We start from the raw sequence: 144,179 nt of genomic DNA on the forward strand, positions 1-144,179 counted from the left end.
AACCAGTACCCCAGTCTGCGCTGTCCAGTATGGCGGCCACTAGCCACGCACGGCTACTGAGCACAGTAAATGTCACCAGTCCCATTGGAGATGTGCTGTGAGTGTAAAATGCACTCTGGCTTTTGAAGTCTTAGTATGAAAAAAAGATTAACTACCTCAATCACTTTGATATTGATGGCATGATGAAATTATATTTGGGGGCATATTGAATATATTATTAAAATTAAGTTCACCTGTTTCTTTTTACCTGTTTTTAGGATGGCTCCTAGAAATCTGAAAATTCCATACATGGCTCACATTGGAGGCTTAGGTTTTACTCCTATTGTACGGTGCTGCCCTAGATATTGTGTGTGTGACACTGAGAACCACATCTCCTAGACAGGGTGAGTATTTAATACCCTCATAAAGAAATACCTATGCATGATATTGTATCATAGTGGAAGCTATAAGGGAACTTGGAATCCATCATTTTCCAGATGAGAAAACTGAGGCACGTTTGTCAGCATTTATGGGATTGCACGCTTTCAGAATCACTTTAAATTGGGTCTTTGTTTTGCTGTCTTCCTCCAGCAAATCAGACCAGAAACCCTGAAAGTTGTAAAAAAGGCATTAATAGTATTAATAAATTTTAATTTATTAAAAGTTTATTAAAGTTAGTAATAAAGTGAGAAACTTTTGTTTCATCAAAATCCAATTTTAGGACACAGGGAAGCATTAAAGCTCGGCAAGAAGTGCTGTTCATCCTCGTGGAAGCCCTCGTGCTTTATGACACCAGAAGGTAATGAGCACTTCACCGGTTGGGAGAATCGGTTGGGGTTGGTACTCAATAAGCATAAAACCTGCCGCTGGATCTATCAGCAGGGAACCAATACACCAGTTCCACCCCGGCACAATCAGAACCACGAGGTCCCCCTTGGAAATCAAAAAGGGCTTCTCTTCCACTGTCAGATGGAGCGTAGTAAGGCCGGACAGAGGAAGGCTGCAAAATACCTAAACCCCCGCGAGTTTCCTTTAAAATGGCCTTGGGGCCACAGTGGGCGCAGAGAGCCGCCCCGACACCTTCCGGGGAGGGGTCAGGGTGAAGCCCGCGGGGTCACCGTCCACAGTGCGAAGCGTCCTGCGGCCACAAGGAAGCCAAGAAAAAAGGGCCAGATCGGATTGCAACAAGAAACCCACCTCATGCCGGTTCCCAACAGGCCACCTCCCTCCCCTGGACTGCAGAGCATTCTGTACCCCTGCCTGACCGCTCCCCGAGAGCGCACGGAGAGGGTACAGGGTCAAAGGAGGCAGGAAAAAGGGGAAAACGCTGTTTACCAAAGGACATTTACCCCCCTTACCGGGACGCGCACACGCATGCTACAGCAAACAACATTAAAAATAATAGTAACACTCGTCATGAAAGCAGTGCATATGGGCTTGGAATCGGAGCCGAAGTTTTTAAATCTTAACCTCTCCCCTTGATTATTTCCCAAGAGGTTGTTCCTTTTTAGGTCGTGGGGGACTCTTGATCATCCTAAACTAACCCAAGGGAAAAGAACTTACGGGGGTGGGCGGTGGCAAATGCCGTCGGGGGGAGAAGGGGCATAGCTCCAGGGCCCGCGGTGCACAGTGGAGCAGTTGCAAATCGAAGCGGTTCGCCGAGGAATTCCGATTGCCGCAGACACACGGGGGCGTGGCGCGCAGCGCGGTCCCGGGAGCTGCAGCCAACAAAACTTGCAAAGATTCGGGGGGCGAAGAGGAGGAGGTCCGAGGGGGGTGGGTGGGGGGGCTGGAGGTAGAAACAGAGACCCGGGGTGAGGGGAGCCCAGCGCAGGGTACCTGGAGCGGGGTCGGGGGTCGGGCTCCGGGCTGCGAAAGGCGGTGTTGAATCGAAGAGGTCCGGGAGCCCCTCAGGGAGCGAGCGGCGGGCGGGGTGTCAGGCCGGGGTATCCGGAGATCGACCGGCCCCAGCCGTCAGTCGGGCCCCCCGGAGCCGCCGCGGCCCCGTGCTCCTCTCCAAGGGGGCAAGGCCGCCCGGGAGGCGGGGAGGGGGCGTCGCTCCCGATGCCCCCGCCCCCTCCAGTGCCATTGGGCAGCCGCGGCGGGGTCCCAGCCACCTTTCCTGCATCGCACCCCTCCCGCCAGGCTGCCCCGGCCCGCGCTCGTCGGGGGGCTGGTGGCGCCCGGGCCGCTGACGTCACCGCCAAGTTTGCTGCCCTCCGCGCCCCACGTGTGCGGCGGCCGGGCAGCGTTGGGAAGCGCCCCGGGGCGCAGTGGCCGCGGCGGCTGACAGGTCCCGCGCAGCCCCGGCTCCGCCGCGCCGCTCGCAGGTGGGGCCCGAGAGCAGTTTGCAGCGGCCGGCGGGGCTCCCGCGCCCGCCCGGGAATCGGGGAACCTCGCACCGAGAAGGCGCGCCCCGGGCGGGCCCGAGGACAAGAACTAGCGCGGGCCGGGGCGGGAGGCCCACTGGCTCGCCGCTGTCTGGAGCGCACGGAGGTCAGCGGGCTCGGAGCCGCGCGCGTTCCCTTCCCGGGACCGGGCGAGGGATGCACGACTGCTGAGCGGAGATCGGCGCCGAGAGGCCGCTGGGGCCGGGGCCGAGACGCACGCCTGCGCCACCGCCGCCGACACCCCACTCCGGCGACCTCGGGGGACCCGGGCGCCGAGAGCTGCCCTCAAGCTCAGGACTCGGAGAGTCTAAGGCGATGGTTTCCTAAGCACGGCACCGTGTCCCCCTTCCCGCCCCCTAGACCGGAGGCGGGGATCCCGCGCGGGACTCCCGGGGCTCGGGGTTCCCGAGGAGCGCCGCCCGCCGCCTCCCGGGGTGGCTCGCACGGCCGCGAGGGCGCGCGGCGATGTGGCCCCGGGGCAGCGCGCAGGCCCGCTGCGGGGATGCCGGGGCACCTGGCGGGGTCCCGGCCTAGCATGGCGCGCGCGCTGCCCGACGTCGCCTCCGGCTAGGATGGCCCCCCCGGGCCCGGCCGGCGCCCACCCCGCCTCGGCCGAGCCGCTGTCCCGCAGCATCTTCCGGAAGTTCCTGCTGATGCTCTGCTCCCTGCTCACGTCCCTGTACGTCTTCTACTGCCTGGCCGAGCGCTGCCAGCCCCTGGCGGGCCCCGTCGTGGGGCTGCCCGGCGGCGGCGGGGAGGCGACCCGCGGCGTCCTGGCCGGAGCCCCGAGCGCGCTGGCCGCGTGGCCCGCGCCCGGGCACGGAAAGCGCCTCCTGCAGCTGCGCCGGGGGCGGAGGCGCCGGCCGGCCGCGCCGCGCGGCGACGGCGACGAGGCGGCCTGGGAGGACGACACCCCGGGCCTGGCCGGCGGCCCGGGCGGCTCCGGGGCCGGCAGCAGCGTGGCGGAGGCCCCGCCGGGGACCCTGGCCCTGATGCCGGACGAAGGCAGCAAGCAGCTGCCGCAGGCTATTATCATCGGCGTGAAGAAGGGCGGCACGCGGGCGCTGCTGGAGTTCCTGCGCGTGCACCCCGACGTGCGCGCCGTGGGCGCCGAGCCCCACTTCTTCGACCGCAGCTACGACAAGGGCCTCGCCTGGTACCGGTGAGTTTCCCCGCGAGGGGCCAGAGCGCGAGCGGGGGGCTTGGGAGGGTCCCTGTGACCGCCAGATCACCTCCCTCCTCACTTCGTGCAGAAGGCAAAGGGTCCTCTGTGCTTGTTCCAAAGTTGGGTCGTCTTGTTTCCCACCCTGCTTTCTCCTTCCGGGGCAGTGGATATTGGTGGGGAAGGGTGGGAGAGAAGTTTGATTCTTAATACTTTTCTTTCTGTTTTTTTTTTTTTTTTTTTTTTTTAAGTCCTTGGGGTTCCCTTTCCCCCAAATAGCCAACCTCATCTCTTTTTCCTCTAATGTGAAAGTGCAAGTTGTTAGCTAAAGAAGAAAAAAGCAAGCAGTCGCTTCTAAATTAGAAACCTGCTTAAGGTTGATCCCTTCCCCAAAGAAGCCTGTTTTTCTTTTTTTCTCTTTTGGGCAGTTGCCTGTGGTTAACACGCAGTCTTTGCCATCAGGTATTTATTTACCTTGATCCTTTGCCAGATAGTTGTCCTAGGTGGCAAGTAATATAGAGACTTAGTAAAATTGTCAAGGGCCGGAGAGTCTGGGTAGCTGGTAAATACATGAGACGTCTAAGCCATGCCAGCAGCCAGTCACCCTGTTTTGAAGAAGCCTTCCTTGGTGATAACTTTTGTTTGGGCTGAGGAATGAGTTTTGTAAAGTGCTTTCAATAGTTATAGAGAAAACTAAGTTTTGTCTCTGGAGTGGCAGAAACTTTTCTCAAGATCTTCAAACTTTTCTCTTTATAAACAAGTTGCCAATCTTAAAAAGAGGCGGGGTGGGGGGGGGTAGGAAAAGAGAAAATAGAGACACTGGCTACATTGTGAAAACCCTGTTTACAGAACAGGTCAGATTTAGACCTTATTCTTAAATATGCTGGTATCTTCAAATTCAGACCATCTTTAGAAACAGATTCAGCCACACCCTAATCAATATTAGTGTCACCTGCATTTTGTTTTCTATAAAATGTTGGCTGTTTTTTCCTTCCCTCCTAGTGCAAGGCAAAACCATGCTACCAGAAGTCTCCATTGTATAAAGTGTGTCTTGCAAATTAAATATTCATTCACCTTGTTATTTCAACTGAAACAATATTCCAAAAGTTACAACATAATTTAGATATATTTTTAAAAGCCCACTAAATTAACCATTTATCCCCCAAACAGAAATGGACATGATTTGACGAGTTTATTTACTTGAGGGGTCAAACACACCCTCAGATAGATTTCAGGAGCAGAATTTACAGTAACCCAAATCGTGAGAAACCATTTGGTCCTAAAACTCGAATTCAAACATTAAACACTTTTAAAACAGTAACTTTCCATTTGTTGGAAAGAAAAACAAACAGCATTTCCTTAATATAGAATATATATCATTTAAAACCATCAGCCACTTAAAAAATCCCCTTGTGTTTCTGTCATTTATGTTGTATCCTCTGGGAAGTTCTTATAAAAATGACCTGTTGAATCTGAAAACAACAGGTCCTTCTTTTTAGCACAAAGGCAGCTCTGTTTTTTGCATCAAGGACACAAGAAAGAAATGATTAAAGACCCCTAAAACTCTTATCTATAGCAGTTTGCATTGAATTCGGTCTCATCCAGTGCTATAAGTGAACACATTTCAAGCTAACTGCTAAAGTATCTAAGACAACATTTGAGTCTGAAGTGCTATTAAATCTGGTGAAATATTTAGGACTGAAACCCTTTATTTTCGTTTTGCCATATAAACTTTATTTCCACAGAGTAGAATTGTTTTTTCTTATTCCAGAAATGAGTATTTGATTTTTGAGGGCACAATATATCAACAGACCTGGATTTTATTTTCCGTGGACGTTTCTGAGCTTGTGCAAAAGAAGGAAGGTTTCAAGGTAACTAGAAACACAAGTATAAAAAAAAGAAAAAAAAAAGAGTCATAAACTTTTAGGCCGCGCTCTCCTTTGGAAACTGGATGCATGCTATAAAGTAAATCTCTCCTTGGATTGTTTACTCCAGCAGAAGAGTTCTATAAAGCAATTTACGGTGGTTGCAGAAATAACTGCTCAGTAGACTTTATGGTTTGGTGAATTTAATTTTCTAAGTGTTGGAGCAATGTCTTTGTTTTACCATTTGCAATGGTTTTTTATTGGATGCATAAATTTAAGTTTAACTCAATTACATAGAAAACTCGTTAAAAAAAAAATCCAACCTGTGGAACCTGGATTATGCAATTATTTAATGAAACTTCCCCACATTTCTCTTTCATCTCAGCTCTGAACTTGGAGTTTGATGTTTGTGAGAAAGACCGAAGGCCACTTAGTTGTTAAGTGCATTTTAGATGCTTATAGTTAGTCAACATTTTCGAACAGGGGATTCAGTTAGACCTCCTGAGTTAGTTCATAATTCACAATATAGGATTTCTGCCACACCCTTGTAACCACACACGGCATGCACACACACACACATGCAGGAACAGAAGAAGATCCTGATATTTGCAGACTGAAGTGAATTATGGAAAAGAAACATCTGCATGTTATGTTTAGATGATCTTTGACTTGGGGCAACCCTAGAAAGTCTAGACTTGTTTTTTGCCCAGAGAAATCTCTCATTTTGTCATAATAGTGTTTTTGTGGCAGTGCCCCCTACTGCCTGACAAAGTTAGAAATTTGTTGCTATTAGGAAGATGGGAAAAAATCTCTTGAAGAATGAGTTTGAGAGTTAGAAATGCCTGTTTCTGGGATGTTTCAATAAATTTCTCTCACTGGCCAGAAAAATAAAATACTTTATAAACTGAATCCCAAGAATAAGGTAATAAACAATTCCTCTGTTTGAACAAATCTGTACTAAAAACAAAGAAAATTTATTTACTATTCGAGATCTTTGAAAAGCAAACTATTCTTACCGATTTAAAATGCCCTAACACCCTTCTCTAAAATAAATGAAACAAGGGTGAATTTTTAAATTCTGGGAAGTAGATTAATGGTAAGGTAGGACACTTCAGTGGAGGTTTCTGGCTAAGAAACCTTCACCCTGACAGGGTTTAAAAAACATTCCACATGACTTAATTTAGCAGACATGATATCAGTACGGCAAATGTCTGTGGCTTGCATGTCATGGGAAAGCAATCCTTTGCAATGAATAGTCTCCATTTCCATTTTATGTGTGGTAGGTTCATAAAGGAAAGTGGAAAAAAGAACCTGGAGATCTTTCCTCAAAGTCAAGACCAATTGCCTATATTGTAACTCAAGGGCAGGTGAACTTAGAATTTAGTAGTCAGGCCTCGCTCTGTCTGTGTATTTGTACACCCACTAGAAAGTGTGTCTTTTTATCTCCTAAGACAAAAGACATGCATTTATAAAGTATTTAAAGGTAGTCTTATACGTGTGTGCATATATGTGTGTGTGTGTGCGTGCATGTATAAAAGTTTTCAGTTTTTGTAACCATATAGACTCTTTTTGGTACAAGATAGTAAACGTTCCTTATCCGATTTCTTATACTAGCGTGCTTATTTCTTACACGTTAATTATTTTTCTTTAGTATGCCTGGGCAATTCCAGCAGAGAAGAATCAACGCTAAAATTAGTTTACCGCCCAGCATACAGGAAGATCAAAGATCGTTGAGCTTGGCATTTAGGAGTTAGTTCTCCCTGACTTCATCAAAATCTGGGAAGTTTTCTGACCTGTAATTATCGTGCCCTTGTTTTTCGAGTCCACCGGATATGGGAACTTTTGGTTCCTATGAGGAGAAATAGGCATTTGTAGCAGCTGGGAGCAGCTGCAGAGTACCTCCATGTGCAGATTCCCGTCCTCCTGGGCCGCAAGCCCCTTCTGCAGGAAGAGCTGGAAATGAAATCTGAGCCAGGAGAGCTACAGAGTATGGCCACCCAAGCAAGATCTTGTAGACTGAAGTCCAAGGAGGGCTCTGTCCTTAGAGTGGAGTTAAGAACATTGGGGATGGTGGCAAAGGAGAGTGGAAAGTTGCTTTGGACTCTGAGTCTAGGGTACATGTCTACGGGAGAGAAGGTCTAATTTCTTTCATGAATGTGCTTCCCAGGACTCTCCATTGAATACTCTCCAGTTAGTGAGAGGTAGTGGATTCCCCTTTGGAGATTTCCTGGTGCTGTCATTTGGTTTGTTGAATGTCTGAACTCTGGGCTCAATCTCTGGTAGACTCCATCAGCATTCCAGCTCAGTCAGCCTGTGTGTGTGTGTGTGTGTGTGTGTGTGTGTGTGTGTGTGTGTGTGTGTGTCAGAGAAAATACCTGGTAGGTGGAGAAAGTGATGGAATTTTTAGAACAAGGTTAGCAAGTGGTTGGGGAACTTCTGAGCAATATCAGACACCCAGGGTATGGAACAGGCTTTGGGGCTATGAAAATTGTAGTCCAGGCATGGAAAAAAAAAAATCACTTTTGATAGAGCCTGGAATCGGATCAAATTATGTGAGTGAATATTATTCCTTTATGATGATGAGATTTATAATGTGCTGATATATTTTATGTGAAATGCATAGACATTTATGGGTGAAAATCCTCTACAATATTGTAATTCCCCACCTTCCCTCCAAGAGTGATTGCCCAGGAAGGAGAAAGTGCCAAATGTGTATTTTGGAGGGTCATGGGAATGAAATAGGCTGTGCAGCTAATGACAGCAGGGGATAACCTTACACAGAACAGATTCTCACGTCATGAGACGAGTGTCACGGAGCAAGCAAACCTGCTTGGTAGAAACAACAAAAGAGCTCATATCTCTAAGGGACATATTTGAACAATTGCAAATTGTAATTACCGTCGGTCAAATTGTGGGCTCAGTCAAGGACTTTATGTACTTCGCACTGTTCCTTGGGGAGCTGTCTTCTTCCACGAAGTCATAGGAACTTGGCTGATAAAGAACATCATTTCTTGATATATATTTCCCAATGATATCTGACTCCAAGCTTTTAGAAAATGTGTTCCTATTTGAGGGATGAGTTACAATTATGAAAATTAAGTTTCTTTTGAAACATAAGCTTTTACTATGTAAGCAGAAGAAATTGCACTGAAGTATTATTTTAGCTCTCTTGTCTTTGCATTTATAAAAATGACTCATAAATGCTTGTCAGCATTTTAAAGCTTTTGCTAATTTGGTACAGTTTTAAAATCTCTGTAAGGGATAGCGGTACAGTTAGTAGATAAGCTTGTATGAACTAGAATCTAGAAATTGAGGAAGTGCTTAGTTTGGTGAATTGAACCATCTCCCCAATTGCTGGCTTCCAATGATGCAACCCCTGATTTTTTTTTTTTTTTTATTACTCATGGCTATTCATGTGTCTACAAATTTACATTTATCCTATGATCACTTGAGTACAGTTTTCCAGTTTAGAGCTGGACTTTTTCAGAAGTTGTCTAATGACAGTACATGTGACAACGAAAGGGGGAAATGTTTATTAAGAATTAAATATTTATTAAGAATGAAGTTTAGAATGTACAGAGTTTCTATTTGGGATGATGGAAAAGTTTTGGCAATTGATGGTAGCACAACATTGTGAACCTAATTAACAGCACTGTATTATGGATTTGAATGTGGTTAAAAGGGGAAATTTTAAGTTGTATGTGTATTACTGGAATAAATAAAAAAAAAAAAAAATCCATGGAGCTGCACAACAGAAACAGTGACCCCTACGTGAAACCATGGACTATGGTTATTAGTGCTTTCATCAAGTGTAACAAATTTACCACCCCAAATGCAAGGTATTAATAAAAGGGTGGTATATGGGAACCCTGGATTTCATGCATGCTTTTTCTGTAAACCCACAAGTTCTCTAATAATAATTATTAAAAAGGATGAAGTTTAGCACTTGGCATTAGGAGTGTAATGATCTTGCAAAGGTTGGATATCGAATCCAGTTCACTGCCTGCCGAGCGAGAGCCGCCCGTTTGGAATGTGATGTGTAGCGCCACCTAGCGCGTGCCAGTGGAAGACGAGTCAGCTGAACTTTCTAACCTCTTCCTAATCAGACTACATATATGCAGCCTCAATTTTAAAAAAAGAAGAAAAAAGTCCTGTTTAGGTAGCACTTATGGCCGGTATGGTCGTCTTAGCGTGGCTGAGCTGTTCTTTCCCTCTCTGCCTGAGCCCCTCTCATAGCTCCTTTCTTTTAGTTTGGGAGATTTTCCTTTGGAGAGAAATAAAAGAGACTTGTCTTCTGGATAAATCCGAGAAACAAGATATAAATGACTAGGAGACTTACATTAGAAGTGTGTATGACTGAAAGGAATGCCATATGCCCCAGATTAGATTTGTTAGTGTATTTTGCCTCTGTTTCTGAAAGCCAGCTTCAAATGAAAATACTTCCAGATGATTCCATCGCAGCCTCAGCCAGGAGGCTTTATTCCCTGCCCTGGGTTGCCTGTCTCTGGTGGGGTCGCCCGCGGAGGCCTGGTTAACCCTTGGTGCATCTGGCACCTGCCGATGAAATCCTGCCCACCTCGTGTGGGGTGGTTTCGACTGGAAAGGGCTTCAGTCCCAACCTTGGAAAGAAGGGACAGGAAAGAGGCAGGCAGGGCTCAAGTGAAAACCCAGGTAGCCAGAAAGGGGAAAATAGTAACTTTACAGTGGAGACACCTGGCAGACAGCATCTTAACAAGTAACCAGGGTTGCCATCACCTGTGTCATGTTGAAATCATGACCTAGCCCTGGCTTAGTGCAATGAGGATGCTACGTCCCAGCTCTGTGGAATCCTCTCCAAATTGCAAACCGCAGTCTAGTCGTGAGGCAGCACCAGGCAAACTCAAACTGGAGGGCAGTCTATGAATGTCGGACCAGTCCTCTTCAAAAGTATCAAGGTCACGAAAAATAAGGTGAAAGCGATAAGCTGCCACATTGCAGGAGACAGAGGACACTAATGACGCATGAGTGACTCGGTGTGGAATCCTCCATGAGCCCCTAGAACTGAAGGAGGACATCGGTGGGAAGGCTGGGGAAATCAAGGCAAGTCTGTAGTTAACAGTGTTACGTCAAGGCTAATTTCTTGGTTTTGATCATTGTACTGAGGTTCTGTAAGGTGTTCACCTGGATGGGGTCTCGGTGAAGGAGTCCTGGGGATTCTCTGTACTATCTTTGCAATTTGAATGACTGAAATGGTTTTAAAACAAAATAAAACAACAAAGAGAAGGCAGGAGGAGCCTAACAGGCAGGGTGTTCAGGCAGTAAGGCCTCTTTCTGGAATATTCTCTCCGAGCCAGCTCCCCCTTGCTGCGTGTTTTCTCTCTCCTCTCCTGCTGAAGGCCTCCAGGGTGGGTCTGCCAACTTCCCCCCCCACTGCCACCACCTGTCGCTTCCAGACATGCCGATCTTTCCCCCGCTTACTCCAGCATAACACGGGCTCAGAGCTCCCCCCCAATGCACTGTCCCTAACACAAGCACGGAGATGGTTTCCTTTTCCTTTTCTTCTCTTTTCTTTTCCTTTCCTTTCTTTTCCTCTCTCTCCTTCTCCCTCACACTCTCCCTCACCCCCCCCCCCTCTTTTTCTTTCTATCAAAATGTAAAATAAAGACAAACATTTAAGGTTCCCCACCCCAGACCAAATCCCGCTTGGGATCAAGCACAAGATCTTAGATGTAAATGGAAGTTTTTTGAGCACACACAGACCTGAGTTAAAGGTCAGACTTGAGCCATATGGCTCTTTGGCCATCAGCACAGGAGGACTCAGTGTTTGGATTGGGAAGCTCGTTACAGGGCAGAGAGATGGGGGCTCTGGCTATGGACACCCCTTATGGCTAAAATGGCAACACGGTCCAGATTTTCTGGACCCGCTTAAATGCTCGATCTGCTTGCCGGACCAGGTGCTTTGGTTTGGAGATTGGCTTATGAGACCAGTTGTAGGAGTAAAACAGACCTGGAGTAACCGCTGTGTTAGAGGAAGGAGGACGGAGAGAAAGCCTGGGCTCAGTGCACTGGAGGACGATGACATCCTAGAACTCCAAAGGGTTATTCCTGCTGGGACTGGTAAACCCAGGCTGTCAGCATGATCAGAATCAAAGTTCCTGTTTAGATCACGTCCCACTTCTGTTTTTAAACACACATTAATCCATTAATGAAATTCTCCCCTCAAACATTTCCTTTGATATTTTTAGCTGCAAAAATAGTTTTATTCAACTTCCATTGTTGACTTAAAGCAAAACAAAAGACAGCACCCACAACATCTAGAGATTAAAAGAAGTTGATAATGTTTCCTTTTATATATGTATATTTTTTTAATTTGAGAAGTTCTGGGTTTATAGAATAATCGTGCATAAACTGCACTAGAGTCCCATATACACCTCTGTCATTATCACCTTCCATTGGTGATACATTTGTTACAATTGATGTAAGCTGATTTTTTTTAGTTGTACTATTAGCTGTAGTCCATAGTTTAACTTAGGGTTCACTGTTTGTTAGTGCATTTTCATGCATTTTTTTAAACGCATTTATTCTATTACCGTATATAGAACCTAACATCTCTCCCTTTTTAACCACATTCGGGTATCTACCTCAGTGCCGTTAGTTCAGTTCACGGTGTTGGGCTACCAATCACCACCATTATCAAAACATTTCCATTGTTTCAAATAGGAGCTCTCTACCTTTTAAGCCTTAACTCCTTTTTCTCTATCCCCACCCCATACCCTGGTAACCTGTATTTTAAATTCTGACTCTATGAATTTGTGTATTCTAATTATTTCATGTCAGTGAGATCATACAATATTTGTCCTTTTTTCTGGTTTGTTTCACTCAACATGTTGTCTTCGAGGTTTGTCCATGTTGTCATATATATCAAAACTTCATTCCTTTTTATGGCTGGATAATATTCCACTGTATACATATACCACATTTTCTCTATCCACCCATTGGTTGATGGACACTTGGGTTGCTTCCATCTTTTGACAATTGTGAATAGTGTCGCTATGAACATTGTATGCAAATGTCTGTTTGAGTCCCTCCTTTCAGTTCTTTTGGGTTTATACCTATAAGTGGGATTGCTGGATCATATGGCAGTTCTACACTTGGCTCTCTGAGAAACTGCCAAACTCTCTTCCACAGCAGCTGCACCATTTTAAATTACCACCAGCAGTGAATGAGGGTTCCTCTTTCTTTGCTCTCCAACACTTATAATTTTTTGATTTTTTTAAATAGTAAACATTCTCGTGGGTGTGAAATGGTATCTCATTGTGGTTTTGATTTGCGTTACCTGGATGGCTAATGATGCAGAGCATCTTTTTGTGTGTTTTTGGTCCCTTGTATATCTTCTTTGGTGAGATGTCTGTTCAAGTCTTTTGCCCATTTTTTAATTGGGTTATTTATCTTTTTGTTGTTAAGTTGAAGGATTTCTTTATATAAGTTGAATATTAAACCTTCATTGGATATGTGGTTTCCAAAAATATTTTCTCCCACAGAGTAGATTGTCCTTTTACTTTCATGATAAAGTCCTTTGAGGCATAAAAGTTTTAAATGTTGATGAGTTCCCATGTATCTATTTTTTATTTTGTTGCATATGCTTTGGGTATAACGTCTAAGAAACTATTGCCTAACAGAAGTTCCCCGAGAAACTTCCCTACATTTTCTTCTGGCAGTTTGATCGTTGTGGCTCTTATATTTAGGTCTTTGATCCATTTTGAGTTGATTTTTGTGTATGGTGCGAGGTAGGGGACCCCCTTCATTCTTTTGCAAATGGAGAGCCAGTTTTCCCAGTACCATTTGTTGAAGAGACTATTCTTCCCCAAGTGAGTGTTCTTTATCCCTTGTCAAAAATTAGTTGGCCATGAATGTGAGGGTTGATTTCTGAGTTCTCAGTACTATTCCATTGGTCTATATGTCTGTCCTTGTGCGAATACCAGGCTGTTTTGTTTACTGTTGCTTTGAAATAAGTTTCAAAATTGGAAAGTGTGAGTCCTCCAACTTTATTCTTTGTTTTCAAGATGGATTTAGCTATTCAGGGACCCTTACCCTTCCAGTAAATTTGATGATTGGCTTTTCCATTTCTGCAGAGAAGGTTGTTAGAGTTTTAATTGGAATAGCAGTGAATCTGTAATTCACTTTGGTTAGAACTGACATCTTAACAATATTTAGTCTTCCAGTCTATGAACACAGAACGTCCTTCCATTTATTTAGGTCTTCTTTGAATTCTTTTGACAACGTTTTGTAATTTTCTGTGTATAAGCCCTTTGCCTCTTTGGTTAAATTTTTCCTAGATATTTGATTCTTTTCGTTGCTATTGTAAAAGGGATTTTTTTTTCCTGATTTCTTCTTCCAGTAGTTCATTGCTTGTGTATAGAAACACTACTAGTTTGGGGGTGTTGATCTTGTTGTCTGCCACATTGCTGAACTCATTTATTAGCTCTAGAAGCTTTGTTATGGATTTTTCAGGATTTTCTGTATATAGGATCATGCCATCTGCAAATAGGGAAAATTTACTTCTTCCTTTCCAGTCTGGTTACATTTTTTTTCTTTTTCTTGCCAGATTGCAAGTACTTCTAGTACAGTGTTGAACAACAGTGGTGACAGTGGGCATCCTTGTCTTGTTCCTAATCTTGGAGGGAATGCTTTCACTCTTTAACTATTGTGTAGGATGTTAGCTGTGGATTTTTCATATATGCCCTTTATCATGTTGAGGAAGTTTCCTTCTTCCATCCCTAGTTTTCTAAGTGTGTGTGTGTGTGTTTTTTAAATCAAGAAGCAGTGCTGGATTTTGTCAAATGCCTTTTCTGCATTGATTGAGATGATCATGTGGTTTTTCCTCTTCAACATGTTAATGTGGTGTATTATATTAATTGATGTTCTTATGTTGAACCACCCTTGCATACTAGGGATATATCCCACTTGATCACAGTGTATAATTCTTTTAATGTGCTGTTGGATTCAGTTTGCTAGTATTTTGTTGAGGATTTTTCCATCTATATTCCTTAAGCGATATCAGTCTGTAATTTTCTCTTCTTGTGGTGTCTTTATCTGGCTTCGTTATGAGGGTGATGTTGGCCTCATAGAATGAGTTAGGGAGTGTTCCCTCCTCTTCAGTTTTTTGGAAGAATTTGAACAGGATTGGTGTTAGTTATTCTTGGAATGTTTGGTAAAATTCACCTGTGACACCATCTGGTCCTGGGCTTTACTTTGTTGGGAGGCTTTTGATTACTGATTCAACCTCTTTACTAGTTATTGGTTTGTGGAGATCCTCTATTTCTTCTTGAGTCAGTGTAGGTAGTTTGTGTATTTCTAATAATGTGTCCATTTCATCTAGGTTATCTAATTTATTGGCATACAGTTGCTCGTAGTATCTTCATACACTTCTTTATATTTCAGTGGGGTTGGTAGTAATGTCTCTTTTTTCATTTCTGACTTTGATTATTTGTATTCTGTCTTTTTCTGTCAGTCTTGCTAAAGGATTGACAATTTTGTTGATCTTTTCAAAGAACTAATTTTTGGCTTTGTTGGTTCTCTTTATTGTTTTTCTGCTCTCTATTTCATTTATTTCCACTGTAGTCCTTGTTCTTTCTTTCCTTCTGGTTTGTTTGGGTTTAGTTTGTTCTTTTTTTCTAGTTCTTCCAGTTTTGAGGTCAAATCTTTCTTCTTTTTTAATGTAACATTTAGAGCTATAAACTTGCCTCTGAGCATTGCCTTTGCTGTATCCCATAAGTTTCAGTATATTGTATTTTCATTTTCACTCACCTCAAGATATTTCCTAATTTCTCTTGTGATTTCCTGTTTAACCCATTGGTTGTTTAAGAGTATGTTGTTTAATTTCCATGTATTTTTTTAATTTTCTATTTCTTCCTCTGTTATTGATTTCTAGCTTCATTCCATTATGGTTGGAGAAGATACATTGTATGATGTCAATATTTCTGTTACTCTCGTTGGTTTAGAGTACCATTAAAGTCTTAAATTTCCTTATTGATCCTCTCTCCAGAGGTTCTATCCATATCGAAAGTGTGTATTAAAGACTCCTACTATTAATGTAGAACTGTCAATTTTTCCCTTCAAGTCTGTCAATATTTGCTCCATCTATTTTGGACCTCTGTTGTCATATATATTTATAATTTTTACCACTTCTTGTTGAATTGACCCCTTTGTCAGTATATAATGACAGTCTTTGTCCCTCCTAACTGTTTTTGACTTAAAGTCTGTTTTATCTGATATTAGCATAGCTTCCCCAGTTCTCTTTTGGTATATGTGTATATATATATATATATACATTTTTTTTTTTTCCCATCCTTTCTCTTTCAGCCTACTTGTGTCTTTGAATTTAAGATGCTTCTTGCAGACAGCATTTATTAGGTCATGCTTTTTATCCATTCTTCCAGTCTCTGCTTCTGGACTGGAGAGTTTAATCCATTTACATTTACCATCACTACTGATGATGCAGGGCTTTCTTCTGCCATTTTGCTATTTAGTTTAAGTTATACCTTTTTTTGTCTCTCAATTCTGTTAATGCTCACTTTTATATTTACATGATTTTTTTTATGCTGTACCATATTGAGTGCCTTCTCATTTCTATCTGGATATATTTTTCATGTATTTTCCTTGAGGTTACCATGAGTTTAAAATTTAACATCCTAAGTATATCACAATCATATTTAGTTTGATATCAAGTTGACTTCAATAGCATACACATACACTTATCCTATACTCCTCCATCCCCCCATGCTTTTTTGTACTTGTTACCAGTCCTAAGTTTGTACATTGTATGTTCTGCCTGTGTCATAGGTTTTCTGGCAGAGAGACTTATTCCTGGATCTTCCTACTGCACCATCTTCCCACAGTTCTCCAGCATTTCCTTTTAATCTTTGATTCACTTATCTTTATTTGATCAGTTTTATAAGCCTGTTTCTTGCAAGGGACAGGCTACTAAGGATTTTATAGCTGAAAATAATTTCTGTGATTTAACACCATTCTCTACTTGTTTAACATTTTTTCCATTTTTAGTTGGTATACACTTATCTTCATGCATTTGAATCTTTTTTAAAAAAATGGCAAAATATTTGAAATTAGATTTAATTTGATAAAATAAGTCATTTAAAATGTCAGGCAATACCAGCTAAATTTGTTAAACCCTCACTGTGTAGTGGATGATTCCAAATGATGTGCTGGAGTTAGTAGTAGATGATACATTAAGTGCTTTAATATTGACTATCATTAAGTAGAGCATACTGTTTTCATTTTATAGATGAGAAAACAGAAGCTCAGAAAGATGAAGTAACTTACCCAAGGTCATGGAGCTAAGTCATTGGTGGAACTGGGGCTGAATGCAGGCCCATCTGTCCCCAGCCCAGCAGGTGAAGACCAGCGTGTTCTATGATGTTCCCAGAGAGAATTATCCATGAGCTGCTCCTGCCTAAATAGGGAGCCAGCAGTGGCTCGGTGAAGGTGGGAATGAATGGCTGCCCACATGGTAGAGGGGCCTAAATGAGCTTGATTCTGATCTTGAACTTTTAGTTAGAAACTTGGGTAGCAAAATAAGGTTGAAAAGAGAATTTTAAAAAGTATGTAAATGGTCTATATGCTTAACCGAAGTCACCTCTTTTTTGTCAACTTCTTGTTTTATTTCAGAAGTAATCTGATTACATTAACCATATCAGAAATTCTGAGCCACTCGATATTTTCCCCCAGCCATTAAAAACATAACAATAACCACTAAAAAAACCTCTCAAGTGGACCAAATGAGCAAGTTTTCTCCTTTTAAACTGTTGCATGGCTGAAGCCAAAAGATTGTCAGAAATATAATCAGAAATGTAATCAGAAGGTTGACTTCAATAATGTACACATACAATTATCCTATACTTCTCCATCCCCCCATGCTTTTTTGTACTTGTTACCAATTGTATGTTTGTACATTGTATGTTCTGCCTGTGTCATAGTTTTTGGAGAGACTTATTCCTGGATCAGGAAAGGTGAGCTTTAACCATGCCCAGAGGCCGTATCATCAACAGCCCCAAGGGTTCCTTTGTGCATTTTGTGCTGTAGGACTCCCCCAACTGGCCACTCTTCTAGATGTTGCTGAGTCACTGCTGAAGTGACTCACTCTTTTCTATATTTGCACCTTTTGACCAACATATTGTTCTAGTTTGCTAATGCTGCTCGTTATGCAGAATACTAGAAATGGATTGGCTTTTATAAAAGGGGGTTTATTTGGTTACACAGTACAGTCTTAAGGCCATAAAACGTCCAAGGTAACACATCAACGATCAGGTACCTTCACTGGAAGATGGCGTCCGGGACATCTCTGTTAGCTGTGAAGGCACGTGGCTGGTGTCTGCTCCGGAATTCTGGTTTCAAATTTCAAAATGGCTTTCTACCAGGACATTCCTCTCTAGGCTTCATCTCTGATCCAAAATTTCACTCTTAGTTGCTCGTGGGGCATTTGTCCTCTCTTAGCTTCTCTGAAACAAAAGTCTGCTATCAAAGGTGGTCTCCAAAATGTCTCTGTAAGCTGCAGCTCCTCTCTCAGCTCCTGTGCGTTCTTCAAAGTGTCCCTCTTGGCTGTAGCAAGCTCGCTCCTTCTGTCTGAGCTTATACAGTGCTCCAGTGAACTAATCAAGGCCCATGCTGAATGGGCGGGGCCACACCTCCATGGAAATCAGAGTTATTACCTACAGTTGAGAGGGTCACATCTCCATGGAAACACTCAAAGAATTATAATCCAATCAACACTAATACATCTACCCACAGAAGATTGCATCAAAGATAAGGGCATTTTGGGGGTGCATAATACATTCAAACTGGCACACATATCTTTTGATTCTTTATGCTGATAACCCCAGTGCTGGTTACCCCAAGCACTCTTCTCTCTCTTCATTATTATTGTTGGTGATGACGTTCATCTAGTTGCTTCCCTGCCAGCTGCTCGTTATTATTGCAAGCCCTTGCTCCGTGGTCAGATCATTGCCATGATTAGGACGTGACTGTTGACTTGAACTTTCTTTGGGTCCCATCAGATAGAATCATAAACTGATAGAATGTTGGAGTTAGAAGGCATCTTAGAGAAAAAGATCCTCTTTTGCTTATGAAGAAACAGGCAGAGTCATCAAGTGCCTTGCCCAAGATCAAGCAAAAAGACAGGAAATTGGGATGCCTAATTCTCAGGGCATAATTTTGAAAATTACAATCAGGAAACAGTTTCACACCCCAAATTATGTAAATACAGTTTTGGAGGATTTGCAGCAATGTACAGTATTCCAGCAAATAGAACTAGTTACAGCATTATTCTTTTCTCCTCCCCGTAACTGCTGAGTTAAATTGAATTAAAGAGTCAATCTTTCTTATAATTCATCTTTAAATTTCTGTTTTTCACCTCAGATATTTTGTCCCAATGTTTTGAAGCGTATAGATTTTGGAACTGAGCTAGTATGACTGGCCTTTGGAGCCTCCTCATAAATAATTTGTGTTTTACAGCCGTTGCCTGCTTGTAAAAGATTGGTTGGAGAAATCTGAGCACAGACAGGAAAAAAAGTTTGCTTTTTCTCTCTGGAATGTTCAGAGTAGGAAGTAATCAATCAAGTTATGTGAATAAAATTCCTTTTCCCCTTTCCAGAGTTCTTACTTGGATTAGATCTTTCCTTTCCCTAGGAAATATCAATGTTGCCAAGCTGGTTTGAATGACAAAGTCAAAAATGATGTATTTGTTACAGTCATAAATCTTTGCAGATTCTCATTAAGTTCAGGTGTTTAAAAGGGGTACTGGATTAGGCTGCAACTAAAGTTACATTCTCAGCACTAACTGTTCCTTTCTTAACCGTAGGTGCAGTTGCCCTAGCTCCAGCTAGATGTTTCGGAAAGTTCTGAAAAAATGTGGCAGTGATGCGGTTATTCATTTCACAACAGTTTTTAACAAAAACTTTCATCTGTGTATTTTCTTTTTAATTTCCTGGTGGGCTTTAATTATGATTGTTTCTTTCATCATATGTTTTGAGGTTTTTCTTTTTCTCTTTTCTTTCTTTTTTTTTTTTTTTTAAAGAAATAAGGGCCACTTGCTTTTCTTTCTTAGGAGGACTTACTCTTTCTTCTTGGTGTAGGAGGCCTTAGGATTACAATAATATCTGTTAAAAACAGAAAAAAAAAAGCCTTACCCAAAGGCAGGGGTTTCTTCTAGAATGCCCCACTAGAGTTTAATGATGGAAAGGAAACAAATTGGATCTGTTTTGTATTTGAATGGTAGGGAAGTCATGGGAAGCTCGTGCTTGTGATGAAAATTCTTGGGATTTTCAGGTGCACTTGCCCTGGGGCAAAGGGTGGCAAGTTGGATAACAGCCATTAGAGGAGCTACTTCTCAGCTCCTGCTGATTACCAAGTAGGAAAGTAGACTCAGTATTGCCATGCCCTCTGGATTTTCCAAAGCAGCTTTGGAATATTGATTTTTATTTTTAACATTTTGGGAAATCATTCACATATAAAAAAACCAAAATCAAACCAAACGGAATTGTATATGGAGCCACTCAAAGCATCATAAGGGGAAGGGCTGCTGGTTTACAACCTGTGGCTTATGGTGAAGACTAGAGTTTGACAATAAATATCTAGTTTGTACCAAGAGTTTTTCAAATGGTGGCTCACAAGACATTAACGTATAATAAATTGATCATTTTTTAAATGGAAGAGACTAACAATGAAATAGGAAATATCAGAGTGAAGTTATGACAAGTTCTGTTTTAACGTACTGGGCTCAGTTGTTTACGTATGTAGATACATGTGTGCGAAATGGGTTGAATATAAGAAAAAAGTTTAAAAAAACATCAATGAGTGGAAACAATCCTGTTTGAAAAAGACTTTGAAATGACCATATGCTCCTGGATCCCTTGAGAAACTAAATGTGAGCATTCTGTGCTATGGATTCTAAATTTCAATCTTTTTCATTGTTGTATCCCCAGGGCCTGGAACTGTGCCTGTCACAAAGTTATTTGTTTTATGAAAAGACATGAAAAAGGGCAGGGGTTGGCAAATTTTCTCTGAAAAGGGCCAGATAATAAATATTTTAGGCTTTGTGAGTTATAAGATGTCTGTGATAACTCTCCAGCTCTGCCTTTGAAGCACAAAGCGACATAGACAATACATAGATAAATGGGTGTGATGTTTCTCCAATAAAACTTTATTTATCCATACAGGATTTTGGCCCATTGGCCGTCATTTGCAAACTTCTGGGATAGACTCAAAGCTTCAAACAGGAAATGTGCTCTTCCCTGACTTTAATCCTGTTCCGATTAGGGGGACACCGTTGACTCTCATTCACAAGAAGGGGTTGGTGAATCATGCATGATGTACACGATTAATCTCCCACTGAGAGACACTTCAAAAATAGCAGCGCTCTCTGGTTGTGTGAGAATGGGATGGTCCATCCTAGAAGTGATGTGACCTGTGGCCCAGGGGAACTTTTTGAAATAGGCAACATCGTCCAGGATGATGGCATTTTATATGGAGGTGTTTATACCCTCAACTACCAACATTCCACTTTGGAAGAGCCATCATAGAAACACATCAAAGCAGTCTTTGGTAGTTATTTTTTAAAAACTGAATAATCCATTTTGAGGTTTCTATGGCTTCGTACTTGGGTGCAGATAATTTATAGATCTTCTCCTGCTCCCCTCTTTCCCTGTTGTCTTTTGGATGCCTGAGCATCCCGGGAAGCATTTGGAGGGAGTCTTAATAGGAAACAGTGAGGTTTTCCTTCAACACCTGTTTGCCAAGAAACAGACCCAGAATGCAGTTTAATTCATCGTGCTGTTTGGGCAAGGAGCGAGATGTCAATTTGGGAATAAAGGTTGGGGGATATCTTTAGGATTTAATGATCTTATGATCATTAAATGACATGTTTAAGAAGTTTGGGCTTTATTCCAGAACTGTCTAATAGAAATATTACAAGAACCACATATGTCATTTTAAATGCTCTGGTAGCCACAATAAATACAAAAGTAAAACTAAAGAGGTAGGACAGTTAGTTTTAATAATATTTCAGTTTAGCCCAGTAGGTATGAAATATTTGAATTTCAACAGCTCATCAAAATAAAGCATAATTAGTGAGATATCCTGCATTTCATTTACTGGATCTTCAAAATCTAGCATGCCCATTTCCATGGCCGCCATATTGGACAGGGCAGCTGGAGACAGGGTCAGGGAAGTGGACGTTGGAGGCGTCCAGTAGAGGATGGAATCCACAGAACCCGTGGGTCTGCTTTGGAAACCTGGTCCTAGGTGGGCTGTGAAAGGTAGGTTGGTGACAGGATGGATGCCTCGTCAGGTAGGCAGCTGTTGAGGACTCTGGAGGACAGGTGATGGGGGATTGAACTAGCACCATGTGGTGGTAATTGCAAACGGGGAAATACTAGCTAGACATTTTGTCCTTAGGAATTATCCAACTTTGTCGGGGTGGGAGGATGCTGGCCATGAGGAAAGGGCAAGAAAGTGGAGAACATTTGAAGAGTTCTAGCTCGAGTGTATGTCTTAGTAGCTTTAATGGTGACAGGGAGGACAGGGGTGAATAACAAGTGTCAGGGTGAAAACAATGTTAATTGGACAGTGCTTGGGGGGTAAACTGCAGCTCCTGAAGAAGGTCCCACTTGGGGGCCATCCACGGAGGTGGATCTTTGGGGTCGGGTCACGACAGCAGAGATGTGGAAGTATGAGCAGAACTCAAGGGGGTGGAAGGAGAAGCAGGGTCAGGAAGACGTGTTGTTCTGGTCCCAAAGGGAGATAAGTTTCTGTGGTTAATACTGTGCCCTTTTGAGGGAATTACACAATGTCTACAATTTACTTTCAAGTATATCTATGGATTGATGGATGGATGGATAGAGGGATGGATAGAGGGACAGATATGTGATTATAAATCTATAAAAATATCTGTACTTAGAATTTAGTTAGGGTATTTGGTTATGAAAATATATGGGGAGTTGTACAATGTCTACAATTTACATTAAAATGCATAAAAATAAGGTGGACTGGTGGATGGTTAGAGGGATGGATGAAGAGACAGATATGTGATCATGAAAGTATGGAAATATGGATACTTAGAATTTAGTTTGAGGGTATTTGGTTATGAGAATATACTGGGAATTGTACAATGTCTACAATTTACTTTTAAATATATATATAAATATATATAAACATAGATTGATGGATGGATAGAGGGATGGATAGAGGGACAGATACATGACCATGAAAGTATGTGAAAGAAACATGTATACTTGGAATTTCGGTTGAAGGATATTTGGGTGTTATACAGTTCTTTCACATTTTTGGCATGTTTAAGGTTTTCATAGTCCAGTGTTGGCAGTGTTGGGTGGGAGGGGGTAATTTCAAGGTCAGTGGTATCAAATGCTACAGGAAGGTCAAATAGCGGTTTGAGCATGTTTGCCTTGTTTGGGGAGGCACCGATGACCCTTAGACCAGGTGGGCCTCTTTGGTGTGGCAGAAGCCCATTGGCAGCAGAGGCGAGTCAGCGGAAATGCATCCGAAGGGATGAAGGGGATGCAGTGAACTTCACCTTGGCTTGCCTCACCTGTGCTGTCTCCACTCCTGTCCTGCACTTGAGCTGGCCAATGGGGGCCTCATACTTGCTTTATGATCATCCTGGCTAATCATCCGTGTATGTAAAACTTCCCCACATGAAAGGGGGATTTAAAATGTGTTCAGTGCCCTTTTGTCCTAATTACTGCACTTGTGCATTCTGGTTTCTGTGCTGCTGTGGCTTATACCAGGTCACTTGATTAACAAGTTCTTTTCAGCGAGTTTTAGTCACATCATTTTGGGGGTAAGGTGGGGAGTTGCAGATTGTGCTGTTGGGATGGATGCTTCAGGTTTCCAGCACCAGTTAAGAAACATGCATTGCATCTGATTTACTCATTTAATTTTCTTGAAAAATTTGGTACAAGCATAGTGGCTGTTTTTCCAGACAGTGCCACACCAGTCTACTCTGGACTGTATTGTAAATGTAAAAAGGAAAACAAACTTGCTTTAGGAATCTCTTTCTGATTTTTTTCATTACACTTTTTATTTCGAATTTACAGGACGGTTGTAAAAATAATACAAAACCCACACATAGAATGCCGGCATTCCCCATGCTGCGATACCCAGATCCACCAATTGTAACATTTTACCACGTATGCCATATGATTCTGTCGTCTGTCTGTCCATCTGTCCATCCATCTATCATCATCTATTTGTCCATCAATCCATCCATCCATCATCTGTCTATCCATCCATCCATCTTCTATTTATCCATCCATCCATCATCTGTCCATCCATCCATCCATCATCTATTTGTCTATCCATCCATCCATCCATCTTCTGTTATCCATCCATTCATCCATTTATCCATCCATGCATCCATCCATCCATCCATCATCTGTCTATCCATCCATCATCTATCTTTCTTTTGTCTGTCTATCTATGTATGTTCTGTCATCTCTCATCTACCTATCTATCATCTATCTCTATATCATCTATTTCTTACTATCTCCCTAGTCTATTTTCTGAACATTTGAAAGTAGACTGTACGTATCATGCTCCTGGAACACAGAATACTTCCAGATACATTTCCTCAAAACCAGGATATTCACTTGAGTGCAATTACCAAGTGTGAGAATTTAACATTGGTATAAAGCTTCGAAGGATCCCCATCCTTTTGAATGCTCACTTGAATGTTCCAGGAGAAAACAAAGAAATTTTAATGATTTGTTTTCTCTCACCAACACTGAGATTTTTTTTTTTAAGTTTCAACCATCAGATTATCTTTCGTTAGTGGCTTATTCTTATTTTTTTGCCATAAATACCAAATAGATAAAATTCAGAAAATATTTGTCATGTTCCTCATACTTTCCTTTCTCCCTCAGGAAATTTTGGTGATGGTAAGAAAACATTAAAAAAAAAAAAAAACAGAGAAAAGCAAACAAGCTTATTCCTTTATTGTCTGACCCACTTAATTTCTTGCTCATGGGAAAAATAAAAATGTAGTGTTTTATTGTTCATTTAGTTGGTGGTGACTATTTCTCCATAACCTCAGCAGGTACATAAAGAAAGGACATTGAAGGTGCTTCAAGCTGAAAAATTTCTTAAAGTAAGGGGTGGGAAGTGGTATATCTAAAGTTCAGAAACAATCTTCATGGTATAGCTTTAGATTCAGTAATGGTATATTGCAAATAATTATTTTATTTCACCAGTAAGTGTCCTTTCCAGTCCACTAAAAAATCTAAAGGTGAAGACCCTCTAGCAGCACAGTGACAAATGAATTGGGATTTACTTGGAGGGAATGGGGGAGCCCAGGGTTGGGGGGTGGTCCAGAGAGCAAAGAATTAAAAAACTGGTGGGCTTAAGTTTAAACAAATAACTTCGTGAAATCCTTACTCTCCAAGGACCCCAGTTGTAGTAAAGCCAGTGTCCATGTCACCCCCCCATGGCCTAACTGCAGCAGAAGGAAAAGGCGGACAACCAGAAGGGAGAGACAAGAGAAAGAAGCACTGAACAAATGCCCATGGGGGCAGAGAGAACCCCAGAGGGACAGTGTGATGCAGAAGCCACTTCAGAGTTGGTCCGTGTCAACCTTGATCCTCTCCGGGTTCCTCTGGAGGCTTTGTGGGTCCTGAGACTTCACCAGCGTTGAAGGGTTTGTACCTGCTCCTGCCTGACCCCCGCCACATCTGTGGGCTTCCACCCTATTTCCTCAGACCCTAAATTTAGTGTCTGCTCGGCTTCCACTATAATTTTATTCACTGGGCCTTTTGTTTCACAAAGAAGCACTTCCCTCGTTTCTAGAGACCCAGTGGTTATACTGTCTTCACAGAAATTCGAATCACCTGCCTCGACAAAGTGAGCAAACGAGTGACTCTCCTGAACAGGGCAGGCTACTTCCACCCCATGAGTGCAAATGGGAAGCCGGGAGGGCCAGAGGTTACACTAAATGACAATGCCAGCTAGAAAATAAGGCGTTCAGAACGACAGGACAGTGTTTCAAATATGGTTTCTAGAAGGCTGTTGATTTCTCAGGGAGAAGCAGCATGAAAATTATAAATCAAATGATAAAATGTATGAGAACGTGGTGCTATGCAAATGTAAAAGGTGATTATTGTGAAATGCTTAGAAATCCATTGGACATGACATATTTCATTCCATGTGCAAGTCTTTATCCCCTTGCTTGTTTGAACTACATCAATGGCTACGTTATATTTCAACCCTGTAATTACAAGCATGTTTTGCCTTCGTTCATAAAAAAGCAAATAAATAATAGACCACCTATATTTGGATATCGCCTTGGACATCTGCATATCCATTATCATAATATGCCGACCCAGTTTTAAAAGTGTAGGTAAAAATCATTGCCATTCAAAATAGGAAGTTCTTACAAACAAATAATAATAGGATATTTAAGTGACGTTACTATTTTGGTTGGGACATCTGACTCGCATATGTTTACTATCAGACTTCTGTAGAATATGCTAGCTCAGTTTCAAAACCTTGAACAAAGTCGTTTTCCTTGAAAACAGAAAGTTCTTTTTCTTCCTCTCCAAGGCCTTGAAAAATGTGAACTGTTGAACTCAGATTTGAGTGATGATGTCCTGCTTTTTTGCCAAACAAGTTGTTTCCTCTTTTATAATATCCATCAAAAAAAAAAAAAAAAAAAAAAAAAGCGTTCAGTTGGACAAATTGTTTCCCAGGAAAGGGCCTTTTAATTTGTTTGCTTGCTTGCTTTTTGTTTGTTTAAGACCAGGTAATTTTGAAATGATGGGAAATCTTCACATTGTTCTAGGTGACATTTAGGGAATAAAAAGATATGATTTTGTGAATAATGCCCTATTAGCACAGAAATGCCAGGAGAGTGGTTGAAAGAAAGAAGTGTCTTCCATTATCAGAGGGAAGTAATTTAGACTATATTATTGCATATGTTCATAAAACGAACTGCAGAAATAAGATATGTCTTATATATTTGCAGGTTTTTAGTGACAACCACAACAAAATATAAAATGTAATTTTAACGTTTTTTGAAATTTTATAATATTCAGGCTCAATATTTGGTGTGAGCAAATTTACTTTTATCATATTCAGTTCCTGCTAGAAGTTCCTGGAGTTTGTTCTAAATCTCAACCCTCTGGGAACTGAGCTTGTTTATTCTTATCTAAAAATCAAATACCTTATTATTGAGAAATAAGTACATTACCATAAAATCTCATTATTAGCATTGGAAATGACCTTAGGGTCATCTAGCCCAACACTTATCTGATAGGCCAAAGTTTATTAAAACAGTTCCATAGCTATTTCAGTCATCAAATAATGCTTTTAAAATAAGTCTTCAAAAACACTGATATAACTTTTGAATAGTGAACTATTTAGTCAACTCATTGCTTGTTTTGCCTACTTCTCGCTAAAGAGATTGACATCTATTTATTCTCCACTCATGTGATTAGTTTTTTTAAGACAGTGCACACTACATAGGCAACTTTAGAAATGTTATTTTATTAGCTTATATTAAAGTTTATTTACTATGATAATGATACAGTCAGTTCTGCTCTAAGGTTAGTTTTCAAAATATGAATTTGTTTCAGTGTGATTAATATACTAGGAAAAATTTGCGCATGCCACAGATTTTGTTTGTTATTGCACATTTGTGTCCACAGGAAACATTAGATGCTTGCAGAAAACTACCCCCCCCCCAGCTGAACCCAGGCCCCCAGGAGTACACAAACACATGTACACACATGCCTTAAACATCTACCTCTGCCTCAGTGCACCGTGTGTGTCATAAGACACTCTCATCCGTATCTGAGGAATGGCTTTGGGGTCTGATTTCTGATAGTCTTTCTCCACCCTGTCACAATAACTCACAGGCTGTATCCCATCTAATGCCCATTTTCACAAAAATGCTTCTGGGCTTTTTCAAGGTAAAATGCCAAATTTATTGTAGCACTTATGAATCTCTTAACCCTTTAACATGTGTAAAATAGTGCCATTGTTATTGGGTTCCTATTTTTTTTGTTTTAATGGGCCACTGATGACGTTTTTGAGTGTTGTACCCTAACCCCATTTTATTGTGTGACTTGGCACAGTGTAGAGACATTAGGTACATGGATGTCAGCATTTGAGCACAACAGACTGGATGTGTTCACCCGTCGAAGAACGTGAAGCAAATAAAGAAAACACAAACCTAGTGACTAGTTTGATGTATTTCCTTCTAGGCAATACTATATATCCTTCCTACTTTGTATCACGTATATATGAAACCTAATTAGGATCATAACATATGCATAATTTCTTTTGATTTTATCTTTTAGGAGTGAGCGTGAACATCTAACTGTTTTGTTAGATGCTTTTATAAATATTATAATGACTTCTAAATCCCCTTTTAACGTTTGTGACTGTATCATAATTTACTTATTTCATATTTAGGTACTTTGCAATTTGGGGCTATTATCACTAGCAACTTGATGTATGTAATGCTGTTTCTTTGTATGTAGTGTTATTTCTTATATTGGGTAAGAGTTGTTTAGAATGTATTGCCAGAAATAGAATCATGAAGTCAAAGGCTGCGAACATTTGATACGTATTGCCAAATTGACTTCCAAAATGATTATGTGAATCTAAACTCCCAACAGTATTGTAGAGTTGAAAACATAATGCAGTTTGCATGTCTGATTGATGCTGAAACAATAAATAAAAACAGAGAATTTTGTTTGAATTGAAAAATGTATCTGATTATATGAATATTTTAAGTTATTAAAAATAGATACACAGTACTAGGCATACAGGTATTTTTAAATATAGAGGGTATAATGTGGCCAAGAAATGTCCAGCTTTCCAATTTTAAAATGTTTTTCTAGGTTTTTTGACATCATACTGCTATACGTGTTGCTCATAGCTTTTATACCCATAATGTAAATAACAAATCTGGGTATTGCCCATAAGGGAGACTCAATTACTATTTTTCATACATGAAGTAATTCAAATTTGAATAATTTGTGTCGGCATGGTGTCTCAGTTTGCCAGAGCTGCTGTGACAAATACCTCATGAAGGGCTAGCGTAAAGAGCTAGCATTTATTGTCTCACAGTTTCGAAGGTTGGAAGCCCAGGGTTAGATGTCAGCAAGGACATGCCTTCTGGAGCTGCCCGTGCGCTGGAGGTGACACACCCTGTCATGTGGCAATGCCCTTGATCTCCTCCCCTGGCTTTCTCTGACTTCTGGTTTCTGCATCTTCTCACCTCTCTGTGTCTGAATTTCCTCTCTTTCTAGGGCTTCCAGCCATATGGATTAAAACCCACCTGGATTCACTTTGGCCACACCTTAACTAATGACAACATCTTCAAAAGGTCCTATTTCAAATGGGTTCACAGGCACAGGGACTCTGAGTAAGAGCCTGTCTTTTGCAGGGGTGTGATTCAATCCCCAGCACCTGGTGTCTGTGATCCCTCTTAGCTGGGTAAGATTTTGCTGTTGGGGGCTTCTGGTGTCCCTCCAAGAATCCGATTGTCATTCGTTCACATGCACGTTCATTAAATATATGCCTTTGACATCCTTTCCCATGTCAAGCACTGTACCGGGTACTAGATCTGCCCAGAAGGAGAAACCATGCCACACTATCTCCCCAGACTGGAGTGCTAAGGCCTTGCTGAAGAAGGCATAATTCTCCAACCAGCACTGTTAGGCCTTTTAAAAAGATCGTATCATTTTTGAAAAGTTTTTTAAAGACTGCATGGGTTCTGTTGTTTGAATGTGCCATAAGTCACTTAAGAATTCCTTACTGTTTGAGGTCTTACTTGATTCCTACCAATATTTCACCATGACAAAACGGCAGAGGACTCCTTGTAGCTAAATCGTTAGTGTTCACCCATGTTTATTTTCTTAGGTTAACTTCTCAGATGAAGAATGGTTGTGTGAAATGGGATATGCATCTTTTAAGGCTTTTGACTGATATTACAAAATTGCCCTTTGGGAAAGTTGTACCCAGTACTCCCACTGGTAGTTGTGAGAGAGTATATCTGATCAGGTTCTAGGTTAACAGTCGCTCTGAGACATCTTTCACCAGATTATGATGATGATGATGATTTACAAAAACTGACATCAACATTTCTTGGCATCCTTAGAATAGTGGTCAGACATAAAAGGCAGGGCAAGCCTCAAGTTGATACAAATGTGGTAGAAAAGCATTTTCTAGGAGGGAGATGTGGGAACTAGTCCCGACTTTGGCATAATTAGTGAAGTGGTACAAGGAACCTAACCTCTGTGTGACTGAGGTTTTCCATCTGCAAAATAAGAATGTCAGATGAGGTGATTTCTGTCGGCTCCCCCCAGGCTAAAGCTGTATGTTCCGTATGTATTCTCTGCTGAGCCGTATGAATCCAGGCTAGGGAGAGTTTGCAGACGTTACTTTTGTTTGGAATATCCTTAAGCTCTCGTTCTTCCTCTGTCCCAGAGGGTGCAGCTAGCTAGGCTGGTTTCCGTCACAGCTGCCCTGCAGGCTCTTCAGGGTGGGAGACGGGGACTAGGCAGGCCCATGCTGATGATACAGCTAAGGGGGCAACCCAAGGACACGTGGAAACTGGGAACAGACCAGAGCTCAGAGGACTGGGGACTAGAGAGATTTTGTCCAGGCAGGATCAGGGTGGACAGATCGTAGTTCTGTGAATTACTGGCATGCTGGTTAGGCCAGTCCTCCAGGAAAAATGCCTCTTCAGTCACCCAGTGCCTAACATGAAACTGTGATTAATTTGCAGTATTTAGTCTACTGGCAAAAAATAAAATTAGAGTAGTTGCTTGCCTCTAGAAATAACCAATTCTTATGATGTCCCTCGATCTCACATACTGAGAAGGTCTTAATTAAAATGGGGTGCCTGAGATGCTATATGTAGTAAAAGTCAGGGATGGCTTTTGGGGGCTCCCCCAACACCAGTGTGTTGGTGTGAAAGATAGTCCACAAATTCTTTAATGTTCCTTCCTATAAGAGGTAGGGCTTATTTCTTCACCCCTTGAATTTGGGTTGGACCTAGAGACCCGCTTGTATCAATATTGCAGAAGTGATGGTGTGTTACTTCCAGGATTAAGTTATAAATCTAATATGTAGGTTATTGCACTTTCCACCGTGGGGGTGCTCACCAGTTCAGATGACTTGATTTGGGGGAAGTTAGCAGCTACGTTTTGAGAGCAGCTGTAAGGAGAAGCCCACATGGTGAGAAACTGGTCTCCCACCAACAGCCACGTGAGTGAGCTCAAAAGTGAAACTTTCCTCACACCTCCATGTAACTGTCACCCCAGCTGACAACTTGACTGCAATCTCAGGAGATACCCTGAGTCAGAACCACCCAGAGAAGTGGCTCCAGGTTTCCTGATCCAGAGAAAGTGTCTGAGATAATACGTGCTCGGGAGTGTAGGTTACTAGGTTCTGGAGTAATCCATCATGCCACAGTTGTTAATTCAGCCACAACCACCATTGGCCGAGGCAGTGGGTTCTCAATCTTACACTTGTATCCAGATCACCTGGCAAGCTCATTTGAACACAGATTCCTGGGCCTCTAATCCAGAGATTCTGATTCAGTGTCACGTGGGACCTGAGAATTTGCATTTCTAAGCTGCCCCCAAATGGTGCGGATGCTACCAGTTTGCAGACAGTTCTTTTGAGTACCAAGCCCTTCTTTGGCTGCCTGGAAAACCTTGTTCTGAACATGCTGTACTCATCAGAGTAGGGTTGTTCCATGGCATTTTCCTGGGAACCTTTTTAGCCTTCTCAATTCACCCAAAGCCTCTGTTTGTTACCCAGCATCGCAGGGAATGACACTAAACTAACAGCCGATACTTTGAGGCTTATATATATGCTGATCTGTTGGTAGCCATTCCATCAATTAGTCCATTTGCAGCCCATTATTTCCCAGTACTATTTCCCTCCCTTCTTAGCTTCTATTGGCAGACTCCTTGCTAACCCTGGGTATGGTCCCTTGATGTCTAGGAATCTTGTAGACAAATGTGGAAGGAGATTTAAAAAAAAAAAAACTCTCTGAATGACCCTTAGAACAAGCTATAAGCTGAAATGGTGGGAGTTGGAGGTTAAGACAGTTTTTCCATTCTTTCTCTGATGTGAGTCACCACAACTAGGAGAGAGCCAAAACTCCCTGGTTGGAAGTAGGAATTGACTGGATACAGACTCCTGTTATGCCTCTGTGGTTTCTTCTTTGTAACAAGCCCTTGCCTTTATCAGACCAGTGTGGTTTCATTTACAAATATCTTACAAATTTAGCGAATTACAAAATCAAAATGGAGGGTCAGGAATTTCACTCCTTACTGATCTCCAACATCGCTATACAACTTTTGTTTTAGTCTCTAAAAGACACTTTTCTTGGAATTTTGTGAGAATTGCAGTATAGTGTAGGGTGTGTGTTAGTGTCAGCTGAAGGCTGAAGATGATAAGTATCAGAGGACTTCAGAGCGGAGAGAGCTGCAGACAACTTGTATGCTGGGGCATTTGGGGAAAGACTCCTGAAGAAGAAGGGATCATAAAATATGGAAAAGAATCAGAAAAATTGAGAGAAGTTGGGAAGAAAGTCCACGTAGGGGCAACTGCAAAGTTGGGGGTGAATTGACTTGACAAGAGAGGGTATTTTGTTTAGGAGGAGTATTGAGAGATAAAATGAGAAAGAGAAATTAGAACCTCATTATGGGGGCCCTGGAAGTCAGTTTCAAAACTTGGGAAATTTTTTGCAGGGAAATAGCAAACGTTTTTGAGTAGGGTAGTGATACCTCTTGAATAATTTAGGAAGATTAAGGTGACAGTTGGTATAAGTCTGAATTAATAGGGGAGGGGTTGAGCTTGAAGGTGGAGGGCACTTGAGTTGGGAACGCCACTTCAGGGACGATTGTAGTCACTTGGGCTGAAAGTAATGAAAACCTGAACCCGGATGAGACGGGAGAGGAAGGATTGCCAGACTTTGGTGACAGGTTGGTTAGGAAGAATAAAAAGGAATAAGAAATTACTCTTCCCAAATTCTCAGCATGGTTTTCTGGAAGTGGGTAAAACTGAGGCGGTATGAATAAGGGGTCGTGGTGCAGGAGGGACAGAGAGGCCCAGGGGTGGAGTTCCAGGTGGAACCTTCCATCAGACAGAGCTGGAACACTACAAATGTAGTGTTGGAGAATCCTGCCCAGAAGTGAGAGGAGAAACCATGTGTTGGATAGAAGTTTTAAGTGATGCAGGGCAGGAGGTTTTGGAATAAGCCCAGTGGGGGCATTGAGTCATGGAAGGATATTTTTAAATGAGAAGACTCAGGGAACTCTAATGTCATGGCGGCCAGAGCAGGGGTCATCTTAAATGCTGGCAAGAGGTTAGAGAGAACCAAGTGTGCTAGGAATTGAATGAATTCAGCAGTTAGGAGGTCAGGACAAGAAGTCTCATGGGTATTCAATGTTTTGACTAAAATCCATATATAATGGAGAGGGGGAAGCTTTCATAGAGTGGGCTATTGTATTTCTCCAGAACCTCCTGAACTTCAGGACTGTGCATAAAAATCCCTTTCTGTCCATTGGGAATAGGGTGTTAAATAAACAGGGTCTTATGGTGGAAAAAGGTCATCTCTTTTCTGCAATTCAACATACAGTGTCTTTTAACTTATTCTTTTCATGCCTCCCTATCTCTAACGAGCATGCTAGGCTTTTGAGGTTGTCTTTGCTCAATTTTTTTAGTTTTTTATTTTCCTGTGGTTTCTGGCCCAGTGCCTTGCACGTAGCCAAAACTCAGAAGATAGCTGTTGAATTCTCCGTCTCCTTAATCCTGTAAAATAAGAGAATGGATCTGAAGATAGGATGGGAAAAGTGACCTTAGCAAATTAAAACACAGTCAGGACATCTCCTCCAGGGAGCCCAGCCTCTGTAACGGAAGCCGTAGGTCCAGTGACATCCAATTCAGGCAAGAGTGCTGGAGCGTGCTGCAGAATACAATCCCTCTACTGGTTCCCGCGTCCCCTCCGCTGGCCCCTAGACCGCCATGATGCCCTTCTTCATGGGTAGCCTTAGCATCTTAGCATTTTTTAATGCTAATCCTGCCTTGGTTTGCCAGGGTTGCTATGACAGACACTGCACACTGGTTGGCTTCAGCAACAGGAATTTATTAGATGTCCAAAATCAGGGTCTCGATGGGCCATGCTTTCTTGCAGGGTCCGCAGTGTCCTGGTGCTGGCCAAGAGGCTCCTTGGCTTTCACCTCTGCCTTCCGTCACCTGGCGATCTTTCTCCTTGGTCCCTCTTGTGGCTTTCTCTACTGACCGCGTCTGAATTTCCTCTGCCTTTTAGAACCCAGTCATACGGATGGATTAAAGTCCACCTCAGTTAATGTGGCCTCACCTAAATAAGATCTCCGAAGATCCTATTCACCAAGGGGTCCACGCCTTAGCTAATACCAACTTCTTCAAAGGCCCCATTGACAAGTGAGTTTACACCATGGGACTGGGGCTTAGGGGGGCTTGAACGTATCCTTTGTGGGGGACATGATTCAGTCCCCAACACCCCCTCAGTTAAAACTCCCGACACGTTGTTTTCCTAGTCCTTCCAGTTAAAATTCCACATTTTAGTGGTCCAACTCTTCATCCTTTAGAAAGGAAAGTATATAAGGGGACAGTGTGATCTGGAAGGCAGGAGACCCACCTCCTGCTTCCAGACCTGCTGTGCGATGACTCCATGTGGGACAAGTCAGTTACCCTCCCTAGAACTGAGTTTTTCCTCCAACAGATGGGTTTGACTCAGTGCTCTCTGATCATACTTGATCATCTTCGGAGAACTGTTCCCAAGCTACTCACAGAGGGAAGAAAGACGTGTTGAAGGGGTGCACTGAAGAAAGATGAAGGAAGATGGAAAAGTCTCTCCAGCAGCCCTCGTTACTCAGAGAAGCTCTTTCCTACGGAGTCTCTCTTCCAGTTAGCGACATGTGTATGAAGAATTTCACTATACAGCAAGGTATACTGAATCGGTATCTAGATTCTCTTAGTACCATTTGCCTATTCCTGTTCTCGTCACATATACCGTCTCTGCAATCTAGATTCTCTTTTGTTTCCATGAACCCTCTGGGCATTTTGACTTTTCTTAGGCCTGTTGGAAAGTTAAGAGATAATTGCCAGTTAGTCATTGAGACAGACTGGAATGGGCAAATTGTAACCAACACCATTTTCAATACCTTCAGAAGGAGGTTTATTTTTCTCCTATAATCTTTAGAGAGTAGAGCATTTACTAAAATAATGCATCTATTGAACAATATAAAATATAACAATCAGGAGACTATAAAAAAACCCCACAGACTCTAGATCCAAATGAATGATGTTCATAAAAGCAGTCTTTGGTGGAGGTTGTATACTTATTCCAGAATTGCCGTCACACCAATTATTTTGAGGACTTTTTCTTATGGAATTCCCCCTCAGAACTATAAATCTCACAAGAAAACTGGCTTAATTACTTCTGGGTCTGCCACACAGTGATTAGACTCAGTACTTCTCAAAGCCACGGAGCCTCCCACTTTCTCCTTTTAGTTCCTCCTGCGGTTCTAGTGCTCACTGCTGTGACTTTGTGTAGCTGAAGGAGCAACTGCTAATTCCATGGTTATTCACACCTCTAAGAAGAGAGCTTTGATGATAACAGGCTGCTTCTGTTTCTCTATGATGCTGAGAAACTTACTCTCAACTACCTGAGTCCCAGTTTCTCTGTAAAATATAGCCCAGTGTTTTTACCTTGCTCTACTTAGAGAATTGTTGTGCTGAAACAAAAATCAGATAAGACATTTAGAGATGCTTAGGAATCTAAAACCCCTGTAAAAAGATGAAAAATACATGGTGCATTATGATTTTAACTATGTTTAAGTAAAAGTCCTAAGACTGAGAACACAAACAAAAAAGCCTGAAAGGAAATAAGCATATGGTGTTCTTATTTTAGGACAAAAAGAGCAAGAAATGATTTTGCAGTAATTAGTTGAAGAAGGAACGACTAGTTAGGATAGGTAGAAATTGCAGTATCATAGAGACGAACTTTCTTTGCCTGCTATTAGCTCTGACTGCTGATTTATTCCTTCCAGAGCCTCAGAACATTCATTTACTTTGCATCCCTGGGTAACAGCTGTGATCTCCCAAATGTGGTCAGAACATCCAAATGTCAATAATTCTAGAAGATTTTATTCCTGTGGGGCTATAAAAAGACTTTCAGAGGTTAGAATAACTGTTTGTTAACCTGCTAACTCCTGTCTTCTCTTTGTGCCACTTTCCAAGCTGGATTAGTGGAGATCCCGGAATAGAATGTCCAGCCCACACCACCAGGAAGCAGCTTATGGGAGCAGGAAGGTGGGAGGAGTGTGTAATCGCTAAAGGTCCATTTTAGATGGAGATGAACAGAGACTTTGAAAACCAGGGAGGTTACGGTTAGAGATGATGGTAAGTCGGCTCCAAAGAGGAGGTGGCATTGTGATACTTTGGGCATGCTATCAGAAATTCCATGTAACTGTTTCTTGCGTGTGTGTGTGTGTGTGTGTTTTCTCCCCATTACCTTTCCAAAGGGATTACGTTTACACCAGAATTTTATTTGCAGTCTAGGTCTCCTCCATTAAACTTTTAGAAGTTGATGGTTTAAACTGCACATCTTAACAGTCGTTACTGGTTTTACAGAGAAATAGAAATGGAAGGAGCTGGCGGGGCAGGGCTGGCTGACATCAGCAGTGAAACATCTGGTTTGTTCTCGCGTCATCTGGGACCAGCAGGCCTCGTGTCCTGGCTAGCTTTCCGCAGCAGCCTTCCCCGAGGGCTCGTGCATTTTAGTGTGTGTATCTGCCATGTCTTACAGCAAGGCGTGTAGATGTTGGAGGCCTAACCTCTCAGCTCATGAGATGCGGTACCAATTAAGGTTTACAATTAAAAGCCTTTAATTATCTCAGATACACTTCCCGCAACAAGATGGGCCGAACCGGGGAAAGACGCGTTCCACGCTTCCCTTCTCCCTTGCCCACCCAGCAATAAAGACACAGAAATGCTACATAAAACATAACAACAGCAAAAACAAGGACACCCAGCCAAAGCTAAAGGGAAGGGAAATCTTACAGAAGTGTAATTGGAAGTTGAGTCTGCAGTAGCTCATTAGAGGATGGGCAGGATAAAGGACCTAGAGGCTGAGGGCTGGCATCTGGGGCTTTGGCTACAGACCCTGTGTACCAGGAGAGCAAAACAGTGCATGCTGCGTAACGTCAAACGCCTTGACAAAGCCCGTGCTCCTTGACCTCATGGATTAGAAAATAGTGCTGGGGGGGTGTGACTGTGTTATTGTGAAAATCTTGTAACTCACACTCCCTATATCCAGTGTGTGGACAGATGAGTAGAAAAATGGGGCCAAAAAGTAAATGAAAAATAGGGCGGAATGGGGAATGGAATGCTTTGGGTGTTCTTTTTTACTTTTATTTTTATTCTTTTTGGATTAAGGAAAATGTTCAAAAATTGATTGGGGTGATGAATGCACAACTATACGACGGTGCTGTGAACAGTTGATTGTACACCACGGATGATTGTAGGGTAGATGAATGTATCTCAATAAAACTGAATTTAAAAATAAAAGTGGTGAGGGGGTTGCCCTCTATGTAGGGTTTTGGATAACAGAAAAACATAACCCACAAGGAATTAAAACCCCCGGTCTGAGCTATAACCTTGCATGTGATCTGAATTTTTAACTTCCTGTGAGGTGTGAGAACCATAAGCTGAGGAATCAACAGAGAAAAACTGGTTTCAAGATCATTGAAACCCCTCGTGTCTCTGGCAGAAGGAAGCCTGGGAATTCCATGTTTGAGTTTCCCCCAGAGTGAATAACTGCAATTGAAGAAGAGCTCACAATGAGAAATTTCAATCACTTGTAAACAAACCACCGTATGCGGGAGAAGCAGTAGACCCAAAAAGCAGAAGAATTTGTGTCCTAAGAGCTTGAAAAAATGTAATATTCTGAGAGGTAATTAGATAAATTTGTTTAAAATTATTAAAGAAATAAAATGTACAAATCATAATGAAAACATAGCAGTATAAAAAGGATTTGAAAAAGAACCAAATAGAATGTGTAATGCCAAATAGAGCTGAAATTAAAAAATTAGAAACTCGATGGATGGGATAATCTGCAGATTAAAACAGCAGAAAAATATAGTGAAAACTAAAAGATCTGAGACATAAAACAGCAGAGAAAAACAATCGGAAATATTAATAACTAACAGATTTAAGAAACTTCCCAAAGAGGTAAAGAGATGGGAACTATAAAAGAGCAGGTAAAAAACATGGAGATTAGACTAACTAGGTCCAAGATCATTTAGTAAGAGTTACAGAGAGACGGAACATGGACAACTTTCAGATAAACAAAGAGAGTTAAGCACACACAGACCTTGCCCGAAAGAACTACAAAATGACATGCTTTGGCAAGAAAGACCTCAAATCTGGAATGAAGGCATGATGTGATAAAAGCAGTATTGAGCCTGTAAACTGGTAAACATACTAGTACATCTAAATGAGCAATGACTCTAAAATTAATGTAATAAATTCCTTGGGTTAATGACAAGATAAAATTACAATTAGAGAAAAGTGAAGGAGGTACAGTGTTAAAGGATTTTAAAGTCCTTGTATTGATAGAAGGTTAGTGATATTAACTTTAGATTTTCCTAAGTTAGTTACCATGAGAAAATGTTAAATGTAACTACTGAAAGAAAAAGAATGGCTTTTAAACTGGAGGGGGTAGAAAAAGAAACAAAAATAACTTGATCAATCCATGAGAAGGCAAGAAAGGAGCAAAGAATTAAACATGGTAAATAGAAAAGTGCCAAATACGAGTGTAGGAAAATAAAGTCCAGATTTATAAATAATCAAAATAAACATAAATGGGTTAAACTCAAATATTAAAGGATTCTCAGACTGGAAAATTTTCTCAGCAAAATAAATCTCGAACAAAAAAAGAACCCGAACCTTTGGAGAAAAGCAGACCCTGTTCCCTTCAAACTGTCCCAATGCTTAACTTCTAGAATCTTCTATGTACATCAAGGGGTAAAAACCCATGTTGCTCTGCACAAGCAGAAAGATCAGTGTATAGAAAAAAATACCATTAACATATGTCGTGAGGTGCTGCTGATGGAAGCAGAATTGTTTTTCTTGGCCAGATGGTAAAAACTTCCTGAAACCAACCCTAAACTCTTTGCTTCCTAAAATACGATGGTGATGCATTTTTGGCCAATGGGAGGAGTCCAGATGCTCCATTGTGCAAGAGTAGACAAGCCTTCAGAAAAGCTGTATGCACCAGGGCTAGTAGTTGCAATTTTGTGATTTTGAGTTGCCCTCTCACAGTCTGTTAATAGCATTTTTAAAACATGCAGGAACACATTCAGGTGTAAGAGGAGCTGCAGCCTTGTTCTCTGTGAGCATCCTTCAGACAGTGGGATCCACGCCCCACAGGAAAGCGGCTTCCTGATGCTTTGCTGGTTTACAAGCCTCTGGCCTCCATCCTCTTAGAGATCTCTAGGGTCAAAGTGTGTCCGAGCTGGAAAGAACTGTACAGATTTCCAACTGGATGTGCTGCTCTAGTGGGGAGGAAATCTAAACGCCCCCCTTCCTTTCCCTCCTCCACTGGAGTCATCAAGGCAGTTTCTGGACATCTCTGATAATTTCCTAGTTTATCTAGATTCCTACTTCTAGATTGTCTACAAAAATCCCACTCCCTTCCCCCAGCCGACATACAGTTTCCTCGTGCACAATAGTTTGGGTGAAACAGAGCTCAGATGCCAACCAAAACACAGACCCTTCTGTTTAGTGAAAGAGCAGAGCATTTGCCATGCCCCTTTTTGTAGCTCATAATTGTCTTCTAAATTCCTCCAGTCACCTTCCTCTCAAACTTCAGCTTCTTGCAATACAGTTGCCAACCTGAACAGGTGAGGCGTGCTTCTAGCCTTCCCCAGGTTTCAGGTGATAGGTTTGAGCAGGTCATTATTTCCCCCAGGTGTCACTGGAAGGAGGAGAGCAGGAGGAACTCAGGTGGAACTCAGGTGAAACGTGTTCCCTTCCCTCTGCCTTCCATCTGCATCTTGGAGAATAACAGGTATGCTTTCATCCCCGTTTACAGTGCACCCCTGAGAATCTTCTTGCGAAGGTCCTCTTTAGATCTGCTTCAACTCCTTTCCATGACAAAGTGAGCAAACAACAGCTGGCTGGCTGAGCTTTCCAGGCTCTGTTTATGCCCCTGATACACAATCCCCTTGTAAAAGAGACTAGGCCCTTTCAGGCGGCTGACGTTAGCTGAAATCATCTTTTTATGAACTAAAACACTGTCCTGTCGTAGTAAATATAGGATGGTTTACGGTTGCAGGACATGCCACTTGGCTTCATAAACTCTGACTCCTGGAGCTCGGCTGGGTGCCTTGATATTTGACTCTTTGGATCAAGTTTGGCCCAGTGGAAATGTTTGCCAGCGATTTCCATCAATGTAGAAAAACAGGACTTACAGCCCATAAATTCTCTGCCTGGCCAGGGTATGGCAGGGCCTGGGGGAAGGGCCTGAAGATGAGAGGGTAGGGTAGGGCAAGGCCTTACAGCAGGATAATGTTGCTTCGGTTTCTGAATCTGCCTTTCACGCTGGACATTTTTATTGGGGCCATTCAATCCCAGGATGTCAGGAAGATCAGAGGGGGTGGGAGGGGGCTGTAATGTCAGGAATCGGATAGGGTTACTGTCCCTCCGGTGGCCAGGCTGGGGACAGGGTGGAAAGTGCTCACAGGGGGCTCCGTCGTGTCTGTCCAAGGCAGACACATCTGTCCCAGCCTTGCCTCCAGAACGGGTGGCCGTGGACCCCTCCAGGCCCGAGCTGTCTCTGAGTCACCTTCTGGCACTTGATAGGAACTCAGTAAACTCTTGCAGGCTGCTTGCTGGTCTCCCTTTTACTAGAGACACAGCCAGAGTTCCTCCTTGCCCATTCCAAAAAAGACAGGTGAAGGGGGGAAGGGACAAAGAGGCAGAGTACAACTCATCCTTCATTCCCATTTTTCAGTATTTTGAGACAGCACAAGCGGCGGTCTCTGCCCATGGATCCAACTGCCTGTAACTGAAACTTGCAGTCCGCCATGGTCAGCTCTGCATTTCTTTTGTAGCTGAGCTCCCCAGCAGGGTGAGAGCCCCATCTCCCCAGAGAACTTTGTCTTAGGAAGCTGCCTTCAGCATCACACAGAATATTGTGACCAGACAGAACTGACTTCCAAATTCATTCTTTCTTCCCCCTCCCCTCCCCTGAGATTGGGTGTGCTCAGTTCTGTCTCTGTGATGCTTGTGTAAGTGGAGGAGCTGCCTTTTGCTGCCCTGTCTGTCTCCTGCTAGAATTACCAGTGTCTGCAGCCCAGTGGGGGGTCCAGGATGATGCAGCCAGTGCGTTTAGGAATGGTGCTGGCTCGGCGACATCTCGGGGTAGAGTGCAGTCCAGTGCCAGCTCCCAAGGCGAGGGGCTGAGTGCCTTTTGGTGGGGAACAAAAATTCACAGCTGCATCCAGAGTTTGAGCTTTGGTGCCTATAGGGTCATGAGGCCCAGTTCTGGCTGCTTTTATAAGAATCAGCTGGGGAGCTTTTAAATACCGGTGTCCTGGTTCCCTCCCAAGAGGTTCCTAATTTAATTGGTCTGAGGTGGGCTGCAAGGCATCCGGGCATCTTTTGAAATCTCCCGAGATGGTTTTAATGTGCAGGGAGCCATGGAATCTCCGCTTTAGATGTGTTATGGGCAGAGACGAGGGAGATGGAAGCAATTTCTGTCTGACCTCTTAGTGAATCTTCTACACACAGACACACCCGTAGGCTAAGCATTTTTAAGGTTTTGGACTTTGATGGGCAAATGGCTGGAGTTTAAGTTTGATTTTCACCAACTTGTCCTCAGTCTGTAAACTTGAGCTTTAATTTCCCAAACTTTGGATTCTTTATCTTTTAAAGAGGGAATCATTTTTAAAGTTTTTTTTTTTTTTTTTTTTTTATTGAAGCGCTAGGTATTTTAGCTCAGAATCCAATTCTTTACTAGGCACCTATATTGCAGTTGTCATACTTTACATAAAATAGAATTTCAAATATTTATTGATGATATTCAGTGATGGAGCTATGTTGCCTTGCCCTGGGGGTCAGCTCACTTTAGCATGGCCATAATCAGATGGAACCCCAATTTCCAAACCAAAAATCCGGATACGTGTCCTGACAAAAGATTGTCTCGATGTTAACTGTCCTGAGTGTGATCTTTATATTACGGCTACTTAGGAGAATGGCTGTGTTCTCAGATGATATGCACTGAAGTATTTAGGGGTGCGACATCACAATGTCTGAACTGTATTATGGTTCAACAAAAGCACGTACACATTCACACACACACACACACACACACACACACACACACACAGGCAAATGTGGCAAAATAATAATTGCTGATTTTAGCCAACAGTGTATGGGCAGTTCATTCCTACCGTTCATGCAACTTGCTGTAACGTGGAAAATTTCCGAAAGAAAGATTTGTGGAATCTAAGAATTGGTAAGAGAAAAGTGGGTGACCCACATGCAAAATAACAAAACTAAACTAACCCTTTGAAATAGGAATAGTGTGAATTGCACAACAGAAGCACATATGCACACAAAGCTGTATCTGCACGTTGTGTCTCCTCAGTTACTTTAAGGACAGTGTGGGCTTAAATTCATACCCAGAAGATGAAAAAGAAAACAGAGCTGCTGCCAGCGATTCACTGAAGCTACCAGTTAACCATGCATTCGTTCCTAGAATTGTAGGGGGAAGGATACCTTAAAGATTTTAAAGTGCTTAAGACCTTAAAGATATGTATATTTTTAAATCTCACTTTCAGTTGTAAATGTAGTAAGTTTGGACATAGAAATGTTTTGGTTCCTGGGTGTTTTGGAGAGGTATCGTTCATTAATATGAAATGATCCCTGGCCACAGAGGATCCCAGCTGGGGATAGAGAGTCTGAACGAAAGTCACCTTCACTTAGCACCCCAGCACCCTGGAGCAGGCTGCATGGCCTGATCATGGGGTGCTTTTTCAGATCTGCACGAAGGCGCCATGTGGGCAGCACAAAGGTTTTGATTCTCTCCTATATTAGTGCCTCTGACCTCGCATTTTGATATATTTGGTGTTACTCTTATAACCTTCTACTTTGATCATTTGCCTATTAATTTTTGCTTGTCCAATTCCTTCACCCTTAATTTTACTTTGCAAAACCATTTGGTACCACTTTGGTTTTAGATGTGTCTCTTAAAGGCAACATATTGCTGGATATTTATATGTATATACCAAGCAGATAGATTTGCTCCACTTTCCTTCATTGGTGTCACTGTAAGTGATATGTTTGGCTTTATTTCAGTCATCATGCTTTATGCCCTTTTGGCCGTTTTTTAAAAACATTTTCCCCTTTATTTTTCTATATAGACTATGATTTTTATCAATTTTTTCAACATAATTTGGATGGTGTCCATCATATGCTTAATTCTGCTAATTTTATCTTTGATTTTTTTAAAATGGAAAAAATATGTATTGTTTGTAATCAGGATATAGAAAGAGTAACTATTTATTCCCCCTCTGTAAAATGAACTAATCTTCCTGTTTTTACTTCCTGCCACTCTTCTCCACCTGACCCATTTTTGTTGTAATAATAATAATAGCTAATATTAATTGAGTATTAATATGCGCTAGGCTCCATGTTAAGAGATTTGGAATCGTTTTACGTAATCTATACAATTTCTCCACGAGGTAGTTACCATGATCATCCCCTGCACGAAGGAAGTAACTGTGATTCAGAGAGGGTGTATAACTTGTCTGAAGACACACAGCCATTAAGTCAGGATTTGAACACAGATCAGTGTTATTCCTAAGCTAGCTCAAGCCTTTAACCACTATTTTATACCACTTGCCACTTTATTATTACTTTTCAATAACATTGGTTTCAAGGCCTTTTTTTTGCATTTGCATTTTGTAAACATTTTTGCATTTATTTAGACTTTTGTGTTTAACTCATTTGGTGATTAAGTCTTTTATGGTCTGACCTCCCTATTTTTCAGTTCTTTTAAAAAGCATATACAATATATCAAGCATACATAGTACAGATAATTTCTCATGTAACAGATTTGACACTTTGCTATATTTGCCTCAGACGTAGATACAGATAGATACAGACATTATTAAAAAGAAATAAGTTGTTGTAGCCTCCTTACGCCGCCTCCCAGATCCCACCCTGTCCCTTCCTCCTTTCAGGAAGCCGCCATCCTGAATCTGTTTTTATTTTTTTAATCATTCACTTGGATACTTTGATATTTTTAATATTTATATATACCGTAAATAGTTACTATTGGTTTTCATGTGTTTAAACTTTATATAATATTTGTTATATAAATATTTATTTTGATTGATGTATTAGTTGGAGCACTTTAAATACTCTTTTCAGCATTTAATTATGATTCCTGGCACATCCAAATATTTTTTAAAATCTTCTCTTATAAATGAAATCTTGGTGAAATACAGCTTTTCTGAGTCATAGATGTTTTCCCTCAGTATCCTGCAGAGTTTGATTTCTGGTCTTATGGTATTTAATTTGTGAAGTAAACACCTTAGACAACTTATTTTATCTATAAGATAACTTGTAAAGTTCTCTCTTTATTCTTAAAATTAAATAAATTTGCCAGAACACAATTCGTGTTTATTTCCTTTCAGTTATTTGCCTTGGACAGTCTTTTCTGTCTGCAAATTCAAGGTTAGGACATCCCCTTCCGGAACACTCAGTTACCAGGGTCACAAAGCTCTGTTTGCCGTTCTCCATCTCTCCCCTTCTCGCTTCCTTCTCTTACCTCTCAATAGTTTTTCTCTGCAGCCCAAGAAGAGACCATCTCAATCTGCCCTCCATGACGATAATCAGCTCTTCTCCTTTTGTATTTTTAGCTTCCTTCAGTTAATTCATCTATCCACAGTGACCCTTTCATTTCTGCCAACCCCCCAACTAGCTCCTTCTTAGAAGCCCGTCTTTATTCTTAGCATTTCACATTTCATCTCTGTTTTTAAAAAGTCCATATTCAAGTTTCGTGAGAGCATTTGTCATTTAAAACGTACCTTTGTTTTTGTTTGCTTGTTATAAATAATTTTTTTTCCTCCAAAATGTACTCTTGTCTCTTCCTCTTTGAGACCTCGTTCCTTTCCTTTAATTTTGTGCCTTCTCATCCTAGAACTGATGATGGTTGTTATCTGTTGACTCATACTTGAGTGTTCAGGGTTTTGTTTTGGGCCTTTAATTTTTGCTCAGAAAATAGGGTGTGTGACTCACCTCAGATAAACAGGAGGTCCGGTTAATGAAAAATCCACTCTAATTAAGTAGTTCAGCAACTGAGAGGAGGGGAGAAAAGGTGGGGGTCTTAAAATGCCCACCGGGGAGACGTCGCAGGCTGTGCGCCAACCCTCCTCGTTTGAAGCCGCTGGGCTAGACGGCTGCTTTCTACATGTGTTTTCATTTGTTGGGTTTTTGTCGGTTTTGTTTGTTTTAATGTGGTTTGGCTGAACCCTCCCTGTGGGTATGTGATACGACTGCGTCTGATCTACTTCCTTTTATGCTACCTACCGCTTCAGGGAAAATTTTCATTGTCCTGAGGATTTTCTGCTGGGAGTGAGCACTGGTGCTTTTGAGTTTCCAGCTGGTTCATTGTTTATTCTTTGATTTCTCCTTGCTTCCTCACGCTCCTAAATCTGAGGAGATGAAAGGAGTTGTCTAGGCTAGCCCATCCTTCTCGTCACACCACACTACCGTCTTAGGGAAGGGCATGATAAGGTGCTATAGGTATCATCCATTAACTTGAGGCCATCGGTATTCCATCCACAGAAATACCTCAAAGCTCAACATGGATGTGAAAGCTTCCAGCTTTCAGTACTGAAGGAGGGTTTCCCACATTTTCTCTCTCCTTTGTCATTTTGCTTAAGATTGAGTAGTGGATGTTAGAAGAAGGATTGTCAATGAAGTCAGAGTATCTTTACCTTCATGATTTATTCCTCTGCTCTTTATGCTTGGAAAACACCTCTACTTAAATGACCCCATTTTCATCCGTATTTTTAAATATAATATAATATAATATAATATAATATAATATAATAACATAACGTAATATATTCACAAACATTAACTCTTAACACATCTGCTATTTATTTTTGTTCATGGTTTGAGGTGCATAAGAAACTTAATTTTCATTTCAAATAATTAAGTGCCTGTCCCAGAAGTTTTTACTAAATGCTGCTGTTCTAGTTTGCTAATGCTACCAGAATGCAAAACACCAAGGATGGATTGGCTTTTATAAAAGGGGGTTTATTTGGTTACACATTTACAGTCTTAAGGCCATAAAGTGTCCAAGGTAAGGCATCAACAATCGGGTACCTTCACTGGAGGATGGCCAATGGTGTCCGGAAAACCTCTGTTAGCTGGGAAGGCACGTGGCTGGTGTCTTCTCCAGAGCTCTGGTTTCAAAATGTCTTTCTCCCAGGACATTCCTCTCTAGGCTGCTGTTCCTCAAAAATGTCACTCTTAGTTGCACTTGGGATACTTGTCCTCTCTTAGCTTCTCCAGAGCAAGAGTCTGCTTTCAATGGCCATCTTCAAAATATCTCTCATCTGCAGCTCCTGTGCTTTCTTCAAAGTGTCCCTCTTGGCTGTAGCAAGCTTCGCTCCTTCTGTGTGAGCTCATATACTGCTCCAGTAATTTAATTCAGAGCCACCCTGAATGGGTGGGGCAACACCTGCATGGAAATTATCTCATCAGAGTTATCACCTTCAGTTGGGTGGGGCGCATCTCCATGGAAACACTCAAAGGATTCCAATCTAATCACCACTAAAACGTCCACCCCACAAGATTACATCAAAGATAATGGCGTTCGGGGGCACGTAATACATTCAAACTGGCACAACTACATCTTTATATTTTCATTAAAATCTTCCACCTTTGTATTGTAGTGAATATTGCCTTTTTTGGGTGTTGGGTTCTAAACTCAACATGCAAGGCAAGTTCTTATATAATCAAACATATACTTTAAAAACTCTTTAATTAGCTCTAGATCCAGAGTGCCAGGAGGTGAAGTGCTCCCTGTCTGAGGGGGGCTGAGGGTGGGGGGCCCATGGAGGGGAAAGCCGGGTCTCAGCACCCGTTGCTGCCTTTCTAGGTCAAAACCCAGGTTGGAACACCCACACTGTTTCAATTGTGTTTTCTCTCCCAGTTCCCAAGTTTAATCTGTGGAAGTGAAATGTGACACCCCTTAAACAAGGGTAAGTTATGCTTCACTGTCTTTGGTTTTATTGCCGTACCCCGTGAAGTATTTGATAGTTGGTTTATCAAAGCAAGTGTTTGAGGAAGACTTTCTAGAGTGGAGTGGGGGCGGGGGAGATTGAACTCCAGGCCAAGGGCCCAACAAAGAGGGATGGAGGTTCAGTCTGTGCTCGGGAAACACTGGGTGATTCAAGTCAGTACAAACATAGGTTACAGGCTGGGGAGTGGGTGATAACGCTAGAAAGGTGGCTTGGGGCCATGTTCTAGTTTGCTAACGCTGCTGGAATGCAGAACACCAGAAATGGATTGGCTTTTAGAAAGGGGGTTTATTTTGTTACAGAGTTACAGTCTTCAAGGCATAAAGTGTCCAAGGTAAGGCATCAGCAATCAGGTACCTTCACTGGAGAATGGCCATTGGCGTCCAGAAAACCTCTGTTAGCTGGGAAGGCACGTGGCTGGCGTCTGCTCCAGAGTTCTGGTTTCAAAATGGCTTTCTCCCAGGACGTTCCTCTCTAGGCTGCAGTTCCTCAAAAATGCCACTCTCAGTTGCTCTTGGGGTATTTGTTCTCTCTTAGCTTCTCTGGAGCAAGAGTCCGCTTTCAACAGCCATCTTCAAACTGTCTCATCTGTAGCTACTCTCTCAGCTTCTGTGCATTCTTCAAAGTGTCCCTCTTGGCTGTAGCAAGCTCGCTCCTTCTGTCTGAACTTATATAGTGCTCCAGTAGTTTAATTCAGATCCACCCTGAATGGGCAGGGCAACACCTCCAAGGAAATTATCCAACCAAAGGTCTTGTCCACAGTTAATTGAATCACATCTCCATGGAAACACTCAAAGGATTCCAAAATCTAATCAACACTAATACATCTGTCCACACAAGATTGCATCAAAGACTATGGCTTTTTGGGGGGGACATAATACATTCAAACTGGCACAGACCAGATTAGGGACAACTGTGAACCCCAGACTCAAATGTTTGCAGATTCTTTGGTAATCAGCTGGTGCCACTGAATGATTTTAAGAAACACCATCCTTGAGGTGCTTAAGGAATGGCAATTTGGCAGCACCAGAATGCAGGGTGGAAAGGAATGGGGGACATTCTGCCTGCAGGGAGATAATTTATGAGGATTTTGGTGTATTTTTGGTAAAGGTGGTGGTGGGGTTGTGGGTGGATGAAATGGTCTATGGAGGTGGCATCTGTTACAACCTCAGGGACAGCCTCTTATCCCATCCAGCAAATTTTTAAAATCTAGAAGAACATTTCCTCTTCCTGCTTGAAAAACAAAATCTTTCCCTTATCTCTCTTTCAGAGGAAAGCTGAGCATACTTCTAACTAGATTGCCCCATAGTTTGGGGACTTGGCAATTCCTAAACACCAGCCCTCAGTGCAGAGGCAGTATCAGTCATGAGGGTTGCATGGAGCTGCTCTGGGGATGAATGTATCTTACAAAACTTACGGAAGTTTCCATTCCCCTTGTGAGCACTTATATTTCTTACTTTATTTTCACATAAGCTTGATATATTATACATTGCTCATTTGATACTAAAATTGGAACCAGTAGAACAATAACTGGCAATTACCTCCTGAGCGCTGAGGAATTCTCTACTAGTTTTCTGGAATAGGTGGAAGACTCAGAGCTAAAACCATCAATAGAAACTGTCAGACAAAAAAAATCCTACAATCACATGGTCAAGAAGACTTGTTACTACATCATGGATGAAACTTGAAGACATCATGTTGAGTGAAAGAAACCAGACACGTATTTCAAATAAGCAAATTCATAGAAATGGAAAGTAGATTACAAGTTCCCAGAAGCTGGAGGAGGTTGGGGGGAAATGGGGAGTTATTGCTTATTGGCTACAGAATTTCTCTTTGGGGTGATCAGAAAGTATTGGTGATGGATGGTGGTGATGTAGCACAATATTTGGAATGTAATTAATACCACTGAATTGTACAGTTGAAAATGGTTACAGTGGGCAATTTTGTCTATATGTTACCACAATACATTTTTTAAAAAAAGATATCTTGTTTATGAGTCAGGAAGCCCCAAATCTGGTTAATTCACTAAGAATGTTCTGTTTCCTTTTGCTTCTCTGATTTTTCTTTGCACCTTTTATGCTGGTATCGATGGCACCGTTTCCTTGTCTTGGTGGCTAATATTCCTTGCAGATTCCTGCCTAGAGTTTTTATAGGAAAGTTAATATATCATCCATTGCTCCAAGGCCCCTACTATAAGGGATGTCAGATGAATAAAATTCCTTCTGGATGTGATTTTAAGGAAAGGTTGATAAAGATGTGGTTAGGTAAGGAGCCTGCTACCTAAAAAGCCTGCAGTTTTAAAGGGCAACACCTGAGAGGGTAAAATGTGTAAAAGATATAGAGTTAGGACTGATGAATTTATAAAAAGATATTTTGTAAATATCTTTACAAAGATGAATGGATGAAGAAAATGTGGTATATACATACAATGGGATAGTATTTAGCCATAAATAGGAATGATGGGACTTCCGGGAAGATGGCGGAATAGGAGAGGTGGAGCTGACTTCTCCACCATGGATTAACTAGAGTAAAAGCAGAAAATGACTGAGGCAGCAGTTTCAGAGAACAAGCGGCCAGAGAGGGACTTCTACATTATGTAGGGAGGACCTGGATGAAAAAGCAAGGAAATTATGACTGAAAGGATGGGGTGGATTCATTTAACCATGACTGGCTCCAGGGCAGGCTGCTACACGCTAGCCCAGAGTGGGTGAGCGGGGAGATGAGCTCTCCCGCATTCCCATCATCACAACCAGTTGGGGAGTCATCTCTCAGCCCTGCAGCCAGGAGCTCCCATATGGAAATTTGGGAATCAGCAGACTTATTTTGGCCACATAGAGAACTTGCTGTGGTGTGCAGTGCCTGCCCCCAAACCTTGAGGCCAGCCACGGGGGCATCTGGTTTGGGGGAAGTCTGGGGGGCCCTACCCTTGGGAGGTTAGAGGATGCAGAGCATAACAGAGCCAATCTAACAATTAGCAGGCAAGAGAGACATTCTATGTTCCCTTCCCAGTATCCTTTCTCCATAGAATCCCGCAGCACTAACGACATGCACAGGTGTAGAGGCAGGGACGAGAGAGAGAACCACACAGAAGCACCAAGAGCTACCCCTCCCCACCCAGTGGCCCATGAGTACATGGCAGGCAGGGATCTTATGGGCTACCAACTAGCAGGGGACTTACGAGCTGGCAGAGGGCTGGGGGAAGGTGAAAATCTCAACCCCTGCAGCCTGAGGTTTCTCTACTCAGAAGCCTGGGAATCACCAGACCAGTCATGCACTCAAGCAGATTCTCCAACAAAGTGTGCAGTGCCCACTCCTCACCCCCAGGGATAGCAGTCTCCAGCACACACGGAGACCTGCTGCATTGTCTAGAATTCCACTTGGTTTGGATCCTGTCTGGCTAGCTGCCACAGTCAGGGAAAAGCAGGCTTGAGGGGCAGAGGAGGCCCAAGAGCACCAACTGCTGGGAAGACAGGGGAAGTGCACCTTGGCTAATTGCTGTTCTGACAAATCTCCTCCAGACATCTAAATAGGCTTGCATCTCCCATAGGAGGCCTTGGCCTTGCATGGACTGGAAATTAGTGATAAACTAAGTGCCAAAGGAGCACTTCAATGCAAAGCAAGCAATTATATAAATCCTAGGTGAGCAAGGGAAATCAACTTTCAAAAGAATCTTAGATAATCAAATGCAAAGAAATCAGTGGAAAATAACAAAGCACATGAAGATGTAAGAAGATATGGCCAAACCAAATAACCAAATTAAAAAGCTGAAGGAGACAGAATTTGGAACTACTAATCAAAGAATTAAGTACAAATCTCCAAAATAACTTCATTGGATATGACAAAGACATAAAGGATATCAAGAAGACACTAAGTGAGCATAAAGAAGAATTTGAAAGAGTAAATAGAAAAATAACAGATCTTATGGAAATGAAAGACACTGTGGATCAAATTAAAAATATACCAGAGATACACAATGGTAGATTTGAAGAAGCAGAAGAAAGAATAAGTGAACTAGAGGATAAACAATTGAATGCAGATGCACAAAAGAACAAATGGTGACAAAGATAGAAAAATTTGAAATGGATCCCAGTAAAATGATGGACAACATGAAGTGCACAAATACAAGAATCATTGGTGTCCCAGAAGAAGAGAAAAGTAAAGGGCTAGGAAGAGTACTTGAAGAGATAATTGGGAAAACTTCCCAACCCTTACAAAAGACGTAAATATGCAAATCAAAGAAACCCAATGAACTCCAAATAGAATAAATCCAAATAGACCCACTCTGAGAGACATACTAAATCAGACTGTCAGATGCTGAAGAGGAGAAAGTCGTGCAAGCAGCAATAAAGAAGCGACTCACCACATACAAGGGAAACAACATAAGACTAAGTACTGACTACTCAGCGACACCATGGAGGCAAGAAGGCAGTGGTATGACATATTTAAGATTCTGAAAGAGAAAAATTGCCAGCCAAGAATTCTTTATCCAGCAAAGATGTCCTTCAAAAGTGAGGGATAATTTAAAATCTTCACAGACAAACAAATGCTCAGAGAATATGTCAGCAAGAGACCTGCCCTGCAAGAAAAGCTAAAGGGAGTTTTATCGGCTGAAAAAAAGAGAAAGCAGAGAAAGGTCTGGAGAATGGCACAGAACTGAAGAGTATTAGTAAGGGTAACTTAAAGGAAAAAAAAAGAGAGAAAATGAAACCAAAAGGGATAAAATAGATCTGACAAATGAAAACCAAAGGATAAGATGGTTGGTTCAAGAACTGCCTTTACAGTAATAACTTTGGATGTGAACGGATTAAACTCCCCTATTAAAAGATGCAGACTGGCAGAATGGATTAAAAAGTATGATCCATTGGTATGCTGTTTACAAGAGACTCATCTTAGACCCAGCAATACAAAAAGATTGAAAGAGAAAGGATGGGAAAAAGATTCCATGTGAGCTGTAACCAAAAGAAAATAGGGGTAGCTAAATGCAAAGATATCATAAGAGACAAGGAAGGACACTATGTATTAATAAAAGGGACAATTCAGCAAGAAGAAATAATCACAAATGTTTATGCACCCAATCAAGGAGCTCCAAAGTACGTGAGACAAACTTTGACAAAATTGAAGAAAGCAGTAGACATTTCTACAATAATAGTGGGAGACTTCAAAACACCACTCTCTTCTATAGATAGAACAACCAGACAGAGGATCAATAAGGAAATGGAGAACCTGAACAATATGATAAATGAATTAGACTTAACAGACATATATACTTCATTACATCCCAAAACATCAGGATATACATTCTTCTCTAGAAATCAATAACCACCAAAGAACCAGAACTTTCACAAATATATGGAGGTTAAACAACATACTGTTAAGCAATCAACATACTGTTAAGCAATCGGTGGGTCAAAGAAGAAGTTGCAAGAGAAATTGGTAAATATTTGGAGATGAATGAAAATGAGAATACAATATAGCAAAACCTATAGGATGCAGCGAAGGCAGTGCTGAGAGGGATATTTATACCTCTCCATGCATACATTAAAAAGGAAGAAAGAACTAAAACCAGAGACCTAACTGAAAACTGATGAAGGTAGAGAAAGAACAGCAAACTAACCCTAAAGCAAGTAGAAGAAAAGAATAACAAAAATTAAAACAGAAATAAATGGTCTAGAGAACATAAAAACAATAAAGAGAATCAATGAAACCAAAAGTTGGTTCTTTGAGAAGATCAACAAGATTGACAAACTCTTAGCTAGACTTACAAAGGCAAAAAGAGAGAAGATGCAAATAAACAAAATCAGAAATGGGCGGGGGGGGGGGGGCATTACCATGGATCCAGAAGAAATTTAAAAAAAAATCCTAAGAGGACATTATGAACAACTATACACCAATAAACTGGAAAATTTAGAGGAAATGGACAACTTCCTAGAAGCACATGAATAACCCATACTGACTCGAGAAATAGAAGACCTCAACAAACCAATCACAAGTAAAAAGATTCAGTTATCGTAAACCTTCCAACAAAGAAAAGCCCAGGGCCAGATGGCTTCACAGGGGAATTTTACCAAACATTCTGAAAAGAACTAACACCATTCCTCCTCAAACTCTTCCAACAAGTTGAAGAATAGGGAATATTACCAAACTCATCGAATCCACCTTCATCGTTACCCCTGAGAATGTTTTCATGGGGAAGCAATTTTGATCAGAGCTGCAATCGTATTTTGCCCTGATGTACTGGCCCTTAGATTTTAAGTGCTGTGATCAGCCCAGGGCAGATTAAAGCATTCAAGAGTCAAATACAGCAATTGCCAGTCAGATAGCAATAAAATCAGGTCTAAATGAAATCAGTAAGTGATCGTCAATTGGTTCCTACCGCCTGGGGATACGAAGAGGAGTAAGACAAGATTCTTACTTTCAAAAAAGCTTGCAACTTAATTGCATAGAGTAGTCTCAGCATTAAGATCCTAATTAATAATAATACTACACTTAAATAATATCAGAAAACTCTAGAAGAAAAGAAGGTAAATGCCACAAGGAAATGTCAGATATGTGAGAAATCGATCATTATTTAAAGTTGTATGAAGGAAGTAGTTGGACTTTTAATTGATAAGGGTTTGGTGTGATGAAGAAGGTAAAGAATAAAATTCTATGAATCAGAAGCAGATTAAGCAAAAGCATAAAGATAAGAGAGAATACAACTTACACAAAAGAAAGTTAAAAAAATAAAAAAAAATACTTTTTTTTCATTTTTTTCATTTGGAGGAGATTCATTTAAGCAGGGAAACTAGTTTGGAGCCTGAAAATGAAGGGCCCTGGTGAAGCAGTTTACAGTTACCTAGTAGCTCTTTTGAACAGGGCAGGAATATGACCAATTGGTATGATCAATTGGTGTCTTAGAACAGTTAACCTTCTACTGTGTGTGTCCTGGAAACTTCTGTCAAGGTAACACAACTATCGAATGGTCATCCTGTCTTCATTTAAAATTTTGGCAGTTTGTTCATGATGGATACTTTGTGCATGAATTTTTATAGTTTTAAATATTGAGTTAAAATATTATTTATCTTGATTACTGAGTTTTTTTTGGGGGGGTGAGAGGGGCACCTTCCTGAAATTTTGTACCTGTGGCAAGTACCTCACTCGCCTCACCCAAGTCCCAGCTCTGAATAAGCCACCAAATTTGAGTGGCTACAGAGCAGAAGTTTATTTCTCTCTCACGTAACAGACAATACAGGTATTTTTTGGTTAGAAGCTCTACACCAGGTGGTGATTCAGGGACTCAGATTCTTCTGCAGTGTGTGCCTCCCGAGGGTATGTATGCTGTCTCCATTCCAGCAGAAAGAAATGGAAGGGAGGTTTAACAGAGTCCGCTGGGAAGTTAGCTCCCATCATCTCTGGTCTTGATCCATTAGCTGGCGCTCAGCCTCACGGCCGCGCCATGCTGAAAGGGAGGTTGGTAAATGTGGTGCAGTCACTTTCACCAGCAGAAGGGGGAAATCATCTGGGTGAAAGGCTGGCAGACTCCACTGACACCAGTCCTAAAAAAGATCGTTTAGCCTAGTGTTATTCAAAGTTTGGTCCATGTGCTCTAAAATTAAAAACAAACAAACAAAAAACTACTGCTATTAATAAACAGATCCAGATATTCAATAGACCTGTAAATGCTGCGTGCTCTCAGATTCATAATGCGTATTAACATTTTAAGGCCCTAAGAAGTCCTACAATAAATGAAACAAGCTTATTTTAATTTAACCTTATGATCCTCACATATGACCAGGGAACCTTCTTTTCATAAGCTGTCTGTCAATGTTCCATGGGCATTTGGTGGGAAATGGTGGATCTCGGGGAAAGAGCAGTTTTGAGATAATCAATAAGAAATGGAAAAAAGAATCTCCAAGTACTGGTAACACTTCAGTTCCATTAGGTAGCCAGACTTTATGGTCAGCTAAGATAGACTAGCTTCCTGACCTTTTCCAACAGTGTTCCTAGAGGCCGGGGTGGAAAAGCACAGGGCTGGCGTGCTTGCACTCTGCACAGATTGTTAAGTGCATGTGGTGGTCAAGGGAACTCTTGTAAGGTAGTGTTGAATTGTCCAACCACAGAGTTCGATGGGGTGGGGATCAGCTACCATCAGAATAGGACTGTGGGATTTGGTTCATTGGGAGGGATCGGTGTTGGAGACAGTTGACTGAGGTCAGAGAACAGCTATGCAGTGGTGGAGCACAAAGAGAGTGGCCCAAGAAGATATTCATATAAAAGGCAGGAAGCACTCAAGAGCTTAGAGATGGAAAGATGTTGTGTCATAACAACGATGCTTGTGCCCTTTTGGGTGGGTAACAAATATGGTGTGGGGACTGTTGGCAAAGTTCAGGAAGATGACAGATTTTCGGAAAGCCAAGAGTAGAGATGTCCCATTAACCTGAATATTACAGTTGTCTAGGATGTTAAGAAACATGGTGGAATTATAAAAGTGACACAGCTACAAAGTCATTAAAGACAATGGAAATGGTTCCTGGAAGGCGTTAGAGTGTGAAAGTGATAATTTGGACTTTGTAGTATAATTAAATAACAAGGACTTTAAAATGAGATACATAGTGTTCGATGCTGGGGGCAGGGATCAAGTTGAAGAGTCTTTTACTTCTGCCAAGGAAGATGGGAGTGGGGATGGGGTCTTATTATAAAATACCTAGTCACAGAATTCAGTAGGCAGAAGGAAATTTGGTAACCATTAAGTCTTACATGTGTTCTATAAGAGGTTCATGGGCAACCTGCAAAACATGAGTTCCACAGTTAAATATGTTTGCTAAATATTGCATACCACACCATCTTCTTGGACTTCATACTGCCTATTATTAGCACATTAGAGGGTCTGAGAAGTCCTGGAGTAAAAATTAAACACATTTATCCCAACTCCCCCCAAATTTATTTGTCTCCAGGATCCTCATGGTATGTTTATTGTCAGTCATTAAACAAACATTATTGAACATCTCCTATTTGGCACTGTACCACAGAAGGTTGGTGTTCTAGAGAACACACACCTTGAGAAATGCTGGACTTGTCCAACCCTTTCATTTTTCAGATGAGGAATTTATGCTTATGAATAGTCAGGTTTCCGTAAAGAGAGGAAGTAATGAGAGAGTTATGGATAGACAAGTGATAGAGGCTAAGAAAGTGATGCAATTTCCACAAGGAAGTCAGTAGGAAAAATCTATGGGGTCGTGAAAATTGACAAGAATGATATGGAGCTGGTAGGAGTGAGGTTTGGGACGCAGGTGATTTCTCTGGAAGTGGCATATGAAAATAAAGGAATAAAGCAAGATGAAAGTATGCTCTTCTTCATGGTAAGAAGAGGGTCTCCTTGGTAGAGTCAATTTTATGAAGTTGGAGGGGAAGGACTGGTGGGAATTAAGCAAAGACACACATCTGTGCTCCCATACACAAGCAGCCCCAAAGTCTGGCAAGAGGCTGGAGATAAAGACTCAAATGATTCTTTAAAAATATTGTCTTAGATGCTCTGGGTGATGCAGACATGGCCTCTAGGAGCTCCTGTCCGCATGGAGGAGATGATGTGACCTCAGCTTCAGGATCAGCAGTCACTCGTGTCTCAAGCCCAGGTGTTTCATTTCACAGATCACATGACCACCTCAGGAACCCAGTAGAGTATGACAGAGAATATAAAAACCAAAAACCTCTTCCCTGTGAAGAGATGCTTAGCCCTCACTTATGGATAAGGAGAAGGAAGAAAGGGTTTCTCAGATGGTGAAGGCAAAGCAATGGAAGGGAAAAAAAAATCAGACATGAAAGCTCAACCATGATGATAAACAAACCCTGAGACCAGTTATTTGTGGAAGGACCTCCCTGTGGAGATAGCACTGGTGTCTCCGTTCTTTGTGCACGTCCCTCACACAGTTTTCATTACTTGAACACTATCTGGTGTCATTAAGGTATCAATTTTATTTAGGCGTATCTGCATTGGCAGTTTAATTACGTCTGGGGAAGGCTCCGCACTTATTCACGGGCAATCTTGGGCAGTTGTCAGACACCAGCCTGGAGATAAAGACTCGGTCTGAAGAATGCTAATGTCCTGCAGCTTGCCTCTTGACAAACACACATGCCAGTTATTCCCAAACTGATTATTTCAATCATTAACAACACATACATCAGCCTCCTTCAGCCGGGGTAGCTGCCCCATTCATCTCTTCATAAACAATTCTCTGACAAGGGCACTGAGAATTAATGTTCTGGAGGGGAATTGCCCAACTTGGTCATTCACGAGGGGACAGCGAGCTGAACACCCCCATAAGTGTGATCATTTCATTAATCAGATGAGGACAGTAACCCATCGAGCGAGCTGCATGTTCATAAACAATCACCAAGCCGGGGCCGTTTGTGCTGCCTGCGGCCGTGGCTGCATTTCTTTCTAGGGAAGGTGGCTTTGCAGATCCCCTTGGAAAACCTGCATCTTTGCTCATCCCACTGCCCGTCCCATTTATAATCATTACTCTCGTTAGGAGGAGCAGAGCGCAAGGAGAGACCCCGGGGCTGGGCAGGCGCCATCTGTTCCTTATTGCCCACCTGAGTCGGGGCCTCCTGGCATCACCACACCGCGGTGACTGCACCAGCCTGAGCAAACAAAGGGGCTGGGACCGCGTGGCCAAGCGACAGGTTAGAGAAGGGGGACGCCCCAAACCAATCCCAGCCAGAGAGCCCTTTCCCTCTAGGGCTGACGTTTGCCCCACGTCAGAGTTCATCCCAGACTCGTAACCAAAGGACTCGCATTTGTTTCTCCACGCTCACAGTTTGTGCAGATCACATCTTACCCATTTTGGAAAATAGAATGTTCTATACAATTTTACTTAGATTTTTTTTTTTTTTTCATGGTGGTGGTTCTTCTGATGTAATGCGGAGTTACAGAGGGTTCAGTTTTTAATGATTCTTGATGATTTCCTTTTCAGCATGTACATTTATTTTACGCTTACATTTATTTTTAAGGTAAGCCCAAATTGAGAAAATAAATAGTTGTTTCTCTTTGGAATGTTTTCATTTGGAGGTATATTCACCGTGATGATGATGATGATGATGATGATGATAATGATGATGCTTTCCATTCATATAGTACTTCAGTAATGCAGTCTTTTTTTTTAAAGAAGTTTTGAGATAAATACATACAATCCATCTAAAGTGTACAGTCACTGTCTTCTAGTATATTCAGAGTTGTGTCTCCATTACCATAACCAATTCTAGAACATTTTCACGCTGAAGAGGGTTCACTATATTAAACAGTCCCATGTTTCACCCCCTTCTAGTAACATACACAACCCTAAATTTCCTTTTCACCCCCACTTGCACCCACATGCCATTGCTGTTAGTTACACTCTATAATGTGCTCCTGTCACCTCCGTCCATTTCCAAACATTTACAATCAACCTTATTACCTATTCTGCACAAATTAAGCATCAGTTCCCCATTCTCTGCCCTCATTCTATCTTCTGGTGACCTGTGTTCCAGGTACATTAACACCATGAGTTTGCTAGTTATATTTAGTTCATATTAGTGAGGTCATACAATAGTTTTCTGTCTGTCTTATTTCACTCAACATAATATCCTCGAGGTTTATCCACGTACTCACATGCGTCATAACTTTGTCTCTTTTAACAGCTGCGTAATGTTCCATCATATGTATATACCACCTTCTCCTTATCCATTTGTCAGTTGATGGACACCTGGGTTGTTTCCATCTTTTGGCAACTGTAAATAATGCTGCTTGTGAACATCAGTGTGCAAATGTCTGTTTGCGTCCCTCCTTTCAGTTCTTCTGAGTATAAACCTAGTAGTGGGAGTGCAGGTCATATGGCAGTTCTAAACTTAGGTTCCTGAGGAGCCGTCAATCTTGTCTTCCACAGTGGCTATACCATTCTGCATTCCCACCATCAGTGAATAAGTGTTTCTATTTCTCCACATCCTCTCCGACACTAATGCAGTCTTTTTTTTTTTTCCAAAAAAATTGAACCTGCTTTTAAAAAGAAGAAGAGTTTGGGAACTGACATTAAGAGATTTTATGCAATTTGCCCAGTATCATGAGGTAGTTGGCAAGAGGCTGATGGGAGATCTCCTTCATCTTATCTTTACCAGCTTAACATTATCAGACTCAAAGTAGTTGAACATCCTATGTGAAGCTTCAGAATCCTGACAATTGGTTATTTGCTTGAGGCAGCCTCACTCTCTTGGTAGTGAGATATTTCTGTTGAATTGCTTTCACGGTTTAAAATTCCTTTTTTAAATAATATGGGCTAAAATATTTATAATTTCCAAGTTTTAGATTTCCTTCCGTGCACACCTAAAACAAATCTGATTCTCCATGTACTAGCCCCTCAGATATTTAAAGACAGCCATGTTTCCTGGAAACTTCTCTTCTTCAGGCCTCCATTTCTCGAGCATACTTAATTACACATTTAGGAAACAGAGAAAGCCAGCCCCGTTCCCAGATGGCGGAGGTGTTTGGAGGTGCATGATTGACCTGCTTTCCGTCACCTTTCTTCAAGCAACTTTCAGGATTTGTATCCATCCACTGAATGAGTGCTATGTAAACAGCCAACAGTTGGACAAGATGCTAAACCACTCAACCTCAAACAACATTGGAAATCATGAAGACTAAGGCAAGGGATAAGATTCCACGGAGAGGAGAGAGTTCTCAAGGAAGATGAGCCTCTTGGAAGTGGCTGTTCTGTAGCACATGATGTGAAATCACAAATAATCACCCACTCAAATCTCAAAGAACCTGGACTCAGGCCTTGTTTTCTCATAAAATGTTTGAGAAGGTAGCGAGAGCAATTGTGTAAGCTGCCCCTTCCATTCCCAACATGTCTACCCAAGAGCCAGTGAGACAGTGATGAATTACCCATGATGAGGTTAGAATAATTTAATAAAGAGAGGTGGAAATGGGGTCTCTAATTCCTAACCTTTTGAGCTGGGGCTAAAATCCATTAATAGAACATGGATTAAGAAGTCCAAAGTAAGATTACTCAGCACCACCCTCCAGTGAGTGGCATTGGCACTTGGGTCAGAATTAACATCTGAGAATTCTTTGAAACTGGATGGCTGGGATTTTTTTTTTTTTTCCTGACTTCACTTCTTTTGTAGTCTTAGCCTCTTTAGCAAGGCAGATAGGAAATCTTTGGCATCCATTCAAAACTCTTTCAAATCACAGGGCAGAACTAAAAAGGAGGCCCTTAGGAATATGTGAGGTCAGTCTGAATAGTTTATATGATAGCTTTCAGTTTGAAAAGTTCTTTTACAGCATTAGTGGGGAAAATTATAACACAATATAGAAATAGATTTAACAGGATTTACAGATCCACATGCGCTCCCTTGAGCAGCAGTTTTCAAACATCTGATGACCGTAGAACTCTTGGTTCAGATGAAATTTTACACTGACGTGAAAATGAACAAAACTGATAATCAGGAGAGTTGCTTTGGCCAAATAAGGATGTGAGGTTCCAGAGACCCCCTGCTTTTCCATGTATCCCTCAAGGGGAGCAAATGCCAAGCTCCTCTAAGAAGATAGATTGAATATTTTTTTCTCCAGGAGACCCTCACTCCACAGTGAATTTCTCTCGATGAACCACAGAATGTGTGAGGGAAAGCTGATCATTAAGTGGTAAATCACACCTCTCCTTAAGGCTGAAATAATATTTTGAAAATACAGGGTCCTCCAAAATAAATGTAGAAATTAAAGGAAGTAGATTTTCATCACAGCAGGAGAATTTTAATCCCCTTGACTGTTTAAAGCACACTGCTGAAAAAGGTGTATTTCATCAATTGAGCATGCATTTTTAATCCATCAAATCATACAAGGTTGAAGAAGGAAGGGACCCTAGAAATTGAAATCAAATGAGGTAGTTGCATCAAAGTGCTTTGTGAACTGTAAAACACTTTGCAAGAATAAATGTTGATGACGGTGATGTTCAGTCCCTTCATTTATATTTGAAAACTGGAATGTGGAGAAGGGAAAAATATCTTGCCCAGTGTGAAGCAGCTAATCAGTGGCACAGATCACACTAGAACATCATAGATTATGGCTTGTGGGCATTTTGATCAGTCATAAAAGCCTACTAATTAGAAGGCAATCAGAAACTAACCAGAAACCATCTTTGTTTCTCTCGTACAAAAATGCATTTCACCTTCACCTGAGATGGATCTCAAGGAACAGCTCTTCGTTGGAACGCAAAAGGAAAATCTGGCTTCATCTGGACCTGCAAGTCTAAGACATGTTCATGGAGGGAAGTCAGGCTCATCTGCCTTAGCCCCACACTGGGTGCTTGATGGGCACCCTTACTTTATTTCTCAGCAGGGATAACTTTGGAGCATAGAGAGTAGAATTTCATCTTCCATGTTTAGTATTGAGCTTCTAAAATCAGTATATAAGGTAAAGAGCCTACATAATCAAAATTACCCCTGAGAATCCCTTAGACTCTCAGAAGCACAAAGACCAATCATATATTATTTGCCCTTGGAAATTTGGCTGAGTTTTCCCTGTGATGTTGAAAGCCAAGGTCTCTTTTGAATTGAGTCAAGCAGCATAAATAAAGGGATGTTTTGTTCTCTTTGAGCTTGATTGGTTGGAATATGTTTAGGATATGCATGTGGTCTGATCCCACTTTGCAAGTTTCCTATTTTACCCACAAATTGGCTTTTGGATATAGGACTGACTTGTAACTCAAATGAATTCGAAATAAGGATATCTGCAGTGATTTTAAAGGGAAACACATTATTTGGCAATGTCTGTAACCTGTGAGGTGAAATTACAGAGCCACGAGCTCCCCCAACTGAACTTCGTACCCTCATCTGTGCTAGGATCTGGTTTAGAAGTACAGTGGGATTGGTTCAGTGGACTGTCTCCAAAGATGGCCACCAGCAATGCCTCCTGTCCATATTTGTGCATTTCCCATCAAGAGGTTGAATCTAATGGTTTCCTCTCTCCTTGGAACTGACCTGGCCTTGCAGCTTGCATTGGCCAATAGAAACATAGTATAAGTGGAGGCTGTGCCTGTTCAAGGCTTAGCCATTAAGAGGCCTGGAAGCTTCTGCTTTTATTTCCTGAGATCCCTTGAACCACCATATGAGTATTGCAATCAGCTTGCTGGAGAGAGAGGCCCAGGCTGACCCCCGATCTTGAGCTACTGCAGCTGAGGATCCAACCATGTGAGTGAGGCCATCTTGGTCAGTCCAACCCCAGCTAAGCTTCTGGCCGAATAAAGCTGAATGAGTGGCTCCAGCCGACATCACATGGGAGCAGAAGAACCGCCTAGCCAAGCCCTTCCTAAATTGCAGAATCACAAGCAAATACATGTTTAAGCAGGAAGTTTTAAAGTACTTTGTTATAGAACAGTAGATAACTAAAATAGCTGGCCAGAGAATTTCTGATAGGTTTTGTTTCTTCTAGTCTTCCCTGCCACATTTTGTTCCTCCTAAGAGGCTATTCTGCTTTGGCATCCGCTGACCTGCCCAGAATCTTGGTGAAGAAACAAAAAACAAAAAGCAGAAACACCAGAGATTTCTTCAGTGGTGGAGCCTGCTCAGTCTGGGTCCTCTTCCCTTCCACCCCAAACAGGCGATCTGGTTGGAATCTTGATGACCTGGTCTTTACCTGTTGATGAGATTCTCAGCTTTGAGGAGCAGTCACCATTTTGTATAAGTTTCATGAATTTTTCTTTCTGTATTCTCTTACTGGTAGTCAGTTTCCTGGTCTCCTCTTAGGAAGGAAGATCTGATTCTGCAGTGACACAAGTACTTTCTAAAGGATTCAAAACCTTGGGAGCAAAGCGAAGTAACATAAAAAGGTATTTTAGACAATAGTAATGTAAGCCAGGTCAAAGGAAAGAATACTTGGGAAAACAAAGCACTTTCATGAAAGTATTATGATGCAACTTCAACGTCTTGCACAGTGATCTGTCCATTTCTGCTGGGCTACGCAGTGGCCAATTTGGACAGCTAGCAAACAGTCATAAGTGAGCCATTTCAGTCCACTGTAAAAGGAATTTGTCTGAAAAGAAGTTGTCACCCTCTGTAAACACGAAGGGTATCTTATCCAAAGGGAAGTGCCACAGTGAACTTCATTCCATGAACCTGGAAACACAGTTGCTGGACGTTTGACCATTCAGTAGTAAGACAATTCACTTATTTTAGATTAAAAAAAAAAAAAAAAACCATAAAACTGGTGTGACATTTAAAATGCACAAGTGTGGCACTTATAGGCCAAATCGATATTTCCTGATAGCAAACATCGTTTAAAACCTTGGCAGGGTGAAGCAATCTGCTAAAGAATGCTTATTGTATTTGTAGAAAATGCACTTAATTCCGTGATGTTGTCACCCGAGAAAACTGCTTTTATCCTTACAGAAATATTGATGGCATAAAGCGGAGGCTGATGAAGTAAAGAATCCTTATTACCTGTGAACCCCAGGAAAATGCTTTCCCATCGCTACTCACGCTCCTCCCCCAACCCCCACCGCCGTGTCCTGTTTCCTCCATCAAGAGGTAGCTCTACCCTCAGCTGACAAGTGTCTGGTGGAAATTTTATCAGAACTGGGGAGTTTTCAGTGAGGCAGCAGTTGTCTTTAATACTTGAAAGAAAATTGAAGGGAAGGAGTCAATTACTCATGTGAAAAATGAACCTTCTACCCAAGGTTCGGCCACTGCTGTTATGCTTCTTTTAAAACTGAATTATAGGCGCAATACATTTGCCAGAGACACAGGCATTAATTTTGCTCAAGCCATTCACAATGAGGAGGACAGAACGGGGTGGGGGGGCAGAGGGAAAATTAGATAATAAGAGTTTTGTGTTGATTTATTCACCTCTGGGCAAAGTGATGGGACCAGGAGGGAGACAGCCCCAGGACCCTGGAGGAGAGCTGGAGGGGCTGTGGGGGTAGGGTTTCGGGGCAGCCTGCCAAGTAGAAAGTCAGATTGTTGTTCTTAGATGATATAAGATCGGTTTATTTCTCTAGCTGCTTTATGAAAATACATTCTCATAAAATACACCATGAGATGCAGCCGGAGTGACAAAAGGGTTGTGCTCCTAAGCTGTCAGCCTATTAGTTTATTCCTTTATAAAGATAAACTGGGCCTGGGCACGTTGGCTTCTGGGCGTGCATGGGACAGTGGCTCACAGCCGCCGCGAGGGGTTCTGGGAGGTGCGGGGTGGACACCACACAGAAGTTGGGGAGTGTGAGCTCCCACGGTTCCAGAGGATGCTCCATTCCTCGTGGACCTACTGTTGATCGCTTCGAATGGCTAGCAGTGGACTAGGAGTATGTAGAGTCCTTGCTCAGTCACTATATAGCTGCCTAACCTGCAGGACCTGGCGCAAAATGAGAATGCTCGTTGAAAAGTGTTTAAGAACATTAAGATGGAAACAGCAGGGCATGAAACCAAGGAGGAGCCCTTCTGAGGGTGGGGGCCCTTGGGGCTGCACAGATCCTAGGCCCATAAAGCTGACCCTGGCTCCACAGCTGCTCCTTTGAGTCCGTCAATTTCGATGTGTTGAAATAGACCAGTTGGAAGTGAGCAGCCAGCTTCACTTAGGGTTGTGAAACATTGGTGGGATCAGGTAGTAACATTATTGTTTAAACTGAATCTTTTCTAAATTATGGAAATTGCGTCTTGCTTTGCCCAAATTCCAAAGGAAATCCTTACCTGCATCCCTCCCCTCCCTGTCGTGTTTGTAGACCCAGGTATCTGCAGGACTCGGTTCTGGCTCGGTACGCAGGAGGTGGTGACAAGAAAGCTTGCAGCCGTTGTCTCGGGAAAAAGAGAACTTATGTTTAAAAAGAAAGAGTATATTATGCCCCTCTCTGTGAAATGAAATCGAGTCCATGCCGTGCATTATAAATTAGCCCTTACCTTTCTTCCAAAACAACTTAAACCTCTTTTTGTCCCCACACAGAATTTTTTTTTTTTAAATACCCTAAGCTCATTTTTCTTGGAACTGACTTTTCAAGCAAAGCTGCAGGTTTATCTATTTGAAAAGAGACCTTGAAACCCAAATGCCTTCAGAGCTTGGGCTCTGAAGTTGAGATTCTGGGGGATGACAAATGGGAATGGGATGAAGTCTAACTTTTCTTGCTTTAAGCAAAGAATGATGCCTGAACCCAACCGTGCAGCTTCGGATTGTGAGTTCTGAGAAACATCTTTCTGTGTCCCACTGCTGTAACTAGACACCAGAAGAACTTGCTAGTCTTTCATTTTCTGGTCTTGATGAGAGAATCTAGTATAATTCTGAGAATCTGCTCTTTTTGTTGCGTCTTCTCATGCACCAAGACTAGTAAACAAGTCAGAAAAACCCCAGAGCCACTCATCAGCTTGGGGAAAGCAATTTAATATCAAATTGCCCTTTTGCATGAAGGGGTGTGTTCCTCACCTAGAGCTGTTTTGCTTTTCTTGTAAGAGAGGGAAAACTGATTTGGACAAACAGAAGTAGCCCCACGGCACATTTGGCCTAAACAGAGACTCAGGTTCTCTCTACTACTTAGTGACACATCCAGGATTTGATACCCCATATCAGGCACTCCTTCCCCCCACCCCTTGTTCTTTTGTTTGTCTACTGAACCAGAAGGAAACCCGTTTGCTGTGGCTTGGCGGCTACACTCTTGATACCTGTGCTTGCCTTGGGCACTTTTTGAATTGAGAAAAAAGCTAACAAAATAGATATTTCCGGTTGGTTTTCTAGAAAAACACTAAGCTCATCCCAATTTCTCCCTCTAGCTTCCTTTGGGATCTCAGTAAAAATGCTCTCAGAGTAGCTCTTCTGAAATTTACGGTCTTCCATACGTTGAGAACTTTCTCTAATGATTTGTTGCATTAAATCTAAGGCAGGAATTTTAAACAAGCAAGAGTAGAATGTTATGCTCTCAACTACGAACTTCTACCAAAATAAATATTTTTTTCATGTTTGTGGTTATTGTTGCCCTGTTCAGTCAATTTTCAGACCCTACTAAAGCTTTGGGAGTTGTTTCCATGAAAGCAATGTCTTTGTATCCTGGTACAATTAGAGTCTATTATTTATTTTGACTTAAACCATTTGCAATGGATGCAACCAACCTATAGATTGTTTTTCTCTTGCCTTTAAAAAACGTTTAATAACTTTTCTGATTATGAGAGTTCTTTGTGTTTTTTTTTTTTTTCTTCTCTCTTCTTCCCTTTAAAGGTCCGGGGGCTCCTTTAAACTAGGATCTCTTTGTCCCAGCCCTTTCCTTGCCACACAGGGAGGGAAACCCTTTTAGGGTTGCTGTAAGGATAAAGTGAGACAACTTATAAAACCCCCTTCACCTGTACCTGTCTTACAGTGGGGCTCATTAAATATCAGTTCCTTTCCTACTCCTATTAGGCAGTTTTTATTTAGCAGTTCAGGCCATTTATAAGGCTTCATACATATAAATGGGAAAGCCTAACTTGTTGCAGCTATTGCTATGTATAATACCCTTACATGTGTAGAATTTTTACAAGTTAAAGAGTTTGGGGCCCCACATATTTTATCTGATTTAATCTTTCCAGCAACCATGTGAAGAGGACGCAGAAGGCGCTATTTGCCCTTTTTTGGTAAGAGGATGAGACTGAGGGTCAGAGAGGCTGAGATTACTCAGTATAAGACCACAGGTGTCTCTGAAAATAGGCTGTTTTGTTTCCTCCATTTTTATCATGAGTCAAAGCGTGATTGTGGCATCATGCTTATGAGTTGCAATATGTCTTGTAAATATTCAGCAGAGATAATAAAAGCCATCAAGAGCTGCCTCCTGCAAGCGCTTCCTGATCCTGTTATCTTTTAATGCCCAGATGGCCCTAATTTCATACTTGTGTCTGCCTGGACTATTGAGGATGGCTGTCATTCCCCAACTTGGGTGTCCTGTCACCAGATACTAAAACTCCCCAATTCTAACGTACACTCCGAATTTCCAGATTCTGTTTCCGTGTTGGTCTCTACTTTGGTCCACTCTCATCCTGACCTCCTCTGGCCGTGGACTCTCTTGAGAACCTGATTTCTTTGCCGTATGGCCTGGATCACCTTGTGGCTAGGATTTCACCGCTTCTGAAGCTGTCACCCTGGTTTCCTGATTTCTGGCACTTTGGCAGCAGTGCCAGTGGCAGCTTCCCCTCCTCCTCCTCCTCCTCCTCCCTTTCTCCTCCTCTTTTTCCTCCTCCTCCTCCTCTTTCGTCTCCTCCTCCTTCTTCTTCCAGAACTTGCTTGTTTTCCCTGACCGCCTTAGGACGTCTCATTTGCCAGTTTACAGGTTGAACTTCCTCCTGGTCCCCGCTGGTTTTCACCCCGTTCCTCTGCCAACGCAGATTCTATCGATGGTCCCCCATGTTCCACGAGGACATTGAGCTCTTCCCCAAGTACGGTTGCAAACGACCGCGTGTGCACCGAGCACTTGTGTGTGCACAGGAGAGCTCCCTGCTTGCAGGAGCCGGCATGTCCGGCTTCAGCAGCTCCAGTCCAGCCTTAAGTGCAAATGCCAGGGAAGTGCCCGTGAACGGCACCGCTCCTCCAGCTCTGTGTGGACGGAACCAGCGCATCTGGTCCATTGTGCTTGTTGCACGGGGGCTCGATTTTCAACCCTAATTACCAGCCGCTGATTCAGGCCCGGCCCTTGGATCATTCATCTTTTGAGGGTTCAGCTTCTGAATCCCATTTGGTTGGTTCTCGGTGCCCCCTCCCCCCCACCCCCATCCGACCACCGCCCCTTGATGTGGCCAGAATAGTTAAGTCGAGACAATTAGTAAATGCTGAATCATTGAGTCAGTGAATGAAGCAAGGGTCTGTGGGAGGCATACAACTTCCTGAGCGGGTTTAATGGAAGCCGAAAGAGATTTTTCACAGATTCATGGGTTTTCAAAGGCGAAATTTGCATATTAATAAGAAGCTGTTCAGACTGATTCTCTTAATGTGTTTGGAGTAAGTATAATTAAATGTCAAGGGAGATATATCATGAAGTAATGAAGCTGAAGCCAATTTATCAAAAATAAGGTCTAGAGAGAGACATTTCAAATAATAAACAGTTCTCTAACCTTCCTTTTTAAGGTGATTTGCTTAGTCTGGGCCCAGATTTACATGTTTTTTTTGCTTTGTTTTTTTTTTCTTGGAGACTCAGTTCAAACAACGATGCTGGGAATGGGGTTGGGGGTTGGGAAGAAGGAACATTTTTCCTATTCATGTTTGTAACATTCAAGGAGATCTTTCCTATCTGAACTCCTATAGGGGCAAAACCTATTTAGTTTTTCTCTGTCAGTTATTGGGACGTGGTTAGGCTCGGCAGTTTCTTTATCCCCACTAACCCAGTTGCCACTTGCTTCACAAACTCCTGTCCTGATGAAAAGGAATGTGGTACACAAAGATGGCCAGAAATTGCAACTATAAGCTAAATCGATGGAAATCCAACCCTGGGTCTTGATTTTTGAAGAGTGAGCCTACTTACTATTCAGCGTGTCTAAGGAGTTGGCCATTCTTTGAACAAAGTCAATCTGTGCTTTCCTTTGAATTCACTTAGCAGAGAAGGCATGATAAAGTTGCACCGGAATCTTTGTGTACTTTATTCCTAAGCATTCAGTTGAATTAACCAAGAAATTGAGGCTCATGTGCTCTGTGGATTCTGTTGAATTACAGATGACATGGGAAGCGACACCAAGAATAGTTGCTTGACCGGATTAGATGGAAAAGTCCATGACATCTTGGTCCTGGTCTCAGAATATAAAAGCCATTGCATTCCCTCTAGCCAGGGTGAAGTGAGCTGGGCTTCAAGGAATTCTCCAGAGAAGAGAGAAGGGCTTGAGGCAGTGTAAAAGCACCAGGTGGAAGTGGGAAATGCCCATCTCAGACTCATCAGCCATATTAACAAAAATGAAAAATCACACCCACAGAACTGAGAGATGAAGTGTCTACACCTGAACTGACTGTGTATTGTGCTGATGTGGCTGCTGGGAAGATTAAGCAGAGAAATTAAGCCTGAGTCAGGGATATAAGCTTTTAGAAGTACCATTTAAGTTTTGGATAAGTTTTGGATGGTGGCAGGTTCCCCCAAGACCTGCAAAAGGAATTAGCCTTGAGAAGTCTCGAGAGCATTCTATTTTTTCTGAAATCCGAACGGATTGTAGTATATATGATTTTAGAAGCTAGTCACTGTGCCACCAGCCTTTGTAAGAACATGCCTTGGAAATCCATCGGTCTTGGAGCTCAGTCACTGCACTACTCCTTATCATCCCGCTGTCTGTGGGCAGGTGGCTTCCCCTCTCTACACTTCAGTTTTGTCATCTGGAAAGTGGGGATAATAGTGTCTGCCGTGTTCACCTTTTGTCAGGATTGTAGTTGGTGTCCGTAAACTACCTCATTGTTCTTCATCTTGCTACTTGTATCATTCAACCCATGACTGTAGGAAGCCATCATTTTCAAACCCATCATTTGTGAACTTCCTTTGCACTTATAGTGATTAGAGACATTGGGCTCTACAGTTTCCTCTTCATTCAAAACTAAAAATAAGAACTGTATTTTAGGTGGAGTTGTGCATGTCTGACATACACAAACTTCTCTTGGGAAAACTTAAAGTTGCATCCACTTAGAGCAGTGTCACAGAGGGTATTTCTTGTTCTGACATCGAGTCCCTGTCATCTTCCTTCTCCCTATGGCTCATTTATCTTCCTACCTGTGTGTGAGATATACATATATACATATATGCACACACACATGTATGTGTATTATGTATATATATATGGATTATATGTGTTTGCATGTGCAGATTATATAGTTTTATAGTTTCAAATGCTTTGTACCACTAGAACTCATTATTCAAGCAAAACCTATTGCCAAATTGTAGTAGGTAATAGGGCCTATGCTGATTGAATGAGGGAGGTCTAGAACCCATCACTTAGCCCCATTTCATGGGATGACCCTCAAACTTTTCCAAGGACCTTCCACGAAAACTGGAAGCTTAAATAGCCTGAACGCATAGCTCATTGGCTTGTGCTTTCTCTAGCTGGGTTGAACAGGTTTACATCATTCAGCTCATTGGCTTGTGCTTTCTCTAGCTGGGTTGAACAGGTTTACATCATTGTTGAAGGAGGGCACAGTTTTTAACTCATGAAACTTCAGATGAACACAGGACATTATGCTGTGGTCACAAACACTAAGAAAACTTCAGACAGACATTCCTTAGTTTTGCTACATAAAAAGATTTTTCTGTCGATGGTTGTTCAGCAGCGCAAGAAACCTTCAGCCTCAACTAGCTCATTTATTCTCTTCTAAAGTATGTTTCCAACTGTGAGCTTATCTCCTTCTACCATAGAAACCATAAGGTGAATATTACCAGGTCCCACTCTTAGGAATCTCCATAGCATGACCAGTTGGAAAATCCATCCACATACCTGATTGGGAGCAAAACCCTTCCTTTAACTTTAAACTTGAATCCAGTTTAAAGAATAAGACCCGAAGCTTTGTGAAACTACAAGGCAATTCTTTTGTTTATTGCTATCAAGTTTGGATATTTAATGCTTTTTAATTTCTCAAAGAGTGCCTCCAAAATACGTTCTCTGTAATGTAACTTCCATAGCGTTCATGGGGGTTATGAAAGCGGGAGGATTCTGTGATCAAATGTGAATGGGAAATACACACAACAGAGTTAAATGGATTTTTGTTTTATGGTGTCTTCTTACAGTTCTGTTTCTAAGGTTCACTGTAACAAGCCAAATGAGATGTGTCAAATACTGTCTCCTTTGTTACAACGACCATTAAAAGAACTTGTTATGAAAGTCCCATAGAACCATGTGTTGCTGGGAACGCAGTTTGGGAACTGCTGGTTTTTTGAAAATCTAAAACCCATTATGATTTACAAAATGAAAACTTCCTTAGGATGGATGGAATTCATTGTTAGAATTTGGTAATGGTCTTAAGAAAGTTGTTTTAGGACTCCAAGTCCGGGTTCTTTCCCTCTGAATAATGGACAGCTATAGGGATAGTAACCGCCAGTCTCTTGACTGAAATCTTGAACCTGGAGACTTTTACATGATAAATCGGTGTTATGATAAGATTGATTTTACTGTACCATGGGACAAGCAATTCATTCACTCCCTAACAAATAGCAGGTGCTATCTGTTCAAGGAAACCATCTACATAGAAGTAAAATATCTCTTTTCAGGTTGTCAAAAGTACTCTGCTATTGAATTCTCCATATTTTATTGCTTCGATAGGTCATTATTCTGCCAGGGTCACTTTTCCCTACACCAGAGTTTAGAGATCAACAGGAGTGCCTAAATATGGCATTGGTGACAGCTGTATATCTTGGATCCCATATTTTCCAATTGTAGCTCTCCATTCCCCCCTGCTGCCCCCATCACTGTATATGCTGTGTATACACTGTATATTCTGTTTACACAGCACTATGCACAGTTCCATATCCTCCATCCCTGTGCCTTTGTGCACGTGTGCATCCCTCTGTTTGAAAGGCCTGTTTTCCTCTGCTCCACCTATTAAACTCCCATGCATTCTTCTAAGCTAAACGCAAATGCCACTTCCTTCGTGACTTGGTTTTCCCCAGCTCCCCTCCCCACATTTGGCTTAATCCCACCCTTTTCTGAGTTGCATGCCACTTGTTTATCACTCATTCTGTGTCCCCATTTGGGTTCTTCGGGAAGCAGATCCTGAGGCAGAGGAGTTAGGAGAACAAAAGGCATCTTGGGGAGCGAACCCCGGAAAGGAGAAGGGAAGGGAGCTAGATTGGGCAGTCCCTGAGGCACACCCGCCAAAGTCTCTGCCAGCCTGACGGGAGTGCTCTGGAGCAAGGATTTTCCACTGAAGGAGGCCACCTCGGGCAGAGCTGGCCACACTCCTGAGCCAAGAGCCTCCTGGAGGAGAGCAGAACCTGTGCCCCAAACTGAGATGGATCCTCCAGGCTCTCATTGCTGGGACTTGACAGTGAACCACGTGTCACCCAGCTCACAGTGGGTCCTTTCTCAAAGGGATCTGGGTAGCCCACCTTTATGTCTGCCATGCTCCCCGTCTTTCTGCTGTCATCAGAGTTTTTATTCCTTGACCCCTACATCCAGATGGTTGGAACTATAGGGGACCTTAGAGAACATGCAGTCCAACCTCCAAATTTTACCCACGAGACAACAGACATTTGTTGCCCATCCTTAACTATGATTTCCTTGACCAAATGATCTATCCTGAAGTAGATCCCAAATCAGAACCTAGTAGGTCCATCAAACCATTCCTCATTTCTACTTCCTCCTTTCAGTGATGTGCATCAGTATCCTTTTATCTGGCTGCCCCAGGAGGCACTGGCTTTTCCTGGGGAGCATCCTAAAGCTCACAGAAATAAATGTTGATAGATGTCTGGTAAGAAAATGATGAAATTATCAGTGATCTCTTCACTAGACCCTTGTGATTCAATTACACATTTAAAAACAACAACAGAACTGACATTTTAAATATTAGGCTTTCATGACTTGAAGTCCACAGACAGTTACTAATAATCAAGGGAAATAGAAACATGCAAAACTTAGATGAGCTGCAGTAATAATTTGGAGACTATGAACAATTTTTTGTTTGCAAAAGGAAGACAATCAATGAGCACAACAGAGTAAATCGCAGCAGAGCGTTTGTTTTCCTTTCTGTTTGTCATTCGTTCTTAACAGTCGCTGCTTGGCTTGGAGAATGTCTTAAATGCACTTTGCAGACCCGGCTTTCCCTGGCTCTTTGCTCTTTTGAGGGATCCTCTCGGCGCCGTGGGTGGGTCGGTCGCCTCTGCTCTCCCACAGGGATCCGCCCCAGTCTCCTGGTGACTGATAATGCCTTAATTACCAAACCCAAAGCAGGTGATGTCTGCCTGCTTGGTCCTCAGGGCTCTTGATTACTCAACTCCCTAAAAGGAAACACTTTCCACATCAATAATTAAACAGAGCAATTAGGGGAATTTAAAAAGTGTAATTAGACAGATTCAACTCTTGTGTCCCTTGAGCATTCTGTGTCTTTCTTTTTCTTTTTTATGCTCCATTCCCTCCCTCCCCTTCCTTTGAAGTGTCAATTTGGACATAGGGGGCCTCTGTTCAGTGTCTTTCAAGCCCAGGCAGGAGAGAAAAAAAAAATCCACTGAAAGGGATGTACGTGAGAAGTGGAAGGAGAGTGCAGACAAGACTGTTGTGGTTTCGGTTCTTGGGATCTGCTGTTCCTACATCAGGCAGCCCCGGCTCTTGGGGCCTGAGGGGTGGTAATGGGGTGGGTTATTTAAGGCAGACACGTGAGGTTGTGCAGGAAGTCTCTGTGAATGGGGCCACCCGCCCTAGAATAGTGCAGTGCACAACCTGTAGCACAGTACACGGCCACCCTGAGCGGCACCCCCAGGAAAACTGCCTCTGCAGGGCCTTTTCCCTTCGCTTCACTGGGATCCCCATCTAGTATCCTCAGGCAAAGATAAACTAGTATTTTTTTTTCCTAACTTGAGGAAATGAAAATCAATCACAGGCCAACCAGAAAATAGGAAAGTTATGAAAATTAAAGATACATCTTAGATCAAGATGATAATTGAGCCTTTGCTTGTAAATCTCCTCTCCTCCCACATTTCCATCGGAATGGCCAAAGAGATATTAGCAATAAGGAAAGGGCCGTATCAGTCATGGAACAAGAGCAAGTCACGATCCACATACTAAAAATTTCATAAATGTCTCCAGGAAATCTGGGTCAAGCCGGGGGTTACCGAAGGAAAGCTCAGCTGGGAAGGAAGCAGCCCCTGGGCTCCCACACCAGGGCAGGAGGCGAGACGTGCTTGGTGCAGGGGCAGAAGGCAAGTCTCCACTGGGCCTTGGGAAGACAGCGAGCCTCAGATTGCACAAGCATCCTTCAAGCTTGCAGTTGGCAAGGCCCAAACTCTGTCTTCTCGGGTCCAGGATGGGTTGCAGCACGGCTCACTTCAGGCCTTGGCACGTGAATTGCTGCATTCACCCCCTCAGATCTCGTCTTCCTGGACTATTTGACTTTTCACTTGACAAAGTAAATCACAGAAGAAAGGGAACATTTCTCTTCTTTCATCTGGGTCTGACAGATTTCAACCGGAAATCAGAAAAACAGAAGCCATCGCAGCCCTTAAATATGGACAAAATGTAGCTCAAGCCCTGGCATCCTACAAGGTCAGCGGGCAGAAACCCGATCGGACAGAAGACCCCGGCGTTAAAAAGAACAGAGCCAACTGGAGGGACCGCAGCATGCATCCTCCCTTCCTGTCGCTCTGTGATATAGGGTTTCAGGGTGAAATAGGAGAAAACTGGAGAAAGTCTCCAATTTGTTTTCTCAGCAAGAGTGGAGGCTCCAGTTTGAAAAGGTTAACTGAATACCACGCGAAAATGATGGAAGTGGCCGAAATGTATCCTGATGCCAAAGAGAGAAGTTTAATCAAAGGATGTAAGGAAAAGAAACCCTACGATCATTTAGACAACAAAAACAGGTTGCCTCAAGAGAAGAAAAATGAACTTGGCTTTAGATGTCTTCCTTAAAATATTGCATTTCAAAAGATGTCAGCCTAATCACATTGTTTTCAGGGGGAAATTTTGTGACTCAAGAATTCTTTAATGAAATTGCATTAAAAAAAAAAGAATTCCATAACTACCCAAATAATTGCAAGTGTTAAGGGAAAGAAAGTTGAGGGATCACAATAAAAATGAATGCACTAAAACTCTATATTAAAAAGGCATTAATAGTGGATTGTATGTATTGTAACAAAAAATTTTTAGAAATCCATGGAGCTACACCAACAGTGAACTCTAAGTTAAACCATGGACTATAGTTAATAGTACAGTAATACAAATTATGCTCTCATCAATTGTAACAAATGCTCCACAGCAATGCAAGCTGTTAATAATAGGGTAGTATGTGGGAATACTGTATTTTATGCATGATTGTTCTGTAAACCCACAGTTTCTCTAATAAAGAAGAAAAAGGAAAAACTCTGATGGAAAAAAAGGAATTAATAATGTGACAGTTGTTTGTTGGTCACAAGAGATACTGAAAAAAAGAATATAATGTTTAGAAATAAAAGGATAGTGGAGGCTGATGTGTCAGACACATAACGCACACACACATGCACACACACGTGCAAACAGACAGTGAGAAAGAGAGAAAAGAAAGAAAAAATGAGGTCACCGAGCTGGAGTGGCAACATTAGCACTGGGCAATGTAAAATTCAAGGGAAAAGACTTTAAATAGAATAAAAAGATATATATTCAATAATCCTAGGTACAATCTATAGCTCAGTATTCATGAACTTTTATGTGCCAAATGACATAAACATTTGGCATCAAAATATATGAAGTAAAAGCTGTTACAAATGCGGGGTTTTCTTTTTTTTGTTAATAATCATATTGAAATAATTATGGATTTGTAGTAAGTTGCAAAGTAATGTATTGGGAGGTCCTACGTTCCTGTCACTGCTCTACTGTTAATATCTTGCATTAATGTAGAATAATATGAAAACCAGAAAATTTACATAGTTACAATCCACAGAAGAAGCAGAGATTTTTTAAAATATCAGTACTGGTGGAGGATATTAATACTTTAGTTTTTGTCACAGCAATTGGAAAAACATGAATAAACATATAGAATTCTCAAAATATAATTAACTTTGAGTTAAAGGTATCAGAAGGTGACCTAAACTACAATCAGAAAGGAGGAAGTCTTTGTAAAGTCTGTGGAACATTTATAAAATACCTGACTATTAAAAATCCTAAGTTGCCTGGAAGTTTAAATCTTATTCAACTGATACCCTGAAGACAATTGAAAAACAGTAGCACAAGGAAAAGTAAAGCTAATAAAACCACATGAAGGTTAAAAACCTATATTCCTTAAAATTCTTGGATTAAAGAAGAAATCAAGTCTATAGTTAAAGGGAATTTAGATAACAGCAAAATGATAACACTACATACCTACTGTATTTTATACAGTCAGTGAGGTAAACGGAATGAATTCACTCCCCTATATATTTTAATATTAAGCTAGAAAAAATGGACATTCAAATCCAAAAACTAAAAAAAAGAGAAAAAAAGTGTATGACTAGAAATATCAAGGATATTAGAAAACATGCACTTTACATCTCTAATTAATTTAAACATATTAAATAAATTTTTTGTATAGGAAGACACAAATCACCAAAATTGACAAAAACAAAAGGGATACCAGTTGTTGAAACAATTCTAATTAAATTCAAAACAACCAAACAGAAGTGTGCAGAGCTCACTGAGAGAAAACCGTTGAAGATTTCTCCGTGTGGAACCAACTCTTCATCTGTTGTCTGTAGCATTAATAAAACCTGCCTCCCCATGGAAGGAACAAATTCTAGAGAAATTGTCCTCTCCTAGGGCAGCTGCTGTTAGTTGTATTGCTGCCATCTTGACTCGTATCTTTATCGCGCTTGGTATCCGACACTGCTGAGTACGACACTTCATGAATCATTTTCCTACATTCCCTTGATTTCTTCTTCCATATGACAACATCCTCCTTCTTCACAGCTTTCTTCCTAATTTTATGGCATGTGGTCTTCCCGAGGTCCAGGCTTTGTCCCACCAATTGTTATGTTTCCTTTGGCTCAGTTAACCAATCCTGTTTCCTTCTCAAGAGATTAATTAGATCTGCTGCATTCTGTGTCTTTCCCTTACCATTTCACCCAATTTTCCCACAACCACATGATCACATCTTGAAATTCCTTTCTTTCTAGAAAATGGAAAAAAAGGAAAATGGAAAAAAAAATCCCTAGATCTTTTGCTTGATCCTAGACTCTTGAACACTTCACTCTTGGGATGTATTTCCAGCTCTCTTTGGTGAACCTCTTCATTGTTGTTTTTACCATACCTCTCACTTTTAACCATATCTCCTGCTTCTTGACCCTAACTTGACCTATCTTTGTCTCATTTCCAAGCACTTGGGACTTCTAACTTTCCCACCCTTCCCACTGGTTTTAATGACCATCTCTTCCAGCTTGATCATCTGCTCTACTTCTCCCTACGAAACTTTCACTTCTGTGTTCTGTAGCCTCACAAGCATGATATCGCCAACTCTGAAAACATCACATTCTTCTTACTTTTTTTTTTTTTTTGTCCACGAAACTTGATTTGAAACAGCTTTGCTATTGTTAAATATTATTTTGCCATTATATCCACATTTTGGTTTTTATGTGTTCACGTCCTGTGACACTTTCTGATACCTGAGAGCAGATACCGTTTCTTGTGTGACTTGATATTTGCCATCTGTTGAGGATTGACTCACAACCCCCAAAAAGGCATTTTAACCCCTATCCTGTGGCAATGAACCTACTTGTAAATAGGACTTTTGAAGATGCTATTATTCATTAAGGTGTGCTCAAATGGGATGAGGGCAGACGTCCTTACAAGCAAAGGAAATTGGACATGGAAGTAGAAGCCAGAAACGAGAATAACCCAGAAAATGAGGCAGATTATCATGTGATGGAGGCAGAGATGCGAGCCAAGGAACCCCAAAGATTAAAGGAAGGCAGCCCCAGGACATTTACAGACCCCGGGAGGAAGCGTGGCCTTGCCGATACCTTGAATTTGGACTTTTAGCCATCAAAACTGTGAAACAATAATTCCTGTTGTTTAAGCCAAAAGTATGTTTGTCATGGGAGCTGCAACAAACTTTTACCACCTTATGCTTTTTGTTCTGTCTGTAGAGGGAGACTTAGTAGACATTGTTTAATGGCTGTCTTCTGAAATAAATGACAAACCCTGAGATGGAAGGGTTTGGCTACACACATTTTTGCTATTTTCTTCAGCACGCAGTTAAGACTTGCTTATCTGCTAGATGACCCTGATGTTCTGATTTGCTACTTTTGTATCACCTAAGGAAGACATAACTCACCGATATTGTCTTAATAAAGTAGAAAACACAGTGCCTATTAGTTGTTGAAAGAAAACCATATTTACTTAAAAGCAACCAAAGAAAAGTGTTCCATGGATTATTGAGAGAAAATAGATTTCTAAGTGTGAAAGTAATACTCATTCCTTAGCAATATACAGATAAATAATTGTTTTTTTGAGATTCAACATACTCTGTCAGTATTTTTTAACCTTTTTAACCAAGATCCACATTATTCCTATGCATATACATCCAAATTAACAAATAAATCTGAAATAAATGTTCATGAAGCAATACTTCCTCATATTTCATGCAGTCTGATATTGTCTATCCTCTTCTATTTGATTATATTCTACTTTTTAAAATGCCAGTTGCAATCCTGTAAAGCAGGGATACTCAACAAGGGGCGATTTTGTCCCCCAGAGGACATTTTTGGTTGTCGTGACTTGGGGGTGGGGTGGGAGGATGCTACTAGCATCTAATATGTAGAGACCAGAAATGCTGCTCAAATTCCACAATGCACAGAACAGCCCCCACAACAAAGAATTATCCAGCCCCCCATATCGATAATGCTGAGATTGGGAAACCCAGATCTAAAGGAAAACCTGATCTTTCCAGGAACACACAAAGTAGGGCCATTTTTCTTTATTGGCGGTGCTTGGGGTACTCTTCAAGTTTCTGGCAGCTGGTGAGACTTGGGTCTTCAGCCCCACAGAGGGCACTTTGAGGTGAAAACATTAAAGAATGCCTCGCCAAGTGCCCCTCAAGGCTGATTCAGCACTCGGGGTGATTAGCAGGGTTGGAATAGGACTAATGAGCTTTGGATGCCAGTAGTTGGTATTTGGGATTAGTGGGGCATTGAGATCCAGCAGTACCCAACCTCTTTCTGCCTTGCCTGGGCCTCTGTCAGTTCAAAACCCAGGAGTGAAAGAAGTGCTGAGAAGGCAGTTTATTCCCCATCAGGCTAATTACTTCTTTTCCCAAGATCAAGAAGGACATCCTGACTACTGGGCCAGGGAAGCTAAGGCCGCTTTTTGTGCCCCTCAAAGGAAAGAGGCGATTAGCAAAGAATCTGAAAGCAGAGCACAAAGTGGAGGGATCTATAATGTCGCCCGTAGCCCAATCTGGCCAAGAAGTGAGTTGTGATTAAACTCAGAAGCATGAGGTTGGGAGTTCAGCCACTGCACGCAGCTGCTGCCCAGTAGAAAGAAAGAGCAAGGAAAGCCCACAGAACGCATGTGAAGGGTAGAGAATTTGGAACGGAGCACGTGAGGCCTCATTTGGTTGGCAGGTTTGATGTCATCACCACAAGCTGTCATCAAACTCTACATTTAGGGATGATGATGGTAATTTTCTTAAGAATAAGCAATGTGTGCGTGTGTGTTTTCCTAACTGAAAATGTTTTACATGTTCTTTAACACTGTTAGCTGTGGTCACTGTGGATTGGTTCCTCAGACATGACACTGGTTGGGAAAGATTTTGAGGTCGTTCTGAACTGTAGGAGGGTCCTAGGTGTTGTTTCCACTTGGTTGGTATAACATTGGGCAAGTTACTTTTTGTCTCCTGGCCTTGCTCTGTTAATACTAAATGCATGGTTGGACTGGTATGCTCTTTAAAGGCTCGATTCCCATCATTACTATGAATTTAAAAGGATTAAATAATATTGGGACTACCTTAAATGTAGAGCAGCAGATCCTGTTTTATATCATCATACAAGCAAGCATAAGAAAATAAAAGCACTGGGGAAAGGGAAGTTAATAAGTAAGTACCAACTTTTGTCTTTGTAGGTATCGGTTTGTCTATAAGAGATGTGGAGGGTTCCAGTTGTGTACCAGTTTGGCATTGAACTTTGCCAGGTTTTTTGCAGATTTGAGAATAGAGCTAGTAAGGTGGTGGCAAGTGAATGAAACTGATTTCTGTAGCGAGGGTACCTTGGTTATTTCTGTAAAGTGGAAGAGGACTCTGGGACCCAGAGAAATTCAGACACTTGTGAGTCACATGGGTATTCGGAGATTGAGCCAGGTACTTCTGGTCCCCAAAACTGACCCTTTCTCATGGTTTTTTGCCATCCTCCTACCTCTTCTAAATTCTGTGCTTAACACCAGGGGATGATCCTCTGCTTTTGAAAATTCCGCAGTTATTTTAAATGCTTTGCGGGCAGTGAACAGTATTTGTTGAAGCTTAATGCGGGAGGAACAACACGGCCAAATCAATAATAGTTTGTAATTGCCTTTTTTTTTCTAGATTCGGTAAGAGTTAAACAATAACCATACCTGCTCCCAGAGAGTTATTAGCATGAATGGAAGAAATAATTACACACGTCAGTATCAGGTTGTGTATAAAATATGCCAGTAATTGCAATCATTTGGAAAGCCAAACTAGATCAACTTCAAGGAGTCTTATGGCAGTTGGCTGTGATGACAGATAAAAATGAACACATCATCATCATCATCTCCTTTCTAAGCACTCAGCTTATAATACATTTGTACAGCATTTCTAGTCTTTTAACCATCTCACCATGGCTTTTCCTCCTTATAATAAACACAATCGTTATCTTGATGACCCCTCCCCCAGCAAGAGCCACTTGCATCTTTAAGAAAAATGGGCTCTAGAGGTTAAGTGGCTCTTTCCCTGATGTTTAACCTATCAATGTTGCAGATAAGAACAAAAGCCAACTCTTCTAAAACTTTGGCAGAGTCCATGTTGTAGCTACTCAGGTTTAATTTTTAGGCCCAAAGCAGGCTACCGGGATTAAGACCTACTTTCTTATTTGACCTATAGTTGGCATCTTTAGACCAAGAAAGGAAAATGGATCAAGGCAGAAGTAGCAATTTTTGTTTCTTAGAGGATTCAGCAATGCATCGAGTGTTTGGAAGGACAGTAGAGACCCACAGTTCCAACTGTTAATCACTGTTAAGTTTGGCGTGCATCTTTCCAGATTTGTGGTATTTCTATAAAAATGGTATATTTGTTATTTATGACCAAAATAGTGCTGCATAACATGACCACAAGATCTCAGGGATGTACACCAACTCTTACTTAGTTTGCAAGTCTGTAAGATTCCGCTGATCTAGGCTGGGTTGGGAGCTCAGCTGGCGTTGTTCATGTTTGGGGTCTGCTGTGGGTCAACTAGATGGCTGTGCCGATCTTGGCTGGGTGTGCTCACGTGTCTAAGGAATAAGCTGGCTGAAGGTTGTCCTAGGATGGTGTGGTAGATTGACTTATGTACTCCAATTTAGACAGGTTCTGAGTCCTAATCTGCATTCCTCTAAGTGTGAATTCATCATAAATAGGACCTCTTGAAGATGTTTTTTGTTAAGGTGTGGCACAACAGAATGACAGTGGGTATTAATCCATGCTACTGGAGGCTTCATGAAGAGAAGGCCACAGGGAGAAGCTGGGAGTCAGCAGGAACCAGAGGAGCAGAGACAAAGAGAGACAGAGCTCCATGAGACAGGAGGCAGAGATGCAAGCCAAGGGATGCCGAGGATTAGGGCAAGCCACCACCAGAAGGGTACAGACTCTGGGAGAAAGCACCTCCTTGTTGACGCCTTGATTTTGAACTTCTTCTAGCCTTCAAAACCACAACCCAATAAATTCCTATTGTTTAAGCCAACCCATTGTGTGCTGTTTGTCATAGCAGCCGTGGCAAACTAAGGCTGATGGCCTCTACTGGGATGGCTGGGGTGACTCGGCTTTTCCCCATTTGGCTTTCATCTTCCAGAAGAAGTCTGGTCCAGACAAGTCCTCTTCCTCACAGTCAGGGCAAGAGCGTGAGCAGAATATGCAGGAGGTTTTCCAAGCATCTTCTTGCATCACAACTTCTGACATTCCATTGGCCCAAAGCAATCCACATGGATGATCCCAGAATGAAGGGATGGGAAAATAAATACCACTCATCATGGAAAAACTGCAAAGGCAGTGCAAAGGGCAAGAACAAAGGAAGAGATTAAGAATCGAGGCCATCCACATGCTCAACCTACCACTACTCACAGAAGTACATTCTTCTATACAAATGTCATTACTCTGGCTCGCTCATCAATGTAGTAACTGATGCGCCAAATCGAAAGCAGACCTAAATCAAAAGTAAACTGAAAGTAGCTTCCACCTCACTACAGTTTGAATGCTGAACACAGTTTATTTGCTCACTTATTTGCAGCTTCTAGTATGACTCCTACACAACAACCAGGTCAAAATATTTAAATACATTTGATATTTAAGTGTACCAGCTATGATACATTTAAGGGTAGAGGGTATGGAGTCTTTGAGCCTCGCAGCCGCTGGGAGTCAGAGCCCTGATGTGGATTTGCCTCCATCTGACTCTCACTGTGGGTGCATCAGCACTGGATTTTTGTAAGAAGTGCTAATCTAGCTGGCATTCAGCCAGACCATGTTGTTTCTCTGCATAAATGACTGGTAATCACTTATTAGAAAAACATGTTTTACTCAATTTGTTTGCATTTTATTTTGTGGCCAATATGTTTGCAAGTTTTGGGTTTTTTTTTCTCAATTTGCATTCTGATTTTAGTCCATGTGTTTACACGTTTGGGGGATTCAAGATCATTAATATCATTGCATTATACAACTTACTTTTATTGTTTGTTCTTACAAATATGAGATAATATCTGTTATTTTATGGCTTATTTTGTAACATAATGTTTTCAAGATCTTTCTATGTCATTTGAAACAGATGCCACTCAGTCTTTTTAGCATTGCAATATATTTTATAATGTGGATATTACCAGAATTTTTTAATCGGTCCAGGAATGATGGACATTTAAGTTGCTTCCTGTTTGGCAGACTTTATTAGCAGTGCTGCACAGCACACACTTCTACATAAATATCTGTGTACTTACACTAGTATTTCTGTAAATGAAACTTGTAGAAGTGGATTGTGGAATCTCTCATACTTGATACTTCAATAAGACTGAGTCGTTTATGTATCCCAGAATGAGCCACAGTCTCCCACACCTCCATGTCTGCAAACACGTTTCCCCTGGAACCCTCCTCCCTCCCTAACTTGTCCCTTGACAAATTATCGTGGAACCCTCTGGTAAAATGTGGATTATCATGTCCCTTTGCAATACCCCAGTTTCACAGTAGATGCAGTTGGCCTGTTGTGGAGGCCATTTAAATCTCTACTCCATCGTTCTTGTCGTCACTCAAGCACTACTGCATTGGTGAAGTCTTCCCTCAGTACTCCAGGAAGATTCTGGCACCGCTTCCCTGAGTGTTACTAACACTCCTGTTTCAGTAATTGTCCACTGAAACATATTTGTTTTTGTGTCTATCTACAAAGTAGAGGGTAAATTCCTTGAAAGCAGGAACATTATATTTTTATCCATGGAGCTCCAGTTTTAAATAAAGCACTTGGCCAAAGTAGGCTCCCAATAAATGTTTGATAAATTAAAGTCTTAGGCATGGGGTCAAACCCAATTCTCACCAAATAATAATAATAATTAAATAAATGTTTATTTGTTCATTTATTCAATAAATATTTATTGAGGGCCTATGTTTGCAGTGACTTGGGTATGATTGAAATGAAAGGGTAGAGAGAATATACTGTGCTTTATTGAAATGGGCTGGATGGTTTTTTTTAGAGTGTCTGATGAAATTCCAGATGTTTCTCAAGGAAAAAAATGCATCTGTACTCATATTCAGGTTTCTATTTACAGTTACAGTGAACTCACTACTTCCTGATACTCAATCTTGGAATTCAGGCTAAGAAACTCTGCCTTAAGTTGATAAGAACATGGCCCTATTTCAGACTCAGCTACACTAAGGACAGATGTTGGGGCTTGAGATTGGACCCCCCGCCATTGTCCTCCATCCTTACCTTATCACGGGTATGCAAATGGCTGGAAGGGTGATTCTGTCATACCTCTTCAGCCTACATTTTAAATGTCTTACTTATTCCACAAAATATATTGAGATGCACACATTTTGGAGTTCAGGTAATGAGATACATACAAATGGAATCATCTACCACAAAGACTCCATTTGTATGAATTTGGTATTACCTAAGTATGATTCTGTGTAAAAGAATAGATCTATTCAATTTTTTGGAATAAATGGAATTTCATAAAGTTTACCAGATAGGAAATATAATTTTTGCATCTTAAAAGGCAACTTAGAGCTATTTAGATAAAATGAAACATCAAGATACCATTCCCAATAGCAGCAAAAATAGAACGTCTTTTGTAATAATCTCAACCAAAAGTGTGCGGGACATGCCCAAAGAAGCTTTTCTGAAGCTTTATGGCCTGGAGCAAACAGCCCTTAGACATGGCACTCAAAAGCAGAATTCATAAAATGCACTGATAAATTGGACTTCATCAAAATTTAAAATTTTGCTCAGCCAAAGACACTGTTAAGAGAATGAAAAGATAAACTGCAGATTGGGAAAATATTTCCAAAATCACATGTTCTGCTTTGCTAATGCTGCTGTTATGCAAAATACCAGAAATGGATTGGTTTTTATAAAGGGGATTTATTAGGTTAAAATTTACAGTTCTAAGGCCATAAAAGTGTCCAAAGGCATCAACAAGAGGACACCTTCACAGAAGAGTGGCCAGTGGTGTCCGGAACACCTCTGTCAGCTGGGATGGCACGTGGCTGGCATCTGCTCGTCCTTTGCTCCTGGATTGCGTTTCAAAATGGCTTTCTCCAAAATGTCTCTGGGCTTCATCTCTTAGCTTAGCATCTCCACACATCCAAGTGTCTGCATCTTCAAGCGTCAGCAAGCTTCTGGGTCTCCTGGCTCTCTTTTAAAGGACTCCAGTGAACTAATCAAGACCCAATCTGAATGGGTGGGGCCACACCTCCCTGGAAATAACCTAATCAAAAGTATCACCTGCAGATGGGTGAGTCACATCTCCATGGAAACAACCTAATCCAAATATCCTACAAGATTGGACTAAAATATCATGGCTTTTTTTTTGAGGGGGGGTACATAATATATCCAAACTGGCACATTACATCTCCAACAAAGGACCTGTATTTATACACACACACACACACATGTTTTAAAATTCAACAACCCAATTCAATAAACTACCCAATTTAAAAAAAAAAAAGGAAAAACTTTTAACAATCATTTCAACAGACAGGTGATAAAGCACTTGAAAAGATTTTCAATATCATCAGCCACTAGGAAAGCACGCATTAAAACCACTATGAGATACTGCTACATACCTATCAGAATGGCTAAAATGAAAAATTCTGATAATATCAAATGCTGGCAAGGATACAGAGCAAATGGAGCAAATGGAGGCCTCATACATTGCGGGTGGGAATGCAAAATGTCATAGCCACGGGATAGTTTCGCAGTTTCTTACAAAGCTAACCATGTACTTATCAAATGACCCAGTATTTATGGCAGTTTTCTATTCATAATCACTAAAAATTGGACTGACCCGTGGATAAATGTGCTGGTCCATTGATACAGTGGAATACGACTCAGCAACAAAAAGGACAAACTCTGAATGCACACAAGAGAATAGAGGAATCTCAAAGGCAAACGGTAGGGACAGAGAACAGCTCAGTGCTTGTCAGGGTTTGGGGTGCTGCAGGGTAAGGCTACAGAGCAGAAGCATGATACTGGGGTGATGGACTAGTCTACATCCTGGTTTGGGTGGAGGTTACCCAAATCTAAACACATTAAATTTCATAGAATTATATTCCAAAAAAATCAGTTTTTCTATATGTTAATTTAAATATAAAATAAAAGCTTTATTAAGGAACGTAAATGAATATCTGTATAAACAAAAATCCTATCCTTCTAGATTGGCAGTCTCAAATACAGTAAAAATGCTGTTTCTTCCTAAATTAGTCCTTCTATTTGATGAACTCACAATTCCAATGGAAGTGAGGAGGGGAAGGAGACTTTAAAGAATATTTTATACTTATTCAGTCCTTTTGGAAGAAAACATGTTCAATAAAAGATATTCAAGAATAGGACAGATAGGAATTTTCATGTTAGATATTGAAATATATTATAAAACTACAATAATTTATAGAATGTTCTACTGGTGTTAGGATAAACATAGAACAGAAAAAAATCTTTGTACACAGAATGAAGTTTACATAGGAATTTAGTATATGGTGTTAGGTGGCACATCAGTATTGAATGAAAGGACAGCTAGCTGTTCATTATTTTTAAAAAAAAAGTGTTTAGAAATCAACCTCATCCCACAATTCAAAATGCATTCCAAAATGAATAAAATTAAAATGTAAAAATGAAAACCAGAGATGCGTATTGATTTACTTAATATTAAAGTATAAAAGGCCTTACTAGGAAAACATCATAAAGGAAAAACAGTAGTCAAATAGGAAGACTGATAGATTTAGATATCAAAAATACCATAAATAAAAAGAAAATGAGAAATGATAAACTGGAATATTTTCTACATAAAGACAATGGGTAAATATCATTACTATACAGAGAATGTGTAAAATCTAAGACATAAAAGACATCCTGATAGAAAATAATAGGCAAAAATAAACATTATAAAATCAGGAAATGTCTTTAAAAATCATATTCCTAATAAATATCTGAGGAAGTGCTGACTAGTTTAAAAATAAGTATTAAGATAATGAAAAATCATTTTCCCTACATTTCTGGGCAGCAATTATACATCATCATAATACATAGTTTTAATGAGTGAGTGGGAAAACATTTTAATATGTCTAATACAGAACTGAAGTATTTTAAATTATCTATTACAATTTAAAGACAAAATATAAATATCTTCATGGAGGGCAAGTTTGCAATAAGATTCAAAAAGCTTTAAAAATATACATGCCTTTCTTCCAAAACATTTGAATGAAAATCTTTAACTTTGGAAACAACCTAATAAGGGATTCTGTAAACACTTTATGGCAATTCATTTAATAGGATACTGCATAGCCATTTAAAATGAAATAGATATGTATGTGTGTACTGACAGAAGTGATGTTTCCCGTCTATTCCTAAGTGCAAAAAGCAATTTGAAACAGCATGGGTACAAGATGATCTCGTTTTATAAATAAGTTCTAAAGCTCAGCATAGAATAGTTTGAATAGGTACATTTTTAAATGTTACATTAGAGTGGTGTTACATTAAGGTTACTTTTTAGAATTTTCTGCTTCTCTATATTTCCTATGTTTCTGTACTGAACATTTTTACCCGTATGATTTTTTTAAATTAAAAGTGTCCTTTTGGAAAGCAGTTCTGTTCTCCATCGTCTCAACCTAGAGCCGATGTTTGGTTTTTCTTGGCGGAAAGAAAAGGTAATTCCTGCTTCATCGTGGACTATTTACATTAGCAATGGGCAGAACTGATGTCAGGCAAGTGCACTGTGACATCGCTGCTGAGTTAGAGGCGCGTAGAACATGGGAATCACTTCATTTGGAAAATTCAGTTCCTGAGGGCCCTTAGGTTTCTTTGGAACCGAGAACTTGTTCTGTCCTGTTTTTCTATATAATGACTTCCGTGAGTTCTGGCCCATTTTCTTTAGGACCAACCTCAACATTTTCAGGGGTCTGGACAAAAATACAAATAGAGACCCACATTCCATATGTCTAAATATTTTAAGTTCTAAATCAAGCTAATAACCCGTTAAACAAAATACATTCTGTTCTCCTAGTTTGAAAACATTCCTTCGTAACAACAAAACAGAAAAAGATGTTTCTATCTATTGTCTGAAAGTTGGCAAATTATCAAAGATGACTAAATTTAATTATTATTGTTCATCTGGGTATTTTGTTGAAGGGTCAGCAGTGTTTGGATGAGTAATAAAGTAAAGACATACACAAAGCATGAACTGTTATATATTTATTCAGTGCGATTCATTTTTCATGCCTTAATTTCAGCAAAATGCTAATGATCTCATAATCAAATTTTTTATATTAGTTGAGTTCTGTTGACAGTAATGATCTAAAGCAGGGGTTCACAAATGTTTCCTGTAAAGGGACAGAGAGTAAATGTTTTAGGTTTTGCAGGCCATAAAGGCTCTGTAACAGCAACTCAAATCTGCTCTTGTAGTAAAAACAGCCATAGGCAATACATAAGCAAACAGGCGTGGCTGTGCTCCAATTAAACTTTACTTATAAAAGGAGATGGAGAGCCAGATTTGGTCTGCAGGCCGTAGTTTACTGATCCCTGATCTAAAGGACTTCTTCAAAATATGAATATATTTTGATAAAAACATAACTTAAAGCAAATGTGAAAATTAAGAAGTTTTGTTATTTTCACATGTTCTTGAAAGTTATTTTTCTTCTAAAGTGTTTCAAGTTTTCTATGAAAATCCAATGACTAAATATCAAAGTTTTAAATCAAAATTATACAAAGTAAACTTTTTATCAAGTTTAATGTTTATTAATTTTTTTTAAATTTTGGTTAAGCCTTTTCATTAAATTAAAACTGTCCTCAGTTCTAGCTTTTGAGGACCGTCTCATTGCCAATGTGGAGAATCAGTTTCGTGCTTCACGTGTTTCACCTAGACCTATCTATATACAATTGAAGATGAACATTTGTTTAATATTACAGAATGCCCCCCAGCCTTTAGGTGCAACTGTTGGGGATACTGTGCTAATGTGTGAGCGACTCCAGAACCAGGAATGGGACTGGGAAGAGAAGTAAATAAAGTAGCACACTAGGAAATGATATTTTTACAGTTTGGGCCATGTTATATGATACAAAGCATTTGACAAGTAAATTAATTTGCCTCTTTCTCTTATCTAGATGCTTTGCTCACTCAAATCCTCCCTCCAGTCAGAAGCAATGTTAGTCTCTGATGCTGGCAACACCACAACCCACATAGCTCACAAGCATTCCAACTTTTCGTTTGGAAAACGTGGGGCCAGAGGTTTGCAGCATTTCCCTGGGGTCTGAACAGCGTGAGCCACAAGAGTAGATGTTGAGGGTTATGGGCTGTGCTGTGCCAGCACTCGGGTGACAGCTTCTTTAATACATTTGCACATGAGTGTGTGATCAGTGGGACCTTTTAGACTGTGAGACTAAGGCTGGGGCGCATCTTGCTCAGAACCCAGGGCATCCTGGGGCTTTAACCTGTGTCCCCATCGCAGTGATGGTTTTACTCCTGCATGAGGTGATGTGAACACAGCTGTGCTGATGGATGATGTATAACGTACACATTGATGACTTCCCTGAAGTTTGTTTCGCCCGCTTGCCTCATTTCGTGATGATGCCTTTACTTTGGAGGTTTGCATTATATCATGGGAGCGATCATATCTTGGATATTCCTGAGGTGAAATGCATATTATTGTACACCGTTCAGAAGTAAGGAAGCGGAAATGCTCATACAGGCTGCTGATGGCAGATTTTAGAAAGAATATCCGGACAGCCCAAGGCCCCAGACCAGGATCCTAATTGTGGCTTCAAGCCACTTTCCCTGTTTCAAACGTCAGCGACATATTTATTTAGCATCTACACTGTGTCCACCTAACAAACAGAAAAAAAGAATAAGCAAACAAACGAAAATACTTTCTATCACCAAAATGAAACAAAGAATCTTTCAAACATTTCTGATGGACCCTCCTTATGCCCCCATTGTGTCGTCTCTCGGCTCCCCCACTCCCCTCAGATTGTTGATTTCCAGGCAGGGAAAGCACATCTTTATTCCTTATCTCGACAGGCACATATGCAAAGACCTGATAATTCCAGGCTGATGAGAGAGCTCTGTTCCTCAGCAGCTGCCCAGCAGCAGCACAAAAGCCGATGGCACGGCTCTCAAAGTAATCATTTATGAAACCCCTGTCAGAGCCAAGATGAGCCTGGGCTGGGCATTGGCTCCAGCAGGGGCCATTGGACTGGGAGGAGCCCAGGCTCTGCCCATTTTTAGTAAGAACGCCATATTCTCCTCTGTCTTAGTCAGGGTTCTCTAGGGAAACAGAACAGACAGGAGATATCTGTAAATATTAAGAGATTTTATAAAATTGTCTCATGCAACTGTGCAGATGCGCGAGTCCAGTTTCCATAGAGCAGACCGCAGGCTGGCAACTCCAGTGAAGATTTTCGATGAGTTCCCCAGGACGAGCTGTGGGCTGAAGATGAGATGGAGATTCTCTCTTCTGCCTGCTGAAGTCATCGCTTCCTTTTAAGGCCTTCAATTGATTGGATGATACTTCTCTCATTACTGAAGTCAGTCTCCTTGGTTGATATTAGATGTGATTAGTCATAGATGCAATCAACTTAATAATGATTTTAAGTCTATGAAATGTCTTCACAGTAACAGGCCAGTGCTTGCCTTATAGGTATCTTCATTCCCTCATAGATATCTTACCTTAGAGCGTGGTTAGAAGAATCAAAAGGTTGAAGAAAAGCCAATACTTATTTTAATCAGGGCTTACATTTAATGTAACTTTCCCACCTCAGATGGCAAAGCAGAAGCACTACAAGAGAATTTTCCCTCCACGATGAACCTTATTTTTCAGGGTTTTGGAACTTCAAGGTGATCAAGTGCTGGACCCATGGTGTTTCTAGAATTAACACAAAATAGAACAGTGAAGCAAGGGTCAGGAGACGCAGAATCTAAGCTGGGCTTTGGGTCCATCGGCTGGATGACCTTGGACAGGTCACTTCCCAGGGACCTTGGACATCTGTGGCACAGAGAGGCTGGACTAGGGCATTTCTAAGGTGCCTTCCAGTTCCAACATTTAGTGGTGCTTCTTAGGAGAAGATTGTCTTCCCACTTTCCTTTCTCCAGCAGATTTTTCTTTTTTCCTCCCACCCTTTGGTCTCTTCCTTCTGTCTCCATGTATATTAGTTAGGGAAACAGAATCAACAAGAGATATCTATAAATATAAGATTTTATAAAAATGTCTCATGTAACTGTGGTTATGCATGAGTCCAGATTCCATAGGGCAGGCAGCAAACTGGCAACTCCAATGAAGATGTTGGATGAAATCCTCAGGTAGCGAACTGGCAACTTTGATGAACTCCTCAGGAAATGCTTCACTGGTTAGCTAAAGAAGTAAAGGTCCTCTCTCTGTCTCGCTTAAAAGTCTTCAACTGATTGGATTAAATTCAGCTGACTGCATTCTCTCATTGTGGAAGACACGCCTTTCATTGATGTCATCAGTCACAGCTGCAGCCAACTGACTGATGATTTAGTAAACCAGCCTTCTGGTTTATTAACCAGCCACAAATGTCCTTGCAGTAACGGTTAGGCCAGTGCTTGCTTGACCAGACACTTTGGCACCATCACCTGGCCAAGCTGACACATGAACCCAACCATCACACCCTGTAATAAATTAATCTCTTTCTCTCTCCCTCTCTATCTATCTCTATCTCTCTCTCTATCTCTCTCTCTCTTACACACACACACATACATGCACATATCATCTCATCTCTTCTAGGTCATAATTCAGAGAATCAACATTTAGTCCCTTGTGGGAAATCATTGCAGTCCTAGGATAAGTTTGCAATGATAAATGTAGAAGCAGTTTGGCGGACTGATTAGCACATGGCATTCATTCTTTCGTCTTCATACACTGTGGATGGGAAATCAACCGATGACATATTTCCCATCCTAGTGGTTTCCTTGCAGTTTTCCAAGAGCACTACTGTGCTGATACAGCCAAAATGAAATAGCATCTTTTGAATCCCCCTCTTTAAGATGCCTTATTCTAATCTTCAGATCCTTTGCCAAACACACAAACACACATTCACACACTACTGAGGGTGACCAATATTTTTCAGACTTTAAGTTCTGACTGACTTAATTATATTATACTTCTTTGTTTTATTCTGCTATTTACAATCAGTTTTATAATAAGATGTAGAATAATTCTTTAAGACTTATTTCTCTTCTAACTGATTTTAGACATCCCCTCAGCTCTTTCACTCAATGACTTCCTCATTCTTGAGCTTTTAATTTTGCTCTATCTCAGGCTCAGTGGAAATGAAACATAAAGCTTGTTTGGTTTTTTTCCCATAGTTACATGGGTGCTAAGTTTTTTGCATACTTGCATATCTGAAAATATCATTTTCATACTACATCATATGAAGTAGAATTTAGCTGAGTAGAAAGATATTTTTTGCTTGAATCTTTGGCTCACTTTGGGCATCTATTACTGAAGGCCAGCATTTTTCCTCCTTCATGTGTCAGCCTAGCTGTTGTGTTGCCTTGATTCTCCATCTGAATGAGTGCCTCTGGAATATTTTCTTCAGTCTCAGATTTTTGCTAGCAGTTTCCAAAATTTAGATTTCCTTTCTTCCAAGGGAGGGCTAGGATTAGGGAAAGCAAGAGAAGCATGTAGGATGCAAAACTAAGGAGGTGCCCCTCTCGTGTATGCAGTTCTATACCATAGGGGAGAAGAATAATTACTACTTGTTGGCTTGGTGCATAAAGAGCATCTAAAGTCCAGGGACAGAGCCAGTGGGGTTGAGGTATAACATGTTCCTACTTTCTTCCAGGTGGTTTTATTAAGCTCTGATGTTCTTACCCATTATTAAGTTGTCTGTGAATTTTAGTTTTTAAACTTTTTCTGGATATTTTTAGATATTTTGATAAGACTTTGGGAGAAGAACATTGGTTCCCAAGAAGCCAAATGCCATTTTAAAATATTATTTGGGATCATATATACAGATTTGAAAATGATGTTTTAAATGGTATGAACACAAGTCCCTCCAGTGATGTGAATTTAGAAGGAGATCAGGAAGTCCAGTGGAGAGCCTTGTAAGATATTGGTCTATTTTTAGTCTTTCTCAAGACTCAGTGTACAAGATAATGTGCAGAATTGCTTGGGAAACTACAAAGTCCTACATAAATAGGAAGGATTATTATTTGAATATGACCCCAGATAACTCTTGTTCCTTCCCTTTCGAAACTGCTCTTCTGGAATTGGAACACAGCTATATTCTCTTTGCTTTAGTAACGTTTCCCCAAATTACCAACCAAGAACCCTTGACCTTTCTCTCCTCTGGAGTGCCAAGGAAGTTTGTGTTGCTTTCTTGAAATCAGCTTTGTTGACTACTGTGTAAAGCAGAACTGGTGCATATTAGTGAAAGTCAAAACCATTTCTTTCTCTTTCTTTACATTCTCCTTCAGAGCTTTAGAAGAAGTCAGCTATAAAAGGCACCGAGAAGTGTCCCAGCCTCTAAGTCTGATGTTTGACTTATCTTGATGATGGTTTGATGAGAATTGCACATCCAGAGACAGCCAGTGTGGGAGGCGATTCAAAAACATAAAGTCTTCCTCTCCCACAGGTGCCAACTCAAAGAACAGCCAAAGGCAGCCTGCTTTCCAGACTCACAAGTCACGTTTGGAGTGGGGTCCCAGCTAATAACAGCAGGAAAAGAAATAATGATGAGTGGGATGGGCCCAAGGGACGGCAGGCTGCCAACACAGGGAGTTTGCAGAAGTTTCCTCTGCTCCCAAGCACACACCATCAGGGACTGCAGGAACTTCTTTAAGGCCACAAAAAAGAGTGTTTTTACTAGCATGTTTTGCTGCCAGTGGCTTCCAAAAACAGACTGGAGGTTCCGTTTTGTTGTACAGACAAAAAAATATGTAGGGGAACCTGGGCCAGATTAATTGATTCCTCAAGGTAAATTACCCTTGCATTACACTCAGGGACTTTTCCTTGCAGCATGTCCTTTCCTTGCAGTAGTTAGCCTTTTTTTTTTTTCATTAGAGCAGTTGTGGGTTTACAGAAAAATCATGCCGAAAGTAGAGTTCCCATATACCCCCAACACATGCACAGTTTTCCCCATTATTACATTTTGCATCAGCGCGGTACCTTGGTTACAATTGACGAGCCACTGTTACTATATTATTAACTATAGTCCATAGTTTACATTAGGGTTCACTTTTTAAGTTGCAAGTTCTACAACTTTTTAAAAAATCCTGGTAACATTTATACAACATAAAATTTCCTATTTTAACCACTTTCAAGTTTACAGTTCAGTGGTATAAATCACATTCACATTACCACCATCCATTACCAAATCTTTTTTATCGTCCCAAATAACAACTCTGCACCAATTAAGCCTTAACTCCCCTTTCCCCATCCACACCCCTGTCCCTGGTAATTTCTGACTCCATGAATTTGCATATTCTGTTTATTTCATAACCGTGAGATCACACAATATTTGTCCTTTTGTATCTGTCTTATTTCACTCAGAATGATGTCTTCAAGGTTCATCCATGTTGTAGCATGTATCAGAACTACATTTTGTATAGCTGAATAATATTCCATTGTGTGTATGTACCACATTTTGTTTAGCCATTCATCTGTTGATGGACACTTTTGGCAATTGTGAATAATGCTGCTATGAATATTGATATTGCAAATAACAGTAGATAGCCTTTTAAATCCCGTTATGTGTTTTATCTCTTTGCAAGTTTCCAGACAGGTTGAATGAATAGAGAAATCACGCATTTAATACTCATTTGTTTTGACAGAACGTCAAAGACTTCTGGTAACATCGACCAAAAGAGCTGTTCTGATATCATCTGGGTGTTTGGGAAGGTTCAAAGAGTATGTGCTTTTGAGCCTGGTGGACCTGGATTTTCAGTCTATCCCTTTCACGGATACCTCTCTGACCATATTTCTCCCCATCTGTGAAAATATGATAATTCCTCCAGCTTTTCATGTTGTTGTGAGACTCAAGAAATAGCACATGAGTTCTTGGTCTATTTAAATGTTCTTTAACTTCGCCCAGTCCTTGAACTTCATCTCTTAGCCGTGATGTCTTGTTTTGATGTTCTGGGCCCTGAGGAAGCATGGGACAGATGCTGGGCTCCTTCTTCTCTTGCCTTCTCAAGTGCTGTGGGCTCCTGGGTTTCCTGCTGCTGCTTCTGCCCTCGAGGGAAAGGGACATGCCACTTGAGCCTTCGTCTGAACTAACCTCACTCAGCACTTTCTCTTGGCATCAGTTATTTGAACTGCATTCCCTCGGACCGAATCGATTTTGAAATCGATGCAAATCTGCGGCTGAATTGCCTTGCCTAATTATCTACACAAACCTCTTGATTTAAGTGGTGGAACCACACTTCGGAGCAGAACTGTATGAGGCTGTGCAGAGCTTTAAATCTGACACACTGACAATGAATTAAGGTCCTGCTCTGTACATGGGCTTTGGGAGGTGGAAAGTCCTTAACAGTCATTGAGGACTAGATTGTCTCGTTTTGTTTTATGAAAATACTGAGATCTGGAGAACTAAAGTGATTCACCCAGGATCACACAGCTTATTAAAGGCAGACTCAAGACTGAAATCCACATTCCTGCTTCGCACTTTTGAGCTTCCTACAAAATTATGAAACCATTCCTTCTGATTACTGTGTAGTATTTCATTGTATGTGTGTGTGTGTGGGTACTTATATACTTTTCTCGTGGATATTCAGGTCGCTTACATTTTAGGCTTTTCTGATAAGCTGTGAACATTCTTAAAGATGTCTTTTGGTGAACATATATATAGATTTCTATTGAATATAGACCTGGGAGTGGAATTGCTGAGCCACATTATATGCTTATGTTCACCTTTAGTAGATCCCAAAGTTTTATAATGTCATTGTGCCAATTTACACTCCAACCAGCAGAGTGCTAGTGTTCCACATCCTCACCCACACTTGAAATTAGCTGTTTTTTATTCTAGCCATTCAGGTGGATATGTAACAGTATAGCATTGTATTTTAATTTGCATTTCCCTGATGAGTAATGAAGCTGAGCTCATTTTCATATATTTATTGGACCATATCATACTATCCTTTGTACTTAGTGCCTATTCAAGTCTTTTCCCATTTTTCCTTTGCATTGTTTGCATTTTTTAAACTTATTTATTTGTAGGAGCTTTTTATATATTTGGGATACAAATCTTTTGTCAGAGATGTATTTTAAATATCATCTCCCATTCTGAAGCTTAACGTTTACCCTCTTAGTGTCATCATTTGATGAACAGAAGTTTCTAGTTTTAATGTAGTCCACTTCATCTTTGTTTTCCTTTTTGGTTTCTACTTTAAGAAATTTAAGAAATCTTTACTTCTCATGGAATCATGAAGATTTTCTCCTATGCTTTCTTCCAAAAGCTTCACCATTTACGATTCCAATTTAGATCTGTAAGTCATCTGGAAATAATTTTGCATGTACTAAGAGTAGGGATTAAGATCTATTTTTCCTACACAAATTACCAATTTACCAAGTGCCATAATGGAGAAAAAATAATGCACACTAGCGTAAACGATGGACTATAGTTAATAGTACAATATAATATTCTTTCCATTGTAGCAAAGGTACCAGACTAATGCAAAATGTCACTAAGGGGCGGAGCGAATTATACGGGAAGTCTGTCTTTTTGACAAGATTTTTCTATAAACCTACAACTTCTCTAATAAAAAAATGGGGAAAGGAAATTTTTGAGGAAGAATACTTCCAGCGAGGGCCTGTAGTAGTTCTAGTGGGGTGTGGCAGGGAGGTGGGGTGCAGTAAGAAGATAATGAAAGCAGTGGAAATCCAGGGGAAATGGGCCAGATTTACAAGAAGGGGGAACTAAATGAGGCAGGAGGTGTCTCCTTTCTGTACTTTCTGGAATACAGTAAGTTCCCAGTGAATGTGTGTGGTTGACTGTGGTTGAGTCTCTCCCTGGGTCGTGGCAGGATCATGGCGGAGGTGATGGTGAGGGCAGAGCTGGGCAGGCACCTGTTTCACCCCAAGGGAGCCCCTGAGCCCAGCTCATCCATGGAGGCGTCTGTCCAGCAGCAGCGAGGCGGTGGGAAAGCCTTCCCACTGTAAATTAGAACAGAGCTAATGATCTAACAGGTCTCTCATGGATCCTGCTTGGCAGTAGCATCTCCCACACCCTAGACCGACAGCTGCTCAGGCCACTCTGGTCCCACCAACCAAGGCTCATCCCTGTGTGACTCATCAGAGCCAACATAAAATCCCGGGACAGCAGGGTGGTGGAACATCATGAAACAGACGCAAGTGTGGCCCAGCTCTTGATCTGCACCACCTTCCGCCCAAAAAGGAAATTAATTCCTCTTCACAACTGATCTCACCCCTCTCACACCATGGCAAGCCAGTCTTGGTCCTTCCAAAGAACTTGGCTTGGCCAACTCATGGCTTTCAAGCCGGGCGGCCTCGCCGTCTGCAAGTCCTGCAGGCAAATGGGTGGATGCCCCAGGACCATGGCACGGAGGCCTTTTTTATCTTATCTCCTCAGCATCCTTGAATGGGGTTCTACGGGTAGCTGGGGATTTAGAACACCAGGCATCACTTGATGAAAACACTTCTCAGTGGAGTCCTCATGGGAACGGTCACTCCAGCATTCCATTTACAGTCCTGATTTCCTGAGCCCTCCGCTGGGTATTTCTGGTGAGGTTAGATGATTAGCTCATGGTCACATGGCTAGTAGTGGTGGGGACAGGCTACAGACCTTGTTTTTTTTTAATTCCACATCTGCTCCCCCCAAATCTCATAAATCACTGTATTCCCACAAGGGCCACAACAAGAGGTAAGGAAAACCACAGCCTCCCTCAGTACCTTGTTCTAATTAATTAATTACCGGTAAAGCCAAAAAGACTTCTTTGTCTAACTAATTTCTGTTGATGCAATTGAAACTCTTGCTCTCTTGTTGATTTCTTTGGGGAGAAAGAACAAATATGTGTGACCTGCTTTGTAATAATCCTCAGTTTGCCTGTGAAATCCCTCCTAATACTTCCTGTTTTCAGGAGAAAACAAAATAAGTATCTCTAATATTTCCTTATAATTGTGGCTTCTACTCACTTCCCCATCCCCATACCTACTGTAAATGTCTCCGAATCCTTTTCACAATGTAGGCAGAGAGTTGGACTAAGGTCTCCACTGCTTAGCCTGCAAGTTATGTCTCATAACATCCACCCTTGCCGTCTTCCAAGGTAGTTTCTCGCCTCCCATCCCAGGTTGTCTTCTCCAGGCAGCCCTCATCTGTCTTCTCCTTGCACATACCTTTGTGCTCCCGTGGTCTGTCTGGAATTTCTAGAAACCTTTCATGACACTGGACTGGATCTTTGCATGGCCCTACCCAGCTTCCAGCCCTTTCACAGAACAGATTCCGTACCTGCTTCACCCAGGTCAACAAGGACCATTTCCAAGTTCTCTCTTTGAAATATGCCATCCCAGTGTACCTGTGCATTTTGTTCTGTGTGATAGGCAAGCACTTTTTTGAACTTTAAAATCCAAATTACAGTAAGAAAAGGAGCGCACAATTGAAAAAGGAGTTCACTATTCCGAATCCTTTTACAAAGCAACTGTTCTGCATAATGTAAGCTTCCTTAAGGATTTATTTCGTCTATCACTTCTTCCTTTAAAAAAAAAATAGCTTTGGGAGAGTTTATAATTAACCCTGGCTCCCCACCCCCACCCTGTCCTAGACAAGCCATTTTTCTTCTTCCTGTGGATCACCATTAATTGTGTTTTTCTTCTGAAATTCTCCTTTAGCCGTTTCCTCTTCAGACTCCTGTTTTGGAGATTTCTTTTCCCTACTTGACTGAGATAACTGAAAACATGGCTTCTTTTTTCCTGAGCTGTTAGTAGTGTTTCCTCCGCACCCAGAACAAGCAACAGCTCTAATTTCTGTAGAAAGGCTGCTGGGAATCCTGTTTCCCAGAGACCAGAAAGAAGGAAGGTGGAGATTTCCACCCACCAGCTCCCTGGTAGACCATGTGATCCCTATTTTAGTGGTCAAAATACCAGAAAGCAGTTAAAAAGTCAAAGATTTGGGGACAGGAGGTATGTAGGAATGCCGACTTTTTTTTTTTTTAGAACAACAAATCCCCCTTCTTATTGCTTCAGTGTATTTGAGCTTTGCTTTTCTAGTCTAGAACCTTTTCACACAGTTGACCAAATTTCCTTTAGTGGGCTATTCCAACAATTTCTAGGTAGATCTCCTGCTCCTCTTATACTCGTGTAACCTCAGCCTCCACGTGGGCTGCCTCCAGCTTCTCGAGTCACCAAGGGCCTCCCTGTCACTCAGAGAAATGAGCTTCACGTGGGGTAATGTTCTGTGTCCCTTGAATTCTCAGGTCTCTACTTATTCTCCCTCGGACCTTAAAGTATACTTAAGGGATCATTAATGGGGCACATTAAAAGTTGTTTTGAAAAATAAATTGCAGATATTTTTTAAAAAACAAAGTAGTAACTAAACTAAAATCATATTTCTAATTTTTACTTCTCCCTTCCAAAAAAAAAAGGAAAGATAATCTGACTGAAATTACTGAAGAAAATGGGAGAAAACGTGTATCATTAAAATGAAAGGGCAGTGTCAATACCAAGAGATTGCCACAAATGTTGAGGGATTTGGACTAAACAGAATGCAGAGGGGAAATGGAATTTATGTGATATCTGAAATTGACTTCAAGATTGTCCAGTTGGGCAGGCGGGGTGTGTAAATGTAGGGGAGCTAAATGAAATGAAATTAGCAATCAATTGTGAACTTTTGAAGCTGGTTATAAAGTACACGAGGTTCATTTAAAAATTCTCTCTACTTTTGTGTGTATTTACATTGTTTCATAATATATACTTATCAAATTGTGTAGATGGGACAAAATTGTAGGAAGTAAAAAAAAACTCACAACACAAAGTACATTCTTTTATTAGAAAGGCAAAATAGCAATTAATTTTTAAAATTATTAAGAAAACAAACCAACCATTACAATTAAAACTAAAAATAAAAGCAATCCTAGGTAATTCCTGAACCAAAAAGAAATCAAACCTACAAAATGCAATTACTAAATATTAATGAAGTTATAAAAATGACAATAGTACATGTCAAAATTTATGGGATTTGACCAAGGCTGTATTTAGAGGAAAAATAATAGTCTCAGAATGCCTTTATTACTTGAGAAGAGAGATTGAAAATAACTTTGAAGAAGAATAAAACATAACAAAAAATAAATAAAGGGAGACATTTAAAGAAGCTAAAATACAAATGATTGAATTAAAAAAGACATTCTAACCATAAAAGGCAGAATAAAAGGCAGAAAATTATGGTCAAGAATGGGATGTAATTTCAACTATTCGTTGGATGATTTTTAGAAAACTATTAATTGCCAAAATTGATACAAGACCAGGTGGTAACACAGTAGACCAATAACTGTAGAAGAAACTGAAAAGGCATTTGAAGATCCTACTTCCCTTCCTACCCCTACCTCCAAAAGTGCTGGTGGGAGATGGCATCTAATCTTGAAGGACTAAAAAATTTATTATTGCACTACTTAAATTTCTCTAGGACATAGAAAAATATGAAACATTTCTCAACTCATTTGTGGAATAATTCATATTCCAACAATTGATGAAGCTGTTCTACAGAAGGAAAACTACAGGCACATCTCATTAATGAATATGGATAAAAAATCCAAAACAAAAGAATGATAAATCAATCCTAGGATGATATTAAAAGAATAATAAAACTCCAGCCACTGGAGTTTATTCCAGGAATAAAAAGTAAGACAATATAAAGGTATTTACAAGTATGATTCTTCTAATCAGTGAGTGGATCAAAGAGCAAAATACTTTTAGTCATTGTAATAAATTGCAAAAGGATATGGAATCTAATATACGTTTGAGCAACATCTATTTCTCCAAAATTTGGGATTAGAAAGATAATGCCTTAATATATTTCAAATAAGTAGTGCATTTAATGGCAATATACTTAAGTTGGAATAGCAAATAGATTTTGTCTTTCCTGCTTCTGTTTTTTGACCACTGTGCAGCCCGAGGCCCACGGGGTCCCAGTGGGAAGATGTGCTTTAAAGAGCAGCAATATCTGGCCCATCAGAACTCCAGTGGGATGTTTTTAGCTTGGCAGAGTGATTCTCACATTCATCAGGAAGAGTATACACAGATAAGAATAGTCAAAAACATGCTGAACAATATAGAGTTGGAATTTACTTTGCATATATTAAAAAATATACTGTGAAGTGATAGAATAACTTGAACAACATGATAATTGGGCATCATGGGCAGGAGTCAAGATATCCAGCGTGTGATAATGATGGCATTTCAAACCATCAGATAAAAGATGGGTTTTTTAATGCATAAACCTTTTTTTGTTATGGTAGAACTCCTCAGGAATTATGAAGTTAAGTGTTTTGCATAATGTGCTATGATCTTATGTTAAATACAACAGCTTTGTTTATAAGAAAACTACCCAAACTGCTCAGGATATTTTAATCCCCTTCTCAAAGCAGTATAATTGTGTTTATTACAATATTCTAGTTCTCCTAAAGAATCTGATCAAGATTTTTTTCTTAAAGCATTGTGGGTTGATAATAATAATAATAATAGAATAAAACTTCTCACTGATTTTGTGCCAGGTCCTTTTCTAAGCTGAATAGATTTAATCATCACAACAGCTTTATGAGGTGGGTGATGTTGTTATCTGATGGATGAGGAACCTGAGGGTCAGAGTGGTCACCGTGATGTCTCCAAGGTCATGCACCCAGTACGTGGAAGAGCTGGCATGCAAACCCAGCAGTCTGGCTCCCTTGAAATATCCTCTCCATGTGAAGCAGGGGAAGTCACACATTTTTCAGGCTCTAACGTGCCTTTTTTACCTTTCTCAGGGACCTGATGCCGAGGACCCTGGACGGGCAGATCACCATGGAGAAGACGCCCAGCTACTTCGTGACGCGCGAGGCGCCCGCGCGCATCGCCGCCATGTCCAGGGCCACCAAGCTCATCGTGGTGGTGCGCGACCCGGTGACCCGGGCCATCTCGGACTACACGCAGACGCTCTCCAAGCGGCCCGACATCCCGCCCTTCGAGAGCCTGACCTTCGCCAACCGGACCGCGGGCCTGGTGGACGCGTCGTGGAGCGCCATCCAGATCGGCCTCTACGCCGAGCACCTGCAGCGCTGGCTGCGCCACTTCCCGCTGCGCCAGCTGCTGTTCGTGAGCGGCGAGCGGCTCATCCGCAACCCGGCCGGCGAGCTGGGCCGCGTGCAGGACTTCCTGGGCCTCAAGAGGATCATCACGGACAAGCACTTCTACTTCAACAAGACCAAGGGCTTCCCCTGCCTCAAGAAGGCCGAGGGCAGCAGCCGGCCCCACTGCCTGGGCAAGACCAAGGGCCGGCCGCACCCCGCCATCGACGGCGCGGCGCTGCGCAGCCTGCGGGCCTTCTACCGGCCCTTCAACCGCAGGTTCTACCAGATGACCGGGCACGACTTCGGCTGGGACGGGTGACGGTGCAATTTAAACAGAAGCGTATCCAGATATAATATATTTTTTTACCAGTTGGTAGGGAAGAGGCGGTTTAATATTTGTGCTGGAAATAATGTTTGTTTCAGTATTTTTGCCAATGAATGTTGAGTTTGTTCTCTCCCCCTTCCCGCCCCATGTTCATATATATAACCATCACCAAAAAGCGTTGGGATACAAAAGTGAAAGCGTCCCTCACATCTAAATACTTTGCGTTTTCAGTTTTCATTGTATGCTTTGAATACACAGTCGTAAAGAAGAGCGCCAGGCATCATTAAAAGTTTTTAAAAAAATTCTGAGGGCAAACTTCTCTCTCTCTTTTTTTTTTCAACGAGGCCCTGATGAAATCGGTATCTCTCCCCCTTTAATTTTTTTTTTCTGTGTCCCCTTTTCTTAAATGATTTCCTTCATCATGCTGTGTGTTTGTACATCACCATACAGTGCTTTCGAATACAACATCTTTTGGGTGTGAGAATGTGGTGCAAGAATGTAATGCAGAAGGTTGCTATTCCCATTTTACAGATGAGAAACTGAGTCTCAGGGAGTTTAAATGACTCCTATGTGGTGTAAGAATGTAATACAGAAAGATTGCTATTCCCATTTTACAGATGAGAAACTGAAATCTCAGGGAGTTTAAATGACTCCTGTGTGGTGTAAGAATGTAATACAGAAAGATTGCTGTTCCCATTTTACAGATGAGAAACTGAGTTTCAGGGAGTTTAAATGACTCGTCTTAAGGCCAGATGGTGGACCCGGTGCAAAACCCCACCTTCTCCTTGTTCCTTATTTCATGCCACTTTTTCCAGGGAGAATGGGAAATAAGTCATCTGCATCTTTAGACATGGTTAGCCAGGTTTCCCATGAGCTGAGAAGAGACAGAGCTTTCTCTTGCTTTGCAAGCTCCAGGCTGGTCTTACAATATCTATTCTCATTTCACAGTTGAGAATCTTCTAAGAGTCGATCTTGGTTTATTAAAGGACCCTGAAATATGGAGATCTTGGCTTAATCGAACGTGAGAATAATTATTGGGTTCTTACATCAGTCAAACTAGGAACGGTATAAAATATGGTAGCAGCATAATAGACACCATTTATTGATTCAACAGTCTTTAAAAAAAAAAAAGAAAGAAAGAAAGAAAATACCCACTTCAGTAAAAGCTCACAAATGTGAGTTTCATTTTTCTTTACCTCTTTTTAGTGAAAGAAAATCTGTCTCTTTATAATATCTGGTTTCTAACCTTGAAACTAGCACTAAAAAATATCAGTTCACAATTCATTTGTAATACACTTGTTTTTCATGCGTGCAGGACTGTCATTTTGTTCCTTTACTTTTTCCCATTCCTTATTCATACCACTGATAACCTAATGTTCACTAATATTTGGAAAATATTCTAAGAAATGCAGATTTGGGTAAAATTGTGGTTTTACCTCTTCTCCCATCTGTTCCTGACCATCCCCCATTTAAATTGCTCGAATAAATCAATAGTTTATTAAGAGTACTCCTTTCCTCTCTGAGTGAGCATTAACAAGATTAGCATTAATGTGAATTAAATTGGTTTAGAGAGGAGCACATATGCACGAAATATATAAAACATTTATGATTAGTCTGTCAGCAACATTTTATTACAGGTTCAAACCCAAGAGGAAAATGTTTCTTACTTCGTGGAAGTTTTCTATAGCTACCAAAATTTAAAGGACCAGACACTCTAGAATTCTAAAATAATAACTCTTTTTTTCTCCAATGTTTCTCATCAAAAGAAACTAAATTTGTTTAAAAATATGTGGCCCAACTGTGCATGCACTATAGTTGTTGTATTAGGCAACATAAATATTTCTCAAGAAGCCCATCACTTTAGGATTAAAATGAAGAAAGAAGATCTTTTGAGTTTCTAAATTATTTTGCCATTGCGCCACATCTTTGGATTATTTGCATAATCTCATTTAAGGGAGTAGAGTAAACCCCAAATCCAGTTCACCTTTTTCCATTAGATTTCTCATTTCTGTGCCCTCATTTTTTCAGTGCCACAGCCTTGTTTTTGTTCTGCTTGAATCTTCACCAGCAGTAACAAAATACTCATTTTCAGCTCTTCTCATCTTTTCTCTTAACTCCTTTTGTTTGTGCTCCCCAATCTGTTGTAAGCATTTGTTTGATATTATGCAAAAGTGGCTTGCACAAAGAGACAAAAGCATCTAACAATTGTATTTAGCAACCTTCGTCTTTTTTGTGTTGAAGAAATAATAAAACAACAGAACTGAGTGCAAAGGACTGCTTCTTCCACATAGATATTTTTGTTCATATTTTTAGGAATAACTGCAGAAGCACTCCAGGAAAACCTTCTGACTTCTAAGATTTCATGAGAGTGTTAGAAGTATAGATTCATTCCGCAAAACATATAAAAGATCTGGATTCAGTATAGTGTAAGTTTTCTCTAGAACAGGGATTTTCCATTTCTGCCTCTACATGATACTTATTTCTGTTATGGATGGACTTGGCTCAGATTTTTTCCTCCGTACACTGCTGTCCATGTAGCTTCATCAAATAAGCTTTACTCTTGATTTGAATACCTTAGTGTTTTGCTTTGCTAAAGCTGCCAGAATGCAATATACCAGAAATGAGTTGGCTTTTACAATGGGAATTTATTAATTTACAATCTACAGTTCTTAGACTGTGAAAATGTCCAACTCAAGGCATCAACAGGACAATACCTGGACTCTGAAGACGGGCTGCTCCATCCGGGACACCTCTGTCACCTGGGAAGACACATGGCCGTTGTCTGCTGGTCCTTTGCTCCCAGGTTCCATTGCTTTCGGCTCCTGATTCCACTGGCTCCTCTCTCAGCTTCTGTGGGTCCTTTCTTAGCTCCTCCAGGGCTTTTTTCTTTGCACTTCTCTTAATTCCATCTCTCTGCTTGTTCTCAGCTTCTCTGGGCTTTTCTGTATTTCCTTTATCTTCTTATAAAGGATTCCAGTGAGGGAATGAAGACCCACCTGGGGCAACTCCTCAGTTGAAATAACCCAGTCCAAAGGCCCCACATACGATAAGTCTGCACCCACAGGAATGGATTAAAAGAACATGGTCTTTTCTGGGATACAAAACAGCTTCAAACCACCACACTTGGCCATCTTTGCTCTAAGCTTCCTGCTCCAAAGCCAGCCTACTCAAATTAGAGGCAGAGAGTTGACTCTCCAGAACGTCTGGAGATATCTACAGCGTCATTCCCGAGCAGTTTGCTTTCAAGGCCCCATCTACAGTGTGTGCATTCTCCAGCTCAGTAACCTTCCGGGGGAATTCATTTTATTCTAATAACTGGAGATGAATAGCCTTGTAGAGAATAGATATTTATTCTTCTAAACATATCGATCCAACTCTAATTTTCTTATTTTCAGAATGTCTTCAGAGTTAGAATAAACCTCAGTGGTAACGTGGATCACACCCCCGTTCAGCACATCAATCCTTTCTTTTGCTGGGTTTAGGGGTTTAAAACATTGATGTGGCTATAAATTTCTTAACGCTTCATTCTGCAGAGCTTTTTTGGTTGCGGCAGGTAAAATTCCACTAAACATCATCATTGTTCTCTGCCAGCTGAAACCTGCTGGATTTCCTGCTATGCAAGAAAACATCTTAAATTCAATGTGTGAATAAATAAATGTCTGTGAATGTATCTTTTAATCGGGGGCAGATCACCCTTTTGAGTGCATTATTTCTCTAAATCAACAGCGGCTCACCACTCGCATTAGACCCATTTTACAGATGAGGAGGCTAAGGCTTATGATGGTGGTTCTCAACAGAAGGCAACTTTGGCAATATCTGGAGACATTTTTGGTTGTCATACCAGTTGGGGAAGTGCCAGGCTACTAGTATTTAGTGAGTGGGAAGCCAGAGATGCTGCTAGACATTCTACAATCCACAGGGCAGTCCTGAAAACAAAGAATTATCCCACCAAAATGTCAATAGTGCCGAGGTTCCTGGCTTAGGAGAAAGCAGTCAGTCACAGCTAGTGCATCTGAACCAGTTCTAAAAGCCAGATTCTAATTAATGTTTGACTAGTAATTCTTTCACTTCACCACTCTAGGGTTTTCACTTGAAAACCTTTCTCTCTCTAGCAAGCAACTCCAATTTAGCAAAGCCATTGATGGTAAATGTGCTTTGGCAAGAGAAGGGCTAATGGGAAATGTCACTGAGCTGGGCTTTTACACCTGAGATATCGGAGCAGCTTGTAACAAACATACAGTTGCATTTCTGTGGAGTCCGTCAGCTTCAGGTGGAAAAATATAACATTTCTAAAGGCATTCTCAACTTCAAGTCTTGCAGTTTTCAGTCAGCTTCAGTGACAGGGCCGTGTCTGTATTTCTTGTCATCTGACACAACCAAAGTGTTAAGAGATGAAAGCAAACATCCCACTTCTGTGAAACAGCTAAATTCAGATAGACGTGCTGTGGTTTACAGATATCCTCAATTCACTAAGGATATTTGAAAGGAAAGCAAATTCCTACTGTCACATTTTCTAGAAACCCCAGAGCTTTGCACATCATCTCTGCAGAGTCAGAGAAGAGAAGAGCTTGTGGTCCTCAAACATGGTAAAAATTGAGGAAAAATTGTTGCTGAGATCCAATCCAATGCAAGCCCTGTTGTAGAAATAAAAGACCCCACCTACTCTCTTATTTTATTGAGTAATCATTGGTGAAGAATGGGACTTTTAAAACCCAAATGCATCAGCATTATTAAAGAATTTGCAGTCCCGGAAATATCTTTATCACCTTGCAAACAGATTTGCACTTATGTAGATGAAGAAGATGGACATTGTAATTATGAACTTGTCACATAATGCAAAATTGGAATGGCAAGCTTTTTCTTTAAAGCTTGCAAAAGGGTGAACTGGAAACTATGAGGCTTGCAACTTTTTGCACAGAGTAATAAGAAATAATGAATTTTAGCTATGCCAGGAGGAAATAAAACTGAAAACAGAAGTTGCTTCCAATGTATGGATCCATTGTGGGATATTAGGAAATGCTAGTATGTTTCAGGCTATGACCCTAATCTCTGAGTTCAAGTTCCATCTCTTGGTTGTGTCCATTTAATAGCCATATGCTCAACAACTTACCCTCCTCTGGATTTACTGTCAGAATAAAAGGTGCAATAAGTGGAGGACACACACATTCTGTGGTGAGTCCTTTTCATCCCCAAATGCCTGGAGTCTGATATTTTAGGTGCATTTGGAGGATCAAAGAAAGTGAGAAATGGTATCCTTTATTAGCTCTGCTTGGGTGATAGATGATTACGGTGGATTTCTAGCTTGATGCTAACTTTGATCATTCCTAAGAGGGCTTGCAGTTTACTGTCTAGACAACACATGGGCCAACTTGGGTCTCTGTGCTCAAAGTCTTCACCAAGTTCACTTTTTAGTAAACCTCCAGGTGTTACCGCCCCCAGGGGTCCAAATAAGAATAAAGTCTTTCTCCACCCATCTCCGTTCTCCATGCTTCTCTCACTTTCTAGTGGCTTTCTCCCCCATGTCCTGTTTGTGTCCAGTGATCACGGATGCCTCAATTCCACCCTCTCTTCAAATGTCCCACACCCAATGGTGTCCACTTCCTACTATGTCTTCCTGGGGGAAACCTTCCAGTTTAGGGAGGCCACTTTTAGCTTCAGCTCCAGGGAAAGCAGCCTGATTATCTGATATGAGTATCCCAAGAGGTGAAGGTTAGATGTGTTCAACTTTTTCCAACAGTATTTGCATTTGAGTGTGGGGACACATTTTGGAAAGGACATGGAAGGGAACTTGCCAGGTCTCCAGGGCCCCACCCCTCGCCATTGACCCAAAGAACTAGGGTCAGCAACTTGGCATTTCACTTCCGAAAGGTTGTCTGAAAGTTCGCCTGCCTCTGGTCTAGGCAATGACATTCTTCTCCCACCTGTTTCCCCATAAAGCCTTATCTAAGCTCGGATTTCTTTATTTCAAGCCTGCAACAGCTGGTCAATCAGAGAACAGGAAGACTCAAAGAAACTTTACAATCATTTCACTGCAGTTTTTCAGAGGGAACAGTTCTTGATGGGTACCATCACCTGATACCTTAAGAGTCAATCCCAATTCTTATTTCAGACGACTTAATCTTACTCTTCATTCCCAATCAGTTGTTCTTTGTTATGAAAAGCCTGGCTAAATGTTCTGTAATAGTAATACTTTTATAAAATGATTCAAAGTCTTTGTTTAGGCTTGAGTGGTTTTATTTTCCCTCTTTCTTTCAAGATTAAAAAAAAAAAATGTTTTTATGGTCTGTTACAACTCTTTCCCACTTCCAAGAATCCCCACATTTCCCCTAAATGAATCCCTTACAAGTATTTTTCCAGCCTCTTTCTTTCTACCCTTCTTATTTCCTTATTAGTTCCCTTTTGCATGACCATTTATCTTTCATTATTTTCACTTATCAAAATCTTTGTCAAAAGTCATCCAGCATGCTCTTCTTTCTCTTTTCTTTTCAAAATTGTTAGCTTTTCCCTTCTGTAACCATCTGGCCCCAAAATTATACTTTATCTTTGGTTTCAAAGGGCTTGGCTATTCTCCTGCTCTCTTTGCTCTTGTTTACCTTTTCTTAGAATGTCTTTCCATTTCAGGGAAAGTTCTCTTTAGAGAAAACCTTCCTCCCCACTAGCCTTCCAGCATACAGCATTTGAAACTTGCTTGTGGCTGCAACTCTCCTATCCCTTCTTACTTACTGAAATGCAAAACTACCAGCGGAGTTGACTTCCAACTGTTAAATGGTTCCGTATTGAACATGTCTAGCTCTTCTACCATTCAGCCATAAATAACGAGCTCTTTTTCAGACTCTTTGGCCCCTGCTATTTGATGAGGCCATTAATAAAAAAGTTCTGTATCAACGGGATGATAAACTCTACTAGCCCAAACCATATATAATGAATACCCAGAGAAATTGGAAGCAGATCTGTTTTCACCAGCCTCATCCTGTCTTCTAACTTAGGTTGCAAATCTTCCACGTGGAAATAATGCCCAGTGTCTGTTTCCCTCATCATTCTTTCAAAATGCCCCTGTTTCTTGCCCATCTCTTCTCTGCTTTTTCATTTCCATTTAGTCCTATGATGTTTTCGTTATTTATTTGACTCTTGTTTCAATTTCTCCAGCCTGATCTTTACCATTTTTACTATTGTCTCCCTTATTTCTGCTGTTGTCACGATAATGTTTTCTAGGTGTCTAAAACGGAGCTGAATCTGCCTTTCCCTGAGACTTTATCATCTTTATACTCGATTTCTTATAGCTTTCAATTGCGCTTCTGCAATTGTGGAGCCACTGACTTTGCAGACAGTATGAGATTACGTGAGTGGCCCAACTTCATTTCCTGCATCATTTAAAATTTTGTTCCATTCATTGTTTGAGTCCAGGGATACGGCCACACTGAGAAATAATGTGCCTGCGTATTTATTAGGCTTACCCAACACTTCCTACATATATACTTTGGAAGAGGAAACATGACTTGTTCGATCCATCCCATTGTCTTGATCTCACATCCTTCCCCCCCACCCATGATATTCCTTAGATTCACCAGCTCTTTGGTGCCTTAATGATGAAACCCCATGTCTTGTGAATAATCTTCTGAATTGTCTGACTTAACCACAAATGATGAAGTCTTGCATGAATCACGCAGAACCACCCAGCCTCAGTTTTCTCATTTATTTAAAAAAAAAAAATTGCTGCTAGTCTCATTCCAACTGTGAGATGTCTGGAAACATTTTATGGTCAGACCACATTCTTAATTATTTTCCTCTCTTTAAAAAAAAATAAATGATTATCATTAAATCAGTCACTATACCTTTCTCCCATCAGCCTCTGAACACTTTTAACTAAAACTTGCTTTTTTATTAATAAGAATCAGTGCTATCTGACCACTGAATCTTTCCTTCCTCTACAGCTTGATCAAATTTGTCAGTGTTGGAGGAGTGATGAGTGCCCTTGAATTGTGTGTTTCTTTCTACTTTCCTTGAAATCCTGGCATTATCAGCCTTCCCTGACTCTGAATAAATATCTTTTCTGGCCTTTGAAATAATTCTGTAAAAGAAGAAAAAATTCTTAATCACAGTGTTTAAATTAGGGCTATCTTAATCCATCCATTTTCAGCCCTTTAATTTATAGACTGCACCCCACTGTGAACAGTAAAATACAGCTCTAAAGAAATTCATTCATTCTTGTGTTACCCATTGCTTCTATCCTTGCTTTGATCGGTTTCAGACAGACCATGGTTTTCCATTGACATATGCTATTTTTCTGCTAATTTTTATACTCTGGTTTTTTCCCACCTCCTGCTCTGTTTCCTGCTTTTGCAAAAGAAGGAGGTAATAGGAGTCTTGCTCTTTGAATTCTTTGCTAGGGGGAGATGGCACCATTCCTAAGCATCTGGAGACAGGGGCAATGCTGCTTGCCTCTTGGTTAACCCTGCAAATGTCTTTAGAGTCTGGAGTTTGCCTGAAGACTGTCACGGCATGACCAGAAGAGGCAATATTGAGGGCTAGCTCCCTGACCTCTTGGATCCTTACAATTCAATCCATTCGGCTGTGATTTGTGGGAATTTACTTGGTTTCTGAGGTAGCCTTTGATCTCCCTTTTAAACACTTCTTTGGCTCCTTTATTTCTGTTCTTACCTCTTGACTTAGAGTCTTTGCTTCTGCTGTCCCTTCCCGTCTTGCCCTTGGCATTCTTCTAGGGGACTTGTTTGGTTTGCTTTGGTTTATAATAATACATGGACCTGTTTTCTCATTCTTCTTGATCTTTCCTGCCCTCTTTTCCCACTCTATATTCTGCAGATGCAATGAGCTTCCCTGATTTCTTTCCCCGGCAGAAACCATCCAACCCCTGCCTTGTTTCACTCCCTCTTTGCTTTCTTTCAAACTTCGCATGCCTTGGAATCCCTCCTGATAGTCTATCCCAAAAGCAGAGGAGGTTTCATCTAATTCACCTAATTTTCCCAGTTTGTCTGGCTTTCCAGTTCTGGACCCTTGGAGCTGCCCCACCTGTACCTCTCTCCTTCCCATCACAGGAAGCCTTCAGCCAGGGCATCAGGCTCTCCAGCAAACAAGCACCCTTGCGTGCAGCCTTCCCCTGAGATCACACTCAGTCTCACCTCCCCTCAGGGCATTGCCAGATCCTCGTTTTCCACATTGGAGACACTCTTTCCTGATGGGATCTAACGCTCAAGAGACCCCTCTGGCTGGCTCCAGATCTTGGATGAATGGTCTAAGTCTTTGGCTACCAGCCATAACCATGCAAGTTCCAAATAGCAGACACCATTTCCTTCTTGCCATATTCCTTTTTCAGATGTATGAATTTATCAGTACAAACTCCAAGCTGGCTTGTCAACCTCACCAGAACTCTAAACACAGCCCTGTGTTTCTTTTACTCAGTCACAATTTCTCCCTTATCCTGAAGGGAATAAGCAAAATTTACCCTGAGCCTACTTAGTAGGATCATTGTGAATAAAAACAAATTGAGCCATTGTTCATTGTTCTCACTTTGAAAAATAGAAGTGTCACCATGAACAAAAGAATCTGCGTGGATTCTTGGAAAATGGACATCAGGAGCCCCTGAACTTCCAGAAACCAATTCAGCAAATTCTCCCCAGGCTCCGAGACTAAGTCTGTCCATAGATGGGCACATAGCCGACTGGACTCGACTGGGCAGCCACGTCTCCTGTGTGGACCACTGACTTGCTTTGATATTTTCCTCAAATCCTGATAATTAGGCTGGTTTTTTTCTTTTGCAACTTAATTTCCTAGAGCTACCATCACAAAGTCCCACAAACTGTGTGGCTTAAAAGAACATAAATTTATTGTCTCACAGTTCTGGAGGCCAGGAAGCCGAAATCCAGGGGTTGGCAGGGCCATGGGCCCTCTGAAGTCTGAAGAGACAGATCCGTTCCGTGCCTCTCTCCAGGCTTCTGGTCACCAGCAATCCATGGCATTCTCTGCCTCAGTGGTCACCTGGCGTTCTCCCCTCTGTCAGTCTGTCCATCTATGTTCTAATTCCCTCTCCTTATCAGGACACCAGCCATATTGGATTAAGGATCCACCCTACTTCAGTAAGACAACATTTAGCTTCCCTAATTCCATTTGTAATGATCTTATTTCAAACTAAGGTTACATTCTGAAGTACTGGGGGTTAGGAAATCACTGCATCTTTTGGGGGAGGATACAATTCAACCCCTAACAGTAACCAATCTCCCATCCTGTAATTCCATCTAGTAGCTAAGAGTGGTTGCTAATTCTATAGATGGGTTGGAGCCTTTCCATCCTATTCTCCACCCCCTCCCCGTTACTCTCTGATTGGGTGTTATACCCCAATCCCAACTCCTTGGCAACTTCCCTGAGTCCCGCCAGTCCTCCCTGGCTTTAATCTACCAAAGCAAGTCAGGAGACAATAACTTCTACTTGTATTCACTCAAACATTTGCCCTGTCTCTATGGTCCTGTCCGTTTATTTACTCATCTTGGTGACCTCTTGGATGGTCCATTCCAAAGCCAAGGGGAATCTAGAACTTGTTGCAATGGTTGTGGCCCATTTTTTTGTTCATACAACTTCTAGGAGAAATAAGTCTTCTCTTCTGCTTCAAGCATCTTTGCTAGGAACTTGAAGAGCAGTCTTAGTGGCTTTGCTTCTTCCCTATTTAATGGTCCCTGGGGGGCTGTTGTTTCTCCTGAAAGGCCCCTTGAGGAAATCTCTTGTCTACATGGATATAGAGGCAGAAGGTCTTTTCCTGACTTTCTGCTTTGGCCTTTCCCCCATGTGCAGAGTGGACTTACTGTGACACCAATAAAGCTCAAGCTTTACATCCTTCATTGGAACCAGGCCCTTCTGAGGTCCTTTACCCAATGTTATGTTTGTTGTTTCGCATTCTTGTTTTCTTAAAAGCCCCCCAAATATTATGAGTTTTGGGCCCCACAAAACCTTCATCCACTTCTGCTTGTGTGATTCTTGGAGAAGACAAATTTGACACATCAGCAGGATGCAGTTTCTTTCCTCTCTATCCCCTTCTTGATTAGTACATCCCAAATTCCGTCTTCCCCTAACTCCCCACTTATAATCTCCAAGTTCCTTTTCCTCATTCTTATAATTTGCCACCGATTCCAGCTTGTTGACACAGTAAGGCTTATGTCAAATCTTTGTTTGAAATGAACATGTAAGAAATGTCAAAGAATGTATAAGAAATGAATTACAGACTAATGCCATATGAGACCATTCTATGACCTCCATTTGAAATGACTAGCAATGACATTCTAATCTTAGCTGGTAGGGCCAAATAAAACTGATCAAGACAAGCCTAAACCCATAGTGACTAGGTGTTTTAATTTCCTAACTGCTAAAACAAATACCATACAGTGGGTTTGCTTAAACAACAGGAATTTATTGGCTCATGATTTTGAGCCAATAAAGCAAGATGTCAGCAAAGCGATATTTTTCCCAGAGGAGAGTGGTGTTCTGGGGTTGGCTGTAGGTGATCCTTGGTTCTTGGCTTTTCTGTCACGTGGCAATGCACATGGCAGTGTCCTCTCTTTTCCCTTCCTGGTTCAGGTGACTTCCAGCTTCTGGCTGCTCCCTGTGGTTTAGTTGGGCTGCACCTTAACTAAAGTAACATCTTGAAGAGATCTTATTTACCATGGACCGCACTCACCAGAATGCAGACCGAGACCAAGAACACGTCCAAACTGGGCTACACAATTCAGTCCACATCACCAGGGAAGCTATATATGCTAATAGAACTCACACATCATCTGACACCTTTCTTAGGCCCTCTTGAGCCTATTTTCTGAGATAAATTTTTATTTCTGAGAGTCTGTGTAGATTTTACCTAGGATCATGGACTCTCAAGGTAGATAGCATGGATTTGAATTTTAGATTTGCCAATCACTAACTGTGTGACTGTAAGAAACTTACTGAAACTCTCTGGGCCTCAGTTTTCTAATCTGTAAAGAGGGGATGATGCATTCTGATGTACAGAGGGGATAACAGCATAGAACTGTTATGAGGATTAAATTATTATATGGCATAACTTGTATCAATGCCCGGTACAAAATAAATACTATATAAGTTTTAGCTGATATACTACATATTAGCTATTATTTACAAGCTTTAGAAACTCACTCTTTTGACTCTAGAAAGTGACTGTATTATGCATGAATATATTCACATGCATGTACATCCTTATTGTCCTATGTACTTCCAGGCCTCTTTGTACCGAGATTGTGTGGATTTGGGATAATTGCATTAAATTTTTAGACTATTTTCCCTTGAAATTAGAAGATTACACAAATGCACACTGGAAGTCTCCCAATCGTGAAGCTCTGTAACAGTGAAGTAGAAATTGGAAGGAGAAAGGAGTACTTTAAAACCACTAATGGAATCTATGTTTATCATTCCACAGTTACGTCCTCTTACTTTGCAAGAGCAAGTCACGAGCAGAAGGGAGATCATGTGGGCCCTCAGAAAGCATCCTCCAGCAGAAAGCAAATCCTGGGGTCACTTTGTAGAGCCATTCAAGGGGTCTCATCATTTCAGGGCTGTAGAATCCCTAAGGAGCAGCCCGTAATAGCTTCAGGACTTGGGCCTGTGTTCTTATCTAAACCTGACTATCTTGTTCTGGTAAATTCTTTGACCACTTGGAGCCTCAGTTTGCTCATCTGTTAAATCCGAAGGTAGATTAAATGATTTTGAAGGTTCCTACCACCTCCAAGCAAGAGTCAATGAAAGGTTTCCTCAAACTGACTGCTTGGTGAATCCTAGTGACAACACATTTCAGTTGTCAAACACTGTAGGGTTTGCACAGGTCTTTTGTAGGCACAATTTTTTTTCCTGAAAGCGGGTATTTCTGTCTTTATCACTGAATACTCCTACCATAGCATCTAAGTTCAATAACACTTCCTCAGTAACATTGTTGTAACAAAATGTCAGAGACTTCTCTAGTCAAAAAATTATCACAAGCACAAATGATCTGGTAGATTTAGGAATCTATGGCACATCCTGCTTCTGCAATCAATGAATATAGAAAGATGCTACATACACGTTTTACTTGTCTATTAAAACAAGCAGGATGTTGAAGTTGCAGTTTAAAAAAAAATGTTGATTTTACAAGTGATAAGCTTCAGGAAAATAAAGCCGAACTATAGGTGATTCTCACGCTAGCAAAGATGTCTTTCAGTGTTAACAACTATATGAACAAATTACCCAAACTGGGATGCTCTATTGATCATAATGTTTTTGAGTCATGCAATTGATTCATGCCTACAGTTGCAAAATCTCAACATAATGAAATTGTTCTTTAGCAGCAAATCCACAAGAAGGTATTTATCATGAAATAGAATTTACATGCCATGGAATAACACTTTAAAAGTTTCCCTGCTTCATAAACTGAGACTGTTGGCATTTTATATATCAAACAAATTGATTGAAAATTTAACTTCCCTGACTTTTCTTAATAAAAAGCTATAATTTTTTAAAGGTAAATCTGGGATCCTAGGGCTTTTGCAAATATATTAAGATTCATAACAGCAAATTAATAGTTTCCCCTGATGGTTTGGTTCAATTAATCCAATTGAACACATCTCTTTATTTTTTTTTTTCCTCTTCTACTGGAGAGAAAGTAGAAAGTAGACCAGTCGTGGTGGAGGTTGTTGATTTGATGTAATTTGTTTTCTCACATTTCTTGAAGTGGAAATCACATTTATATATAAGCTATTTTAAGGAGGAATTCTATTTGATTTTCCAAGTTTTGGGGCCATATTTGAGGATCATTAACAACAACAAAAAAAGCCTTTCAAGTGAAGCTCCTCTAAGATATTTTCTTATGTCTGAGTCTTTAAAAAGGCAGCATTTATGTGCATTTAGTCTTTGAATTTTTTTTTTTTTAAGTATTCCAAGCTTTCCCCTACCTAAAAGAATTCCTCACTTTCCTTCTCTGAGGAAATATAATTTCTTCCTCTATTTTATTTCCATAGTTCTTGATTATTTTTTGCAAAAGCTGATAAGTAACATTTATTCTAAGTGCCTCATGGAGAATTTTCTTAATTCTGTAACCTTTTCACTGTAATGATTTAAACTGGAAACTGTTTAATTTGTAAATGTAAATTTGCTGTGATAAAACCAGAAAAATTATAGACTATAACAATAAATTAAAATGTAGACTTAAAATTGGCAAATTGATCACTATTCCAGGTTTTTTTGGTCTCTTTCTACATAAAATATGTATGTTTTCTATGATAAAAGTTTAAAGAGTTTAAAACACTCTGTCTTCATATTTTTTATGTTGGCTCTCAATCTAATTGGGACTCCCTTGTAGAAAACACATTGCTTGTCTCTTGCAGCTTTCAGAACTCATTTCTTGTCCTTTGCATTTGGTAGAGTGATTAATATATGATGGGTGTATGTTTCTTCATGTTTATCCTGTTTGGTGTTCTCTGGGCTTCCTGGATGTGCATATTCACATCTTTTGCTAAGTTTGGTAAGTTTTCTGTCATAATGTCTTTGAATATTCCTTCTCTACCTTTCTTTCTTCTCCTTCTGGAACTCTCATAAAGGAAATCTCATAACGCATATACTGGTAAACTTAATGGTGTTCCAGAGGTCTCTTAAGCTATTTTTAATTTTTATAGTTCTTTTTTCTTTCTGCTCCTCAGCCTGACTCATTTCAATTGTCTCGTTTCTGAGTTTGCTGATTTTTTCTCCTGCCAGCTCCAATCTGCTCTTGAGACCCTCTTGGGAATTTTTCATTTTGATCATTTTGGTCTTCAACTCCAGTGGTTCTGTTTGATTCCTTTTTAAAATTTCTATCTCTTTACTAAGATTCTCATATTGCTCATACGTTGTTTTCCTAATATCCTTTAGTTCTTTCTCTGTGCTTTCCTTCATCATCTTGAGCATTTTTAATATCAGTTTTTTAAAAGGCTTTGTTTATTATGTCCACACACTGGTCTTTGTGGGTGTTTTCTGGATTTTTATCCTCTTCCTGTGGATGGGCCATTTCCTGTTTCTCTGTCTGTCTTGCCCTCTTTGCTTGCACACTGTACATTTTACTATTTTAAAATGTGAACTCTGGGATTTATTCCCTGAGACGTGTTTCTGGATTTTGTAACCAGCTGGTGATAAGACAGAGACTTTCTTGAGCCTCAGCCTCCTCCCAGGAAGGTCTGCTCAAGGCAGATATGGAGTGTGCAGGGTTTTCTTGTCCTGGGCTTGTGCTAGGTAGCTGTTTGGAGCCCTCTGTGTGCAGAAGTTCGAATGCCCCTCTACTTCCCAGGAGACAGCCCTCCCTCACCTGGGTGTTTAAAGCAGGCGAGCCCCAGGCTACCTCCTTCAACACTTTCTTACCCTCCTTTGATTCTCTTAAACTGCTTTCACCTGGAGGGCATATTCTGGGTGAGAGGGGAAACACTGCAGAGGAGTTTCTCAAGTCAGCCTTTCCCAGCCACATCCAGGCCCGGGACCCCTGAAAGGGGTACAGTCCGGCTCCCAGCTGCCCTGGGGACAGGTCCAGTTAAGGTGCGGGGAGCTGCTTCCAGGCTCCCCAGATCTGCACCTAGTTAACCACCCAGCAAATGCAGCCCCAGAAAGCATCTGCGTGGACAATGGCCGCCCTCAGGGCCAGGCCCCAGCCCTCCGAGGCTGCTAATCAGAAGTCAGCGCTTTTGATCAGCGACTGTCCCAGCCGCCCCTGATCTTGGGTAAGTGAATTTTTATGTCCCTTTCTGTCACCAGCAAGCTAGACAGGGGCCGTTCCCCAAGGTGGTCTGGCCAGACTGGGTACTGGGTACTGGGTGCTGGTAACTGCCCGTGGGAGAGAGCAATTTGATGGTCTTTACTGTAATTTACCAGCCTCTCCCCACTGCTCTTTCCTGGATGCTGTACCATGTTCTCTTAGCCTTGGGAGTCTCGAAATAGCTGTTTCAGGCAGTTCCTGCCTGTTTGGAAGTAGTTGTGGTGGGAGGATTGGCTCCCACCCCGCCATCTTCCCACGGTCCTCTCTGTACATCTTTAAAGTGTGTGGTTTGATGAGTTTTGTCATACTTGAACACCCAGGAGGCCATCAGCACAATCCAGACACCCCCAAATGTTTCTGGTTTCGTCTTGTAGTTCTATCAAGTTTGACTTTTTGATGTGGCCTACTGATTGCTAAGGAGCATCTTTTTCGGGCTGCTTTTATCGAATCTGCTCCTCTCACAACTCTTGTTTCAGAGCCCTCTTCTCTCACTCCCTTTTCTTATCCTACCCACCCCCCCCCCTTTTTTTAGTCTTTTTTTCCTTTCTTCTGTCTTCTCTAGCCTGCTCAGGCTGCAGCCCACTGCCCACCTGCCACAATTAGAGAAACCTCTCAGAATATGTGTTAGTTTATTGTTTCAGGTTATCATTTGAGTATTAATAGAGACATAATGACACCAATGCAGGTAGGAAATTACCTGGCTTACCTGCCTCTTAGGCCCCCTTCGTGCCCACAGAAGACATTATGAATTGATCACAGTACTCTGACATAGTGAGCCTCAATTTACCCTGAGAAGACTCCCAGTCACATGCTTCGGGAAGCTACTGTCAATTGCCCAAAGCTGGTGAATGCCATGACGCTAATTTGCCATCCCTGCACTAGAACTCAGGGAATCTAGAAGTACAAAATAAGAAAAGAGGCTTAGAAAGAAAAAATGGGCAACATTATTGGGATCTCAAATCACAGCTGTCAGTTTGCCAGAGCAGCTGTGATAAATACCCCACAATGGATTGGCTTAAACAACAGCACTTTCTTGGCTCATGTTTTGAGGCTAGAAGATATTGGCAAGGCTTGCTTTCTCCCCGAAGATCTGTGGGGTCCTGTTCCTGGCACCCAGCAACCTTTGGGGTTCCTTGGCTTATATTTCTGCCTCCCATCACATAGTGATGTGCTCTCGTTTCTTGTGTCTGTGACTTCCCGATCTTTCTATAAAGCCTCCAATAATCCAGATTGAGACCTAAACTCATTAAGTTGAGTCTCATCTTAACTAAAAATATATCTTCAAGAAGTCTTGTTTGCAATGAGCTCATGCCCAGGAATGTGGAACAAGATTAAGAGCATATGTATTGGGGGACATAATTCAATCTACCACACCAGCTTATGTTTTTACAGCACGTTTAACATTATCACAGTTTTAGCTCCCCAGTTCTGTACATATAATACAGGTACCCAAACATTATGTGGGTTCTCTGAGATCACTGACCCAGTTTGTTTTATTTTAAATTTGCTTCATAGTCCTAATTTGCAAATTGGGAGTAACTATAATAATAGCTTCTAATTAATAGAATTGTAAAGATCAAATAAATGTATGTGTGTCAAATTCTTAGAGTAGTGCATGATAGGTACTCAATAAATATTGGCTATCACTGATATTAATATTAGTTAGGACTTCCAAGCCGTTACAGTCTTGGTGAGACTTAGATTTCTTTTACCACCAATACGGTCTGTCTCATCTCGACTGGGTGGGATTTTCTCTCTGCTCCAAGGACAAGCCGTGAGAAGGAACTAGCAAACTTGCTTCCTTCTACATTCACCATGTCATGGCAGAATGGATATGTCTATGGGGTCTGCAGTTTTGTGTGAGCCATAATAAACTTCCCAAATGCAACCTGATCCCAGCCCCTCACTGTGCTTCCCGTTAACTTTTATTTCACCTCGGCAAGACCTTCGTGGGAAATGTGGTTTTAAAAGTGTTAGAGGAATTTGTCATCAGGGACCTCTTTAGTTACAGAACCCAAACGAAATAACCAGGGCAGGAAATACATCTGTCCCACAGCATTGGGTTGCCCCAGTGGGCACACAGCTCTCAGACTCCAGGGGAGCTTGCAGCCACCAGGTTCCTATATCACAGCCGTCTGCACCAATAAATCCTGCACCTACCGCTTGTTAAAACCAGTGGTATCAGGGATGCAATGCTTGATTCATTAGCAACTGATGAGACTCAGAATCAAAAGACCTGCCTTCTCTTTTCTGCTTCATTACATTCCAGAGCAATTAAGAAAAGTGATTTTGTCATCATGCTCCTGGCAATCAATGCAGTTTCAGTGGCCTGAGCTGTAGTCCTGAAGCCAAAGGTCATAGGTTTTGCAATTTCATGTTGAAACTGATGATGATCATTGTCACAATCTTTTTGCCCATCTGTATCTCTATTTTATTAACTAAAAATAAAAAGCCTTTCAATAGAGCGGTGAAAGTCGGAGTCAACTTGTCACCAGGGTCCCTCTTGTTGCACTTGTGTTTGAGATCCTTGGAGGAAAGACGTTCTTCAAGCTGACCCAGGGGTTGCCAACAGGCGTAAGGGGGCTCCCCCAGATTTAGGAAGTGTTCTGAGATTTCAACTTCCATTCTAGACTTGGCACACATCGCTTCCTCATCCTTCAGGCAGTGCATTGCAGCCCTCCAAAGGACTGTTATAGACAAAGGAGTATGAATCCTGAAGAACTTGGAAAACCACTGCGTCTATTGCTTGCCCATACTCCGAGAAAAAGAAATACTTGGAAGTAATGAAAAAAAAAAAATACCCCAGTGAAATCAGTGATTCAAATCATTGCCACAAAAAAATATTTAGCTTCAATACTGATTATATCTACAACCTACGCTACCTTTTCAACCCACACACACAAAGGAGATGCATTAATTTTTAAAGTTTTCTAACAACTTAGAATTTTAAAGACAGCAAAGCAATTAGATCTTCTCCCTCCCCTTGGACTAATATCCAAGAACTCAATATGATTGGCCAGGGGCATAAACAAACGAACCAGAGTGTTAATGAAATGTCAAATGCAGTGCAAAGGATCTTGGTTAATTTTTCTTCATTTCAATTTAATTTAATCTTGGAATTTGAAGGGGTCTTTGAGGTTGACTGTTCCAGCTTTGTAAGGCCCAGACAAAGCCCCAAGATTTGATCTCCTTCTTCTTTTAAGGGAGCAGGAAGGAGACCCCTTGGGCCCCTCCTTGTGTATCAGCTATTGAGAAGTAGAGAGAGATCCTAGATGGACCCTCCCATAGGAAGCAGGCTTTTATCTTTATTCTGAAGCTGAAGACTTCATCTTGTAATGTGCCGGCCGAGTTTTCTTGGGGTTAGGAAGGGCATGATGGGGATAAGCCAGCCCTTCCACTAACGATTCCCTACTTCTCTCACCCTCAGCTTTGACTTCTGGATGCCAGTCCAGACCTGCCTTTGTGGACTTCTAATTTGCCTGAGTCATGTCATCTGGCCTGACTTTCTGACTGTCTCACCCTCACCCCCATGTCCCATTTCCTGGCGACGGAAGCTCTCCCCAGAACCTCCCCATCCGCGTGCTGTTCAGGCTGCCTGTTCAGCCAGGACAGAGAGCATCGGGGATTCACCTGTAATAACTGGGGCTTCAGAGTCAGGAGGAAGAAAGGAATACCACTTCATTTCTTCAGTGTGAAGCATATTGGGCTCAGCTCAAGGTCTGACATGAGGTATTCTTCCTAAGGTTATTTCAAACCACATATGGTGAGGACAGGACAGAGAGATGTTTGATCCAATTAGTAGAGCCAGAATCTAGTATAAATGAACCCTAGTTATAGCAGTTAGTAGGCTTGATGAAAGACTGAAGGAATTTACTGCATGCCAAACTCACTTTGATGTCTGATAAGGGGGTGGGGGTGGGGGGTGACTGGAGGGTTGGGGGGGGCGGGGACACTTGGGTCAAGTGAAAGAAAACGAAAAACTGATGGGAATGAGATAGTGTGGCCCAAAGGGTGTTGGGAAGAGTCAAGAAGGTCAGGTTTTGAGATGTGAGCTGATATGATTGTTGTGGCTGTAATCATTTACTCCTGGTTTATTCTAAAAAGATATCCTCCCCACCCAAAGGATATCACTCAAACCATCTCAGTAGCTACTTGTGGACAGAATAACTAAGATCTCTGCAAAAAGTCATCCTTGGGAAAAATTCATAGCGAGGCAGAGTGGTGAGGAGCAGAATTTCATCTCTCCCCTAGAGCAGCTGGCAATTACCCAAGAACTATATGAAACAGTGTTTTCAGGGTCTCCAGTAACCAGTCACACATTGGACGCAAGTTTGGAATTGGAGGAAAAGCTGAGATCGCAGCGAACATTTAATATATGTGGTTATTTTCTATCGGAAAGCCCAGGTTGAGGGACTCGGCTGGGCTTGGGGGAGACAGAGTGCCCACAGTGTCTTTGAGTTCCGTATTCACTACTGAAGGTCTCCACCCCTGTCTTTAATTGGCAACTCAGGCTGACCAAGGAATCTACCTGGAGAGGCCCCAAAGAGGAGAGGGGAGAAGGGAATAGTGCCCCTGAGAGACAACTGGAGTTCTGAGGATTGGGAGAGTGGAGGGAGGCCCAGCTCAACTGGCAGTCCTCCTTCTGGGAATTCAGACCCCAGGGGCTGGAATTCCAATTCCGGCTTCAGTCAGCCACGCCCCCAACAGGATCAGAGTCACCAGGAGAACTAAAATCTCCACACCTCCTTACACTGGTGGGGGAGCTGCAGGCTGGCCAGCGCCACCTGCTGGACAGGAGAGGAAAAGCACCAATTCTAAAGGCCTCATAGGAGGGTCTCATTCTCAGGAAAACTCCATACCCTCCCAGTGAGACCTGGGCCTCACCAGACTGGGAAAATCTGACTAGGGTCGACCATATCTGAGGAGACCCACTCACAAAAAGGTTACATAGAGGCAGAGCAAGAAACAGAAAAAACAAGAGGGGAAAAATTCTGATCAACTAAATAGAACCTAAGTTAGAGGTCTAGAATAAGTTGAACTGAATAACAGAGGCCAGAGAACAAAGCCAACCAACAAGAAAACCACTAGGTAAAAGATAGAAAACAAGCTCCAAAATAAGCTAATCAAGAAAATCAGATGCCTAGACAACTTAAGATAACAAGCCATACCAGGAAACACGAAAACATGGACCAGCCAAAGGAACAAACTAATAGCTCAGCTGAGACACAGGAGTGGAGGCAACTAATGCTAAATAAATTCGATGAAATGAAGGAAGATATAGCAAAAGAGCTGAAGGATATAAAGAAGACACTGGCTGACCATAAAGAAGAATTCATAAACTTAAAAAAACAAATGGAAGAACTCATGGGAATGAAGGCCACAATGGAGGAGATGAAAAACACAATGGAGGGACACAACAGTAGATTTGAACAGGCAGAAGAAAGGATCAGTGAACTGGAAGACAGGTCATTCGAATTCATACACACAAAAGAACAGATGGTGAAAAAAAATGGAAAAATATGAGCAGGGTCTTAGGGAGCTGAGTAACCACATGAAACGCACAAATATACATGTTATGGGTATACCAGAAGGAGAAGAGAGGGGAAAAGGGGCAGAAAGAGTAATAGAAGACATATTCACTGAAAATTTCCCAACTGTTATAAAAGACAGAAAATTAGAGATTCAAGAAGTACAACGTACCCCAAATAGAATAGATCCCAATAGACCTACTCCAAGACACTTACTGGTCAGATCGTCCAATGTCAAAAAGTCATCCTTGGGCAGGGTTGAACACATTCTATGATAGCACCCCCCACCACCACCACTATTCTGTCTATACTAAAGTATTGAAAGTAGTAATGATCCCTGGTAGTTGGGGACTGACTTTTTTTAAAGAACAAGGAAAAAAAAAAAAAAAAAACTTACCAAACTATAATTATCAATAATCATACATCGTGACATTGGTGGATATATCTTCTTGTTTGTATCTTCAGAGTTTTATTTCTGGTTCTAATCTATCCTTTGCACCCATATCACCCTAAAGTATGTCACTTTATGGTGGTAGTTGCTTTAATCTTAGACCCAGTCCAAGGAGGCTGTACGCTAAGTCTAGGAAATGTGCTTTGCATAATTGACCTGTATTACCTTCCAGAAACCATTGATACCAAGCTATCATGTAGTAGGAAGCTGAACATTAACCAACAGCACGTCTTTTGGGAAACCACACAATATCCAATTTTCTGCGTTTGCTCTCTCATATATCAAATTTCTGTTTCTCACCCCAGGGTGATAACTTGATCTATATTCCCATTGTTTTCTTAACTTGATTTTTGATTATAAACTCGTACTTCAATGAACCCAATCGTAATGGTGTAGAAGGAAGAAACTGAGCCCATTCCCTGGTAACACTCATGAAATGAAGGTTTTATTGAGGACTGTCTTGGCTGGGGGTCTTAGAGATGGCTCACTTCAGTGTCCTTTCCCACCACAGCTTCCCCACAACCAGCACCCACCCACCCCCACAGGGTCCTGGGTTTGTGTCTCATCTGGTGTGATGGTTGTCTGGGACACTGCATGAGCAAGGAGGTGAGCGAGGTGAAGCAAGGGGCCTGGAGCCCAGACAAACATCCCTCTAACTGGGCAGCCACAAGGTGAGGGAGTAAAAGTCCCGTGAGTGACTGGGGGGTGTCATCTTTGATGAGAAGGGTGCATTCTTGGAAAACTCAAGTAATTCAGAACTTGCATGTTTTAAAATTATATATAAGGCAAAAAGGACACATTCCCGGACTCTACAAATCCACAACCACCAAACACAAATTTGTTTTAATGTTGTTTTTTCTCCGTAGTGACTAGTATTTTCCAGAGTTCTCTTCTCAAATAACAGCCCAGTGTACGATAGGGGCTATTTGGCATGTATCATAACATTTTATCCCATTCAAATTCCACTCCAGGCTTATTGATTTTTAACTGTTATTTTCAGTATAATGTTAGTACTATGTATTAATGAATATTCAGACAACATTATTTTGAGATTTAAAAAAAGAAGTTAAAAAGACATTTACAAGGAATGCGTAAATAACAGCCTTACAGAAGCAATAGTGTAGTTTAACAGATGGTGACAAAGGTGTCAAGGAAACCTGTTACAACTGAAGGAGGGCTGTTACCTGGCAGAGGTAACAACACATTTGATCATTTGAAATGATGTGGCTCCCCTGCGATTTTTGGAAATTCAGCTGCTTAAATCATATTTTCATATAAAGTGAAATTGTACTAATAATGTCTTTGCAGAGGCTCTATTTCAATCTGCAGGAAATGCACGAGCCCCGTTGGTAGTCCCAGGGGACCAGTGCTCAAGGGGGGAGGTGGGAAGGAGGACGCCAGGGCAAGGACCCCCTAGCTGCCTTGGAACCCTTCCACTGCTGGAAAAACGCCCCTGCCCTGGCCCTCTGCAAATACAGCCCACTCCTCCAAGCTTCCTGAGAGATGGGGTTGCTCGCTTCCTGGAGAAATTCTTCCTGATTCTGCTCCTGGTTTCTGGGACCTTCCTTTAGTAACCAGATTGGAATGTCGGGAAAATCCTTCTCCCCCCCACCCCAAGCTATTGGAAATATGCCCATGAACCCTGTTCTCCCCAGTTTGCCTTAGGGGCACCGAGCCCTGGGCTTAACCACACTGCCAGGTGCCCCTCCTGGGGCAGGGAAGCATCTGTCTGAACGGGGAGAGAAGAAGGGGACACTAAATATGCTGCACATCAGAATATCATCCAGCACCCGTTAGCATTTCAGAGGCCGGGAGGAATCAGACTAGGCCAGGCATTCTAAACCTGACATTCAGAGAAGGGCCGTGGCTGCACAGTTTTCCAATGCTTGTTCTCCATACCCTCTGAGACTGCTGTAGAGAATAATCCACATGACCGTGAATTGCCTGGGAAATTGCCAAATGAAGTCAGAGGGAGTATGGGAAGGAATGCCCCCAAATTCTAAACTCTTCGGAAACTCTAAGGAGTAAAAGAGAATCCCTAAATCTCCGGTGTGCTCCTTTGCCTTGGGACATTCTGCTCTCACAGCTGGTCTCCCACCTCTGCTTAGTTGTGTATTGGTGTCTCTATTGATGTGATTTTGAAAAAATGATATTCAGGAGACTCTGAGAAAAGGGGGTAAATTAATGTGATCTCCAAAATACTAATTTTGCACTGAAAGAAGAATTTCGGGAAGAAAATGCTTCTATGTTCATTCCTCTTGTAAGTGGGGCATGGCATTTTTGATGAAAGCTAGACTGAAGTGGCTAGAAGAAAGGGCAAAAGGCAAGGATGAGAGGAAGAAGTGGATAGACCAAAGTCATCTCATTAATGTGGGTCCAAATTGAAAAGAGAAACTATATCTTGGAATAAAATCTGTTTAAATAAAACCTTCTCCAGAATAAGAAATTCTGTGAACTGGAAGTAGGAAAAGACACCCAAATTTCCCAGTTCGTGTTGTTCAGCTAATATGTATAGGACAGTAAGTCACAGTGGGGTCTTGGACACAGGCCTCGGGTGCCCCCTTCGTTTCCCTCTTTTTAGTTATACACATCAGCCCAAACTGGGACATTCTTCAGAGTGTTGTTTAAATACCAGTTATTGATGTTGTTGATGATCTAAAAATATTTGGGGGTGGAGGAAGCTGGCTGCTTTCAAAGGCTGATTTGGACAATGAAGAAAATATGTTTAGGAGGAATTAAAAGGTCAAGACATAGGAATTCTGTATGGTTCCATTAAATAATGCACAGACAGATGCATTCCCATTCCATCTTCACATCTCCCGGGAAGGGGATTTGACCTGGGATGGAGGTTGGGGGCTGGGGGGAGAGGGCAGGCTGGGAAAGTCTAGAGCAATTCAGAACCCCTTATGGGAACCTGAAGTCTCCAGAAAGCTGCCCAAGGATGCCTTTGACAGAGGGCAATTAAAGAGAAAGCTAGTTATTGTCCACAGAGTAAAATAGGTTCAATTAATACCATTTCTCTGACGAACAGCAGGGAACACACTGCTACAAGTGGCTTCCAGGGGCACGAAAATGTATTGGCTCCATTCTAGATGTCAGAGGATGCTAATAAAGTTCCATCTGATCTGAACAAATATAAACATTTAGAAAAGAGGAGTTGACGACAACAAAATACAGGCGTTTCTAGGTAATGTGTGTTGAGTGCATGCTGTGTGGTAGGCACAATTCTAAGATCAAGGGTTGATTGCCTAATGTTCCCAGTAACCTTTTTGTGGCACATCCCTTATGTACAGTGGTTTATGGATGAGGAAACTGAGGCACCAGTAACTAAGCATTTGTATAAGGTTACAAGGAAGGCACGCGCTAGATCCTGGTTATAGACTACCTCCAAGTCCTTCATCCTTAACCCTTCATCTACCACCTCTCGGGATGTACCAGCCAAAATATCACAAGAGAGTGTGTATTTGGAGTTTCAAGTCAAACACATCATACCTGGAAATCGTTTTTAAACAGTGGCTATGTCCTAAGCAGGGTGCTAGAGAGCCTTATACTCACTTATTGCAATATCCTGTGATGAATCTATTCCGTTTCTTTCTAACTTTGTTCTTGGAAGAGAGGGTTGTAAGAGGAGTGGTACAATTTTCTCTGGAAACTGCACTTTTATAAAGAAAAACCAAAAGACTATTTTAATGAGTGAATCCCATCGCTCCGAGTTCGGTGGTTATCCATACCTTATTTATACTGTTGTATGAAAAATATTGTATGTATAGTAGCCTAAGTGGGGTTCACCTTTCCCCCATGGCAGCTACCCAACCCTCCCAGGACATCCTGCCAGAGTGTAGTTACCTCCTAGCATTTACCTTTTCATCAATACCAGATGCCACATCAGTTGTCATCTTTTAAAAACTCCCACGTGGGTTGTTTGGTTAGATCTGTGAAGCAGGATCTTGTTTCTCTTGTGTTCCTGACCTCACTCTACCACCACAGTCATCTTCTCAGAAATTCTCAGAGAGTCTCCCTCCTGGTCAAACATTTTCATTAGCTCAGTATTTATATCGTGACGTCCAGCCAGCCTTTCTGTCTACCATTTAAAGTCATTCCATGATCCAGTGTGAACTACTTTTTTCCTGATATTCTCTGTGATTCCTTGCTTCCTTTTCCACTCCTCAAGTTACAGTCTGTGCCTCCCTGACTCTAATACACTGACTCATGCTTTCTGGAAATTTCTCCTATATTCCCCACCTCCTAACATCTCCACACGTCTACATACTGTGAGTTCTTCAAGGCCCACTTGCAAAACTTCTCTCTCATCATCCCTTCTCCAGTCACTCCATAAGTTGACGTTGTCTCCCCTTCCTCTCACAGTGCTTTGTCTGGGCTCCTCTGTGACACAACACTTTCTATCTTGTTATTTATATGCATGCTATTTATATACAAGTCTTATATTCTTAGATTGCAATTTCCTTGGGCCCAGGACCAATTTCACTGTGCAATAGAAATAGAGACAGACGTGAGTGCTGTGATAGAAGACGTTAAGGAAAGAACAGGGACCCAACTGTTATGACACTGGATGTGTCCACATTTCACAAAGAACCAGCTTCTCACACTTCGTGGAGAACTGACTGAGGGCCATTGACTCAACCCTTCCATGTTCACCTTGTATTGATATGTTTCTCCAAAGAGGACTGCTTGGGTCATTTTGCCATTACGCAGTATGTAGTGCCCCTATTGCGTAGCATTTGCCCCCAGATTATCTCAGAGGCGATTAACCTTCATCACACCGTCATACCCAGCCTATATCCAGTTGCTTGGAATCGAGCAGCAATCCTTAAGCTCATCAGCAGTGATCGGGGTAGTAGAGTTGGCTTTGTGCAAGTTCATTTTAGCCATAGTAGCTCACATAGAAAATGACTGTGGAGGATCATTTTTCCTTTTTTCTTCAAAGAGAGTTAGATTCCTTATCTTACCTGCCTAGCACAACAGGATCTGGCAACTTCTAACAAGGTTGGATCAATATAAGGCTTTGTTCCCAATTCTGCTTTTCTCCTTAGCTTGGCCCTTACTAAGGATTTTGTGGGTCAAGGCAGGAGGCTTGCCTTGTCCCCATTGCCTGCTCCAACCTCTGGAGTGGCCAATGAATGGTTCCTCTTACCTGTTGGGTCTCAAGCTAGAGCTAAAAGTGCATCGAGCCACCCAGCTGAGGCTGCAGTCCATCACACCTTACCCCTGATTCTGGCCCCTCCATCACTTGGTGCAGGAGCCCTTTTGCTGTCTGTTTCGGCTCGGAGGTTGTTGGTCAATGAGAACTTCCTGGCCCTGCACCCATCAAACAGTTTTGTATAATCAACCAACCAGCATGTGAGCCAGTGGTGTGTTGGAACCGACTTCTGTGGCTCACTGGCAACAACTGTTTGCATATCTTTCTGACTCTATAAGCTCCACGTTCAGTGATTCATGCCGGCAGCTTGAAATTGACCATGATGGGTGTGTTTACACCATGGAAATTGGCAAACACTACAAATATGGTGGGAGTTTTCTCCACAGAGAACTGATTTACCAAATCACCGGTGAAGCGAACCCACCACCACTCCTGACAACAAATGAAAGACAGAATACCTGCCCACAGAGGCCTTATCTCATTTTCCCTAATATGGAAAATGCAGCCTGTTTCTTTGAGGTTACATCCATCTGAGGAAGCTGAGATACACAGATGCTTGCACTAAGGCAAAGAACACTGGTGGAGCTCCTGAAATAATCCAAAATAGGCATCTTATTCCTATTCAGAAATGTGGCCCAAGATACGAAAGCTTCCTGACCCAAAGAGTCAAATGAATTGAGGAGAAAAAAAAAGCCAAATGGATGTATTAACTTTTTTTAAAAGACAAATGAAGTCAATAAATGTTTAGAACGGAAAAGCAGCTCCCGTTCCAAGGCTCCACAGCCTCTAGTACATTTCCATGTCATGCTGGCTGTAATGGGAAGTGACAGCTGATGAAAGCTGCTATTCATGGTCATCTGAAACAGCTTTTCCTCCCAGATGAAATTCGGTGTGGCGAGTCTAAACACACAGACCAAAGGCCGGGCGAATGTATTTCCTGGGTCCCCAAGGGCTGGCAGAGGCGACTCTGTTTGCAGAGGAGGCTCCCTGACTGGCCATCAGAGGGGCTTGGTGTAAACAATAGGTGCCTTATTGCACCTCCCGAGCTCGGCCGAGATGGTGGTCCTGGCCCTAGACCCTGTCAACCTCAGGCCCTCCTCTTTGTTTACAGTCAGCCACAGGCCCAGGGGGTGACTTTGGGGTTTTGTGACCAGTATTTTCCACAACCGTAATGAACAAAGCCCGGATTTATCCTCCATGTCTTCTAGGTGAACCGTCTCCCTTTGGGGAACAGTGTTGGGGTGATAGGCTTCAGTTTGGAGGTGAGGACTCCAATTCTTTGTCTGGAACTACCAAGAACCATCTCAAGTCTTAGCAAAAGGGTTATTTGTATGGAGTTCAGGAATTCTGGGTAATCCCAGCCACCTGTAGGACTGATCTTTACGAGCTCAGAGCAAGCAAACACTCCTTGCAAGATGTCATAACTGCCTCTCCATTTCTTGACATCCAACACTGACATGAAGTTACAAACATATGGTTCCCATCAAAACAGAGTTGGCAGGGTTGCATCAGCCTCAGGGAGCCAGGGACTTAGTAACTAGGGCAGCTAGTAGCTTAGTAGCTCGAGGCTGGGCACTTGGAATAACGACATCTGGGACAGGAGATAAGTCCTGTTGGAGCAGACAGTACAAACTCCCCTGGACTGAGGGGTCGGCAAAGCAGCAGGGTCAAGATTCCAGGAAAAATCTCATCTAGGCCCAGGACTCTGCCTCTGTTCAGAGTCATCTGTCAAGATCTCCGTCATTGTTCCTTCTTACTCAGAGGTTGAAATATCAGAAAGTTGGCTGTGGAGGCCCAACTAGGAGAGGTGACACCTGATGCACATCAGGATGGCAAAATTAGACCCACAAGCCGGGGAAACCAGAGCAAAACACGAGTGTCCCTCTCTTTTCTCCTCTGACTCCTGCCACATCACTCAGATTCCCAGTGAACCATTACCATTCTCAGGCCACAAACCCAACTTTGCAAGAACTGTGACTTTACTTTCCAGGGCAAACTTCTTTTTTCTTTTAAGATCCTAGGCCACAGGGTGGTAGAAACTAAATTTTATCTATACCACTCTATTGCCCAAACCTAAAACCATGTTAAGTGTTCAGTAAAGAAGTTAAAGCTTCTCTCTGCTTCCTGTAGGGCCAGAGTTTCTTGCCAAGTGCCAAGGCTGGTGTGTGTGCACACCTCTGAGTGTGTGTGTCATGGTGTATTGTATGCCTCTGAGTGCGTGTGTCATGGTGTATTGTACGCCTCTGAGTGCATGTGTCATGGTGTATTGGGGAGCATGTGGTTCTTGGCTGTTGTCTGTCACTGTGGGCATTCCTTGAACTTTCCTTGTTCTCAACATTTCTCCAGTTTTTCAGCCATTTAGATTATTGCTTCATCCTTGAGCGTTTTCTGTTTTTCTTGAGCTTTCAGGGGAAATATCCAGCCATTCTCCTGGCTATTCCTGAGCCTAAGGGCTCTGAGTCCATAAGGCAAGTGTCACAGCCATGTCTACTGTTCATAGCTGTTCTCCTCTCCAAGCCCCACAGGGAGGAGAGTCACGAAAGTCTGTACCTTGACTTCTCCAAACCCACCTGGGGCTTCTCTCCTGCTATCTCCCCACAGCACTGGGCCCCAGGTGATAGGGAGTGGGACAACACTCCATTCGCTAGTGTCTTTCCTCCCTGCTATTTCTCCTCTCTCCTTCCAGCCTATGACATCTAGTGTGGGGGCAGAATAACTCACTTCTGCATCTATTTTCTCATTGCAAAGTTTATGAAAATATTTGCTATGCCATGCATGCTCTTGAAACTCATAATGTTGTGGTTCCTGTGACTTAAATCTTTTTCTTGCAAACAGTTGCTCCTGTTAGAAGTTTCAAAAATCAATGTTGATCCAAAGCTGACTTGGTTCTTCTTTTTTTTTGGCATGGCTACAGAAATATTCCATACCTGAGACTTGAGAGTGGAAAGTTCTAACCGTCTGGGTTGGGAAAGTGAAAAGTGAGGGAAAATCCAGTACTTCAAAATATTATCCTGCGTTACCTGTTGCTTCTCGTCAGATGGATGCAGTACACTTCCAGTGCTCTCTGTCGTCTGCCTTGACACTGTCACTCCTGTGGCTCCAGAGGTTTTCGGGAGTATTGGGGGGAAGCATTTAGGTTACATTCTGAGACTAAAGAGGCCCTGAAAAGTCAGGATCATACCCAAAATTTTTTAATACAGTTTTATTGAGGTATATTCTATTCACATTCCCTACAATCATCCACAGTGTGCAGTTATTCACAGCATCATCATATAGATGTGCATTCATCACCAGAATCAATTTTTGAATATTTTCTTCATTCCAAAAGAAATAAAAATAAAAGTAAAAAAGAACACCTAAAACATTCTATCCCTCTGCATCCCACCCTATTTTTCATTTAGTTTTTGTCCCCATTTTTGTTCTCATCCATCCATACAACGGATAAAGGGAGTGTGATCCACAAGGTTTTCACAATCACACTGTCACTCCCTGTAAGCTACATTGTTACACAATCATCTTCAAGAGTCAAGGCTACTGGGTTGGAGTTTGACAGTTTCAGGTATTTCCTTCTAGCTATTCCAATACACTAAAAACTACAACGGGTATCTATATAGCACATAAGAACGCCCTCCAGAGTGACCTCTTGACTCCATTTGAAATCTCTCAGCCACTGAAACTTTATTTTGTTTCATTTTTCTTCCACCTTTTGGTCCAGAAGATTTCCTCAATCCCATGATGTCGGGTCCAGGCTTATCCCCATGGGTCACATCCCATGTTGCCAGGGAGATTTACACCCCTGGGAGCCATGTCCCATGTAGGGGGGAGCTGCCCCAATTTTTGAAGAGAAAAGAAATGGACTCTTCATTTCGCCCCCAGTCTCCTGGACGGGAAGGGCCCACCAGTGCACCTTATACCAAGGATTACATGCAAATGTCCCTGGGCTGTCCGTCCTTTTGGTGTGGAGCCTGATCGTATATTGTGGCACAGGAAGCTGATGGGGAGGGAGCTAGCTCCAAGAGAGAGCTTGCATTTTCCCAAGGTGTGTGGATTCTGGGGCCTCTTCCCAGTGGTGGGAAAAGGAAATGTGGAGGCTCATGCCAGATTTCCCTTCCCTCAGGACTTTGGCGTGGGTAAGCATCAGTGACCAACAGGTGGCCCTTTATTTCTAACTCCATACACGTCACTTCTTGGTGTTGCCGTCTTTCACTGTCAGGGCATCCACATGTCCTCGGATGAAACCAAAGGATTTATAGTCCAAGCCAGGGGATAACAAACTCACCTAAGTGTTTCAGTAAGACAACTGCCCCATTCTTCCAGAACACGCAATGATGGTGATTCTCATAAGGGGTGTGTGTGTGTGAGTGTGTGTGTGTGTGTGTGTTGGGAAGGGTGAAGGGATATGGAGATGGTTTCTGTTCTGGTTTGCTAATGCTGCCAGATGCAAAATATCAGAAATGGATTAGCTTTTACAATTTGGGTTTATTAGGTTGCAAATTTATAGTTCTAAGGCCAAGAAAATGTCCAAATTAAAGCTTCAAGAGGTAGATACCTTCTCTGAGGAAAGACCGATGTGTCCTCTGTCACATGGGAAGGCACATGGTGACGTCTGCTGGTCCTTCTTCAGCATCTGCGGGTTCTCACTTAGCTTCTCTGGGGCAAACTTTGAGCTTCATCTCTTAGTGTAGCATCTCCAAATGTCTGGGTCTGTGTCGCCTCTAAGCTGTCTTCAAAATGTTTCTGCCTTTTATCCTCTCAGAGAGGATGCCAGCAAGCTAATTAAGACCCACCTTGAATGGGTGGAGCCACATCTCCATGGAAATAATCTAATCAAAAGGCCACACCCACAAATGGGCAGGGTCACATCTCATGGGAACAACCTAATCAAAAGATACCCCCCACAATAGGTCTGCCCCCACAAGAGTAGATTAAAATAGCATACTCTTTTTATGGGGTACATGAAGATTCAAACCAGCACAGTTTGTCATCAGGAAAACCACCCTCTCCAAGTCTTTCAGAATTTCTACAACATGGCTTGACATTCTTCACCAGAAAGACAGAATGTAACTAATTTATTTCACTCAACAAGCATCTTTGTAAGAAATATATAATCCAGAAAATTCAAAGGGACATTTCAACCCTTCATATGGTTGTATGAATTCATGTCTCAGACCGTAATTTCAATCTACAATGGATATTATGAATAAGCTAATGGGGGTGAGAAGAGAAACCGAGAGAAAAGGAATTACTTATCCAAAATCTACAATTAGGGTAAGGCAGCTCCCCGACTTCTGTGGGAAATCTTTTCCTATTCTAAAATTATGAATTTAATCAGATTCCTGCAGCTGGAATAATGGGCCTTAACAGGAAAATGCTTTTAAGAGGTATTTAAGATGAGGTGTAAAAACAAATTTGGGTGGTAAGATTCTGATTTGGACATAATAATTAAGGTCTTTGGGATGGAAGCTTGAAGTTACCGAATACCAGGGGACTCCGAAAGGGTTATGAAAGACGCAGTGAGGGCAGAAGAATATCAAAAATAAATTTTGTAGGATCAACAATTATTACAAAAATGTTATTTCCAATTAAGGCACTGGCCATGATAATACAAATACAAAAACGAATAAGATACGATCAAGTAAAAATCAGATATGGTAGCGTATGAATGTTCTCTTATTCTTTAAAAAAAAGTTTAACTTGATTTTTAATGTTTTCTTTGCTTTATTAGAAGGATTTGTCTGTTCTATGACGGGTTGGAGGAAGTAGGAAGTTGCCTTCTCCGTGAGGAGACTAGGCAAACCTTCCTAGGCATAAGAGGCGAATCAGATTTTTGGTTGCTCATGATTTAGACTCTGATTGAATGGATCTTTAGCTCATTCTGATCTTCTACCAAATGCCACTGTGAAAGAAGAAAAGAAAATAGGGCTCTTGTGTGGACATAAACAGGTGTGTGAACAGGAACCTAGAGGAGAATTGGAAGAATGAGAGGAGGAAAGAAGAACCTAGAAACCACGTATGTCAGTTCAGGTGCTCCAGAAACCTGACACTAAAATAGAATTAGAGGTGCCAGAGATTTACAGGGAAATGCCTGTTTATCTTTCAGCAAAGGGGAGAGGGAGCAAAAGTAGGTGTGAAGATCCTTCAGCACATGATGCAGGTCTGACACCTGTGAGAGGAAACAGAGAAGGAAGATTGGGTGGGAAAAGCTTCAAACTTCCATGCAACCCTGCCAATGTCTCGCTGATGGGAAGCCCAGAGCAGAGAATAACCATTAGCAGAGCCCCACATTGGGCAGAAATGGCCAGCTCTGGTCCCCCACTGTGCTCAGTCCTTGGCTGGGAGCAGCCTGGGGAGAGTGTGGTCTCAGTGTGAATGCCGCAGTGGATCCGAGGGGGTGGCAGCTGGAGGCTGTCAGTCAGCTACATTCTGCATGGCAGGCTGTGTGCTGGGCTGGGCACCTCCATGACTGCACACCCAGAGTACCCCAAACCAAGAGAGGGGCCCACGAGTGGGCTGCCACCTGGAGGTGCTGGGTAAGGCATTCGAGAGCTTGACCATTGCTAGAGGATCTGTTCAAGTGCCTCCAAGCTGTGTTTCTGCCAGTCAATCACTCGAGCCTTAAATGAGGGGGCACCTCACGTCCTCTGCTTCAACACCCGATGGGCAGCTGTCCATGGGGCAGGAGAGTAATTCCTCCCCATGCCATGCCTACTCCCGTAGATTCAGTCTCTCAGGGTGCTGGGGAGGGCCTGCTGGGCTGTGTCTGGGGGTGAATGTGACTCCAGGTGAGTCTTCCCAACAGGTGGTGGACATCTCTGTTTCATCTGTTTACATTTCCACACGGGCCATGGAAACTAGATGTCTGGTTTGGCAATTCGATGTGATAGATTTCAAGTTAATGTGGATGAATCCAAGTTTAAAGACTATGGAAGACATTTAAGAAGCGATCTGTCCTCACTAGGGTTAGGAAAAGTCAAAGTTACCTGAGAAGATGTTTGGTCCCAGAATGTAATCAATGATTTAGTAATTTTCATTGGTGGGGGGGATTGAGTGTGCTGGTGAATGAATGAATGAACTGATATTCTCCTGTCATGATTTCTGGGTGTGCGACTACAGGATGAGGGAAGGTTTCGAGGAAAATGGTAAAATAAACTAGAAATCCTGTATCAAATGTAGAGGTTACCACAATGCTACACACTTTGAGACAGAACATCCACCACAATCAGGAAGAAAATTACATGCTTCAAAGTAATAAAAACAGCCATGCCTCCTGCACACAAAAAGTGGTACTTGGAGACTGGGAGTTCTAAATAAATAATTGATGATTCTTTCAGCCAAATGCACAATGGATTTTTGCATCAAAAATAAATGAGCACCCTTTTATTCATCCAGTGAGACATCCTTTAGTACACAGATAAAACATGATTCTTGTGTCATCGTGTTCTTTTAAGAGCGAGCCAGCTGTTTGCCGTGCTCACTGAGGAGCAGGGGAAATAGTTCATGCAAATGAAAATAGCAAGTAAGTGTCAGCTACAGGCACTGTGAGAGCCTTGATTTTACAATATTTTCTTAAACCTCACATAAAGAAAAATGTAACATGGTTTTTTGGAAGATGGGGTTTATATATCTGCATTGGGAGTACTGACATTCATAAAATTATCACTTTACACTCAGGGTGCAAATCTAGGACCCAGAAGGGGATAGTTTCCTCTCAGGCATTTTGCTTGCCACTTGAGTGAGTGGTGTTGCCCTGAGTTTGGTCTATATAACAAAGCTCGTGCTTCAGTATCAGGGAATTAAATTTTCTAATCAATGAGATGAAATATCATTACAATAACAAGGCAAGGAAACTGTGGCATTAAACTCAGCCACAGAGAGGTGGGATCTACGGATCCCTCTTCTTGAATCTCAGCCAACCTTAGTGATCAGTTGACCCAGGGGATATGGTGGAAGTGATGCTGTGTGACTTTCAAGGCTAGGTCCTAGAAGAGTCCAGTTTCTGCCTGGTGCACTGGAGCACTGAAACTGGAGTTCTGAGTGGCCACGTCAAAGACCTTGGCATTCTAAGGCCGCCATGTTGTGAGGAAGCTTAAAGTCCACGTAGAGAAACCACATAAAGAAGCCCCGAGCCTCCATGGAGCGACAGAGATCCTGGCTGACCTCCAGCTGCTCCAGCCCCTGCTGTTCTAGCACTATCTACTGCCGAACTGCAGCTGCGTGGCAGACTCCCAGCCAGAACGCTCCAAACTCCTGACCCACAGAAACCAAGAGATAATAAAATGATTGCTGATACCTGAATCTACTAAGTTTGGGGGTGACTTGTAATGCAGCGGTAGATGAAAGGAACACAAGCCTAATCATACAAATGTGAAGAATGATAGATCCATAAATTACTCCCCAACTTATTTGAACTTAATTATAATCTAGTGCCCGAACTTAATCAGAATATCCATCTCTTCACTGGTTTATTTCTGAATTTTCTTCAAGCCAATAGGAGGAAAGTCTGCATTTCTCTTTCTAATGTCCCAGGTTTCTGCTCCTACATCCATGAAAAAGGCAGAGATTGCAATCTTTCTCCTTTGCTTGCATGCACGCCTCCACCTACAAGATTCTATCTTGTAGAATCTAGGAATCTGGTATTACGTACTAGATGAATTTACTTACTTAAAAATGAAGGGATTTATTTTTAAATGCTCAAACTTTAAGCAGACTTAATTTCTATTTAATAGCAGGAATTATTCTAAAAGTATCAATATCCATTCCAGAAAAGAAAAAAAAAACATTTAAGTAGAAAATTAAAGAGGTTTTTAAAGATATGCTTACATATGTTTTCTGACAATCTTAGTGCTTCAAGAAAGGGTACTTCTGTTGGATAAAACCACTATTATTCCTGCTGCTAAATTAATTTTAGCTTGTTTAAATTATTATCTTTTTTACGTATTGCATGTTAACTGTAGAAAAGTTTGAAAATACAGATAAGGAAAAAGAATGTGTCATTCCAGTAATTATCATTAAGATAATAATATTTTCATATGTATCCATCAACTTGTGTGTATATCTTTTGTATTCATTTTCACAAACAAAGCAATTGACACTAAATGTGCTAACCTATGCAAGGCTTTTATTTGGCATTACAGAGTTAGTGTACCGGTTCATTTGAACTTCTGCTCTCAGATTCATTTCCCGTCCTTCCTCTGTTCTTCCCTGAGTTCTGCTCCTGCAAAATATGTTTCAGTCCCAACAGGAGGTAGTGGTGGGAGATCAGAGTCCAGAAAGGGAGGAGTAAGGCCACCTCCCTGCAGGAGGTGTCTCTGGCAGGTGCCAGATCTTTTGTGTGGCTCCAGTAGCTGTCCCAGCAGCCCCCTGTCCAGAGCTTTGCCTCCCTTGTGATCTGGTCGCCCCAGCACCACCTTCTCCAAGATTCCCGCTCCCTCTTAGCAGCTCTGGTGCCTGAGCCCTGGCAATGCCCTCTTCCCCTATCCTCTCCTCCCTCCTCCAGACAGAGCTTGGTGCTGGCTTCCCGAAATTGCTACTGTCAGGTCACATTTTGCAACCTTCTTTCTTTTGCTCTTTCAACTCGCCTAATACCTTATGTAAGCTCTGTTTTCCTGTTGGACCTTGGCTGATACATAAAGTGATTTCTCCACAGTAGTTTACTTACCAAAGCAATCACTAAAGTCTGTCAGACATATATCACTGCAATTGAGTGTTGCCTAAATCATTCCCCACATTAAAACAAAATATACTAGTGTTTGTAAATAAAATTAATTAGAAAAAAAAGCAAAATATACTTTCTATTTCTTCATTTTCATTATGACCTTGCTTTCTAGAGTTACTAAGTCATAGAATATCTGATAGGCGCAAGTGTCCTGTTTGCTCCCTCATTTATTCTTTTATTTATTCATTTGTGCTTGCCACACTCCCTCAGCTTTGGGAGGGAATTCCAGTGTCAATCTATTTTGGTGTGGGGAGAGGGGCTAAAGATTCCCTTTATCAAATTTTTGGAGACAGGAATCCAGCATTGGCTTGGCCATTAAACCCTGAATTTTCAGCCACATTTTTTTCACCCCATGCCACAAGCATTCACATTTCTTGTACAATTTATCCGTGATCTGTTTTCAGTCAGATTGCAGGTACTGAATTCCTGCTCTCGGCCCTGCACTGTGCAAATCACAGGAAATACAGGGTGCACAAGCAGCCCCTGCAATTCAGTAGCCCACGTTCTTGTTGCAGCTCATGATATTTTAGAAAGATACATAAACATTTAAGTTAGATCACTTCTGACTTGCTGTTTTGTTGAACTGTGAATTGTGCAAATTCTTTAGCCTTGTGGGGCTTTTTAAGGGAAAAGATGGAGAGTGTTGAATTCGTTTCCTATTGCTCCCGTAACAAATTACCACATGCTTAGTGGCTTAAAACAAGGCAAATTTATTATCTTTTAGTTCTGGAGTTCAGAAGGCAGGCATGAGTCTTACTGAGCTAAAATCAAAGTGTTGTCAGGACTGCATTCCTTCCAAAGCTCCGGGAGAGAATCTGTTCCTGTGCTTTTTCCAGCTTCTGGAGGCTGCTAGCTGTCCTTGGCTTGTGGCTGCCTTTCATCTTCACTCAGCGACTGGGTGCCACAACCTCTGCATCCATTGTCACATCTACTTCTCTGACCCTCTCTCATCAATTGTAATAAATGTGCTGCACTAATGCAAAACATTAACAGTAGGTCAAAGTGTGCATGTGTGAGGAGGGTCATATGGGAATTCTGTACTATCTCCATAATTTTTTTTTTTTTTGTAAACTTACAACTGCTCTAAAAAATAAATTTAAAAAATTGTGGGTATAAGGATATGGACAGCTGTGGGGGGCCATTATTCAAATTGCTACAAGTAAATATACAGACCGTTTGTTTCTCTTATTTAAAGAAGAAATGCACACACTGACTTTGATCTTTACTCTCATTTCCAAAATCTCTTCTAAAATCAGAAGCAAGAAAAACGTCACCAACAAAAGCCACTTATGCTGACCAGCACTTGCAACACTTTTCCGAGTTAGCAGGACAAATAATTTTTGAGCTGAAGCTAACCTAAGAGGTTACTGAGTCCTCATCCAGCTGGAATTTCTTCTCTGTCTTGATAATCTTAGAGGAGTTCAAACTGTCTGTTCCTTCTGGACGCACCGGCCACATTTTCTTCACGCACTGCTGTCCCTGTCTCCATTTTGAGTTTCTCCCATGACTTCCTCACTGCTTAGAAGATTCCACACCCTTCCTCACACCACTTCAAGACTCTCCCTAGAAAACCACCTCAGGAGAACCCCAGCAGAGTTAGTGTTCTGGTTACGCCAACACTTCTCTAGTTGGGGTTGATGGATATCAACTTTTGTTTTTTATGATCTTGTATACAATGTGAGTTGGTGCTGCGTTTACCATTAAGTAGTTGCGATAGTTAATTGCATGTGCCACCTTGGCTAGGTTGTTGTGTCCAGTTCTGTGGTCAAGGCAGCTCCGCCTGATTGTTGCAGTGAGGGGATTCTGTGGATGGATTAGCACATAGAGTCAGCTGACTGCATCTACAATCAACAAGGGAGGTTGTCCTCAAGAATGAGAGAAGTCTCCTCACCCAATCAGTTGGAGGTCTTAAAAGCCAGATTGGAGGATTTTGGAAATCAGAAAGAATAAATCCTACCTCTTCTAAGCCTGCTAGCTTCTTCTAGGGAATCATCGTCTTCAGAGTTTTCAATTTGTGCTCCATATAGTTCAGAAGTGCCTGATTTCAGAATCACCTTTTTCAAAGCTTCCAGTTTTCAACTTGCCCCATGGAATTTGGATTTACCCATCCTGTGGTCGAATGAGCAAATTCCTCCCTCTCTCCTCTCTCCTCCCTCTTTCTTCTCCCCCCTCCCCTCCTCCTCCTCCTCCTCTCTCTCCCTCTCTCTCTCTTATTTCTCTTAGTGTTACCACCACCCTCACTGATGACTCTTTACTCTCCATCCTTCCATCAAATCCAGTTGCAAGTCATATATTTTTCTGCCCAGCGATGCTGCTCTTATACACACCCTTTTTCATTTCCATTGTCAACACTGTCAGTGTTCTAGTTCATAACTTTATTGCTTCTTTCTTGGACTGTTTACCCAGTGGTCATATCGGCCTCACTACTCCCTATTTCCCCCATTTGGGCAAGTGATTGTTTATTCTGTGTCCAGAGTGATTTTTCTAAAGCATGGAGTCCAATCCCTGGGATCTACTCTCAATTACCAAATAAAGACTAAACTCCTGGGCACGTTTCCCATCACACTGACTACCTTTTATCTTCTCCTCTCCCAATTACTCCAACACAAAATTTTTGCCACGTTTGCCTCCAAACTACCATTACCTAATATTTTTTTTCTTTAATATCTTGTTCCATAAGTAGACTTGTTTTAAAAGAAAACTTTACATCCCTACTGTCAATGGAAAAACCATCTTCACTTGCCCAAGCATCCTCATGTTGACCAGATTCAAAATTCCTCAATGTTCTGTCTGGATACAGACTAAAGTGTTTGTCCCACACTTTGGAAATACTGTTCTACTCAACTACACTGTGTAGTTTCTTTAGCATGCCTTGCTCTTTATTGATATCCCTTTCTTCCCTCTTTTAAAATGTCTTCTCTCCACCAACCCTCCCCAGTCTGTGCCTGACCATCCCTGTCATCCTCCAAGGCCCTTCTCATATCCTTTTCATCTTTGATTACCATCCAGGAAGTGGCTCTCCTTCGATGTCCTCATGTCCTCTGGACCTTTCTTAGAGCCCTTGTCAGGTTTTACCTATTTTTAAGGCCACCTGTACACATGTCGTATCCTCAGGCCATGGGCAGCCTGAGGAAATGGCGCTTCTACTCTGGCTCTGCATTAAGTAGTAGAAACCCCCAGGCACATCACATACAACTTCCTTCGGAGTCTTAGTGTCCTCACATGAGTGATAGTAAAATGCTTCTGCGTCACTGGCCTTAAGCCGGGAGGTGCACCAGAATTTTGCAAGTACATGATTCTACAAAGACCTACTGAATCAGTTTCTCCCAGGTAAGGGTGACCCTGGCATTTTCATGTGATTGTGGTGCATGCCCCTGGATCATGGAAACGAGACATCTTGCCTCTCTTGGTTCATTGCCATCTCCTTAGATTGCTAGAGGGATACAAGGCTGGACGCACATGGCTCAATATTGGTTGAATGAATTAATGAATGATTTCTAAGGTCCCTTCTACCGCTAATTCCTTCTGCCTCTTTCCTTGTTGGCTTATGCATCTTAAGGAACTTAACACCAACAACGTGCCTTGGCTGCTCCAAGTGTTGACTGAGTACCTGTTGAATGGAATTGAAGGTCAGAGAATAATTCAAGGCACAGAGGCAAGACTCGGAATCCATCCCTGATGAGAGCAGAAACTCTTCCAGCTCCGTAATGGAGACATTGCACAGGCCAGAACACCCAGGGGATGCTTTTGGAGATTTTTTTTTTAAAGGAACATTTTAGCATCATATAGCTTCAAATCCTACTCTTGAAAATGTGGTTTCTACCAAGTTTTCAGCTGCTTTTATCCTTTTGAGCCTTTTGTATGCCCACCATCACTCATCTCATTGGATCATCCTACCACTGGGATGCTTTCTTCTCTAGTTGGCTCCCACTGGCTGAGGCACTGGGGTGGATGAGGCAATGCTTGCAAACCAGCAAAGCAACCTGCGGGGAGTGGGGTGGGGGTGGTAGCAAAGCCTGGGGGAGGGTGGTCCCTGCTGGGTCCACTCCTGAACCCACTCCCAGGACCAAGCCCCAGGCAGGGAGCCCTCCCAGAATGCCCAGCTGAAGGGCAACTCAGAATAGACCTCCTTTGATTCAGTCATTTATACCTCTTTGTCTTCTAGGCTGCAACAGATCCATGGCCCTTTAGTCCTACCCCTAAACACCCTCTTCTTTAGGCTGTGACTTGAAGCTTTGCCCTTTAATAACTCCAGCTTGTTTTTACTGTGGAATCACTTTAAATCACCCTGGGCTGGCCATGTCGACAGCTGCAACCTTCACAGAGGGCCTTTGAGTTCAATTTCTGTGTTTTAGGGAGAGACAACAACCAGAAAAATTTGCTTTGTCTTGGCAAACTAATAGAAAAAATAACCTGCATACATTAACACATGTCAGATTTTCCTTTTATTTCAATCTTCAGCCTGTGGAGATCAGGGAGTTAGAAATCCACCATGGGGACACTGGTTAGATGGGAGGTGGGTTAGATTGTTTGTTTTATCAGTTTTGCTTGTTTGTTTGCTCCTTTATTGCAAGCAGCCTGCTCTTGCACCAAAGAGGTCTCTTCGGTGTACAGAACCACATTTGCTGACTTAGCGGTCTCAGCTGGTAACGACTCCACACAATTGTGTTGGATTATATACGCATAGAAAGGGAAAAGTGTGTCAGTCGAGGCAGAGAGGCTTAAAAACTCTCTCTCTCTCTCTCTCTCTCTCTCTCTCTCTCTCTCTCTCTCTCTTTCTCTCTCTCTCTCTCTTTCTCTCTCTCTCTCTCTCTCTCTCTCTCCTGGTCCCGTTAGTACTTCTGACTCTGCTAGTTGACTCTAGTAGTCAACCACATTTACTATACTCATATCTAGTAACTCTTGACAGTCTTACTAAACACCAACACCAGTGTCTCAGGGGCCACCGTGCTAAGTATTAGGTGTACAAGGAAACAGAAAGAAAAGACCTGGTCTCTTTCATAAGTCGTTTGACGACACTCGAGGGAAACATAGGATATATGCACAAAATAAGAATCTAGGAATAAGTGTAAATTAAATATTATCTCTAATTCAGGTCTTATTGATTCAAAACTTGTGATGTCCTGGATATGGGAGGAACTAAAATTCAACTTAGAACTATCTGGGCAATGTATAACTTACTTCTGGGAACACATTTAAAATTTTCTCAAAAAAAAAAAAAAAATCTCAAAAAAACATACCTCGAGTTTTGTTCACCAAAGAATCACTTGGCAAATTTGTTTCACATATAGATTCCAGAGTTATAGTTGAGAGAAAAATGTAAGGGCCAGAATAGACTGTATGATTTGAACATTTTGTATAGTATGTGCATGAGAAGGTGTCTGTAATTGCTTGTGTAAGTATAGAATCTCTGAAAGGGCATATAAAGCAAATAAACAAAAGCTACTTACTGTGATTGAGGGAAGGAGAATGGGTGGATGGGGTATAGAGTGGTAGGGAGATTTACTCTTCATTGAATTTCCATCTGTAGATCTTGAATGTTGTATCATGTGGATGCGTTTATTACCTATTCTGTAAGTATGTAAGTTTCTAAAAAGAAAAGAGTGAAATAAATATAATTACTAAAGTAATCAAAATACACAATCCTGAACCTTAGCCCAGAGATTTGGATTCTGTAGGTTTATGTGTGGTGGTGGAGTGCGTTTTGAACAA

At 41.6% G+C, this 144,179-nt stretch overlaps 1 protein-coding gene across 1 annotated transcript; it reads left to right on the forward strand.

Annotated features, from left to right (window-relative positions):
• Positions 1–2,918: 2,918 nt before the first annotated feature.
• Positions 2,919–102,196, forward strand: HS3ST3A1 (heparan sulfate-glucosamine 3-sulfotransferase 3A1). The gene is made up of 2 exons (XM_037809825.1): positions 2,919–3,531; positions 101,231–102,196. Exons 1-2 carry the CDS (start codon positions 2,942–2,944, stop codon positions 101,850–101,852), a joined length of 1,212 nt encoding a protein of 403 aa, XP_037665753.1. The 5' UTR covers positions 2,919–2,941; the 3' UTR covers positions 101,853–102,196.
• The last annotated feature ends 41,983 nt before the right edge of the window (positions 102,197–144,179 follow it).

Source organism: Choloepus didactylus, chromosome 18, assembly GCF_015220235.1.
Source record: "Choloepus didactylus isolate mChoDid1 chromosome 18, mChoDid1.pri, whole genome shotgun sequence".
In the NCBI taxonomy this organism is placed as follows: domain Eukaryota; kingdom Metazoa; phylum Chordata; class Mammalia; order Pilosa; family Megalonychidae; genus Choloepus; species Choloepus didactylus.

Excerpts from the sequence above, each read along its gene's own strand:
- HS3ST3A1 (XM_037809825.1), top strand. The coding sequence starts at position 2,942 with ATGGCCCCCCCGGGCCCGGCCGGCGCCCACCCCGCCTCGGCCGAGCCG. Across the intron at positions 3,532-101,230 it reads AAGGGCCTCGCCTGGTACCG|GGACCTGATGCCGAGGACCC; the intron begins GTGAGTTTCCCC and ends TACCTTTCTCAG.